General features: G+C 38.5%; 1 protein-coding gene across 1 annotated transcript; it reads right to left on the bottom strand.

Moving 5' to 3' along the window:
• Positions 1–8948: 8948 nt before the first annotated feature.
• RBPJ (recombination signal binding protein for immunoglobulin kappa J region) lies at positions 8949–117281 on the bottom strand. Its single transcript, XM_021679451.2, has 11 exons — positions 117098–117281; positions 53488–53526; positions 36189–36284; positions 28740–28905; positions 24291–24465; positions 20226–20363; positions 19960–20072; positions 15715–15855; positions 14503–14658; positions 13388–13491; positions 8949–13270 (listed from the first exon to the last, which is right to left on the bottom strand). The coding sequence occupies exons 1-11, from the start codon at positions 117115–117117 to the stop codon at positions 12955–12957; spliced, it is 1464 nt and encodes a 487-aa protein (XP_021535126.1). The 5' UTR covers positions 117118–117281; the 3' UTR covers positions 8949–12954.
• Positions 117282–144179: the final 26898 nt, after the last annotated feature.

The raw sequence follows: 144179 nt of genomic DNA on the forward strand, positions 1-144179 counted from the left end.
TGAATAACAAAGTTAAAAACTTTATTGCAAAATACAAAATATTTGAGTACATTTAAAATGTCAGCAGGGGCGGGGGGGGGGGGGCACCCGGGTGGCTCAGTCAGTTGAGCGTCTGCCTTTGGTTCAGGTCATGATCCCAGGGTCCTGGGATTGAGCCCCGCATCCGGCTCCTTGCTCAGCGGGGAGTCTGCTTCTCCTTCCCCCTCTGCTGTTTCCCCTACTTGTCTGTCAAATAAATAAATAAAATCTAAAAACTGTGTGTGGATTCACAGCAATGCGCAAACAACGGATTTTATTTTGTAGGTTCTATCTAAGCACTTGTCTTTGAAGTCTTTCATTCCTAGTATTACATTTTTTTGCTTGTTGATTCGTCTCCTTGTTCAGTATTGTACTTTTTTTTCCCGCTAAAATTCCTTCCTTCATTAAGAGAAATATCAGTTGTTAAATACTAGGATGCATATGTGTAACTGAGCTTTGTATTGCATTGTGAAAGCTCTTTACACTGTTTTGTTCTTGGAATATTGTCGTATGTCCTAAAGTTCTATGGGAAATGTGGGTTCAAAACTCTGTGCCACTGTACAGACCATTATAAGGGCTAAGATTTATATAAAATGGGAGTGTTGCATCAATGGGGAAATGAAACTAAACTGTCAACCAGGTGATGAAACCAAACTATCAAACCAAATTGTCTACCAGTTATTCTTTTTTATTAACTTATGGCCAAATTGTCTTATAGCCAATTAGTTATGCAGTGAAGATGTCTATGGCAAAGATGCTTACGGCAAAAATAGTGGATGCTCTTCCAGACCTTCCAGAACCACCAATGCAAAGGCCTTGAGGTGAGAGCATGTTTTCTGAAATCTAGGAAAGACAAAAGAAGTCAGCGTGTCTGGCATACAGTGGGCCTGGGGAGAGGGTGAAAGATGAGGACCAAGAGTAGCAAGGCAGGTGAGGGTCATGAGGAGGGGTCTTTGGATTTGGACTCTGAGCAAGATGAGAAGTCAATGAACAGCTTCAAGCAGCAGAGGGACACATTTTCAAAGAATCCCTCTAAGAGGGCCTGAGAGGAAGCAGGAGTGGTCAGAAAGTGACCCTAATAACCCACGTGACAACCAATGGCAGCTTGGCTTACAATGGTGGTGGTAGAGGTGATGAGACGTGGTCAGAGTTTGAATATATTTTGAAGGAGTTGTTGACTAGCTTTACTGATGGACTGGATGTGGGATGTGAGAGAAAGAAATGAATCAAGACTGACTTCGTTTTCTCCCTAAGCCACTGGAAGCATGGAGGCCCTGTTTACCGAAAGGGGAAGACCGGCTGGGGAAGGGGGAGAGATGGGGATTGGAGAACGGGGGGAAGGGGTGAAGCGAGGAAATCGTGGGTTAGCCTTCAGATGTCCAGTAAGCAGTTTTATCTACAATCCTGGAGGGCAGGCAAGAAGTTTGGGCGGAAAAGAGGATGTGGGTGGTCATCTCCACATAGACGGGAGACGGGGACAGATCACCATGGGAGGAGTGTAGTTGGGGAAGAGGAGGGGACAGGACTTTGCACTGGTGCTGTCCCACGTTTGCAGGCTGGGGAGGTGAGAAGGAGCTAGTGGCGCAGACCCACAAAGAGTTGCCAGAAAGCTTGGTGTCCCGGAAGCCAAGTGAAAGAGGGTTTCAGCAAGGAGAGAATCATCACCTGTGGCAAGGAAGTGAGTAAAAGGATGCCCAAAGCCTTAAAGCAATACTGTAATAAACCGCCTTCCATCTGGCTCATACAAGGTGGGTTTGCAAATATTTTTCCTCAACAGCTCAGAAAACAAAGTGCTTCATATGCCTTAATGTGCGACTTTCGATCTTTTTAAGTATCTCCACTTTTGCTTCACAGGTTAGAAAGGGAAACATACAAAAGCAGTTTCAGTTTGCCCTGGGCCCCAGTGCCTGTGCTCAAGTCTTTTCCGCCTGCCCACGGTGAGCCAGACTCCAGGGTATGGGCCCAAATCTCTTGCTCTTGACACCCAGCCAGGGTTCCAATCACATGACAGAAAATGTTAAACATCACATTCCAAAGAGACTCCTGGTGTTGTTAACACATATTCAGAGGATGGTAGTGGCATATGATGGGTATGTGTGTGTGTCTCCCCTTGGGCTAGTAATGTTTCTGGACTCTCCTACTTCGCCTCTCTCTGCTCACCTTGCATCTAGAATCCTCTTCCCTAGAGGGAACTTGTATATTGTTGATGTCGTTTAGATCTAAGATCACAGTGAGGGAAAGAAGACGTGGCCTTCCAAGAGCCACGCCACAGAAAAGTGGCCAAGAGCAGCTTGGCCGGTTTGAGTGAAGATGCCACTCCTGGAGGTTTTTGTCATAATTCAGTCTTTCTGAACTTGCAGAATTGCTTTCATGAGTAAGGGAGCTTAAAAATGAGGGGTTTTGGTGTTTTTTTCAAACCAAGGATTTTTTTTAAATGCAGGAATTGTTCAACATTCCTCTAACTTCTGGGTACACCAACTTCTTGGACGCTACAGGGCTCTGGGGTTTCTGACACACTGTCAGGTCATGAAGCCTCCTGTGCATCCTCCCTATAATTGCATGTGAACATTTCAATTTTTAGACAGGCCACACGATCGGCCCTGTAACAAGCATCTGCCTAGCCCATTTGCGGTCTGGTATAGAAGGCCTTCTCGAGCGTAAAGAGAAATTTTAACTCTGTGCTTAAAAACCAGTAAGGCTTGGAGCACCTGGCTGGCTCGGTAGGTAGAGCATGTGACTCTTGATCTTGGGGTTGAGTTCAATTAAAAAAAAAAAAAGAAACAGAGCTTCTTCTAAAACCATTATTAGTGAGTTCATAGTGACTCGGAAAACACTGATGTTAAACATAATCACTTCTATGGAGTAAAGAGGCACTTTACTCTGTCAATCACTCCCAATCCTCTCTGGGGATACAAGAGGCCCTCGCTACCCAAAGCAGGGTCTCCAGACAGCAGCACCAGAGTTGCCTGGGAGTTTGTTAGAAATGCAGGATCTCAAGACCCACGCCCACCGACCTACTATAAAGTTGGAGAAGCGCTGCCCTGGGTTCGGTACTGGAACCCCTTTCTTACCTATGCCCCTCCCTCAGTGATCCCATCAGGCTATGGCGTTAAACACCATCCACCTGGGAGGGGCTCCCAGATGCGTATCTCTAGCACAGACTGCCCCCCTGAACTCCAGACCTGAACACCTAACCGCTCACTTGACATTTTAACGGGAAGTCTAATAGTCATCTCAAATGAACATACCTAAAATTTACTCTGGGTCTCCTCCTCCCCCCCTACCCCGCCTTCCCTATCTTGCAAATGGCATCTCCATTCTCCTGGCTGCACTCTGTGTAGGGGAGAGGTCACTCCCGAATCAAACCAGCAGGGATGGCAGGTCGGCTGCTGTTTGGGCTTCCTGGGTCCACGTGCCAAGCCGCACCAGGGTCCCCGCGGTCCTCACGCAGTCCTCAGCCTCGGCCTCCATCCCTGACTCCAGCTGGGGCAGGAGGGGCTCAGGACGGGCTCTCTCTCTGGAAAGAGGGCCGATGGGAATCCTGGAGTCACAGCCGACTTCCTGATGGAAGACCTTCATACTGAACATAACATACTCAGTACCTCTAGGATACAACAGTAATCTTCACCCATATATACCCCAGGACGCTGCTGGGCTGTTGTGATGGTCAGATTCCATGATCTCGGACCTCTAGATGAGTGACGTTTTCAGTCTGAGCCCTTATTAGGTAAATACATGTGTGCATGTAAATAAGTTTTGTATCTACACCTAGCCTCTCTCTGCTAGCAGGAAAGCTCCATGTAAGCAGAGCTTTTATTGCTGCATCTGCAGGGACTGGTTGTAATAGAGCAAAATTAACCAATTCCGCAAAGTTACTAATACTGAGTAAGGGGCAGAGGCCAAGAATACGAACACATCCTAATGAAGGGTCACTCCATTCCACGAGGAAAGACATGAGGCTCAGAGAATGGTTTTTCCCCTAACAGACATAGCTGGAGATTCTACCCATCTGACTCTGGTAACCTGTCGTATTTATACAATACCATGTAACAACCAATTCCCACGCCCCACTAGTACCCCCATGGTCCCGTGACACTGAAGAACTCGCCCTTGACCATGCACACCCAGACGCTCCCAGCTCCTTGGCTTCCATTAGTCCGAACCCCAGCACTTACCTGCTGAAATCCTGAACGCCTCTCTCTCTGAGGCACTGTTCAAACGCTACCTTCTCTCTGCTCTTTGGAGGCATCTTAGTAGTGCCTCCAAGCCCTTATCTACCCCAACTAATTACCCAGGTCCAGTGCGCCTGGGTTTGAGTCTCAGCTTTGCCACTTGAAGCTGTGGAACGCTGCAAATGACCCTTGCCTTTCTTTTTCTTAATTTCTTCATTGGTAAAATTAAGGTAACAACAGTAAGACTTACCTATCAGGACACCAGTAACAAGTAATAAAAACCTATTTAAGTTAACTCAAGCGCTGAAGGGCAATGATAAGGATAATGGGTTTTACCTCTGGGAACTCAAGAGCAGGAATCTAGTTAAGTCTAGTAAGGGGGTGGAATTGGGAGTGCTACCAATTTTCTTTGGGTGTCTGCTTCATGCTCCCTATAAACCAGTTCCCTTCCCATGTCAGTTCCTATGTCAAAACAAGGCCCATGTGATCTCCCATCTGCTCCCTGCACAATCACCTGCAGAACCCGACAGGAAGTTCCTTCAGTGGTCCTGAGTCAATCAGCTACCATGGGGTTTAAAAAAAAAAAAAAGCACACAGTTCCCAAGAGCCCATCCTGTGCAAGGAGCTTTTTTAAAAGGTTAAAAGGCCAGAGGAGATGGGAGGGCTTTTCCTAATGTGGCTCATGATCTGAGCATCCTTCTCAAAACTGCCTACTAAATTGGCTCATAGGAATTTGAGGAATAAGAGAGGCTTTCACGTAAAGGCTTTAGCACAGAGAATACACTTAATACACTTTATTACAGAATATACTGTTTGTAGCCCTCTAGAGTGATTGCCTAGTGTCTGTTCCCCCATCCTGGCAACTTCAATTTCCTTTGTGGGTGATTATCTCTTTCCCTACTGATTGTCAGTCAGGACTCAACACAGGAACCACAAGAGCCCCTAGAGGTTCCTTTTAACTGACCTTTCCTCTAAATGCACAACAAGTGCCAGTGACCTAGGCTCACATGACCAGTTGCTGTTATCTGCAAAACCGCATCTGGAGATGACTTAGGAATGAGACAGGGAATGCAGAGGGGCAGTGGCTCCCAGAACAGACCACTCTTACGAAGCAGGCTCCTGGGTTAACCCACAGGGGTTCTATTTCTAAGCATGATTCAGGCGTCCCTTCAATTCTGTGGGCTTCTGCTTTTCTTACAAAATCCCCTTTTCCTAGTAACCGGTCTTGGTTTCTGACTTTAAAACGATTTTAACTCCAATGGCCATCACAGTGAAGGTGTACATTTTTAAAACTCTGAGGTATTAAATGCAAAACAGTCCTATCACAGTTTTCTTGAATGAATAAGCAACAACCGGGCTTGAGGACCAAACTCACACTGATCCTAAAGACCCAAGCCAAATGGACTCCTGAACCCGACCAAGGACAACCGAAGCAGGTGTTCTGCACTTTGAGGCTCAACAGAGCTAGGACCACAGCTAAGGGCTTTCCATTTGTGCCCCTTCTAATAACTATGTGTCATTTCCCCCCACTTACAAATGGGACAAAGGAATAGTGGAGAGCTGCAGAATCGACCACCTAGACAAGTCAGTGGCGGAACGATGTTTATGATTTGAGCACCAATCACTCAGGTCACTATTCATACCCTGGTCTCTGAGCTCTGGTCTTCCTAACACCAACATAGTGGGTCCAGGAACATGTGAAGTTAGAATTGGCTACTAAACTTGTTAGAGATGAGACCCATTATCTTCACCTGGAAGATGGAAAATGTTTTCAAGTGTACAGGCTCATTCTCTCTAGGGTTATGAAATTTGCACATTATTTACAAGTAAGGCTTGGATAGGGGGACTAGCCAAGACGTCAGCCAGGAGATATTAGCATAATAATAATAGTAACAATAATAAACACCTAGCAACTGAATAGCTCTTTCGAGTTTATAAAGCATTTTCAACCTACAACTACATTTGGATTTTTCAATTTCTCTAGGGCTGTTTTTCTCAACTGCAAAATCTGAGGATTGAAATAGAACAGCTGTTCACTATAAAGTTCCTTAAGACAGAACTTGTCACAGAACCACTCCCTAGTAACCCGGGTCCCTTGATCCTTAGGTAACTGGGGCTTGGGAAGTCCAGTGTGGCACTTAGGAGCAGGATCCTGGGCCTGTCTCTTCATCTCTAAAACAGGCATGAGCTCACAGGGTTGTGGTGAGGATTACATAGTGGCCACCAAACAATTTACAAGCGGCCAAAGTGACTTCTCCCAGTCCATTCATCATCTTAGCTAACTACTGAGAAAACCCAACCAGGACTTACGACGCTGTAAACCCAAATACTGTCATCTAGATGGACATCCAGTATGTGGTTTAAACTGCAAACCAGAAGGTTTTTAGGATGAGCCTGCTCTGGACTGAATTGTGCCCCCACTCCATCCATTCATGTTGAAGCCCTAACTCCCAATGACTCCATCTGGAGATAGGGCCCTTGGGAGGTAATTAAGGTTAAATGAGGTCCTCAGGGTGGGGTCCTAATCAGATAGGACTGTGGCCTTCAGAAAAAACCGATGTCTCTCTCTGCCCTGTGAAGCCACTGCAACGGTGGCTGGCTGCAAGCCATTAAGAGTTGTCACCTGAACCTGACCACGCTGGCACCCTGATCTGGCCTCCAGCACTGGGAGAAAATAAATTTCTGTTGTTTAAACTACCCAGTCCTTGGTATTTTCTTACGGCAGCCCGAGCAGACCAAGCCAAGCCCTTAGTGGAAATTTTCAGAAATGGCAACACCCTGATAGAGCTCAGAGCCTAGACTGTTACTGGCCATTTAAAAATTCCCACTTGTGTCTTAACAAAGCCGAACTTCTGGCACTATCCAGAACTAGGGATGGACATTCATGTTTCTAAGCAAACAGCCGCATATCCCATTATTCTTCAGCTGAAGTTCTTCCCCCAAATCACACCATTTGCACCTCTGGAATCTACCAGCAAATTCTCAAGCTCATGAACTCTCTAGGACATTTGTTGATTAAGGTAACATTGTCCTTGAAGTCACAATTATTTTCCCCCAAAACTTTTCATTATATCATCTAAATATCTGAATGCCATATTAAGAACTTAGTTATCATTACTTTGTGTTGTGTGGTGAGGAAGAACAGAGAGGAAGCTTGCAAGGAGAAAAGTTAGTTCTAGGTGAAAGGAACAGCTATCAAGGACTGCCCCAGAGGCCACTGTGGAAACCACCTACTTACACTCTTTGCTCCTTTATATGGTGAAGGCAGGGGGTGCTTCTAGATGGAAAGTTCGGGATTTAAATAAATACTAGTGACCCTACTCTGTCCAGCACCAGGAGAAATTATCAACCAGATAAAGGTGCCAGAAATGACTGACCTACACGTTTGTACGAGTAAGTAAGGTGGTAGAATTTAAGAGATGAAAAAAAAAAAAAAAAAAAGATGAAAAGCAAGGACTACAATCATTATGCCGGAAAGAACTTGATACACACCTCAACTTCACAGATACCTTTAAACAATTTTTTTTCAGAGAATACCAGTTTAAAGTGCCAAAAAGCAAAACATTCTGTAAATCCAACAGTTATATCTATGTTTGGTATGAACGGTCCTTGTTGTCAAAACCTTCCCCCTTATCTGTATTAGAGGATATTTACCTGCCTTTTCAGTGAACCAAGATAAGTCATGATTTCCACATATATGAGCCTAACACCTTTAACTCAACTACTTACTATCTCTGTGACAGGCACATAAACGACTTTATCCTGAACACAAAGAACTATGTGGACGACTGACTGTCCATTTCTTCCAGGCGCTATCGCTTGGCCTTCTGGTTTAGGCTGTAACCCTTAAGTCAAGATGAATCATCTCTTTACATACATCGGCTTCATCCATCTCCCTCATGATTTCCCAGCATTAAACTTTTCCTAGGGTTTCTTTTTAGTCTATCCTTCTAGATTTTTTTTTTAAAGGAGAAGACTCCCTTCTGTGATCACTTACCACTAGAATCTGACGTAGCTTGCCCTCTGCATCTCTATAAATGGCAATCATCTAGGGGTTTGGTGACAAGAAGAAGAAAATAGACTTAACGGATCTTTGGTAAGATTGCTTAGAAAGGGCTCACGTACTATTTAGAGCAAGGAATATATGATTATGCTCTTCTAAACTTTATATCAAGTAATCACTATCAATCTCCACCTTTAAAAGCTTCCAACTAAATTGTTTCTTATTTAACAATCACTATTTTTAGAGTAAGAGGTCTTTAGTAAAATTCTGGTAACGTATTTTTTTCTTTTGGGAGAAGTCAGATAAAAAACTTGCTATGATTTAAAAAATATGTAATGCCCCCCCCTTTACTTTGTTTCCCTATTAAACAAAGAAGGCTCTCTCCAATTAGGAGCCCCCACTAAAGAGCATAAACCATCATTATATGTTCTTCCGTACGGCAAACCAAATGACAACTTTATACTGGAAAGCAAGCTGCTGCTAAATTAAATACTCTTTAATCTTGTTGAGAGTAGCTTGAAATGTTCCTGAATTGGAGGATACGCCCCTTGAGTGACAAAGCCCATTATTACGGGCGGGGGGGGGGGGGGAACCACAAAATTCTCTCTCTCTCTCTCTCTCTCTCTCTCGGAAGTATGACATAGTTAAAAAACACTGAAAAAGAAATTCACATAGCTATCACTTTGATGTGATGCAGATAGCAAGCTAAGATTTTTAATACGCAAACTGTGATATGTAATTTAATTGTATCTTTATGAAGTATTCTGAAATCAAAAGAAGGTCATACATGCATCAGGCACATTCGACAGAAGACTTTTACAATGGTTTACATTTCCTTTTTATTTATTCCTTGAAACTGCCGTATTGCAGGTTTCTCATGGATGAAATATGGAACTGAGCAGATTCTTTTTTCTACAAAATTATGGTATAAACTTGCTCAATTTTCTATCTTATTGCTAATAAACCTTACAGGCGCACAGTTTGTAAAATAAACCCCTTAAGGACTGAATGCGTAGAGCATGCTGCAAGGTACAAGAAATAAGCTAAAAATGAGCATATAAACCTACATCTGGACCAACACAGTACTGAATGCTGGCAAACATTTATCACAACACAGGGAAAAATTAATAAAAGGAGATACAGTTCAGTCCTGAAAGGGTTAAATAGAAACCCTAATATATTATTGTTTCTAATCATTCATCCCACATTACAGTGCTTGAAAACAAAGTCAAAAGTCTGGCACAGAAATTACACACATTTGTTCAGTACTCATCAGAAAACACAGCTGCTTTTGAAATTAAAAGTAAGTAACTTGGTTAATAATTGAATAGCATTTTGTTTAAAAAAGGAACCCCTCCCCCCTGTGGATTATCTGGTTAAACATGAGGAGTTTAGTTCTCAAAAACTGCATTGGGAATATTCTGTGAGGGCACAGATGGTACCAATTTCATTAAAAAAAAAAAAAAACCACACACAAACACAAAAACTAACCAGTTATGATCGCAAATAAGTCTGTGCAGAGAATGATAAATACTTCACTAACACATAAATGAGGATGCCTTTAGTTGCCACAGTTGAAGAAAAGTCAGCAGCAGGTTAAATATTATCCTAGTGTTCAATTCGGGAAATCATTCAAAATCAAAAGGGCATTCTACATTTAAAGTCTTTTACTTGCCTTCCCAATCTATGTGATCAATTCAATGGAACTAATAAAAACATACCGGATCACAGACTCAGTTTCTAGCATATTTTTAGAAATTGCATAGCTCATGAGAGCAGAAGATACACTTCTAAAACAGAATGGAAAAACAAAAACAAAACCCCAAACTCGAATGTTCTCTAACTGAAGCAGCCACCATTCTAGGAGAGTCGTTATGAGGAAAAAGGACCAGCATCTCTAATAATGCCATCGGAGGAGGGGCTGTGTTCTTCTATAACCAGAGGACAAGGCTCCTATAAATTATACACTGAAAATGATTCACCAATCCATGAAGATTTTTTTTAAAAGCAGCTGACAAAAGAACTATTGATTAAAATAAGAAGGTACAACAGACAAATCATTTCAGTCTTTAGTTTGTGGTATGCAGAATGGCATAAAATAGCAAGGGAAATGCCTGTATAAGTACATTCTTGGACTTTTCAAACAAAAAAACAAACGGGAAAAGGCTTTACAGTCTAATATTTCAAAATCATCTTATTAAAAGAAACAAAGAGCCAAAATAAGGCATAATTAAATAGTAAAAAAGCAAAGTTCATTTTAATAAAGCCATCAACTTGAAAAATTAATTTGAGCTGCAAAGACAGGTAAGGAATCATTTGTTCTTCAAAAGTATCTCATCTGTTATCGGTTAATTTAACACAGTTTCCTAACTAGACACCAAACCTGGGGAGTGGCCCATTCAAAGGACAGCGGCACTGAAAATATTTCCACACTCCGAACAAAAAGCACTGTATAAAGACTACTTTGGTGACTCAACAGAGAAGAAGAAATACTACTCGGAAATGAGCAAGTTTGCAAGAAGCAGCTAGTAAACAGTTAAAAACAAAGACAGATAAGGCCACAATTCTGCCCTCGATCACTGGAACAGATTTAAAGTGTGAGGCTGGGTTGGCTTACAGGAGAAGCTAGTGACTGGAGCAGATCTGAAGAGAAGGCTTATATAGAGAGAAGAATGCAGCCTGTGAGTAATTAAAAAGGCTTGCAGTAAGATAAAACCACAATAACTTTGATTTAACCACTGACGTGTTTTACAGATGACTTCCCCCTTGAAAACTGAGAAAAAGGTGATTGAGAGAGGTTAGCAATCGTATTCACAATGACATAGTATGAGCAAAAGGATGGGTGATGAAGACAGCAAAGCTCGGGGGACAAAAAAAAAAAAAAAAAGGCTACTAATAAGATGTCTAAAAAGTCTTCCAATGACAATGTCTTCAAAATCGCCCAGGACACCAGAAAGACAATGTTCTGTCTGGAAACATTGCAGGAAGTTAGTTTTGCATTCATAAGGTACTTGTGGCTCCTGTTTTATGGGACAGTAAAAGCTTACCACATTCTAGAGGTAGTTTTTAACTCTAAGAAGGATGATTGTATTACTAGACTGTGTCCTATAAGTTACACACAGGGTTCCTGTATTAAATGTAGCCCAGTGAGTCGGCCGCAATTTCTGAGAAACCGAACGAAGGCATAACCAAAGTGCGGGAAGGGAAGCAACATGAAATCGGTGAGCCGAGCGTCCGAGGCCAACACACAACCCTGAATGCAACTAAATCTTAACTGAATGGAAAAGAAATGTTTTCTGAGTAAGAGACATTTGTGGAGACACTCAGTACTGGGGTAGAGAAGACAAAGAAAGGCAGGAGAGATATGAAAAGATAAATTACATTTGCAGTTTTATAATCTCACAACTATCTGTTCTAAAAGTACTGTCTTCCAAGCTATTTTAGTTGGTCATCTAATAAAAGCATCTTGTTTTAAGGTTACAATGTTTTGACCTAGGCTACAAAAAAAAAAAAAAAAGTAAACACATGCTTTTGCTGAGATTTTCCTCAATAAGGGCACCATCTACCAACTGGTAGCAAATACTTCTCATGATATATATATATATTTTTTTTGTCATATGCCGACAAGGCAGAAAACACCCTGCTGAATGAAATCACTGGGAACGTTCCAAGTTCAAAATAATATGTTTAACTTACACATAATACAAGTTATGTACAAGATCAGGGAGTTGTGGGGGGGCGGGGTAGGGGTGGGGGAAGGGACCTGAACAAATCCTGAAACATGGAGATACATTTACGCATGGGAAAAGGGGAGATAACACTCCAAATACCATGTTCTGCGCCATTAATTCATTAAGGACTAAATGGCCACATTTAATTCCACCTCTTGGAATACCACTATAAATACTTTTTTTAAAAAAAAAAAGGAAAACAAGGAAGTAACTATGGACAGTGTCTGAGAACAGAGACGAAGTTAACGTACATTGCATGTATTGCAGGCAAGGCAGAGGCATTTTTTTTTTTAAAGCTTTTGCACAGACTTCATATAATCTTAAAAAAAAAATATGCGGGCCTTTACAAGATTTGACTTGCTGAAATCAAAACAATTTCGACTCATGAAAAGTCATTAAGACATCTGCTTAAAAAAAAAAAATAATAGTTCCAGCCTTAAATAAAAACAAAAACAAAAAACCCTGGAAGAATATGGTAATTAGATTAAACAAGCATGGTCAGGCTTGGAACTTGAATGTACTGAAGAACAGAAGCTCAAAGAGGGGCGGGGAGGAAAACAACCTATTTGGTAACAAAGGTGTACTAGATACTGTGATATAAAAAAAAGGTATGGTGAAAATGTACCTTTTGCTAAAGCTTATGCAAGTTCCTTGGTCCGTAAAAACTATGTTAGATTTGTGTCTTCTAGGTTGATTAACTTTTATTCCAGCCACATCTCTATTTCTTGCCCATTTAAACAAAACCAAACAAAAGCCAACCAAACAAAAAGAACAGCTGGAAAAAAACACCGAATTCCAATAGTTTGTACATTTCCATGTTTTGCTTGTCTGTTTTACTGTGGCTTCTGCACATCCAATCAGCACTTGTAGGTAATGGGGTTTTGGAACAGTATCACCTGGTATGAAAAGTTTTCCCAAGAAACCACAAAAGATGGTTCATTTTTTTTCCTTTTTCTTTCTCTCTCTCTCTCTTTTTTGTCACCATTTTGCCGCACTCAAGTCAGTTTAAGTCCTAGCAAAAAGACGGTAGTTAGGACACCACTGTTGCTGCAGAGGATGTGACACTGGTTGAATTTGTGCTGACGTTTGTGTAACCTCCCTCGCTGTTTGTGTTTGATTCATTAGGGGGCACTTGGCCTGAACTGGCTCGAAGGATGGCTCCCGCAGCACTGCAGTGTGGCCGTGGCCCTGGTTCTGGCGTGTAGGTAAAGGTAAGGCTGGTGGAATAAATGATCCCATCGTTACGGACCAAAGTTACTGGGACCTGGACTGGCTGTCGGACCCATCTCCAGCCTTCTCGGAATGCAGAAATGTCTGGGACAACACACAGCATGCTCTCTCCACATCTGGGGGGGGGGGGACAGAAATCACTTAGAAGCCACGTACGTTTTACAACTGGAATGAACCTCATGTACCCACCCCCATCAAAAACTCCAGATGATGTAAGAAGTTTCATTAAGTACCTGTACATAGTTTCAGCTTCTACATCCCCAAACCACACTCGTAAATTTGGAGTGAAATTCTGTCCTGTAAGTTCAAGCATTGCTACATCACCACCGCCATTCAACTGAAAGTCACAGAAAATGAGAACAATGTTGAGAAAAATTTTCATTTTTCGTTGAAGTACACAGATCAGTTTTTCATTTGACTATGATTTGTGAAAAAAATGAATAAAACTCTTATTTATTTATTTAAAGATTTTATTTATTTATTTGACAGAGAGAGAGAGCGAGAGAGGGAATACAAGCAGGGGGAGTGGGAGAGGGAGAAGCAGGCTCCCTGTGGAGCAGGGAGCCCGATGCGGGGCTCGATCCCAGGACCCTGGGATCATGACCTGAGCCGAAGGCAGATGCTTAGACTGAGCCACCCAGGTGCCCAAAACTCTTCTTTTTAAATAACATGATTATAGGGGCGCCTGGGTGGCTCAGTCGGTTTAGCATCTGCCTTGGGCTCAGGTCATGATCCCAGGGTCCTGGGATCAAGCCCCGCATCGGGCTCCCTGCTCCATGGGGAGCCTGCTTCTCCCTCTCCCTCTGTCCCCCTTCCCCCCACTTGTACTCCCCGCTCTCTAATAAATAAAATCCTTAAAAATAAGTAAATAACGACAAAGTGAGCTAAACACATCTCAAGATAACATACAAGTAGATTTAAACTTAAATTCTCTTATATAAAAGTATGCTCCTATTTTTTTTTTTAAATCAACAAACAATGTATTAACAACATCCCCAAATCACTAGATTTGGAGAAAAATCAAATTTATTGTGAAATAAAAATCAACCAAGTCAGAGCTGGGAGCAGGTATAAAGCATTAAAGTCAACTTGTGAGGAGCACCTGGGTGGCTAAGTCATTAAGCGTCTGCCTTCAGCTCCGGTCATGATCCCAGGGTCCTGGGATCGAGCCCCACAATCAGGCTCCCTGCTCTGCGGGAAGCCTGCTTCTCCCTCTCCCACTCACCCTACTTGTGTTCCCTCTCTCGCTGTCTCTGTCAAATAAATAAATAAAATCTTAAAACAACAACAACAACAACAACAAAAAACCCCCCAAAATAAAAGTCAACTTGTGAGTAAGTGGTCTTACCTGAAGACTTTCTACAACAGGCACAGGGGTGACTGGGGCAAGGACAGGGCCCATTCCCTCATAAAATGTATACTCCGCCTTATCCGTACTAATGATTGTCCAGGAAGCTCCATCATTTATCATCTCTTTATTTGGTTCTTTTGGGCATGGAGTGGCCTTATGAAGAAAGAATGTTTAGAAATCGAGTTTTATATACATTGCAGTATAAGACAATTTTAACAAGGTAGCACTCGTACACTGGAGTTAACAGGGAGAGAATTCAGTGCAAATTTATGAACTTCCAAACACGATGCTTTGCCAGTCCCTAAATAAACATAAACAGAATATTTAATTTGGCAACCTCACATTCAGCAGTTTTTATTATAATATGAAATATTCTGGTGACATATTAAAAATAATACCTTTCATAATGACCATTTGAGAGTACGCCAGTACCTGTGTAATTTCTTTAATAAAAGATGAGAATTCGTGATGTAAATAGCTAATTAAAACTCTTTATGGATCCCTAAGAAAGAAGCTAGGAACCCCTCAAGCTTAAAGAGCAGTTAGAAACTCATGCACTTTCAGCAGGAGGGAGCCGAGATGTGAACTGGCATTCCCCTACCCCTACCTTGAAACACCCAGACCGGTCCATCCGCTCCGGGCTGAGGAGAATGGCTGCACGTGGCCACCTCTCTGAAACAGGTCTCCAGATGTTGACAAATGAGTTTCACATGAAAGTATAATTATCCTATTAAATCATCTGTCCATGTCACAGATGTATTCATGAAAGACTTCTGAATGAATGTAGTCAAAAATCAGCTTACAAAACATCTCGTCATGACCATCTAGGAAGACCCCAATGTAAATCTGATAATTATGAACCCTCCCCCAAAATATATGTGTATCTATATACAGTGTCTTCACACAGCTTCAGCGGATTCACCAAACACTCAAAATCTACTTTTGGAAGATCCGAGGAACTTTTCGATTTCCCAGAACTAGATGTTAACTGTTTCTCCAAGAACATTTTTATCGTTTTGAGTTCTTCCTTGAGGTACGGTGACGGCCATGTCTCAGGATCATGTAGGTTAAAGAACCTTTGGACTTGAGATAAATATCTGAAAACAGCTTCATGTATTTGGGTACAATTAACATTAAATGAGAGTTTTAGGTTTCTGTATGCTGCTAACTGAAAGATAGTACATTTTTACCAATAATTTTAAAACGTACCTGAAACTGGATTATTCTTTCTTGAGAAAGGCACAAGTACATTCTTTCAGTATCCTTAAGGTAAAATGCACATTTATGGAGTTGTGACACAGGATCATCTGCATCCAGTAATGCGGTCTGCTTATCAACCTTCCTAATTATCTGTATTTCAATAATTAGAAAAAAAAAGATTATCACATATGGAGAAACATTTACAAACAATAAGGCGAGGTGTAAAAAATACTTTCAGATGACAAGCACTGTAGAATGTGGAAGCTGTTACCTTCTTCCAAGAACACCTGAAAAACAGGGCGGGCAGATACTTGCTTTCCAGATCACTGCTTTTCAAACTTTGATGTGTATACAAATCATCTAGGGTTCTTCTTCTAATCCCAAAGATCTCATGGGGGCCTAACAGTCTGCATTTCTAACAAACTGACAGCTGATGTTAATTCTGTTGGCCAATGGACCATATTTTGTGCAGCAAATTCAGCTGGCTTTTCCAATAAAATACAATGACATCAAAGAAAAAACTGTCTCTAAAGATACTGTGAGTATGCTAGTCAGTGCAGTTCATCAGCTAACATATCTGTTTTAAAAACCTAAAATATCATTTTGCAGATTAGGAAATGGGCTCAGAGAAACCAGGTAACTTATTCATAATCACCTGGTTAGAAGATGAAGGACCAGAGTGTGATTCCAGGGCTGGCTGGCTGCCTGCCCAGCCTGAACTCTATTTAGTAATTTTATAATTCAAGTATTTCACAAAACACATACAGATGTCTGAAAGAGAATCCTGTCAAGTCTGAGATGCCACTTAGGCCATAGAACATAATCACTAGGTGTTTAATGATTATGAAGAAGATCACTCGCAAAAGCATATAAACATGTTATAGAACTATTTCTCATCTAAAATCAAAAGTAAAGAAAATCCCTCCTTGACTACGTGTCCCTCTTCCACCCTCTCCACTCCATTTCTTAGCTCCCCTTTATGGCAAACTCTTCTTCCACACTGTCCAATCTCCTGAAGTAACTCCAGCTTTTTGTCTCAAAGTCCCCACTACAACTGCCCTGGTCGGGGGCCACCAAGGACTTCCGGAGAGATGAATCCGTGGGTATCAGGAGGCATCTGTCCTCACCTTACTAGCTTTCTCAGAAGCACTGACACAGAACATCCTCCTTTTTGGGGAGAGCCCTGCTCTAACTGGCCTTCTCACTGGCCTTCAGACTGTCCCAGAGCCGAGTCCTCGGACCCCCTTCTCTTCTCTCCATCCTCTTTCCTTTCTGTACAATTTAGAGGTTGGCAACTCCTAAAGTTGCATCTCTAGCCCTAACCTCTCTCCTCCGGCACGCAACTTGCATATTTAACTACCAACTCAACAGTTCCACTTAAGATGTTTAATAGGCTACCGCAATCTTCACCAAAACCCAGATTTTTGGGATGCCCGGGTGGCTCAGTAGGTTAAGCGTCTGCCTTCGGTTCAGGTCATGATTATAGGGCCCTGGGATCGAGTCCCGCATTGGGATCCTTACTCAGCAGGGAGTCTGCTTCTCCCTCTGTCTACAGCTCCCCTTGCTTGTGCTCTCTCTCTTCTATCTGACAAATAGATAAAATCTTAAAAAAAAAAAAAATTAAAAAACGCCGGATTTTTAATTTCCTCCTACAAGTGATCCTTCTCCAACTCACAGCTCAATAAATAGCACCACCATTCACTCAATCCAAAAACTGTGGAGTCACCCTAGACTCCTTGTTTTCTCTTATACCCCATCATCCAATCTGTCAACAAATTCTATTACGTCTCCTTTCAAATAAATCTGTCACCTCTCACCTTACCACTACAATCCTGGTCTAAGATGCCACCACCAACTCTTGCTTGAATGATGACAGAAGCCCAAGCGCGGTCTCTCTGCTCCCACTGCTACACCCCATCCACGTTCTCCTCTTCACAGAGCAGCCGCCATTACCCTTCTAAACATAAACCAGCCACCATGCCCTGTTTAAAACCCTCCAGTGGCCTCCTATTATATGTAGATAATATCTCAATTCCTGCCTCCAGCCCTCCCCTGGCTTGGGCTACCATGGCGTCCTTACTATTTGTCTCACATTTCCATCTTAAGTTCTTTTTGCACTCATGCTGTCTGAAATGCTCTTCACAGTTTGTGGTCTCTGTTCAAATATCTCCACTACAAAGATTTCTCTGACCCCTGGAAGCACTCCCACAAGTCTCACTTTATCCTTTTTTAGCTTATTTTCTTTTCATTTGTTTTAACCTTTAATACATTAATATGGGTATTTCTTTAGCTGATTTTTTGTCCATCTCCCTAACAAAATGTAAGCTCCATGAGGACAGAAAGCCTGTCTTGCTCACCAATGTATCTCCAGTGTCTAGACAGTGGCTGGCACATGGAAAGTTCAGGAGTATTTGCAGGATGCATGTATGTATGTAGGACAGTAATACTTTGCTCCACAATGAACATCCTTAATAGTAACTACTCAGTTTTATGAGGATTAAATCAATATATGTGAAAGTACTTAGAACTGTACTATTAATATCATGCAATACTGTTGGCTTTACTACTTTACATCTCAATATTCAAAGATTTTTAACTAAGCTAAGCCACAGTTGTATAAAAGTCCCAATCTTTAAAGTTAACTTTTTTCACGTTTACATTTTTTAGCTCTACAGTTATTAGTCAGAATATTTGCCATTCTACTAACACCATGCCAATTTCTGAGTTTAAAGGGAAACAGTACACTTTTAGCAATTATAACTTCTAACATAGTCTGGGAGACTGACTAAACTCAAGCAATATGTTTCAATTCAATGCTAAAGTCTTCGAGCTACATTTAAATTTGATGAGGTTTGGACTTTAGAGAAATAACTGATTTTTGAATGATGTAAGTCTAGAGCTTCTAGGTCTACAGCACTGACTCCTGCTTCCCCGTCACATGAGAGTCATGGTTTGTCTAGAGTACCGTTATTCGTGTACTCCACTGTTTCTCCACTAGCTAATGAGCACATTGAGAACATGAGCCACGTTTGGTTCAATTTTATTCCCCACAAGAGTTCTTTGGACACAGACACTGCTGAATGACCTCTCACCAATAAGGAAACCAAAGATGTTCACTAGTATTTGGCATCAAAAACTTGCTTTGCTCATTTCTAAGTATTTTTTTTTTTTAAAGAGTTTTTTTTTTTTTAAATTTTATTTATTTATTTGACAGAGAGAGAGAGAGCTAGAGAGGGAACACAAGCAGGGGGAGTGAGAGAGGGAGAAGTAGGCTCCCTGCCGAGCAGGGAGCCCGACACGGGGCTGGATCCCAGGATCCCAGGATCCCAACCTGAGCCGAAGGCAGCCGCTTAATGACTGAGCCACCCAGCCGCCCCTGGTCATTTCTAATTGTTGAGAAGAGGAAAGAAATCTGATAACAGGTAGTGCAAACACTTTAACTTAAGGTATGTGTCTGGTGAATTCGACATTCATAAAACATCAGGGATTACTCCAACTGGTGTTCTCTCCTCCATGCTGGCTTTGTAGCTTGTTGGTACAATATTTACCATATTTCTGAGATAAACTGGATATACAGCCCAACACCGTGTCCGCCAACTTGACCTTGAATCAGGGCTACTCATAAATCCCCTCCATCTTAACTGAACTGTACTCTGTTTCAGAAAAGGAAGGGGAACATAAAGGAGGGAGTATAAGGGGCTTTTGCTTTCATTTTGCTAAGAAATGCAGTTTTTACAGTTTCAAAATCATCCTAGTGAACAAAAAGCCCTAAACACCATGCCTCTCTGAGTATGAAATGACAATTTAATTTTCAATAAATCTATCTTCTTGTAGGAGGGTAAACTAATAAAAACTAAGCTTATATTTTTAAAGAAGTAAGAACTTCTATGCTTCTGAGAACTTGGTCCTGTGGTGGGACAGAGCAGGTACCACAGAAAATGACGACAGAGTATCTGTATTAGTTAAGAAAGGAAATCATAACATAATTATTTAGTGCCCTCTATCGAACATGTTCAGATATACAACCAAAAAGGAAAACTCCACCAAAATTAGAGATACTAGTGTAACAGAAAGTCAGTAAGAATGCATTCATAAAAACACAATAAAGTGGGATATAACTGTGAATAATGAATAGCAGTGATTACTGATACATCTTCTTAAATTAAAAAGCATGAAATTGAAGTGTATTTTTACATTTGCATGCTGTGTCTTTTATTTTTCCTACATACAACTAAAGCCGAAGCAGAGCCGTACCAGCCTGGGGAGCGCCATGCCCGTAACAGAGCACACAAGTTTGACGGTCTGTCCGTAGTGGATGTAGCCGTCGCGGACTGTGAATTCTTCTCCTTCTGATTCATCATCATCCACTGCGTTGCAGGGAAAAAAAAGGCTGAATTATTACCTTGTAGAGTTCATTAATCTACTTAGGAAAACAACAAAACTTAATAGAGCTGTATATCTTACTATCAAAGAATAACAGTTTCACACTAAAAACATCAAATACACATTTTCGTACTCACAGAGATGAATGTAAAATGCTCCCCACTGCTGAGAACTGGCATGGAAATTACCTCCTTCTACATGCAAGTATCTGGTACTAACTGTCTGGGATCGAAGTCGATTAAACAGAGCCACCTTTGTTCCTGAGGCAATGCATACTGCAAAGAAAAAATAGCTTCTATTTACGTGATTGAGCGGAAGGGACCTGTACTTGGCAAGTTATGATTATTCTTTATTATAACTTAATAATTAACAGATTGTGCTAACAAATTGATGTCCTAAAAAAAAAAAAGTCAAGGTAACTCTCATTAATAATGTCACACTAAAGATATCAAGTATGTCCATAAAAATAATTTTTAAATGAGAGCTACACAGTATGTTTCATGAAGTGCTGTTCATTAAAGGGAAATTATTTTTTAAATAATAAATATCCAGCTGTAGGAACTTGATTAAATAAATTATATCATTTACCTATTTAAATAATGTGTATCTAAATGCACTTGATAAAGAAAATATCTCCCTAGAAGACCACTGAACGGAAAAGCAGACGATAAAAGCCTCCGTATACTGTGGTTCCCTTAGGTGTACACACATGTACATGTACACACACACATTTATGTGATTACACGTGTCTCTCCATGTGCTCACATCCAATCCTATGGAATGTATTCACAGAGAGGCGTCTAGGAGGAGGTTTACCAAGTTGATGTCAACTGCCTTTGTGATTTTAGAGATTTTGATTATTTCTAAATACCCTGAAGTATAGTGGTATGTGAAATTTCTTGGAAACAAAACAAAACAAAACACGTCTATGTAAGCAGGAAAATATTCTGGAAGTGAAATATGTTCTTTGCCAATAAGAAACTTATGATCAATAGAAAAAGTTAGAGGTTAAATAAAATCCAGTAATTTGAATTAGAAATAGTCTGAATACATGACATTAGCAAGAATACTCTATCACTACAAAGTAAGCTTTGTCCTCTAGCAACAACAAAAAACCCCAAAGAACAACAAATTTAAATCTGACCAAGCTTTTAAGTTAAACCTGACCAAACTTTACAGACAGGTTCCTCTGAGCCCCGTTTTCAAGTAGGCCTCTTCCTTGGGCCCTGTAATTGGCCTGCCTAGCCAGTTACTCCAAGAACCCAAGTTCCCCATCTCCCACCCTGTACATCTGATCACCTAGGCCAGGCTTTAGCAAAAAGCCTCTTAAGCTGGCTCCTCTAGAACCCCCCTACGCTTAATGTTTCCTCTTAGTAATTTTCTACCCACTGACCCTCCCCTCACTCTGCTCCTTGATTATAAATCCTGACTTGTCCTTGATGTATTTGGAATTGAGTTCTACACTGAAGCCTCTTTTCCCTACTGTGATAATACTGAACAAAATCCATCTTTACCACTTTTAACTAGTGTCCAGTTCTAGTGTGTTTCTCTCTGACACTACCGATGTACAAAATACATTAAACTACACCAAGGAAATGAAGTTAACAAAATCCAGTATGTGGAAAGCTCTCAGAGCCAAATTACTCAGTTTCCTGAATAAACACATTACAAAGAGAGAGAGAGAGAGATGAAGAGGGAATCCACAGATAAAAATACTCAAGGACGTGTCAACACAATATGTATTATATATTATATATATATAAATTATATAAAAATTATATAAATTATATCTGGAGGAGATTAAATTTGAATTATTCAAGCAAAATACTTAAAAAATGACATTTTAGACAATTTTATATTTGATCAACTGACTAGACATTTGAAGAGATGAAGAAATTATTTTTTTTATTTTAAAGATTTTATTTATTTGACAGAAAGAGAGAGAGCACAAGCAGGTGGAGCGGCAGGCAGAGGGAGAGGGAGGGGAGAAGCAGGATTCCTGCTGAGCAGAGAGCCCGACGTGGGGCTTGATCCCAGGACCCTGGGATCATGACCTGAGCCCAAGGCAGACGCTTAACTGACTGAGCCACCCAGGTGCCCCAAGATGAAGAAATTATTTCTTTTTATAGTTGTTTCATAACATATTTGTTTGTACGTGATCATGGTATTCTAACTATATTAAAAAAAAAACAAGAGCCCCTATCTTTAGAAATACATATTTGCAGATGATATGTCTTGGATTTGCATCAAACTAAAATGAGGCAGAGGAAAGCAGTGGGAGATGGGTATAGACTGGCCTGCAGGTAAGATCATTATTGAAGTTAGATGATGAACACAAGAGGTTTCATGTAATTATGCAACTGTCTCTATGTTTGAAAATTTCTATAATATAAAGTAAATGATTACAGTAATAATGACTGAGAGAACTAAAACCAACCAGTACATAAAAACCCAGTAAGTTCATAATAAAACAAAATGAAACAAAACAAAAGCAATCAAACTAAACAAAACTCCTAAAACCTCACTGGGCACTTTCAAAGAATACTATTGTTATTCTGCAAATTAGTAAACAAGCATTTATCCTGCCTTTCCTCTGCAGACTATATTTGAAACAAACTGCTAACAAAGTAAGTTAAAAGCATTAGAAAAAGCCCTTCATAAAATACTGGATTTAAGCAGCCATCATCAATGGTTAAGGTTGCTGAGGAACTCTGTAACGGATGGATTAGGCTAACAGCTCAACTTACTATAAACAATCTTAATAGGACAAGAAATGGGATGATCAGATATCATAGGACTTCGATTTGAAGGAAATGAACATACAGAAGACCAGCTAATTCTAAAGTAAGTCTTTAAGTTTAACCACCAGTTTATGGAAAATATGAGAAACAGAGGCACATGTAAATCAGCCAGATTCAGAATATGGAAATTCCAAAGGAAAAATGACCCAGTTTCTTCAACAAATGACATGGAAGAAATAAAAGGTTGGAGGGGGAGAGAATACACTATTACAGATTAAAATGTATGGACCTAATTTGGATCCAAGTTTGAACAGGCCAACCCCTAAGGAAAAAATCCACAAAAACACAACTGTAATAAATCTGCACATGGACTGGCTTTTAGATGACATTAAAGAACTACTGTCAACTTTTTTAGGTATACTGATGTTTAAAAAGAAAGCTATCTGTTAAGAATCACTACTGTAGAAACGGTGGTTGAAAGAACAGGATATCTGAGATTTCCATTAAAATATTCCAGCCGTCAAAAGAAGGAAGAGGCCATGGAAATAATGAAACCGAATTGGCAAAACCTGTTGAGGCCAGGTGCATGGTCACCATGGTAAAAGGGAGAAAGTAGTTTAAGTTTGAAAGTTTTCATCATAAAGAGTTAAAAATAAAGAAAGAAAATGGGGTGTAGGGGTTGAAATGCATACTTTAATCAGACAGCACTTATCTTTGGTAGTCTAAAAATCTGCTCATAAGACAGGAGTCTTTACCAGAGCAACCATGTTAAAAATTTTGTTTCGGTTTGCAGGATGGCCTTCCAAAGCCTGTTTGAGAATATTGTCTCTCAAAGAGGAGCTTTTGACATTCTTTGTGGATCAATTCTCCGTGGAATGTGAACGAGAACATCTAGCATCACTGGCCCAACACACCCAATGCCACCTTCATTCACTCCCTGCAGTCAGTGACAGCAAAAGGAAAAAAAACTCCCATTTTTCCATATGTGCCTGGAGAGCAGTGAAGAACCCAGTCTGATTGGGAACCATTTCCTTAGACCAGGTCTTGTTCATTTCAATTAAAAAAAAAAAAAAGGAAGCCCATAAAGTGGCAATAATAAGCGAGTGTCACCGTTTCAGATCAAGTGAGGGCCACAAAAACATTAGTAAAAAATGAACTTGCTGGGGCACCTGGGTGGCTCAGTTGTTAAAGAGTCTGCCTTCGGCTCAGGTCATGATCCCAGGGTCCTGGGATCGAGCCCCCCATCAGCTCGGCGGGAAGCCTGCTTCTCCCTCTCCCACTCCCCCGCTGCTTGTGTTCCCTCTTTTGCCGTGTCTCTGTCAAATAAATAAATAAAATCTTAAAAAAAAAAAAAAGTGAACTTGCTATCAAAAAGTGATTCTTAATTTAAAAAATAGCTGTATCTGTCTTATTAATTTACGATGGAAATTGGTGGCAAAAAGAAAACTCAAGCATACATACAGTCAGCATTTTTCAATGACTGCTTCTTTTTGGAAGGTTTGGAAATGACTTTTATCCGCTTGCTGAGGAACACACCGATGTCATCGCTGTTGCCGTAGAACATCTTTACAGATAACATGAAGTGCTTTCTCTTGTCTGAATCAGATATGTACAATGTTTTGGCTGTGCAATAGTTCTGTGAAAGAAAAGGAAAGCTTCAAGAGCACCAAAACCTTGTTGGTTAGGTACTTACAGCTCAGTATGGCCACGGCTAAGTTTTCAATGAATGAATTCAATGAATAACTGATAAAACCAACTGTAACAATTACTGAAAGACAAAGTACAGGCGTCTTTATCAAGGCTATAAAATACTAATGTTGTGATCCATTTTACCCTAAGATTGCTTTAAAACACAGTTTTTTTCTTGTTTAATACAGCCTATGCCTACATCACAGAATTACCAATGCTACAGCAAATATTTAGAATAGAATTTTACAGTTAAAATAGTCCATGACTGTATTTCTGCAAAGAAAACATATAAATAAGGCTATCAGAATTCAACAAAATTAAAATATTTTAGCAGTGGTCCTTTTGAAAACAGTGCATATAGTGTTTTTCTTTATACAGCTGAACACTAGAGCAACCACCTATAAGTCTGATGAAAACTATGCTAGACCAACTGGATAATTATAAAATAGTTTATGCCAGAAAGGGATATTAAAAAAACGGCTGACTTTGCCCAATGGGATAATTCATATTATATCATCAAAAGAACTGGACTGAGGGATGCATGGCTGGCTCAGTCAGAGGAGCATGCAACTCTTGATCTCAGGGTCGTGAGTTCAAGCCCCTCATTGGGGGCAGTGTTTACTCAAAAAAAGAACTGGATTGAAAGGTAACAGAAAATAAATGCAGCAAGTTATTATGCCAGTTTACCAGAAAATACATTCTGGTAACTGAAAAGATAGAATTACAGAGGTATAGCACTGGCAAAACAGGAAAGACACTCTCAATGCTCCTATCTCAAATATATGTGACAATTCTAAACTCTTTCCTATTCCCCTAATCCCTATGAATTAGGCAAGGAACTAAATTATTGATCTCTTTTTCCAGATTGGGTAAATGATGCTCAAAACATAGCTTAGGTATTTAAAATCAATGAGTTAATATTTTTTAAAAGATCAATGCTCTACCTTAAAATTAGGCTAAACAAGTTTCTTTGACAACCTCTGTTGTGCGTTTCTTTTAAAAATCAGGAAAAACGCCACTCATTTACGAAATAGCTAATGTAGTCCAGGTTTTAAATTTTTTAAATTGTAATCATGGGCAATTTTAGTAGAACAAAAATAATGCCGCAGCTTATTTCATTTCTCAATAGCAAAGTTATGTAAGAAACTGTAGTTGCCATGTGAATATTTTACACTCAATTAAGTTTTCCTAAATTCAGAAGTGTGGTAAAGCTTTGAGAAGCTTTGTTCTGCAGAAGACAAAATTAAGATAAAGTTAACAGTAGTAAAAAGAAAAATAAAAACAACAGTACTTCACACTCACGCAGCTCCTTCTACTCAGGGATCTCCAAGCATTCAGAGATGCTGTGGCGGGACTTATCGGTGTGCCATACAATAAGAAGCACTGAAGGTCAGATTAAGCCTAAACTATGGAATTGTTCTGTACCATAAAAGACGAAGTCTAGGAAAATGGGTATCAACATACTAAAGCAGACAGTTACAGGGAACAAAAATGAAATGTGTATTTAAATGAAGACAATTAAATTCTCATGGGAAAAAGACTTTCACACAAAGGGTTTTATTTTGTTTAGAAAAACCACACGCACATATATCCCTTTGAAAAAAAGGAAAACGTATCCCTATTTTTTACAGAAGTGAGTCTTAATCCCCCCCAAAATAATCATACCTGGGACAACTGTACTAGAACCATTATTTTTTTTTAAAAAAACTGTAAGACCACCGACCACAAGCTACTCAAATTCCATTAAAAAAAAAAAGGTAAAAAGTCACTACTCAGAAAAAGTATTACGGCATTAAGAAAATAAATTAATAAAGTTTAAAGTTACATTCATCATACTAAAAGGCTAGATTACCTAAACAAAATTCTAGAATAGAAAACAGCATAAAATAAACCTTTCTATAAATAATAAACAATTTAACTTAAGAACAACTCTTTCAAGACGAGATCTTCAGGCCACAGTAATAACATGTGCCCTGAAATGAGAAATACCAGATATAATACTGCAAAAGTACTGTAGAAATATGTGAATTATATAAATAGTGCTAGCAAGAGAGGTGTAGGGGATGTAATTTTTGAAAATAAGAAAAACACAAGCGGGCTAAGTAGGGATTAATTCATGTTGTATAGCTTACCTAGTTCCAACTATGTAAGATATAAAATTGAGGAAATGAGTATTTAACAAATTTAAAACATCATTAGGTAAAATCTCAGATCCAAAATATTATCAACATAGAGTCAAATGTCATAACCATAAGAAGGGCTACATATACTAGAACTTTACTGTAATGAGTATTAAGTACAAATACCCAAGAGTGCAAAACAAATATCCCTTCTTTTTGAATAATGACTAAACTGAACCATTCAATGAGCAGACTATTGAAAGAAAAGAGTATTACCTTAAATGCACTGAGGTGAAGTGAGACAGGCAAGAGGAAAGGGCCCCTCTCTGAAGCTCAGCATCGCGCTGCTCAGGCCATCTTTGCCTACGTAGGCCCACACCTACCATGTTCTTACACCTTTAGGCTCCAAGCACATATGATGTTACTTCCACCTGGAATGCCTTCTGTTGACTCTCAACAAGTCTTACTTTATATAAAGTAAGACTTCTCTAATAGCATTTTTCATTAAAACTAATAATATTAACAAGTAAATCTGGCTTATAGACATTATACTACCCCATTAGTAGATGCTTTAAATACTAGTTAATGCTCAAGCTTTCAGGTATTCTTTTTGTCTTGTGTGAATTTTTAGGGCTTGGGGAAAGTACATAATGGTGTAAGTTGAAGAAAGATATACTAAGCCATGATGCTGGGAAAAGCAAGTGGGGATGCTGTTTGCTTGGTATTAATTCCCTTAAAATGCTAGAAGCTGGAATTGGTTAAAGCAGGCAACGAAATTCAGTTAACAGTTAAATACGCTGGTAGCTACAATCCCTGGCTTCTCACTACCTACCTAAGTAGTCAATTCATAGTACCAAGTGTCTAAATGTACAGCTTGGAGACGTAACTCTGAGACTTTCTACAGGACAGGAAAACAGGTGAGACAGAGCTAAGGCCTATCAGATCAGCCTACCACTTAAAAATATCCTTTACTTTGGCTCAAGGGTCATAATTTAGAAATATTTCTTACTGCTCTATTTTCTTTTAAAATGAAACCACCTTTATTGTGATAAGTTTTACTGAAAATCTAATTAAAAAATACATAGTTGACAAGCCTTACTGATAAAAATTATAAAGATACAAATGTCATAAAAATATTTGAAGAAGGCTGTTATTAAGGCTTCTTGGTGCAGATTCTGTGTATTATCTGTAAATGACTAAGATTGAACTGCAGTATACAAACCTCCTAGCTCATCACCTTCAATGTTACCTGCCAGCCCCCATCCCTACTGCCAACTGCAACATAGCAAACACTAAGATACTCAGTAAGGATTTACTGAATGAGGAAATATCTTTTTATGTACTATTTTAAGACATTCACGTGATCGTTGAGAACTAAACATTTTTCAAATTTTAATATCAAGGGAAAACAAAATAATAGTTAAATGCTAAGTCAATAAGAACTATTTTTGAATACTAAAGGTACAGACTGAAATGATTACGTTCTAATTTCATAGAATACAATTAGTAAAACTAATATATAAATTCCATTCCCTAACAAATTAATCAAAGAAAATTCCTAAAAGTCTTGAGTAAAGCTGATTGTGGCTGTTCTTGTCTTTTGTAGTTTTGCTTCACACAGAAGCTAAGTAAAACATTTACGATCTTTATAACCCAGGTAAATACTTCTAAGAATTTATCTCTATCACTTTGCTTCTAGTATAAGAGTAAGATTAAGAGAGAGTAAAATATTACTGAACTATGTATTTTCACTGTTTATTGAATATCATGTCCCCCCTGTCAGTCACATGACAGATTAGCCTCCTAAATTTATTATTGGCTTCTAATGGAAACCTAATTCATAGCCTGCTAAAACTGCTCCCAATCTGAGGAAGCTTACTATGTGCCACCTTTAGATGTCCACAGCTCATGACTAGACCACAGCTATTTGACAAGTTTATCTCTGGTGGGTAGGGTTGGGTGTGTCTGTGTGGGGGGGGGGGGGGGGGGGGTGTTCAGAAAATTGCTACCAAAAGAGATAAAAGAAAAAAAAAGCATCAGCACAAAAACAAATAAGCTGGTACCATGGTGCCCTTTAAGAGAACCAACAGTTTTAATTTACCTTTCCTTCCAAGTTCAGCTGCTGCATTTCTTGGTCACTATTTCCTATTCCAATAAATGCACATGGTTGAGACTCTTGTTCAGAACAACCATCTCGTTCCATTTGTTCTTTTTTTTTCTTCCATCCACTGCCCATAAGATACACACAAGGAGGAGGGCAAAAAAACCTGAAACAATATACACACCACAAAAATACAAAAACAATGCAATTAGATTCAAGAAAGCATTTCTTTTCTTCGAACATATGAATACAAAATTATACTGAAATGCATTAAGTAATCTCATAAAGAAACATTTTGGTGAAGCCTTCTGTAATGCAAATAGTCATGTACAGAGCATGGAAATCAAGGCTTTCACAAAGACTACACTTGTTCAGGGCAGGTTCGTCTATCCTAGAATTATGCATTCAATTACATCAGATATTTTTTAGAGCAGGGAGTATTAAAATTTCACGGAGCCCAGAATTCTGAACTATTGGAATTCAGCAAATCCAACAATGTCTAAAAGGTTATAGAAGATGATACACCAAAGCAGAATCTACAATTATTAATTAAGACCTACTTAAAATGACGTATTATTCATTGATGACGGTGTTTGTTTTTTTTTTGAAGATTTTATTTATTTATTTGACAGAGAGAGACACAGCGAGAGAGGGAACACAAGCAGGGGGAGTGCGAGAGGGAGAAGCAGGCTTCCCACTGAGCAGGGAGCCCGATGCGGGGCTCGATCCCAGGACCCTGGGATCATGACCTGAGCCAAAGGCAGACACTTAATGACTGAGCCACCCAGGCGCCCCAATTGATGACATTGTTATGGCTATTATACTTTATTTGGTAATTAACCTGGAAAAAAGATTTAGAACAATATCCAAAGTAGAAACTTTCAAAATATTAATAAAAGTAGAAGAATTACAAGCAAAATGGACAACTGGATTCCTATGTGTTATATATTACACCCTGAACACCTGTTGTAAGTGGATGACTGAAAGAACAATGCATTGTACCCTTTCACCTCACAGATTACCAACGGATTTGTTTTGCTAGCTGCCGAAAACCTGCCTTCAAAAATTCTTCCCACCTAGAATAACTTCCTTATACGGTTGACCCTTGAACATTATGGGGGTTAGGGGTGCCAACTCCGTATGGAGTCAAAAAATCCATGTCTAATTTTTGACTCCCCCCAAATTAATAGCCTACTGTTGACCAGGAAGCCTTACCATTAACGTAAACAGTCAACACATATTTGTATGTTGTATGTACTATATACTGTATTCTTACAATAAAGCTAGACAAAATACTACTAAGAAAATAAAAAAAAATACATTTGTAATACTATACTGTATTAACTAAAAAAAATCTGCACGTAAGAAGAGCCTGCAGATGGAACCAATGTCATGCAAGAGTCAACTGCTATCTCCTCTCTAGCAATTACGGAGTATCTATTTCGGGGCGCTTAGTCGGTTGGGCGTCTGCCTTCGGCTCAGGTCATGATCCCAACATCCTGGCGATGATCGAGCCCTGCGTTGGGCTCCCTGTTCAGCGGGGAGCCTGCTTCTCCCTCTCCCTGTCTGCTGCTCTGCCTACTTGTGCTTTCCCTCTCTCTGTTAAATAAATAAATAAAATCTTAAAAAAAAAAAAAAGAAATATCTACTATTTCAAAACCTAGCTCAAGCCCCTTATTTTATGGTTCAGACCATCAATCTAGTCCTTATGGAGGGCATAATTTGCTTTTGCTTAATTATACACAGTGGTTTAGGCATACTTTAAAACATTTACACCATGTCTCATCAAGGGGCCTGAAAACCCAAATACCCTCTCAAATAGTAGCTAAGTAAACTCAAATAGTAGCCAGGTAAGTAATTTAGTGGGTGAGGCAGGTGTACAATAAATAAGTTGGAATATCCTTTAATTACTCCAAGAAATAGGTTCCCTCCTTTCTTTCTTGAAACACACAGCCCTCATGGTAATTCCCACTTTTTGTACAGTTATGAGTAAAGGAAAATTTTTCTTAATTCTTTTAAGCCTACTGTAAGAAAAAGAAGAACTTAAATGCAATGACAATCAGCCACTGATGTGTCACTCTAATGATAACAAGGCACAACAGAGAATAGCAAGCCTGTGAGTACACATCCTCTCAATCACTTTGCTGAACTACCTGCATGTGGGCCTAGTGTTGGGCACATCCTCCAATTGTTGAACAAAGGCTTGAAATCAAATTTTAGATGAAATTCCTAATTTTAAAATTTAGCGACTAATTCATGCTTTTTAACACTTTGTAGGCCAACAGCACACAGGCTTAAGAAAACGACAACAACAAAAAAATGTGTACACGTGCCTACTTGTGCGTATAACACACAAACAACACCAGGCTGGATTTGGCCTCAGCCCTTCCTAAAGGTAGTTAGTATCTACTTCTTGTTTGCTCCCCGCCTTAGCACCTACTACAATATTGACTGAATTGAATCAAAATTATATAACATCTACTTTTTGCTCAACTCTAAAAGACCACTTTAGGAGCAATTTATATTCATTTATAAGAAGTGAGCTGGATTTATGTAATATTAATTAATTCATCAAATTATTATACCCCTAGCCTGTACCCCTAGTGTACCAGGCACTGTGAATATAGTAGGAAAAAAAAGACAAAAATTCCTGTCTTGATGGAATTCACACTCTTAATAGGAGAACTAAAAAAAACCCAAAAACATAAATGAGTAAAATGGCTTCTATATTCTGTTAGCTAATGATAAATACTAAGGGAAAAAATAAAGCAGATAAAGGGTACTTAAAATGTAGACGACCTGGGCGGCCAGGCAAAGCTTCCTTAAAAAGGTGACCCTGAGTCACAACCTGAAGCCATGGGTAGCTGGGGTAGGAGCATTTCAGCTGAGGGAAGAGCAAGTGGAAAGCCTCTAAAGTAGGAAGGACTAAAGTGGACTCTGTCTAAACAAACACAGACCAGTGTGGCTGGAGTTGAGAATAGAAGATGAAGCCTAGATAATGGGGAAGTAGACCGAGTAGGCCCTGGGGAGTCAAGGTGAGTAAGGAGGGAAGCCTCTGGAGTCTTCCCATATTTATCTAAACCAATAAAAAGGAAGCAGAGCAGCTTTCATGCCTGCATACTCTCACTGTGGCCATGGACACAGAGGTCACAGCTGACTGAGTGGGCTCAGCTCCAGGTCACTCCAAGTTTGGAGGGATGCCTGGATCAGCCAGCCTAGTTCTGGAGTTGGATCAATTCAGGTCTACACCAGGGATCTTTCTGGCCTCTAACCCTGGGAGCCACCTAATGCTTACCATGGCACAGCCTCAAATACCTAGCTGGCACACCACTGGGAGGTTGAGAAGGCATCAATTTAGGAAACTTGTCTCCTATTAGTGTTTTCTACTGAACACTGATATTAAGATTCCTTAGTAAACTGGTATACCAGCTATAAAATTCAAAGAGCGGTGCTTTAGTAGAATGTACCAGAAGTGGGAGTCAAATCTCAGCAAGTTATCACAAAAGATGCTTTTATTTCACAACTGAAAAATATAAAAAGGGCTAAAGCTGTACAAGATTGGGTACTGCTGGTTTTCAAAAGAGTACTGTGATAAAATGGCATAAGCAAGGTATAAAATTAGGCTGGCAAGCTATTCTTTATCACTTAAAACTCAGACCAAGATTCTATATTGAAAGTGCTTTCCAATCATGCAATAAATAAGAAAAACGAAGAAGACTCTTTGCAAATGCCTCTGAACTAGCCTTGTTTTTTAATCAACTCTACAATTCAAAAGTCATGATATAAGAAAACAGCGAATCTAATACAGTCTAAACAGACTATTTCTATATAATGCATTGATGGAATCATATTTTAACACCCCAATATTGCCACATCCCCTTGGAAATAGCTAATGAGTCAGGCTTGCATTTCTACAGACTTCAGTAGTAACCTCATCAAACAGAAGATAAACATACAACAAAAGAACACAGACAAAAGAAATTAAAGGGAGTGAGGATAAAAAAAAAAGGCCACCTATTTAACAGAAGAAAAATTATAATACGCCTTATAATGCCGTGTGCAATCCATGATTTTTTGAATGTGGGCAACTGGTGAATACGTACCAAACAGTGAAAAGTTTGACCAACAAGTGGTCAGCTCGCAGAGTTTAGCAGCTGCTCTGAAAGAATATGCTACAAAACAATGTGCCTTGATTTTCTAATATTTCCTACAGCTCTTATCTAGCAACTATGACAAACAATGTTTTTTTCCTGCCACTTGGTGGCAATATGCACACATTTACAATGTTATTCATTTCCTAGTTTAAAAAGTCCGTCTTAAATTATTTTCAGAGAATGATTCAACAACTTTTTCCTCAAACCCTAAGATGAGTTCTGGAAAATACCTTACAGATTCAAAGAAGCCTTTTTATTCAGCCTAATACACAAAATAGGTTAGGTTAGACAAAATCCAAACATCATTTACGTTATCTGACCTTTGCAGAATCATTATCCTTTGATGATTATTCAATCCAAAAGCACCAAAATAGAAACTTTTTTGCACCCCCCAGTTACCTCAATTAACACACATTCTCAGTATGACTTCAGGAGCATCACCTCGTTGTCTACACGGCTTTACTGTCGCCTCAACAGTATCTCTACCACCTTCACTACTGCTTAATGACTTCCGTTGACACAAAGTTGAAGCAATACTAATACGTCAACTGTAGTTTCCCTGTCTTTATTGAAAATTTTCCTCTAGACAAAATAATCTTTTTAAAAGTCTATTTTTTTAACCTAGAATAACCTTCTTTAATGAAAAAGTAAAACTAATCACTAACATGAGTGGGATAACAGATGTTCAAAAAGATAAATATTTGTTATTAGGCACCAAAGTTAATACCAAGGACAAATAAAATTTTAGGACAAATTTTCCTGACCTAGCATTTCTAGCATCATTCTCTGGACTTATTTTATATGCCAAGAAGACTGCAGTCATGTCCCCAGGTTACCTTGTGCCTAATGCCTTAGCGGCTTTTCAGAAAGGCCTGAATCTTTCTTTCCACCACGTGCGCCACCCGTGAGTAACTGGCCAGGCTTCGTCCAGAACGCTGGACCTCCCGAGCAGTCCCTTACTACTGATCCTTTTTAAAAATCAAGTAATTTTAACAGGTTTCCACCTTCGTATGTAAAACAAATACACGTCTACTCTGAAAATTTAATAATACAAATATATAAAAAATACAGGAAAGTAGTTACTCTGGCCTTTCCATCATTATTTCTTCAGTCTTTGGAAGCTGGAAGCTTAGATTCTTCAAGCTCTCCTTTATCTGCTGTTTTAGATAGGCCAGGCCAGACCCAAAGAGAGAGAAGTGAAAACGAAGGCAATCACAACAAAGGATAACCTTTAAATCACCTACTCGAGAAGCCACTACAGCTTTGTACTCATTTTCAACAGTAACTAACAAGAGGAACCTTATTTAGACTTAGGCATAACTCTTTAAGTAGCTGTTCCTTTCTGCTTTCCCTGCAGGGCCTCAGTTACTCAGTATTAAATGACACAATGACTTCCAAAATTCCCAGTCAAGATTCTTTTGTATAGTACCTGGCACCTAATTTCCTAACCAAAATAAAGAAAAAATGAATTAATGAATGAATCCAGCTATACCAAAATGCACCTTCAAAAATCCAGAGAAAGAACAGCCTCGCTGCAATAAATGCACATCTATTCCTATTTCCATCAGATGCAGCCCAGGCTCATGGAGCTGATGGTAAAGGAACGATCTGAGGCAAACTTTGTGTTCTTTAGGCATCTTTACCTCCTTCATCTTCAAGCCTTACTGTACGTGACCAGCACTCAGACACAAAATGGAAAGCTATGAAAATTAGGGCAATAAAAAGAATATGAAATTTGGAGTTATAGTCCCAGGGGTTCTAATCCTGGCTCCATCGATTCCTAAACTAAGATGAACGTGGGCATATTTAAAGTTTCTGATCTTTAGTTTCCTCACTAAGAAAATGAGGATTGTAACATACTGATTTTACAAGATTATTCTGAGGATTAAAATTTTAAAATATCTGTAAGGCATTCCCAGTCTGGTCCAGAAACACTGGTCAAGTGTTTCTTCTTCAGGTTTATTATGAGGTGCATGGCTGGCCTACTAACTCATCAAATATTAAGGGTGTTTACTTGCTCTGTTTCTACAACAATCTGCTCTGCACACACATTCAATTTTATTTTATATATATATATATATATAAATGAATATCCAGTATTGACTTCATAAAAAAAAAGGAGCCACTATCTTGACTTGACTCTATGCCCCAAACTGTAGATACTAACTTCTTCCCATATTTAATTCTAAATCAGATGGCTAAGTTTTATTAGTAAATTAAGATAAAATAATCAGAAGTTTAGTAAGCTTCAATAACGGTAAGAAAGAACACTTTGGCAGTATGAGTCCTAAATATTGCTTGAATTTGCTCATCCTATTTGAGGATAAAGTTATTAATTACACAGCTTCACCATCACCTCAGCTTGGATTGAGAGGGCTTTAAGAAAGAGACCTCTTAACTTTCTTCCAGCATAGACATTAGTCACATAGTTACATCTCGCTCCTCTTATGTATTATGCTAAGTTTTCCTTTATCTCACAAACTCTAAAATACCAGTCATCCCTTTCAACCCAATATCCAAACCTGAATTTTCATTCCTTCTCTCACTTCAGTTTGGGCTTTTCTGGCCAATCCAAAAAATCTTTCATCTTCCCCCACAAGCAGCCTTTGTCCACGAAATGCTTAACACAGTCTCAAAGAAGTCCCAAAGACAAGAAAATCCAGCAACCAAATGAAAAAAACAAACAGCAAAAGTCCCAAATGCTGAAATTCATAAGATACTGCAGCAAACACTAAATATGAAGATCACTTTGTTATAGTTTAATTCTGCGAATATGACTTCTAGGTTATTTCTGTAGTGTCTACATTCTGAGTACAAACTGAGTACCAACTCAGTGTTGCTATTTTTCTTAACCTGAATAGGCATAGGGTCAAGGTGGAGAGCTTTATAATCACTCAATTCAGGTGTTTATTTAGCCTTCTCCTTTTCAAAAGTACTTTGGGGGGGAGGGTCATGTTTATAAAACTACATTTTCCACCAAAAGGAGAGCTATTTTTTGAATGAGCTAATGCACCACAGAAATACTTAGGGAATATCATGTAGGCCGCCCCCCAACCCGGCAAATTATGGATTATTTCATTTCATAACTTCAGAGACCTAGCCAGATGATCTTTACTAAATATGCCACAGTTCACTTTGTTTCTCCCCTTCAATAGAGACAAATCCCCTATTTTTCATTTGGTACTTGCAAAGCAACCCAATAAAAGAAACCACCCTCTAACTGGTATATTAATAAATCACTTGCAAATTCATGATAGCTACAATTAACTATCCATCAGAAAAACAATAACCTTACCTTTTTTCATTTCCGTATGACTTCTGTGCAACTTTTGCATGAAGAATAAGTACTGTTTGATCCCCTCGCTCTTTTAAGTAATTTCGCATAGCTTCCCTAAAATAAAATATAAGTATTACTATTAGAGGGGTGAGATTTAGAATATTACTATATGCTCTGTGATGAAAAGAATGATTAAATATATTTTTAAATAAGCAAATATAAAAATGAAAACAAAAAAGCAAAACAAATCCAATAACTAAATTTAAAGAATATTATACGATGGGGGAGTAAATATTGTTCATCTTCAACTCTGTATTTTATTCTTTAAAAGAAGAAACTGCCAAAAAAAAAAAAAAAAGGGAAGAAGAAACTGTCCCTCATTCCTGGAATTTATGATGTAACTGAATTAAATCACAATTACAACTTCTACAGAATAACTAGAATCATTATACACATTGTTTACTTTGCTTTCAACTGTCTGTAAAATTAATGACGTGCAACATTTTTATATTTAATAATCTAATTCCCCACCACCACCAGCGCCATTCCCCCAGCTACTACAATCAGTATTTTCCAATGAATACAAAGCCATAACAAATCACTAGTCACCCAAACTTATTACATGTATTATCATTACATGTTCTTAAAATAAGAGCCTTACATAAAGACTATGAAAAGGCTATCATTTATACACAAACACACAATTACCCTGAAGGATGTTACCGAAGACATAATAAAATTTAATAAAGGTTAATTCAAATTAGTGTAAAACTAAATTAAATTTTGGAAAAAAATAGTGTTAATTCAAGTACAAACTACTTCAACTGCCTATTATGCATAAACTGCATAAAAAGTCCACTGTCTGAAATATTTATTCTCTCGATTATTTTGCTAAGCAATACGAGAGTATATAAAGCCTACACAGATCAAACAATTCTGAATCTGCAGTCCCAATTCTTGAGATGTTTTATGCATTCTGAAATTAAAGCAAAAACAATCAAAAAGCACTTTTAATGTATTAAATGCTATTTTATTTATACTGTAAATAAAAGACAAATGTATAAGAGGACAGCTATGCAATAACAGTACATTATTAAATGTGGGGAGTTCTAGACTTGTAGCACTTAGAAAGTGGCTTGGGGCAAATCATTTCACCTCACCCAGTCAGATAATAATGCAGCCCTAACACAGAGCGGTTGTGGAGATTAATGAAATAATCTAGATGGCAGCCAGTGTGGCTATTGACTGAAAACCTGTTAGCTGGCAAGGCAGGGCAGGTAACACTGAGATCCAATAGCTTGAGAATGATTCCCTACTGCTGACAAGGAGCTTAAAAGTCCAGTGAAGACAAGAGTTTGGAAAACAAATTGTAATAAAATACACGACTCAGAGGTATGAACAAAAAGCACCACTAAGGGAATATTTGTGTCAAGGAGGGGAAGGGTGATAAAGAACTACAGGTAACTCTTGAATGATGTGGAGGTTGGGGGAGCCAGCACCCTGCAGAGTCAGAAATCTGCATACAACTTTTGACTCCTCCCAAACTTAACTACTAATAGCCTACTGTGGACTAGAAGCCTTACCGATACCACAGTAGATTAACACATACTTTGTATACGTATTATACACAGGATTCTTATAATACAGTAAGCTAGAGAAAAGAAAATGTTATTAAAATCATAAGGAAAATCCACTTACAGTACTGTACTGCATTTATGGAAAAAAATCCACATATAAGTGGACCCATGCAGTTCAAACCCATGTTGTTCAAGGGTTAACTGTACACACTAGGAAAAATTTCTTAGAAGAGTTAAATTAAAAAAGTAAGAGGAGTAGGCACAGGAAGTGGGACGAGGAAAGATGAAGGCATTCCAGCATCTGGGAGTAGTATGTATAAAGACACCAGAGACCGTGCACATTTGGGTACACGGAGATTCAGGCTGAGGAATAAGATCAACACAACAACAAAGCAGCAGCCGGTATTTCTTGAGTATTTACTATGTGCCAGGCCCTGAACTAAGCATTTGATGTGCACTGCTTCATTTAATACTCATAAACCAGAAAGGTAAGAAGATTCTTAAAACCACTTTGAATGTCTTGCCCAGTGTGTTGCAGTTCTTGTTAGGAGTCAAAAGTGAGCCGTGGCAGTGAGGAAAGGGGACACACTGGGTTGAGTCCAGGTGTGAAAGGCTTGTCAAACCGCTTGAAAATGTTGACATTTTGGGGCGCCTGGGTGGCTCAGTTGTTAAGCATCTGCCTTCGGCTCAGGTCATGATCCCAGGGTCCTGGGATCGAGCCCCGCAGCGGGCTCCCTGCTCCGCGGGAAGCCTGCTTCTCCCTCTCCCACTCCCCATTTGTGTTCCCTCTCTCGCTATGTCTCTCTCTGTCAAATAAATAAATAAAATCTTAAAAAAAAAAAATGTTGACATTTGTAAACTTACATACTAATTCTGAAAGTTTAAGTTAATTCAAATACCACTCTGATAGATGATGATAAAAGTGGTAGCAAGTAATAAAATTTTTAAGGGACCTGGGGAAAACATTTAAATGTAAATAAATAAATAAAATAAAATCCTTCTCTTTGAGAATTGGGAAAAGATCATCATTTAATTTTACCCAAACCCCATTACAGAAAAACACTGTGGATTTTCAATCTAGACAAAAAGGCAATGCGAGATCTTAAGGTTTTTTAAACATTCAATTAATTTCCCTTTTAGTGGTGGAATAGAGAAAGGATTAGAAAGCACTGAGACAAAACAAACTTGAAAAAAAGGCTGACACACTGAAAAAGAGGTAATGGAAGATAGTAGGAGGGAAGACGGAAAGACTTGCTAACTGTATTTTGGTCTGGGAGAAGTGCGTGTAGCTTAATAGATTCTGTTTGACAAATGTGAATTCTGAAGTGTCCCTGACCTCCAGGCTCTAAGTATTCAATAGGGTGTTGGAAATTCCCATCTGCAGTTCCAGAGATAGGTCTGGGGAACAAAAGTGGGGTCTGCTGGTATATAGTTCACACATGAAGCCACCACAGTGAATGAAATCTCCCAGAAAGAAAGCACAGAGTCAAGAAGAAAATGTATAAAAGGAAATGGTGAAGAACCAGAAAGGGGTAGAAATGAGACTGTTTATTAGATGCTATGGAAGGAGACAACCTTGAAAGAGGGTAAGAATCAAAAGGTGAGATGCTGCAGAGGTGAAGGTCACTTTATTTTTAGCAAGAAGTCTAATGGATGCCAGCTAACAGAATACCTTTTACAAATTATTTGTAAAATGAGAAGCCACTGTAACATCTAATGGTAAGAAAAGAGCCATAAATATCTGGCAACACCCTCAAAGGAATGGCAAAAAGCAGCCGACAATGGACAAGTAAAATGAAGATCACCATCAAAGGACCAGCTAGCTAATGGTAGAATCTATAAATGATGGTGCCAATTCCCTCTAGCACTCCAAAGCTGGGAATACAGAGAGCATATTCTCAAAACTGCTGGGTACTGGATAAGAGAGGTACAGCCTGGAAAGGATAATGATGATAAGGTATTTGAGGTGTTACTCAGGTGATTAATCATAGAGTTCAGGGTGGACAAGAAACCAACAGCAAAGTCAGAAGGCCAGTATCTTCACAAAACTGGTGGAGAAGTCCAGTTCTTAGCATAGAAACTTGAAAAGTTGCTATATACTTGAAAAGAAAAATTTTATTATGTTTTTAAAGAAAAATTTTAAGTAGCAACTTTAAGTATATTTCACCCCCTATAATCTATTTACATCTATAATTTCTATTATATCATTTAGCAATTACTTGGTATGTCTGTCAGATTTCATGTCTTTCTTGTCTTTCCAAACAAACCACGAACTCTTTAAGACACACTATTAGGCATATTTTAGAACGGGGGGAGAGGTTAAGTAACTTTCTCAAGAGGATAATAAACACCCAGAATTCAAACTTAGGTAGTCCAACTCTCAAGGACGAAATTATACTATCAGATACTTTGCAACAGTTAAAAGCACAGCTTTGCTGTGAAACACACACGCAGTTTTCTTACCTGTAAGATAGAAGTGTACCTATGTATTTTAAGTTAGCCCAACTAACTTATACCAAGTGTCAGTAAACTTTCCTACTATTACTATTATACTCTCAGAAGAGGGGGCAAGGCGTTGGCAGTACTTCCACTGAAGTTTGAGAGCAAACTTGAAAAGGGCCTGCAGGTAAATGATCAGGCATGTCACTTGACTTGCAAGGCACACTATCTGTGGCCATGACAGGTAAACCTTACATTTATTCATCTTCCCATTAAAGATTTATTGAGAGCCTGTTCTATCCTGGCACTGGCCATCATGCTAGTTGCTTGTATTGAAAGCAGCTGTGTACAATTATGATTGTGACAAAAGATTTCAGATCTCAAGTTATTTATGGTGAGTGCAAGATGACAGCTCGTTTTCATCCTCTCCCTTCATATTTATAATACGGATTCTTGAAAAAGCAACAAGAACCTTCAGATAACCATTAATAGCTGTCTTGTAACTAATTTGCCAAATAGCTTCTTTCAACAAGGAAAAAAAAACACCTTTGCTTCCTTAATAGAACATCAAACCCATTAAAATTATGTTCTCTGGTAATTAAAGCTTGATCATTTCTTCCAGCATTCTTAAGGAGCCATAACAAAGACGATACACTCTAAAGAAACACAATTAAGGGGCGCCTGGGTGGCTCAGTCCTTAAGCATCTGCCTTCAGCTCAGGTCATGATCCCAGGGTCCTGGGATCGAGCCCCGCATCAGGCTCCCTGCTCAGTGGGAAGCCTGCTTCTCCCTCTCCCACTCCCCCTCTTTGTGTTCCCTCTCTTGCTATGTATCTATCTGTCAAATAAATAAATAAAATCTTAAAAAAAAAAACAATTAAATAATAAAGCCCAAAGAATGAGAGCCCATGTGCCTTTCATCCAAATAGAGTAGGGTTTCACCAACAGAATGGGGTTTCAGTTTCAGCACTGCTGACACCCTGGGCAAAATAATCCTGTGCTATGAGGAGACTGTTCTGTGCACCGGAGTTCTAGCTTCTACCCGTCTGAAGCCAGCAGCACCCTTCCTCAAACTGTGACAACCAAAACTGTCTCCAGATACTGGCAAATGTGAGCGGGGTACAAGGGGGAGGTCACCTGGGTTGAAACCCACTGACTGGTTTAGAAAAAGTCAAAAGTATTTCAATAAAATGGCAAAATCATCCATTGTCTTTTTAAAAAAGAATGAGGGAAATTTTATCATTGGAAAACATAATGTAGGTATTGTAAGACTCTTACTAGTAAAATTATTACTCTGTATTATTGAATTGTTAAAAAGAATGACAAAGTTAAAACTCATAATTTCTTGGAAGAGTTACTATTCTAACAAGTTTGAAGTATATTCTTTGTTAATTTCATTTAATGATTCCTTAGAACATAAAATATTCATTCTGAATAAAAACCAATTAAAAATTATTTGAAGAACACTGTGTAGCAACTACTTTTGAAAGAGTCTGCTTACTCAAAACACGGAAGCTTTAGAAAAGTGGAAAATTTTATTTTTATCAATATTTTTATTAACATGAAATAATGGCAAGTGCCATGCTAGGTTAGTATGTTCAAACTGCCTGTCATTGTATTTGTCCCCTTTTTGGCTGTGTTTTCCTTTAAAATTTGAACCTTTTTATACTGCAAACAAAATTCATTTAAAAAAAAATGTTCTGGGGCGCCTGGGTGGCTCAGTTGGTTAAGCGACTGCCTTCGGCTCAGGTCATGATCCTGGAGTCCCGGGATCGAGTCCCGCATCGGGCTTCCTGCTCAGCAGGGAGTCTGCTTCTCCCTCTGACCCTCCTCCCTCTCATATGCTCTCTCTCTCTCTCTCATTCTCACTCTCTCAAATAAATAGATAAAATCTTAAAAAAAAAAAAAACTATTAAAAAAAAATGTTCTTATGGTGCTAATGCCCATTCTTCTGTAAAAGAGCCCCTTACTCCACACTCACTTACCTCCATGCTTGGGCCAAGGGACTAATAGGTGATTTACAGTGTGTGTGTGATTAATATGTGATTTACAGTGTGTGTGTGTGTGTGTGTGTGTGTTGGTGGTGTGGACATATGAGACATATGAGCTGGGAGCAATCACAGCCACAGCCCCAACTACTCTAGGAGAGAAGTGATCCACAGAGTGGGGAGGTCTAGTCATCCAGTCATCTACCAATAGGTTCAGTCCCCTTATTTCTCAAATTAGATTTCTGTCACTTCTAAAATCCAAATAATAGAAGTTCCCACAGGAACTGTCTTATAGAAAAGAAACCCATTTACACCACCACCACAAACATTTTAGAGAGCTGCAAGTACACTTTGGGAAATACTACTAGAGGCCAGGTTTTAGAAAACCATGTCAGCAACCTGTTTTCATACTTCCTAAGAACTAAAAATGTCTTTTATGAAAAAGAAAAGGAGACTGTGTAACATCATGTGGACCTCAAATCCTAAAATATGTACTACTTGGCTCTTTACAAAACAAAAGCATTTGCTGACCCCTGCATAGGCAATAAAAAACAGAAAGATAATTTTAAAAGAAAAGTTGCAAAACAGAATGAATAATGACATTCTTTTTTTTTTTTATGAATAATGACATTCTAATTTGTTTAATCAATTAAGTATACCACATGGCTGACATTTAATACAATTATTAAATAAAACTCTTCCTTGAAATTGGACTTGGGGACACCTGGATAGCTCAGAAGCCTCTGCTGGACTCTTCTCACTGCTCCTCTGGAATGTTGCCAAAAGGTGTCCAGATTCATGCCCCACCCCCCCAACAAACTCATGGAGATGCCCTATTTCTGTCAGATTCCCCAGGTAAGTTCTTCACATCATCACAGACAGTACTTCTCACAGTGAGCTCCACAACAGTTACAATCTGCATGTGAGAGTGCTCTGCTCAAAGAAGTTTTAGAGCAACTGGTTCATGTAAAGTAAAATCAGTTCTTTCACTGCAGGACTACTCAATCTTAAATAAATCTTCAACAGAGGTTATGTGTAATACAGTACTGGCCCAACTATCAGACCAGACCAGGATCTCTTGTCTTCCCCTCAAGTGCCAGTTTTGAAAATGATAATCTAGGGGTAGGGCTAACAAAGTCTATTCTCATAATACTAAGGAAACATTAAGGATGCTACACTAGGCTTCTGTATCTATTGGTGACCAAGGCCAAACAACAGTACAGGTCATGTTCCTAGGAGAATGCTGGCAAATTTCATTCCATTCCCTCTCGTAATAAAAATAAAATTAATGATCCATACATAATCCTATGAAATTCTATGAAAGTTGATATAGAGGTAAACTGCTTTAAATCCTGTCTCACAGCTATGAGACAAATCCTTTCATAAACTCTTGGTGGTTTTTATTCTCCCTCCCAAATAGACAAAGCCATTACATTGTAGGGACTGGGTCAACATCACTAATAGAACATTACTTCTGTGTTCTATTATTTTAAGTTTCTATTTATTTAAGTTTATTTTGGAAACGCTACTTCTCGTGTAGAGAAAAATCAGACTTGAGGATTTTGATAACATGTAGCAGGAGGGATTACTGACATTGAAAGGTAGGTCATCACCTTGGTTCTTAGGTATCTAGGCCTGGTTGATCCAAACTTGGCTCCTCGAATCCCAGGGACCACATGGACCCTTCCTATTCCAGCTCATTTTCTTCTTCCCCCAAGATGCCCTACAAAGATACGACTGGCCTAAGTGAAGTTGGATATTAGCTGCAGCCACTTTTACATGAATTATTTACCACTTATAAACTAATTACCTGACTAAAAATTATATAGAGCAATATATATTAATATATATATTACTATCAATGTATATTTAACTTTATGGTTTTATTTTACTAGAAATCTAAATTTGTTTCATTTCAACTTAGTTTACATGGTGTTTGCTACTCATGGTTGTCTTATGCTGAAGTAAAAGGAAAACCCATAATTAGGTTAAAACATGAATATTGTACTCTGTAATATAAAATGTAAAGTAACCTCTGATTTCTTGAAAAGAACCAAAGCAGACATTAATTTGACCTAAGTCAATAAAAAAGAATGGATGATTCTCATGTCACAAATTGAAAGGGACGGATCATAAATAGGCATAGCAAATAGTGACTTTAACTATAATCCAGGGCTGACAAGAAGAATACATTAAGAGTTTCTCATTAGGCACTGGTAAAATGCTTCTCAAAACTGCATGCTATGGACAAGAAAGAAAAGAGATTCAAAAAGAAAAAATATGGGCTCACTCAAAGACAACAGAACCCCAAAATTAATACACAAATATTTACAAAATGTATATAACCTGTGTTGAAGTAAACAACAAATACAGAGGTTAAATTTTAACCTCTCTTTTAACCATTCTCTTAGGATGTTATTCCTTATTCTGGGGCAACCTGAAAATAAGCCAAATGGCAACTGAGTTTTCCAAAGGTTTGACCAGGACGGTAATGGAGGTATATACCAGTACAGTGAGAACAGAGGTATGGTAATGAGACCAAAGGGGATAGGGTTTCAAAAAAAAAGAACCTTATGAAAGAAATCCCGATAGTAAATGAATTCAAGCAAACGCATGAGTTCGTGGATACCAGTCTGCAGTATCACAGAGGGGAAGAAAGTTAAGAGTACATGCCTTTGAAGGTTGCCTATAACTCAATCATATTCAAAATTTCAGTTCTAACCTTCTGATTATTGACAACATGGCAAAGTCTCTTAGTCCAATGGTGTTTTAAGTTGAATAACATCTATGTTTTCTAAAAGCACGTGTTACAGTGCTGCTGCAAGTCGTAACTGCAGAGCTCAAACACACTCTCACATAAGGAATAGGCACACTCGCTGATCTATTCAGCATACCTGGAGGGACTGACACCTAGTTGCATTGCAACTAATATTTTCACTGATGACCCCAGGCTCTAAATGACAAAATGAGAAGCCTCCACAATAAAAGAACTGTTTCTCTACGTCAATACAAGGTCTGGTTATTCTGTTTTGTGTTTGAATCCACAGCCAGTTATACCTGTGAGTCTCATGAAGGGGACTATTTCAAGAGAGTAGGATGCCCTTGTAAGTTAGCACTCAATTGCTTCTATATATGTGTTTCTGAAAGAATGTAATATTTAAAAGAAAAAAAAGTGAATCCATGGTAATGCTGAGTAGTACATGGTGTTAATTATCCTTAATCAAAAATTTACATTTTGTGTAGGCAGAACTGTGTTCTAAGCACTATTCAAAACACTGTCCTCTAATAAAAAGACAATTTTTCAATATTGCTTAATTTGGAAGATGAGGGTAAGGACAGAATAGGGTCATTTTAAAAGATTTATTTTTTAAGGGACCCTCTCTGAATTAATTCCCTACCTCCCCCCAATTAAAAGAGAGATAAAATTCCTTTAAAAACATTTTTTTAAATGTATTTATTTGAAAAAGGGCGGGAGAGAGAAAGCACGAGATGGGGGAGGGGTAGAGGGAGAGGGAGAAGCAGGCTCCCCACTGAGCAGGGAGCCCAACTCGGGGTTCATTGGATCATGACCTGAGCAGAAGACAGACACTTAACCAACTGAGCCACCCAGATGCCCCTAAAAACATTCTTAATAGAATAAAAGACACTAAAGTTTTCCAACAGAGAAAACTCTTCAAAGGAAAAATGGGAAAATACGATTAAAAGGAACCAGAGAAAATCTACATTTGCTATACTATCAAAAGGGAAACTTCTTAATTTTTACTTTGGGCTTAAAATTAAATTCTTATCAGAATTGGTCATTGATTTTACAATCCAATTTTCTGTTTTATACAAACTGTTTTTACTAAATTTTCTTTGTATTAGCTTTGATAATAAAGAATAAGGGGTGCCTGGGTGGCTCAGTCAGTTAAGCATCTGATTCTTGATTTCAGCTCAGGTCACGATCCCAGGGTTGTCAGACTGAGCCCTGTGTTGGGCTCCGGGCTGGGCATTCAGCCTGCTTAAGATTCTCCCTCTCCCTGTGCCCTCTGCCTCCCTCTCTCCCTTTCTAAAAAATAAAAATAATTTTTTAAAAAGGTAATAAAGAATAAAAACCTGTAAGCTCGTTCTCTTTAAAAAAGATTTAAAAAGAAATAAAAGCTTAACTGAATTCTCCCCCTAGAAGATATGCTAATTCCTTTTAAGGTATTTTTAAAGGACAAAAGCTAATAAAATCTTTTACAACTTTATTGAGATTTAATTGAAACACAATAAAATGTATTCATTTTCAAGTGTACGGCTGGGTAATTTTTGGCATACTGGATGCACCATCACCACAATCCAGACGAAGACAGTCATCATTCCCAGGTTTCTCTTCTGCCTCTTTGTAATCCCTCCTCCTACCTCTCCCTGTTCCCAGGAAACCACTGGTCTGCTTTGCCATTATAGATTAGTTTCCATTTCCCAGAACTTTATACAAATGGAATCATATAGTAAATATCCATTTTTTTTTTTACTTTTGAAACCTGACAGTAATTATCATAAGATTTATCTGTGTTGTTGCATGTATCACCAGTTCATTCCTTTTATTGCTGAATAGAAATCCATCGTAGAATATTCCACAATTTGTTGATCCATTCACCTGCTGGTGGATGTTTGAGTTATGCCTGTTTGACTATTATAACTAACACTACCACAAACATCTGTGTTTAAGTCTTTGTATTCACATTATGTTTTAATTTTTCTTACTAAATATGTAAAAATGGAATGGCTGGGCCATATGGTAGGAGTATACTTAACTTTTTAAGAAAGTGCCAGATTATTTTCCAAAGTTGTTATACTACTTTACATACCCACCACGAGGATATAAGAGTGGTGGCTATTCTAACATGTATCTCATTGTGGTCTTTTAAGGTTTTTGGTGTTTTTTTTTTTTAAGATTTTATTTATTTATTTGACAGAGAAAGAGAGAGTACAAGCAGGCGGAGCAACAGAGAGAGGGAGAAGCAGGATCCCGCTGAGCAGAAACCCCAACAGTGGAGCTCAATCCCCAGGACCTTGGGATCACAACCTGAGACGAAGGTAAACGCACAGTGAGAGGTGCCCTCTCACTGTGGTCTTACTTTGCATTTCTTTAATGGTTATTTGCCATATATACACACTGTCTGGAGTATCTGTTTAAATCATTTTCCCATTTAAAAAAACAGGTTATTTCCTTATTTTTTTGGAGTTCTTTTCATAATCTGGATACAAATGCTTTATTCCTAATTTGGATGAAGTAAAATTTATCCATTTCTTTCTTTCAGAGATAGTGCTTTTGGTGTTATATCTAAGAAATCTTTGCCTAACCCAAGGTCACAAAGATAATCTCCAATATTTTCTTCTAAAAGCTGTATAATTTGAAGTTTTACATTTAGGTATATTTTTAGCTAATTTTTATATATGGTTCTAGACATGGATCATAGTTATTTTGTGTTTATGTGTATGTAAATGGTAGGGACATACAGATATCCAATTGTTCCAGAATCCTTTGTTAAAAACCCCTTAACTAAATTGCCTTTGCACTTTGATTGAAGAACATAGATCACGAGAACTGTTTCTGGCTGCTATTCTGTTACAGTGATCTACCTTGGCTATCTTTACACCAATACCATCCTTGATTACTGTGTGCAGCTTTCTATAAAGTTTTGAAAACAAGAAGTCTACCTTCTTACTGCTTTTTCAAGGTTGTTTTGGCTAATCTAGGTTGTCTGCATTTCCATATAAATTTTAGAAACAGCTTGTCAACTGCTACAATAAGTCCACTGGGATTTGGCTGGTAGTATGTTGAATCCATAGATGAATTTGCGAAGAAGTGACATCTTAAATTGATTCTTCTTTCTCAAGAACATTTATTTTGGACTTCAAGCTCTCTCAACAACATTTTAAGGTTTTCAAGTGTATAGTTTTTGTATGCCTTGTGTCAGATTTTCCCCTAAACATTACATATTTTTGATGCTATTAAATATAGCATTTTTTATTAAATTTCAATTTCCCATTGTTCATATAAAAAACACAATTTATGTTTATATGTTGGTCATGTTTCCTACGACCTTGATAAAACTCACCTATTAGTTTTAGCAGCTTTTTAAAATAGATTCCATAGGATTTTCCATATAGCTGATCATGATGTCTGCAAATAAAGACAGTTTTACTTCTTTCTTGCCAATCTGGATACCTTTCTTTTCTTTCCTGGACTTACTGTACTAACTAGAACCTCAAGTACAATGTTAAATGGAAATGGTAAAAACAGACAATCCTGCATTGTTCCTGATCTTGAGGGAAAACATTCAGTCTTTCACAATTAAGTATCGTGTTAAATATAGTTTTTTCATAGATATACCTTTTCAGAATAAGGAAATACTTCTATTCCTAGTTTGATGAGAATTTTGATCAAGAATGAATGTCAAAAGCTTTTCCGAACCTCTTGAGATGACCACATGATTTTCCCTTTTGTTCTGTTAATATACTAAATTACACTGATTTCCATTTGTAAGATAAAGCCATATTGCTATTTTCATTGTGAAAATTTAAGACTTTTTGCATCTGTGTTCGTAAGGGATATTGGTTTATAGTTTTATTTTCTTAAAATGTCTCTGCCCTGCTTTTAACAAGGCAATGCTGTCCTCATGAAATGGAAAGAATATCCTGCTCTCCAACTTTCTGGAACAGTATATAAAGAACTGGCACGATTTATTTCTCAAATGTCTGGCAGAATTCAAAAGTGAAATCATCTGAGCCTGTAGGTTTCTTTGTGGGAAGGTTTATAATTACAAATTTGATTTCTTTAGATAATAGGGCTATTTAGGTTATCTGTTTCTTCTTGAGTAAGCTTCAGTAGTTTACTAGTTTCAAGGAATTTGTGCATTTCTTCAAAAGTTGTTGAATTTATTGGCAGAAACTTATTTGTAATATTTGTTATCTCCTTTCCAGTTTTTTATGTCTAAAAAGGTCTTTATTTTGTCTTGCCTGGGGATAAAATTCTAGGTTGCTGGTTGTTGCATTTTTTCCCCCTCTGAGTACTTTAAAGCTCTTCTCTTGCTTCACTGTCTTCTCCCTAGCAAGGGAGACATTCCTTTATGTATTTTTTTTTTCTCTGTTGCTTTTTTTTTTTTTTTAATAAAGATTTTTATTTATTTATTTGACAGAGAGAGAGATAGCGAGAGCAGGAACACAAGCAGCAGGAGTGGGAGAGGGAGAGCAGGCTTCCCGCTGAGCAGGGAGCCCGATGTGGGGCTCGATCCAGGACCCTGGGATCATGACCTGAGCCGAAGGCAGATGCTTAACGACTGAGCCACCCAGGTGCCCCTCTCTGTTGCTTTTAACATTTCTTTATCACTAACTTTAAGCAATTTGATTACTATATGCTCCAGTGCAGTTTTTGCACTTGGGTTTACTGAATTCTCAGAACTATGGTTTTAACAGTTTCCACCAAATTAAGGAAAGCTTCAGCTGTTACTTCTTCATCTCTTCTTTTAGTCAAACGATGACTCCAATTACTTGGATGTTAGCCACTTGAACATAAACCACAGCTCACTTATGATCATGTTTTTTTACCCCCAGACCTTTACTCTATGTTCATTTTGGCTAGTTTCTACTGCTATGTCTTCATTAGTCTTTCTTTCAGCAACATGTACCTGTAATTAATTCCATCAAATGTATTTCATCTTAAATATTGTAATTTTCATCTCTAGAAATTTGATTTAGATACCTTTTTAATCTTCCATGTCCTCTATTTAACTTGTTCAATCTTTCCTCTAGCTCAGGAATCACAATACAGTTTATAAACCAAATCTGATGCACCCCTCTTTGTGACAAAAATTGTACTCCAGTGTACAGACACGTCCATTGGTTTACATGTGGTCTATGGCTGCTTTTTTACAAGAGTTGAGTAGTTACAGCAGAGGCTACATGGAGCTCAAAACCTAAAATATTTAGCATCTGACCCTTTAACAAAAAAAAGGCGAACTCCTGATGTTAGCATACTGAACATACAGAAGACAAATATAATAATTGCTATAATGTCATTGATTCCATCATGTATGTCATTTCTGGGTTGGTTTAGAGGTGGTTTAGATCCTCACATGGATCATATTTTCCTGCTTCTTTGTATGACTGGTATATTTTGATTAGATGTTAAGACTCAGTAAATCTTACTTTTGAGTATTTGATATTTTTCTATTCCTGCAAATTTTCTTGAGCTTTGTTCTGGTATACATTTAAGTTACTTGGAAAGAATCTGATCCTTTCAATCTTATTTTTCAATTTTGTTAGGTAAAACCAGAGCAGCATTAGTGTTGGCCAAATTTTGCACCACTACTAACAGAAAACCCTTCTGTGTAGTAGTACTCTAGTAGATGCATCGTGAAGTATAATATTTTTCCACTTTAGCTACTGGGAACAGGCAGTTTGTAATATGAGCTTCAGGAAATTTTTTCTCTAATTCAACTTGGTTTTTAATCCCCAGCCTTGGGTAATTTCCCAACACATGTGTGCTGATCAATACTCAGCTGAAGACGAGAGAGGACCTTCTGCAGATCTCTGGATCTCTTTCCTCTCCAGCTCTCTGACCTGGGAACTCTAGCCACCTTGAACCCCTAGATACCTAGCTCCATCTCTTCAGCTCAAGGTGCTTACCAGGCTCCACCTGCTCACCTCACTTGTTTCCTGTCTCTCAAGGATCACTGTCCTTTCTTGCCTGTCATCCAGTATCTTGAAAACTGTTATTTTATATATTTTGTCCAGGTTTATAGCAGTTTCAGTTTGGAGAGTAATTCCAGTTCCTGTTACTCCATCTTGGCCAAAAGCAGAAGACTTAAAAGCTTACTAAAATTTTCCAAGCAGGGAAAATTGCTTAAAGGGTAAATGGAAAATCATGATAAAGTAAACAGGACCTAATTATATTACTGTATATATTTAAGGAAAGGAAAGGAAAGGACAATTTTCTTATGATATTTATTATCATCACACTGCTATTTTTATAGAGGTATCCATTAAAAGCAAGTGATTTATTCATCAAAATATATTTTATGGTTAGGAGTCATTCCATAACCAATATATTACTACTGGTAATAAAACAAAAATATCTATTAAATTGTAACTTTCAGAATGTCTACACATGTGCTTAGAATTTCTTCAAGATATTTACAAACATGTAATTATATTTAATGTCTTTAGAAATTTTTTTAAATTTAAGTAATTTCAGACTTACAGGAAAGCGGCAAAAGTAGTACAAAGAATTCCTAGTCCCCTTTCCTCCAGACTCCCTAAATATCAGTATTTTACCATATTTATGTTTTTAAACGAATGCATTAAGAGCTCATTGTAGACATTAAAGCCCTTATACCCAAAATACTTCAGTGTTAATTTCCTAAAAACAAAGACATGCTCTTAAACAAGCATAATGCAATTATCACTGATACAAATACTTGTATATACAGATTTTATTCAAATGTGCCAACAGTCCCACAAACATCCTTTATGTCCTTTATTTGGGGGGTGGAAGGCAGTGTTGAGAAACTAATGTTCCTGGACCAAATCAGGATAGCCACCAGTTTTTGTAAATTAAGTTGAGCTGGAATACAGACTTATGTATTGATATCTATGGCTGATTTGGGGATATAAAAACTGAGACGAGAAGTCACAATAGCCTCAGTATGGACCAAAAAGTCTAACATGTTTATTATCTGGCCAATTATAGAAAACATTTGCTAACTCCAGCTTTAAAACAAAAGAAAAATTCTTCTTCCTGACCCAGGATTTAGTTGAATTTAGGGGTCATGTCTTTTTGGTCTTCATTAATCTGCTATTCCTCAGTCTTTCTTTTTCATGATCCTGATAAGTTTGAAGATCAAATGCTGTTTATTTTATAGAATGTCTCTCATTTGTGTCTGTTTGGTGTGTTTTCTTATGCCTAGATTTAGCTTATGCATTTTTGGCTGGATCATCACAAAAATGACATTGTGTCATCCTCCTCGGGATGCACATGATGTTTATTTGTCCATTACTAGTGATGTTAATTTAGATCACTTCATTAAGGTATTGTCTGCCAAGTTTTTTCACTGTCATGTTACTATTGTTCACTTTATAATTAATACATACTTTGTGAGGATATGCTTAGAGACAAAGTAAATATCTGTTTCTCATCAGACTTTAAAAATCAATAGTTTAAGCATTCACTGATGATTTTTGCCTGAAACAATTATCATCGTAGTGGTTGCCAAAGTGTAATTTCCTAGTTCCATCATTCCTTCTACGTTTATTAGGTGGAATTCTGCTATAAGAAAAAGAATTCCTCTCCCTCTACTACAGGATCATTTCTTTAACTCAGTGTAGACTTTTAAACTGTATTTTATTCTACTGGTTCTTATCTATTACTATCATTATTTATTTTGAGGATTAAAGTGTCCATGATTTGGCTAAAAGGGAACCTCTTCAAACTGGTTCGCTTTCTGTGTCCTTCTGGCATGTCCCCATCATTCTTTGTGTGCAACACCTTTTTAATAATAACAATAACGTGGAAATAATCCCAATGGTCATCAATGTGAAATATTAAAGGAGTAGTGTGAAGGCAATGAAAAACTATGGAGACATGAAAGAGAACAAAGTAGAAGACGTACAGTACGTGGAGTTAAAAGGCCCAGAACAATGGTAGAGTATGATGCCAGACGATAAAAAAAAAAAAAAAAAAAGACAAGCATACGCTTATATACGCACGTAATTTTCTTGAAAGATACTAAGAATACAGGATTAACATTAACTCTAGGATGTAACTGTGCAACTAGGTGTCCTACCTTTTATTTTACAACTGCTGATTGCTGAAAAATTTAAAAATCATTTTCAAGACTAATACTTTCAATTAACATTTGTAATTAAAATGTGTATTGTAAATTAGAACACAATGTAATATTTATAGTTTCCTTAAAAGTGAGTAAAATCTTGTATTTTCTTTAAAATTCTTTTCTAAAGCATTTATTAAATATCCTCAGGTGCTACCCTAAATGCAGCTAGATTGGCTAGATACAGGAAGCCATCTTTACATTGTCACCCTATTTATATTAACTATATAATACTCAAGATTCTTGAAGGGTTTTACCCCTTCCCCATTGAACTATATCGTATTATCCTCTTTTTGGTGAGGTGGGGGAGGGAGGATGTGGGGGAAGGATGCGAATAAGCTTATGATCTAGATACCAGTATCTGAATGACTTCTTTTCAAGAGCACCTAATACAGTTTTTAAGATGACAGGATCTGATATTTCCATGAAAGGTTTGTGTGAAAGACTAAAATGCTTACCTAGTGAGTCGTTTAGGTGGAGGCCGCTCACCAAATTTTCTGGAAAAAATAAGAAAAAAAATAAATATATAGGCTGTACGACACATTCCGTAGTAAGCTTTTTAGGCACCATGAAATCTCCTTTATGACTTATATTTCAACTCTACTAAAGAACAGCATAAAGGAAAATCCTCTAATAACCATCCATGCCCAGAAATAACAAAATACGTACTTTAAAAATGGTTCCTAAACAAAAAACGCACCCTAAATAGGCCTTACACACCCACTCTGAGCAGGTAGCACAATGATTAGACGAGGGTGACAGGTACCTCCTAGAGACACCTTGCAAAAAGCAAACAAACAAAACCCAACAAGGACAACAACTAATCAAAGACCCCCAGTCTCACACAACCTGCAACACTCAGAAAAATCCTCAAAGCCCAAGAGGTGGCAAAGAGCTTAGTTTGTCATGTGCCAGGAACTTTGCTGTACATTCTTTATACCTTACCATCTTTAATCATTACAAAACAATTCTGTGAAGTACATAAGGGCTCATTTTAAAAAGGTAGAAAGCAACTTGCCCACAAAGTAAATTAAGTGGTAGGCAGAGTTAAAATTTAAACCTAGATGTTGACAAATATTATCAAAGTTTGTATAGAACCACTGAAGACCCAGAATAGCTAAAGTAACCTTGAAAAAGAACAAAGCTGGAAGTATCACAATTCCAGGTTTCAAGGTATATTACAAAGCTGTAGTAATCAAAAACAGTTAGGCAGGGGCACCTGGGTGGCTCAGTTGGTTAAGCGACTGCCTTCGGCTCAGGTCATGATCCTGGAGTCCCGGGATTGAGTCCCGCATCAGGCTCCCTGCTCAGCGGGGAGTCTGCTTCTCCCTCTGACCCTCCTCCCTCTCGTGCTGTCTCTCATTCTCTCTCTCGCAAATAAAAAAAAAAAACAAAAAAACAGGCACTAGCACAAAAACATGATCACAGATCAATGGAACAGAACAGAAAACCCAGAAATAAACCCATGCTTATATGGTCAATTAATTTATGACAAAGGAAGCAAGAATATACTATGGAGAAAAGAGGCTCTTCAATAAATAGTGTCGGGAACACTGGACTACTACATGCAAAAGAATGAAACTGGACTATTTTTAATATTATAGACAAAAATAAACTCAAGATGGATTAAAGACCTAAATGGGAGACCTGAAACCATAAAAATCCTAGAAGAGAACACGGGTAGTAACATCTCTTCATCGGCAAAAACAACATTTTTCTAGGTAGGCCTCCCAAGAAAGGGGAAGCAAAAGCAAAAATGAACTATTGTGACCACATCAAAACAAAATGCTAGTGCAAAGCAAAGGAAACCATCAACAAAACAAAAAAGGCAACATCATGAATTAAAAATTAAAAATAGAGGGGTGCCCGGGTGGCTCAGATGGTTGAGCATCTGCCTTCGGCTCAGGTCATGATCCCAGGGTCCTGGGATCGAGCCCCGCATCAGGCTCCCTGCTCGGTGGGGAGCCTGCTTCTCCCTCTCCTACTGCCATTCCCTCCACTTGTGCTCTCTGGCTCTGTCTCTCTGTCAAATAAATAAATAAAATCTTAAAAAAAAATTAAAAATAGAAATTCCTCATGACCCAATAATTCCACTACTGGGTACCTACCCAAAGAAAATGAAAACACTAATTCAAAATGATATAAGCACCCTTATGTCTACTGCGGCATTACTTGCAATAGCCAAGACATCAAGCAACCTAAGTGCTGACAGACAGATAAAGAAAATACGGTGTGTACACACACACACACACACACACACACACACACACACACACACACACAGGAATATTACACAGACATAAAAAAGGGAGACCTTGCCATTTGAGAAAACATGGATGAACCTAGAGGGTATTATGCTAACTGAAATAAATCAGACTGAGAAAGACAACACCCCTATGATGTCACTCGTATATGAAACCTAAAAACAAAACAAATAAACAGAATCAGACCTATAGAGAATAAACTGATGCTTGACAAAGGGAAGGGGTATGGGGGGGGAGGAATAGGTAAAATGGGTAAAGGGGAGAGGGAGATACAGGCTTCCAGTTACAGAATGAATATGTCATGGGAATAAAAGGCACAGCACAGGGAATATAGTCAATGATACTGTAATAGTGTCGTATACTATCAGAGTGTAGCTACATTTGTGAGTTCAGCATAACACAGAGAGAAGTTGAATCACTATACTGTACACCTGAAACTAGTGTAACCTTGTGTCAACTATATGAAAAATCCTAAATGTTGTCTACTTAACTAGCTCATACTATATGGCCCTTCAGAAAGAAATATGCTAAGTGGACAAAAAAGCATTTCAACTGGTTGCAAGAGGGCAAAGAGAAAAGCCTGAGCAAGGACAAGAAAGCACAATTCAGGCTTGAGTTAGAATACAGCATGAAGGTTAAGAAAAATGCTCTAGAGTGAGATCGGCTGAGTTCAAATCCATGATTCAGATCATGCCATGTGACTGATATAACTTGACTCCCTAGACCTCAGTTTCCTCATGTGTAAAATGAGCACAGTGACTGTGTTTACCTCAAAGAGGTGTTGAAGGGATTAAATGTGTCAATATATACAGAAAACACATAAAACAGTGCCTGGTACACAGTAAGAGCTCAACAAATGTTAGTAGTTATTACTGTATTTTAGTTATAAATCAGTAAGCCAAAACTATGAAATAAAGGAATTAATTGGGATGCTAACAAGGATAAGTAAGTACAGAGGAAGAAGAAACTAATTCCTACGTGATGCCCTATTTCCTCTGAAATAGGAAATGAGGTCTTCGGAGAGATGGTGGAAGCACAACCCTTGAAAAAGACCAACAGAATTTTGTTTTCTTTTTTAAGCAGATTGCAGTTATAAACAGGTTAAATGACTTGTAGTTAGAGGTTGTGAAGCCTAATCTGACTTAAGATTTCTCCACTGTATTTGATGTCCCACAAAATTATCAACTTTGATGATAAAAGTCTTAGAATCCAATGCAGTTCATTTTGTTGTGTAACTTAATGCCATATGACGTTGTTTATGAACTCACAATTTATAAACAGTGGGTATCTGTGACTATGAATATTTTTGTTAACCCTGAAATACTGAAAACTGACTTATTTGAAATAGCATAAGAATATGAGTAAATAATCCAAGCTTTTGTTGGAAGAATTATTTATTAATTCTTTGATTTTACCCTATAGGATATTAAATTTTAAAAACCAAGAAACAGAAAACACAATGTTTTGGTAGGAACATCAGCAAGGCCACTGAACACCATCGGTTTTAAAACACTGAACTACTGGCAAATCTGTGGAATTCGGTTATGGAATTAAAGGCAAAAATCTATTCCTCCATCTTTTTCCACAGGAAAGAATTTTTTGAACCTTTGAAGCTGATTAAATGTACCATCACAGCATGTGACTAAAATGTAACTGCCTCACTAGGTTAGATGTAATTTACAAAAAAACCAAGAAGTTTAAGACAGCCTTTAAAATACTTCTTTGTATATATATGTAAGAGCACAGCTATACTTTTTTTTAAATTTTATTTTATTATGTTATGTTAATCATCATACATTACGTCATTAGTTTTTGATGTGGTGTTCTATGATTCATTGTTTGCGTATAACACCCAGTGCTCTACTCAATACATGCCCTCTTTAATACCCATCACCAGGCTAACCCAACTCCTCACCCCCCTCCCCTCTTTATAAAAAGAAGGAAAGTGAGATGTGGCCAGAACCTACTCAAGGGGTTAAAATGGTGAAAATTTCAGAGAGACATAGTTAACAAATGAAATAAAGCTTTTCAATGACGATCATGACACGGTACTCTTTGTACTAACTACTAATTTTCCAATCATCAAGCACCCTTTGAGATCTAACATAAGTTTGTTACAGGACTAGTAAGAGATCCACTGCACTCAATTGAAATGTTTTGTTCCTTGGTGCTCTGAAATGCTTTCAAAATTAGATCAACAACTAAATATTGATTAAAGTATCTGTCTCTCTTTTTAGAAATACCTGTTAATGAAGTGAACAATTACAGAGCATGCTCGTGCAGTACAACTCCTGCTCGCATAGAAAACATGTGCAAGAGAACTCAACAGTGTGCATGCCGAGCTTGAACAGCACTTCAAAATTTAGCATCATTCTATCTAGGTGCCATCCTAAGGCTAGGTATCTTATAAATGTTAATAAGATTAAATTGCTTCTTCAGTATATAATAAAGCATCTCCAATAACTGTTGTGTGCCATCCCAGTCCTTCTTAATGAATATGTGATCACATTCCTATTTATCTCATTAAAACTAATGGTTACTGTATCTACTACAATGGGGGAAGAGTAAGAAAAGGGGTTTTCTGAGAAAAGTCATGAAATGCATTTAGTAGGTTCATAATGCAAAATTCTGAAGGCTGCAATTAAACTAAATTCTAATTATTTAATAAAATTCACAGGTCTACATACTTGAAAATGTCAAGTTATAACAAGGTACTGTATGGATCCTGCACTTAACAAGATCCATTTTCACTACTAATCTGATATACAACTAATACATAAAACTTCAAGAATTGTCTACTGCAAAAAGGTCCATCTTTAAACATGAATGACTCAAAATTCATGATGTAATATTTATATCATGTATTCAAAATACTCACTTTTCAGTAGAAATGACTGTAGTCCATTATCAATTTCTCAGAGATTGATTATAATTTAAACATTAAGCTCTCTCTCCCTCTTCCAACAGGGAATGGTGAGATAGGCAGGTACAAGAAAAACAAGGTGTCTACTGACATGATCTGTGTTAACAACTGAACCAGAAATAAGCTGGACCAACCAATTTTAGACCACTCTTACCTAAGATGCTTTTCATATAAGGTTTATGGTGTATTTAACAATAAAAAATAATCTAAATCGTTAAGTACCCAAAGGATGGTTTTAATTTTACAAAATACTGAGTTAATTCTTCATCGTAACAAAGAATATAAGGTTGTAGATTCATTTGATAGTATAGGCTGTCATCTGCATCAAGTTCCTCATATTTTATGCATGCTGTATTATGTAAAATGTCATTTTGATTAAATGTAATAATCAATCCTGTTTATATTTAAGGAAAAAAGTTACATGACTCTGGCTTTTCTTTTTAAGTAACGAACAAAAGTTAGCTTATATACAGATGATTATACCCTAACACATGTCCTTTCCTTGTTCTGTTCTGTGTATTTTCCCCTCAGACCCATATTTGCGAATGAAACACAAAAATCCATGTCATTTACCTAACAATGCTCTTATAATACTATAGCTCAGGAAAATTTATGTGATCTAAAGTATATATGTCATAAGTATAATTTTAAAGTAGCAAATTCATTTTGCTTTAACTTCACTAGCTTTCCCTTTCTAAGATAACAATGATCTTTTATTCAAAATAGGAAGAGCTGGAGAAAATGTTAATTACTCTATTTTCATATACCTGAAGTAAAAGGATTTTTAAAAAGCTACCTCAATCATTAAACATAGTGTTTCCTACCTATAAATAGTACTGCAGTTCCCAGATATCCTCCAATGAATTAGAATTTCCAAATAAGTAAAAAACCTTTATACACATTACACTTATATTACACACTTCCTTTTTAAGCTCACAGTGGAGATGCAATATTGTTTTCTCCTATAACACAGATACATTTCCTTCTATATTTACCAGTCTGTTAAGAAAGTGCATGACCACAAACGTACTGAGGACAAACAAGATAAACATTTTATCATAACTTCACCATCTTAACACCTTTTCTACCTAACAGATGATTCACATGAGAAAATCAAGTCAAAAATCAAAAAGTGGGGGAGAGGATACAAGAAAAATCTTTTCTGAATATAGAACAATTTGATAACATGTTGCTAAAAAAGCCCCAAGAACCTGATGTTATCTAGTTTTACCTAGTTAACAATATTAGAAAATCAGTTTTAAAAACACAGAGCTCGCTGGAAAAGCAAGCACAAGTCATGTGGGAAACTCTTCTGCCCTAGGGTTGTGGAACAAAAAGCAATTTCTATTTTTCTGTATTTCATAAATTTCTGCCTAAACAGAGATGAGGATAATGAGATTAAAATAAATGAAGGCAAGGAACACTGGTGCAGCATTTGCAGGAAATAAGAAGGAAGGAAAGCATGAACAATTCAAACTCGTAATTAAACCAAACTTTACACCAAATTTGCTGTAAACAGTATATTATTTTTATACAGTTTGAAAGTATTGGGATTCCTACAATTTAAGATAGTGAAATAAAATAGTACTTGACTGAGGGAAAATTAGGAAACTTTATTCTATGACAACATATAATATGAAAAGCAAAGCAAAATGTACTACAAGTTGTTTAGTAATTTAGTCACAAAAAAATAGGAAAGGCTAATTAGAAAAGGCTGCATATAACATTCTGTCCTTGTCTCCAGAGTCATTGATTCACCTAGTAGGAACCAGGTATAGGTATTTGGTATACAACAGTGAACAAGAGACACAAATCTATGCCTTTAAGGAACGTATATGCCATTGGGACAAATGGACAGTGACATATATTCAAAGATGTTCTTCTATGTAATTAATAAATGCAAAATTTTAAAAAACCAACTTAAATATTGTACCTACACTGAATATGATTGAAGATTACTAGCTGACCAATTGAAAATATTTTTAAAATAAATATGTAATTTATCTCTACTGTAAAAAGCTTATTCATTCTCCATCCATGGCTGAGAAGAGCCTCTTAAGTCACACAACTTGTAGACATGTCCGCCTTTGTTGTACTTCAATTTCTAGTTTTGAACTTGCTCTTACCTTAAGAACCACATTTGATAACAATACTGCTCAAAACTTGTTGAGGTGTAACCAGCGGTCCTTGGCTACTAAAACAAAGACAACCGAGCACGATGTACTCTCCTGGACTATCACATTTATTAAACATGTTTCTATTAGAACAGATATCCTAAGGGGTAGACTTTAAAGACAAACCATGCTTGCAGCCCCATCAGGTGGAGAAACATGCTCCCCTTCTTAATTCCGTGGACTGGGTAGAACATTTGAAAAGCACTGTTTTCCTTAATTTTTATTCTACCTTTTCTTTACAATAAAAGAAAAATTTCAACTGAACTTTGTAACAATCTGGCAGCAGTTTCTGAAAAGCAGCAGGAAGAGCAGAAAGAAAGAAGGGTGACTGAGACCAACTCCAGCTGCGCTCAGCAACTGCCTTCTTAGGTATCTCCAAGACTATTGCCAGGTTGAGGGTGCCTTCCCAAAAATCCATCCTGAGAAAGGACTTTCCCAGGTTAAATCTACAAGAGCCATCAGTCTTCCTATCCAGATGGCATGACTGAGTTGCGAGAACACTGGCATCCATTAACATTGCATATGAAGATCTCATATGGAAAGTATGCATCTTAAAATCTATGGCCTCCACAAGAGGGGGTGATCGGACACTGGGTAAACTAATTTCATGTATCAAAAGACCGAATGGGGCAAACTGACCTCAACTGCTTCCTAACATGATGCATTAAAAAAAGTACAGTATCACTTCTGGGATGTTACTGCCAAAAAATGCAGAACCTGAGTCTTAACATGAGGAGACATAACAAACTTAAAGCGTGGAAGAGTCAACAAAATAACTGAACTATACTTTTAAAAGCATCAAGGTGATAAAAGGCAAAAAACTGAGGAACTGGCCCAGATTCAAAGAGGCTAAAGACGCATAATAACTGAGTGCAACATACTATCCAGCATTTACTTCTGCTATAAAGGACATTATTTAGACTGACAAAATCTGAATAAAACTAGCAGAGTGGAGAACAGGATTATATTGATTTTAAATTCCTGGTTTTGATAATTGTACCAGGGTTATGTAAGAGACTGTCCTGATTTTTAGAAAAAATCGCTGTAGTACTTAGGGAAAAAAGTAAGGGGGTATGTTGTCTACTTCTTACCTTCAAATGGTCTAGAGAAAATAAATGTGTGTGTGTGTATGTGTGTGTGTAAATATATAGAGGAATAAAGCAAATGTGGTAAAATGTTAACACTTGAAATATTTGGGTGAGCTTCCTTGTATTATTTTTGCAATTTTTCTGTAAACTAAAATTATATCAGAATAAAAAGGCCACACTCAGAGAAATACTAATCTCTTGATCAAGTTGCTGGCCTGACCCTGCTTGCCACAGAACCTGGTGGTGACAAATCTATCAAAAAACATTCATGGGAGGTGTCACATAAAAGACTATGGCCAGCTTCCTGGCACAGCTTTTATGTTCTCACGACAATTATGCAAGGTTCGCTTGCTGTAGATGTAAAGTTTGATAATACTCAGTGCTAGTGTACAAGTGGAGAAACAGGAAATCTCATGCACTGTTGGGAGTTTAAATTTGTGCAATCTTTTTGGAAGACATTTTAACAATGTCTATTATAATTCTAGATGTGAATTCCTTTGAATTCCTAGTCATTTTGATTCTGGAAATTTATTATATAGGTAGACAAATATGCATACCAAGATACTGAATAAAGCATCATTTGTATTAACAAAAAAATTTTAAATTCCAATGTGTATAATTAGGAATAGATTGCTGATTACATATAACCTCCCAGTCATGGCTATATACACACAACAAAAAACAATCCAGTTAGTAGCATTCATTTTCAATGAGGAAATAAGATCTTCATTTTTATCCTCTCCCCCCAAGTACACATATAAAACAATACATACAACTCTACACACAATTATTTGTGATAATGGTGGGCAGTGGCAAAAACTCCATTTTGCTCTACAATGCATTATACAATTAAACAGGTGTTTTATTCTTTACTAATTAAGTTTGATCTAGGTAAATAGCAAAATGAAATCGCATTCTCTAGGAATCAACTCACACCAAGTCTAGAATACAGCTAACTTAAAATAAAAACAGAAAAAGGCACACAAGTTAAAAATTTACTCAAAAAAATTGTCTCCGCAAATTTCACTGGGTGGGCTACTTTAGAAAAAATACGCCCAATTCAAATAAGGAAATTCACACCCTTATGGAAAACATATTGCCACAAAGGGAAATACTACGCAATTTAAAGAACTTTAAATAGGTTTCAATCTTAACTATCTGTTTAATTTTTGTTAAGAACTCCTTCAGATACTTTACCTGACCTTATAAACTGCTTTGTAAGGCAGTGTTCAAGAAGTGGAAAGTATCATCTGATGAGAACACAAAATGTATCATACACAGGAGAGGTAACCAAGTGCTGTGGTTAAGTACATGGAGTCAGGAGCTGGGTTGCTTAAACTCAAATCCTGGCTTTAAGGCAAACTAATGGAAGCTACTTAAACTCTTTCTCAGTTTCCTCAACTGAAAACACAGATAAAAGTACTTCCATACAGGATTCTTGCAAGAATTTAAAATGTTCATATGTGTATAGCATCTAAGAGTGCCTGGCACTGCATAAGCACTCAATAAAACACCACTACTCCTTCAAGGCTGGATTACTCAATCATATTTACTCTAAGAAATACGGTAAAACTGAAATGGATCCTTCGAAACAAATACATATGTATATTGGTTTAGAAATACATGTAAATAACCATGCATCTCATAGGGGGCTGATAACCAGAATATAAAAAGAACTCCTCTAAATCAACAACAAAAAACCTGATTTAAAAATAGAAAAAGGAAAAAAAAAATAGGAAAAGGACTTGAATAGACATTTGTCCAAGAAGATAAACAAAAGGCCAATAAGCATGTGAAAAGATGTTCAACATCACTAATCATTAGGAAAACGCAAATCAAAACCATAATGAGATACCATTTCACACCCATTAGGATGGCGATCATCAACAATAACAGAGAATACAGTGCTGGAGACAATGCACAGAAACTAGAATCTGTACATAGCTGATGGGAATGTAAAATGGTGTAGCCACTGTAGAAAACAGTACGGTGGTTCCTCCAAAAGCTAAACAATTACTACTTGATCCGTCAATTCCAATTCTGGGTATAAACCCAAAAGAAGTGAAAGCAGGGACTCAAACAGACACTGTACACCAATGCTTATGGCAGCGATATTCACCTCCGCCAGAAGGCGGAAACAACCCAAAAGCCTATACTGATGAATGAAGACAAGAGCAAATGTGGTATAGACATACAGTGAAATATTATTCTGCCTTAAAAAAGGAAATTCTGATACATGCTACCATGTGGATGACCTTGAAAACATTATGGTAAGTGAAATAAAGCCAGACAGAAAAGGGCAAATGTTCTAGGATTCCATTTATATAAGGTGCCTAGAGCAGTTAAATTCATAGACAAAGAAGTAGAACAGTGGCTGCCAGGAGCTGGGGCTGGGGCTGCAGGTGGAGGTGGGGGGGCGGGGCGGAGAGCTAGTGTTTAATGAGTACAGAGTTTCAGTCTGGGAAGACGAAAACGCTCTGGAGACACGGTGGTAATGGTTGTACAATAATGTATATGTACTTACTGCAACTGAACTGTACACTTAAAAATAGCTGAAATGGTAAATTTTAGGTTCTATACATTTTACCACACACAAAAAATACATTTAGTTGCCTTAAGCTATAGCTTACGGGGCGCCTGGGTGGCTCAGTTGGTTAAGCGTTTGCCTTCGGCTCAGGTCATGACCCCAGGGTCCTGGACTGAGCCCTGCATCAGGCTCCCTGCTTAGTGGGAGTCTGCTTCTCCCTCTCCTCCCCACTTGTTCTCTCTCTTGCTATCTCTGTCTCTCTCAAATAAATAAATAAAATCTTAAAAAAAAAAAAAAAAAGAACATGTAATCTCATTAAAAAGAAAACCAAAAAAACCCCATGGCTTACAGAGGGATAGTGGCTTTGCTTTAAGGGGTCCTATATTACTACCAGGTCAACAGACACCTGTCTGGTAACAAAAACAGACAAGTAGGTGCCAAAACAAACAAAAGAAATGAGGAGTATATGTATATATAAAAAGTACACGTGTACATATACACACAAATGGTTCCTACTACTATTAAAGCAAAGATACAAAAAGAAAGAGAGGAGTTTATCTGGGAATCTATACCTTTCAAGGAAGGGCAGCCCAGACAGCATGTAAGCAACCCATCAAAAACTGTTTAGGACTAAACATCTTTCATAGAAAATCCACAAGTGATCATGGACAACTGGCTTGTATATGAGATGAGGTCACAAAGTTTTCTCCCATGCACTTCCCCTCTTATTTCTCACCCCTACATCAAATTATAAGTAGTGAAGATTTTTTCCTCTTTACAAATTTTCTGTCAGACATGTTAAGTTGTCAGTTCTTTGAAGGCTAGGTGGTCAACTGAAATTTTTTTGCAAGAAGAAATAAATCTGATATTAATCAGAAGAGGAATTAACTTTTCTCTCATCTCCTAAATATTCTTTCCAATGCTAGTGAGACAAGGAAGGTAGGGAGGGAAGGAAGGAAGGAAAGAAGAAGAAGCCAGCAAAAGTAAAAGACATTTTCCCTTATGTCAAATGAAATTTAGAAGGCCGTAAGAATGGGGCACCTGGGTGGCTCAGTCAGTGCTAGGACTCTCGATTTTGGCTTCAGTTGTGATCTCAGGGTCGTGGGATTGAGCCCTGAGGAGGGATCCATGCTCAGCGCAGAGTCTGCTTGTCCCTCTCCCCCCACCCCCGCTCTTGTGTGAGCTTGCCTCTAAATAAATAAATAAAATCTTAAAAAAAAGAAAAAAGAAGAAGAAGAAGAAGAAGAAAAAGGCTGTAGGAGTATACAACCATCCATAACAGGATTTTTTTCACCTGTTCTTCACGGGTTTTACTCTTGGAAATACATGCAACATTTAGTGTATAAAACATCTGTCTGGAAAGGGCTCTAGTTATCTGTTAACCACTGCCTAGGACAAGTGAACAAGAGGCGTTTGGCACTGAGATAGGTCAGAACCCCAAGAAGTGACTATCAATGATTTCTGTTAGGGAAGCTTGACCTACAGCAAAAAGGGCCGAAGAGATTTTTAGTAGGAAAGGGTATGAGGAAGACAAGTTACATTTCAGGAGGTTTCTGAGGGTAAGTTCCTGCCTCCCAAGAATTAAAAAACTATGGAAAAATAGGTAATTTTCAGTTAAAAAAAAAAAGCGTAACTATTAAGCCAAAAGACCTTGCAATTTTAAAGTTAGATTCTATATAGAGTCCTAATACTCTAAAAATAAAATTTTCCATGTACCTGGTGAGGAATCAAAGGATAAACACGGTGGAGAGAGGCCTAGCATTACACATCACATGGAAGGAAACAGGAGAAGTAGGAAAAGAATGTTTCCCTGTAAAAGGTCCAATGGGTCTCTTCCTAAATTAATCCTGACTCTGCCTGTGGAGTAGAATAGCCTCAGAAGCAGTATCATGCAATTAGGCAGTACATAAAGGTCCATGCCTTTTCCTTAATAAAAGTACACCTGAGAATGTAGCAATACTGCTAAGATGACTGGCAACAGTTTCCAATATATGCTTGCTGACTGCGAGTATTATTGCTGATGACGTTCAGAACTAGTAAACACGTTATAACATTATGTGTATAAATGGGTACCAAAAGACATGTACAAGAATGTCCACAGCATCAGCAGACACCCCCAGAAATAACCAAAAGGCCATTTTCAAGGATCAGACAAATTATAAAATAATCATACACTAGAGTGCTACTAGCAAAGTGAACTATCACCACAGATGTGATCAGGTGATCACTAGCAAAAGCCACCAGACCCAAAAAGGTACAAAATTGTATAATTCTGCTTATAAGAAATTCAAAAACAAGCAAAAGTCATCTGCAGTGTTCACCAGGATACAGGTTACCTTCAAAAGAATGGTATAGAGACTAAGACTAGAAGAGGCTACAAAAGGGCTTCTAGGAAGCTGGTAATTTCTGCATCTGTGTGTGATGGTCACGCCATGTATATTCACTTTGTGAAAATTCACTTTATTGTACATTAACAATTTGTGTGCCTTGTTTTTGTAGGTTTATTACATTAATTTAGAAAAATATTTGTGTGTGTATAAATATATATATCTAATATTTTTGAATGAATGGCTGGTTTTGAGGAAAAAAAAGTTCTTTCCTGGACTTCATTCCTATTGTCTTCAAATTTTAACACCAAAATTTTATAATGCGGTGATTTCTAGTCCTTGGCTACACCATTCCAAGATGTATGTATTCCATATTGAGAAAAGTTAAATATTATGCCAGTGAGGACATAAGTCCTAACAAAACTCTTCTCCCCTCTCCATCCAAACTGCAGATCAGATATTCCAACAATCTCTCCTACTTAGTAGGCAAAAAATTAGGATTATCTGTGGTCTTCTGTTTGGCATATAACCTATCACAAGATTGTGCCTTTAAAAAAAAATCACTAATTATGCAGTGTCATGGAAAAATACTAAATATGTACTAGGATTGGAATGCTCCCATTATTAAAATTGGCTTCCTTTGCCTATCTCATCTAAAACTGAGAAGAGGAAGGAGGGAGGGAACGGTATAACTGTTTTCCTAGATTCTGGTTCCTTTTTAAATATTTTTTAAAGATTTTATTTATTTGTCAGAGAGAGAGAGCACAAGCAGGGGGAGCGACAGGCAGAGGGGGAAGCGGATTCCCTACTGACCAAGGAGCCCGATGCGGGGCTCGATCCCAGGACCCTGGAATCAGGACCTGAGCTGAAGGCAAATGCTTAACCCACTGAGCCACCCAGGTGTCCCATGGTTCCTTTTTATTTTAACCATTTAATACACATTTAAGTGCCTACTGTGTGTTAGGCACTGCACTAGACTTGCAACATACTGGTAACAAATAAGAAACAGGGCCCTATCCCTACAGATTACACTGTAATAGCAGCTAGTAGAGGGCTGGCATGAGGCCAGCAACTGTGCCCACCTATCTCAACTTCATACACACATCAGTCTTACAAGGTGGGTGCTGCTATCCTCATTACACAGATGAAGAAATTAGCTTAGAAATCACCTTGCCCAAATTTACATAATGGTAAATTTTGTTCAAAACATAACTTGCTCCGAACAAAACATAACATGGACTTTGTTCATGATTTTCCATACACTCTGCATTAAGATAGAATTTAATTACAGTTCAATTCTGGACGCTAACATGTGAAGAGGGTGCCTGGGGTATGAATTTTTTTAAAAAGATTTTTTATTTATTTGAAAGAGAGAGAGAGAGAACGGCAAGGGGGGAGGAGTGGAGTTGCCTCTGCCTCAGAGCTGAAGGCAGATGTTTAACCGACTGAGCCACCCAGGTGTCCCTGGGGTATGAATTTTTACGATAAGATCTTAGAGTACAGTAATTGATTCTAAAACTTTCTGTGATAACAAGATTTGGTTTGCTTCAATGAGGGTCAACAAAAAACCTGAAAGTTCAGAAACCTTCTTTCATTACCCTTCCAGTACTTCAGCTACTGACTAAAATTTACAAAGATAAAGGGTAAATTTTTCTTTGAATACTAGAAAGTGAAAAAATGCTGTCTAAAACTATACATACATAAAATTTAGTAAATCTAAAGACAACTACTGTGGAAGTCATACCTCAGCTACTACACACATACATACAGACATGTGTGCACATATGTGTATGTCATAAATTGGACAATTACTCTTACATTTTCCCTGCACAAGGGCAAATGTTACAATTGCACTGGGAACTATGAGAGTCTCATGACTCTACTATTTACACTATCAATCACAATTCTGCAAGGTACATTTTTTTCTGAGTTGCAAAGGACCAAGAATCTACACAGACATCTTCAGTTAACAAAGAGGTTTTAAATTCCTTTTTCTGTTGGTAGAAATTATACAGACACAGTACTAGCTCAACCCCCTTCAAGCCATGTTTGGCCAATTTCTTAAATAACCAAATCTCAAACACACAGTTTGGTATTCTGAAGTATTTGAATTCAGCAGTGCATCCGCCTTTTATTTTCCTTTTAAATAACCCAGACCAGAACATTTATGGATAGGATAGCCAAAATAAAGTCTAATGCATAAAGGTAAGGCTATGACTCGGGTTTATTTATTTATTTTTAAAGATTTTATTTATTTATTTGAGAAAGAGAGCACACACGCAAGTGCAGGGGAGGGGCAGAAGGAGAGATAATCTGAAACAGACTCCTTGGGAGCCCATGGGGGGTGGGGGGGTGCTGGAACCCAAAACCTTGGAGATCATGACCTGAGCCGAAAGTATGCTTAACTGACTGGGCCACCCAGGCGTCCCTATGACTCAGGTTTATAAAGGAGTTAAAGCACTTTCAAAGAATCCTGTCCCTAAGGGCAAAATAAAAGATGGCAATCATTTTAAAATATAAAATTTAAAATAGGACACTGAATTAAAATGGAGAATTTTAATAAACAAAAATAATAAAATCAAAAGTCATATGTTCAGAATGGGGAAGAGATTTCCAAAATGTTTTTTTTTTTTTTTTTAAGATTTATTCATTTGAGAGAGAGAGAAAGAGCATTTGCACATCCACACGCGCACGTGGGGGGGCAGAGGGACAGAGAAACCCAAGCCAACACCCTGCTGAGTGCAGAGGCCCACGCGGGGATCTATCCCACAACCCTGAGACCATGACCTGAGCTGAAACCAAGAGTTCGATGCTTAACCAACTGCGCCACCCAAGTGCCCCTCCAAAATGTTTTTTATAGCACCATTGCATGAATAAAGAAATACCTTTCTGCCTGAATGTTAATACCCAAAACGATATTTCTTCTAAATTTTAACATTGCCTTCTGTTATCACATGTCATATTATAATAAACCTGTATTTGTGGTAAGGCAAAACCACTCTGAAGAAGTGGTCTTTAACCACAACTCAAATCTTAAAGAATGGCTTTCTGCCAAAGTGTATCTGAGCCATTAACCTGTCACACTGCCTTCATGCGCCCCTAGGACCAAAAACACAGGCCAAGGAGCTAGTATCTGCTCCTCAAGCCTCACAGGAGGCCCGGGGGTGGAGGGGTGGGCTCTGAAAAGTAATACACAACACAGGGGTACAGGGGTTGATAGTACAATCTGACAGCAAACCGTTTTGCCCTGGGTGGTGCTCTAAGCAACCTGATACTCTAACAATCATCTGAGCAGCCTCTGCCCAACACAGATGAAAGAAACGTTCTGCATTGAATATGACTGTAAGTGATTAAAAATATCGATCATCAGTAACTTACGGTGGTGAAGCCCTAACCCAGGAGCAAAAGCTTTGGGATTTAAGGGGTAGCAATGAAGAAAACAAGGATAAGGCCTTTCACAGATGCAGGCTGAACTCTCATCATTTGGGTCATTCGTGCTATGTATTTACTCAGTATTTTGCTGTGCTATGAATTTAAATTAGGCAAACTGCAAAGCCGTTGTTAGAGTTAATTTACTAATTAACTGTCCAGTCAACTGCCTGACATCCAATTGTCTAATCAGAAAATAGGATAGGTTTTCTTTAAACTCCACTGCAGCAACTTAATTCTTAACATTCCTTTCACCAACTTCCATACCTGCGTGCTCCCGAAAGACACGCAGTTTCTCTTCTCTACAGTATGAGTTTTATTGACCTCTTCTCCTCATTCTTACCTTCTGTCACAAGCAATTCATTGATTAATGCTACCAACTGTATTTCAAATTATCTTCTATATTTCCATTCCCTGATTCCATTAGGTTAGATAAAGCTCCCGTTACTACTTACAACCATAACTTCCGAAACTGGCCTCATATATCAGAAGAAAAAAGTACATAACAACAAACAGAATGTATCTCCTTATATATGCTCTCATTTAATTCTCATTAACAACCCTAAGAGTAGGCATTATTTCAAACTTAGAAGGGAAAACTGAAGCTCAGAAAGTCACAAGGTAGGACCTTCCCCTACTTCTGATTACACACCGACCATACTAAGGTCAAGATAATGAGACCTACCCTATGGTCCTTAAACTGTTTATCTTCTTTGCCTTCCCCAAGTAAGGACTTTTTCCCCCCTAATTCACTGAAAAATAAATGCCTATTTGCTTTTTCCATTCAACAAACCACCTATCATATGAAAATTTATTTAATGTTTCAGAAAAATCACTTTTTAACCTGTAAACTATTTCTCAGTAAACCAAACTGTTGAATTCCAAGGATAAGAGAATATGAAACAATGGCATAAGGTTAAATAAACCAGGGAAATCTGATGTGTTAACAGCTCTAGGGATTAGTGGAATCCAGAGCCTTTAAAGAATTATAACTAAATACCCCAGTAATGGAAAAAAATGCCAACCTGTTTCCATAATTATGCACAGTGGATTTTTTTAGGCCATAACTTTCATGCTGAACAATCTTTTTTTTTTTTTTAAGATTTTATTTATTTATTTGACAGAGAGACACAGCGAGAGAGGGAACACAAGCAGGGGGAAGTGGAAGAGGGAGAAGCAGGGAGCCTGATGCAGGGCTCGATCCCAAGACCCTGTTTTCATGACCTGAGCCGAAGGCAGATGCTTAATGACTGAGCCACCCAGGCGACCCCCCCCTTTTTTTTTTAATAGCAGAAGTGCACATCAGAGAAATATGGCCAAAGCTATAAGCTTGTATTATTCACATGTTGACTCAAGGGTGTACAGTATTAACATCAAGTTTTCAAATATAAGCTTATAGACAACGTGTGTTCATTAAACCAATAAACCAGAATAGCAAGTCATATGTTAAAAAAGAAAAAAAAAAAGGCCATAGGAAAAAAAATTATGGAATAGTAGAGGTCTTAAACTCTAATATTATTTAGACTATTTTGAATTAAACAATAATTATGAACCAATCTAAAATTAATAAATTATTTTCTGCATTGGAGAAAAAAATTATAGTCTCCCAAATAAACGATATTAAATTTACAAGTTTTACAATGCAGACAAAAATGCAGACTTCATCCAAGTCCAAAAAGCTACAATGATGACAATTTCCTCACCTTCATTAAACTATTTTATCCACGGAGAGTGTCCTGCTATAGATTACTGTTATTATTTGCTCAAGAACAGCAATGTTCTAATGAAGCATGCTGACAACTTAAAAAAAAGTGATAATCCACGTTTCTGACAGATTCTATAAGTGACATAAAGACCTAAATGGAGGGGCACCTGGGTGGCTCAGTCGTTAAGTGTCTGCCTTCGGCTCAGGTCACGATCCCAGGGTCCTGGGATAGAGCCCCATGTCGAGCTCCCTGTTCAGCGGAGAGCCTGCTTCTCCCTCTCCCACTCACCCCCTGAATGTGTTCCCTCTCTTGCTGTCAAATAAAATCTTAAAAAAAAGATCTGAATGGAGCTACAAACAATACTCCTGAAAAGAGGTCCTTAGAAGTCCATGTTCCTTCGTGTAGTTTTGATGGGTCTAAAACTAACTGAAAGGAAAACTTACATGTATCAGGTATAGGTCTCCAGCAATTTCACCCAGGCAGTTTTTCATTGTAATATCAATAATCAAATACTAATATAAGACTCATTATATATAAGCCAATATAATGATGCAATTAACACATTAACTTCCTGGGCTTTTAAAATGATGATGGTTTCTAGGTATGAAGGAAAGTTTAAGACTGAAATTAGATCCTTAATTCTTTAAGTATAAATTTGAACTTTGGAATGAAAACCAAAATTAAAGGGAAGTCATTCAAATTGGTGATTTTTTATTTTTTTACTGGTTATCCCTCAGTGCCTTGGTTTGGTTCTAGTATTCCTCAAGAATTAATCCTACTAGTCTGGTCATTATACCCAACAAATCTTTTAATCTGAAAGAGGAATACTGCTTGTCCTGGGGTCAGCCCTCTTGACTTTTGGACAACTTGCTAGGACCTATATTTCATACTATTTTCATAACATCCTCATTTCTCACTTGATCTGCCCAGTTTTCGGATTCAAAAGCACTGTTCACATATTATTTTAATAAGAGGAATGTAGAACAAATGTTCTTGTTTGTTCAGGTTGCATGTAAATGAGGGAGGGAGGAGCTTATAGGGTAGGAAGGGAAGAGAGGAGAGGAACACGGGAATGCAAGATAGCAGTAAAAGGGAAGAGAAAAAGGATTGCTTGAGGAAGTGCCAGAGCCACCAAGTTGAAGAGAAATAAAAGCAATGGAGTGTCTAGCGGCCATAAAAGGGCAATTGTCCACCTCCTAACAAACTAAATCTGGTCAATCCCAAATATGGAAATGTTTTAGTTCAAATACAGAGCTTTTCTTCTGTGGGATACAAGCACAGATTACAATCATTCTCTCCCGATAAAAAATCTCACACTTGGAGATCTACCATTGTGAGGAAAATCTGTTGAATTACTGTATAAACTATTTCCAACTTTTGTTCCCCCAAAGTCCAGGTCTTTCCAACAACAACAACAACAACAACACTCTAGCCCTTTCACAGTTATTCTAGGGCTTCAGTCTCCACATATGTAAAATACAAATGTTAATTTTAACAACCTGGAGAGGTGGAGGTGGCATTTTGTTAAGTCCAATACTCATTAAATGTTAGCTATTACGCACTCAAGACTTTCTTGCTTTTTTTTTTTTTTAAAGTAAGCTCCACACCCAAGCGTAGAGCCCAACCCTGGGCTCAAACTCACGACCCTGAGATAGAGATCTGCGCTGAGATCAAAAGTCGGACATTTAACCGACTGAGCCACCCAGGGGCCCAAAGATTTTTCTTGGTCTTTAATATACATTCTAACTCACAAAAGAGTTCACTGATGACAAAACAGTAGAAGTCACAATCATTTCAAAATGTGATTACTTCCTTATACATCCATTCATTCTGTCCATTGGTAAATTGCCATGGCAGGACAGATGCATATCTTAATAACCTATATTATCAAAAGTTCATTCATTTGACAAATATTTACTAAGTACCTGCTTTGACTAGTCACTGTCTAGGGGCAGGGGATATGGCAGTCAACAAAACAGAGTGTATAATTGCGGGGGTAGAGAGGGTAGGACTGAAAATTGGTTCCCAGCAGCTGGAGTAACAGCTTTTACTTCAAAAGTGCCTTCAGTGGGTTTTACCTGTTCCAAGTCACCCCTGTTTGATAACGTAGTACCTGCATCTGCTCTGTCCCTGCCCCAGGTCACAACTTCTCACTCACAGATTACTTTTTCCACAGGAATTTCAACCAAAATGGAGTTTTAATAAAGCTAAATTTCATGCATACTTGATTAATCTAGCTGCTTAGCTGCTACCATCAGCACTGCTAGCACATTTTTAATCACCTTTGTTCATCCACTGCTGCAATGAAACACAAAAGCACTCAACCAAAATGCTTTGAAAATGCTCTTTGTCCTACCCAACTACCCTAAGAGTTTCTCCCAGGATTCCTTAAAATAAATAATCAAGGGAGGGGGGGGCCGGGGTGTAGGCAGTTGTCCTTTCTGATCACTATTTCCAAAGTAGTACATTTGCAGTCATTATTTTTTTTAAGATTTTATTTATTTGACAGAGAGAGAGCACAGGTAGGCAGAGCGGCAGGCAGACGGAGAGGGAGAAGCAGACTCCCCGCTGAGAAGGAGCCCGATGTGGGGCTCGATCCCAGGACCCTGGGATCATGACCTGAGCCGAAGGCAGACGCTTAATGACTGAGCCACCCAGGCGTCCCTGCAGTCATTATTTTTAAAGATTATATGCTGACATGATAGTTGTTAAAGCAATGCCTGAAGACTTGTGGGGGCAACAAGGGTTGCCACTATTCTACTTGTAGTTCACTTGCTCTGATGTGTAAGAACCTGGCTACATTGCGGATAAGGGCTCCATAAAGAAGACTGTACTCCTCATTTAAGCAACAGTTTTGGCATGTGTACACATTTTCTGGCACACCTACAGAATATTCTCCTCATAATCGCTTACCAGTTCAATATTACAAGATAGGAGCACCTGGGTGGCTCAGTCGGTTAAGCCTCTGACTCCTGATTTCGGCCCAGGTCATGGTCCCAGGGTGGCAAGATCGAACCCCACGTCAGGCTCTGTGCTCAGTGCAGAGTCTGCTTAAGATTCTCTCCCTCTCCCCCTCCCCTGGCTCCTGCGCACACTCACCTCCCCCAAACCTAAATTAAATAAATAAATCTTTAAAAATATATATATTACAAGATAAACTGACATTGTTGTTTCTGAAAAGGAAGACAGTCCCTGATTTTCATGACAATTACTGGTACAGCATATTCCACTTTTTAATTAGGTTCATGCTTGACACGGGATTCTTAAGTTTTCTTTTAATAAGATATCCCAGATCCCAGACACATGCAAAATAGCACTGTTTTTCAAAGTAATGAAATATAAATTAGCTTGAGAAAGTGCCCAATGCTAACAATGCTACCATTTATACAAAAGATTTTTAAAACTTTGTTATTTTCAGAATCAAAAACATCTTTTTAAAATCTCTCGAAGCAGCTCATCTTCATTCCTTGAGTGTTTTTAACTTGTTTTTAGTAACCAAAAGTATACGGGAACCATATCTAATAATTAACATAGTAATTTATGCTATGTTCTTTCTTCTACTCCTAGGTATGTGGTTGGAGTACCACCTGCGGCCACTGATCTCCATTTTAGGCCAACAGCTAAACTAGAACGTCGTTCTTTCTAAACTACACTTTAGGAAGAAAAATCTACCAAAGAAAAAGAATACAAGTTGCTCTCCTTCTCATGCAAGATGATAACTCAAGTAAAGGAACACAGTTTTGAAGAACAAATGCCACAAAGTGACAACATGAAACCTTGCACTCTCAACAGAACAAGCAGCATGAGGTAGCAAGTGATGAGGTCGTAGTAAGAGGACTAAAACAGTGATGAAAAGCCAAGCAATGCTGTTGATAAGGGGAGGAAGAATTGGAGAGTCTGGGAGAAGGCAAGGACAGGTGGGGGCTGGGAGGTTTTGGGGAAACAAAGTAATAGAATCCATAGGCTCTTGTTTTCTATCTTCACCACAAGCAACATATGCCTGTACCTACTAGTGCAAAGACAAGCAGCCATCATCGGGGAACTTAATCCAGTGGTTGGGGGGAGTGGTGGTTATTACTTTATCTTCTGTAATTTCAAAACATGATTTTTAAGTTTAGTGTATCGTACCCAATTCAGAGCAGGAACTATGTATGTTTGACTCAAATTCCAAGAACTTGCAGAGAAAGATGAATTGTGCTTATCATCTTTTGGCCTCCTATTCTGGCAAAGATTTCTTCCATTTTTCAACTCCCAAGTGTAGAAAACTAATATACAAATTCCATTGCTATGAAACAATTTACCAGAAGAAACTATTTTAGACACAATCTAAAACATACATATGCTGATATTGTCCTACCATGAAGCTTTATTTATTTTAAAATATTCACCAGAAACTGTGATCATCTTCATCAAATCTGTAAAACAAGTATCTGCCTGTTATGAGGACATCGTGGTAGGCACAGGCACTAATCCAAAAAAAATTAAAAGCTCTAACATTTAACCACCCAAAATATTGTCATGTATCTGATTTATGCTTAATCTTTTTGCAACATTAAATTTTTATCTACCTTCTGAATTAAAGAAGCACCTATTACATGAAAAAGTCTTAACATACAAGGAATAGGAAAATGAAATGGGTGGGTTTTAGTATATATTATCAGATTTGGGGTTTTTTTTAATTGAATGGGTCACTTTCATCAATGTAGCGTAAGAGTAAATTTCTCAACTAGGAAATATTTTAAATTTCTTACCGATGAGCCTTTATAAATATTTACCAGGGCAAGCAAGCTAGGGAGCCAACAACACAACAAAAAACAAAAACAACGTCTCACATCTAATTAATTATAACCTACCATCAGAGGTAAGACTATTGGGCTGACAATCCTGTTTTAGATATCTGAAGTCTTTTCTGACTGAGGTCAGTTTGGCAACCTCGATTTATAAGACTGAGTTTCATATTGTTTCTCAGATGATCGTTACCAGAACTTGGGTCTCTGCAATTCAGTATATATACATGCTCCCGAAACAAAAATTTTATAAAATTTGGGATATAATCATGACATCTGCTATTCTGTTCTTTTCTGTTTCATTTAATTAGGGGAGAAAGGCAACAACTTATTAAATTGACTCCAGAATGGGCTGCCACTGGCAGTTTGAAGACACGGATCTACAGATAATAAACACCAGGATGTATGCCAAGGGGCAGTATACTAGAACACTCTACTTGATAAAACAGCCTTGATTAATGCCACTCAAAAGCTGTTATTACGTTCTCCTATTCTCCTCTACTCCTTAGATACTCTCCGGTAATAACCTTCACTTCAAACGAAAGGGATGGTAGGGTGATCCTTGAAGGTGATATAGAGCATGGCGTACCATTACAAGCCACAAACGAACCTATCCTGGTCACTTCTTAGCAAGGCAAAAAAAGACAGAACTAACAGCACCTGTGAGGGATATCTGTGACTATGGTAGGCATATACTTAGTGGTACCAAAACAATCCAATCAACATACACATAAATGGGTATATATTTTGTTTATTTCTGCATTTTAAAAACTTGAAACAGGGCACCTGGGTGGCTCAGACAGTTAAGCGTCTGCTTTCGGCTCAAGTCATGATCCCGGAGTCCTGGGATTGAGTCCCGCATTGGGGAGCAGGGAGCCTGCTTCTCCCTCTGCCTCTCTCTCTCTCTCTACCCCTGTCTCTCATGAATAAATAAGTAAAATCTTAAAAAAAATAAAAATAAATAAAAATAAATAAAAACTTGAAACAAAAATATTTTTTAAAATACTCTTTTCTACATTCAGTGCACCTGGTATTTTATTTTCTATTCTAATATGTTGTCTTAATGCTGGTCATAACCCATTAAATCGATTTCTTGACCCACTAATGAGTGGGTTGAAACCTGCAATTTAAAAAAAAACATAGCTTTACAGACACACACATCAACCTAGCAGGATAAGAGGACCATAAATAAATTACAGGTCTCTAGTGGCCACCTTTAACTGATGAGAAAAAGCCCAAAGAACAGAAAACATCAATCAAATACTGATTGTTTGTTTAGCTCTAGGAAGATCATGAGAATGTGTAAGACTCAAGGTAAGAAAAAAATGTAACAGCACCCCCCTTCTACACCCCCCAGGTTCCTGATCGGATATTTAATAATCATCACCACTGTTAGTCTAACACTGGCTTCCTACCCAGCACTGTGTGTGTAATTTATTGATATAGGTAGATATTTATACAGAGACACGTATATGTATTTTTATATACACATGTATAAAATGCATTACATAAATTATATATGTATATACTTATTTACTACATTTTTAAGATACAAATTTAAACTTTTTTTCCAGATCATTTTTACAACCTGACAAAGTAATAAAATTAAGTGTTAGATCTGAAACACAGGTCAGCTGGCCCCCGAGTCTAAGCTCTTAACCACTAAGCTATAAATTCTATGAACACTTCCCCACACGAGTTCTCAGCCCTGGCTGTACATTAAGAATCCTCAGTGGAGTTAAAACAAAACAAAACAGATTCCCAAGCACTACCCCCCAAAAAAGATTTTTTAAGTTAAAGTAGCAAATATTATAGAGAATTACATTTTGTAAACAATGTATCGAATATCATCTCCAACCCATTATGTCAGAAAAGATCTTTTTTTGGAGAGTAGACACTATTGTGTGCCATCAGACATAAAATACCCGGTTGAAGTGAATGATTGCCTTGGTTAATAAGCAGCCTACTTTACCTAGAAACTTGATTAGATCGCTGTCATTATAGACTGGAATTTAATATAAAGCAATTTTGTCTTAGGTTTAATAACTAAATTTCATTTAGAATTTAACTGCTGATGTATCAAAAGGATCTTAACGTTAAGATAGCCGAAACGATAAAAATTACAGACTGCACTACTGTATTTCTATTAAATTTATCTATCCATGATTTAAACCATTACCTTCCCAACATATTTTTCTTTATTACCTAAAAGATAAAGAATTCTGAACCTAATGTAACATTAATAAACTCTGCATTCTTCCTGGGTTCATTCACTTCCACCATCCATAGGAAAATATTTAGTAGCAAGCACACAGTACAAAATTAGGTTGTTTCCAAATAATTAAAAAGTGGTTTTAACTACATCAGTCAAATAAAATGTACGAACATAAAAACCTTAACAATTTTTGACAGTTAAGTGGGTAATATGAAACCTAGAATTACCACTATTAGCAACCACAAATAACAGGAGGACTACATACCACAAACACATAAATGATTAATTACATACATACAATTAGTGAAGCAACAACAATCACTGTTAATAAGGAGCCATGCATTTTCCTCTCAGGAAAAATTCTTTGTAAAAGACAAAAACGAGCACAAACTATAAATGGTCCACATAAGAATTATTTTATTTGGTCAAATTAAGGCTCCAACTAAGGCATTTATCTATTTCCTATTCAGGCCATGAAATGACAGCACTGCAAAGAAACTAGTCTACGATGTAAACCACAAAGCTAATTACAGACCAATACATGACTAATACCTAAACTATCTGGTGAAAGAAATTACAGCCCATTACTATTAAAATCCAGGGAAAATATCTACCCCAGTGTCTTCTATAACTGTATCTCAAAGGGGATGGGGGGAGGGAGGGAGGGAGAAATCAGTCATCAACCTTATGATATATGGGGTTTTTTTTAACAAAGAAAAAGTACTATTACCATAAATCCATACCACATCTACAATCTAAATATTAAAATCTCTTAAAAATTTAATTGTGATAATTAAATACAGAATCACGAGCGTTCATTCTATCCATGACCCTGGGGTCACTGGGAGATTTCTAAAGCATACCTTTTAATCCACGCCATGGTACTTCAAGAACATGTTAAGGTAAGTCACAGCTTGGAACACTTCGATGCACCTCAAAACACCTCAGCCAGTGTATCTGTATCATTCTCCTTTCCTTTTGAGATCATAATGGTTCCGAAGAACTACAATGCTTCCATCTGAATGATAGTCTCATAATTTCAATGACTTAAAAACAAAAACAAAAAATAAGGACTTGAGTGTTGGTGTGTTACGTGCACTGTTAACTGCTGCCATGACTAAGAAAACCAGAGAGGCTGCTGCTACTACGTCACCCTGTCACTTTTAATGTGAACCCTCAGATGAATGAGGGGTACATGCTTAGTGATCAGAGTGACAGCTTTTGCTTTATGGAGATCCATCAAAACCCCACAAATCTCTTTGCCCCAACAGATTCTTCAGTTCTTCTGAAGAAATGAAAATAACTTAAAAGACAGGTCTAAACACTTGGTAGGTGCCTCTGACTGACCACCTATTGTATTCTGTGTTGCACGAGAGCTGGAAATCACCCACACCCCTGCACAAAAGGGAACTCATTAATAAACACAGCAGAGGGCCCTGCCCCATTTTAATTATGGAATCATTTTAAATTCCATGGAAGTCATTAAATTGAAATTCCATGGCGCTCCCGTTTTTGAAGCTTACTTCCATTAAGAGTATGCACGTATCAATGGACAATAATGGCTAACTATCAAGTTCTACTGGGGCTCTGTGACTGCCTTGGCAGGTTGTCTGTCCCCCTTTCCTCCCCACTCCAACTCACCTTTGTTATATAAGAACATTTAAAACATTTCATTATTAAAATGATAGGATAAGAAGTTTGTATGTCACATTTTAAATCTAAGAATTCACTCTACTTTTGCCTCGTTTGGCACTCTATAATAGTTACAGAAGGAATACTCAAGCCACACAAAGAAAGTAAAACTAAATTATCAATATCATATTGATATCAATAATCACATACATTTGTCATAAAGCAATTAAAATTACCTTAGGATAACTGATCAGAAAATTTTTAATAAAAGGGCTTCCAAAGAGGGAAAAAAAGTCACTGGGAGAGGTCTGTTATACTCTGGGCCTATGGAACAGCTTGTGTCAAGTTAACAGGCAAGAAATGGAAAATGACAAATTTCCCAGCTAGAGCTAAAAAGTATGTCCTAAGGAGAAAGTGGAACCACTTCCTGTTTGAAAAAGTAGAGTCAACTGATGAAAACCTTTTATAGTCCAGTGTCAGAAAATTACATATTTCTGAGATTTAGATTCATTGCAGGTTGTGGGGAATGCAGATTATAAAATGTAGGTCACTCTTCAGAAAGCTGATAATAGTGGCAGGATCGCATATAGGAAAGAACTCTACCAGGAGAGGTAGAAACTAATGAAGAACAGAATCAAGAGACCTGGTCCAGTGAAATCACTGCAGCCACAGCCATCTTTTTAAACTGATTGTTTTACCACTCAGTGCAACCCCCGGCCCTTCCCACTTCAGCTTGAAGCCTCTCACTGGGTCTGTTTGTGTTAAAACTACCTGGAAGGACAATGGCATTGCCTCCTATACTCTACTCCTCCAAATAAATGCGTCCTCCACCCAACTATTGGGTTAATGTTCTGAAGTACAGCTCCTCCCCCTTGCACATAAAAATTTATGTCAACTACTGGGAAATAAAGCAAGTTATAATAAATAGTCTAGATAATAAAGAAAAAAGCCTAGATCTGAAGCACTTGCTCATTACATCATTTAATTTTCAGAACCTCATTTTATAGAAGAGAAAACAAACACTCTGTGGTCAAGTGACTGATCCAAGAAAGCATGCAGTAGAAGAACTAGGACTTAAATCTACATCTTCTAGCCAGAACATCAGCACTTTTTTTTCTTTAAAGATTTTATTTATTTATTTGACAGAGAGAGAGACAAAGTGAGAGAAGGAACACAAGCAGGCGGAGTAGGAGAGGGAGAAGCAAGCCTCCTGCGGAGCAGGGAGCCCGATGCGGGGCTTGATCCCAGGACCCTGGGATCATGACCTGAGCCGAAGGCAGACGCTCAATGACTGAGCCACCCAGGCGCCCCATATCAGCACTTTTGTACTACAATTCTGTCACAGAATACAGTTGGGGAAAGGGGTGGTACTGAGGCTAACACTTACTGACGCTATGCCATGAACTGTGCTGAGCATTTCATGTTATTTCATCCTGATCTACCACTCCTAAGACTGACAGGGTGCCTGCCTCCTTTTACAGCGAGGACATCGAGGCTCAGAGAGATTTAAGTAATCTGCTATCCCAATCTATCTTCCAGAAGAAATCAAGTCCAACAATTATGTTTGTTTTTCCAACCTGGCTGATATAACAATAATTAAATTTTACAAATGAGTCTCACTCAAAATCCAGTCAATATACGTAAATGAATTTGTAAAACAAGACCGTATACACATTTAGTAAAGCCACTAAAAATTAGGATCACATATAATCACTAAAATCAGAAACTCCATTCAGAAACTCCATTTGATTCCTACAAATGACATCTAGTATTTTCATGAAGTGATACATTTGGAGATCTTTTAAAGAGGACTTGAAAGTCACAGCAGTTATCAATATAAATTTTAGGTGACCAAACAAAAATGAGCATGGAAGGTATTTTCCTTAAGAGGGTACACTGACGGGGCGGCCTGGTGGGCTGTCAGTAGAGCCTGTGACTCTTGATCTCAGGGTCATGAGCTCAAGCCCATGTTGGGTGTGGAGCCTACTCAAAAAAAAAAAAAGGTATACGGCCACATTTTTCCAACTGGGCCCCGTCCCATAAACTGCTACGGGTATTAGCCTCATGGGAAGAGACATTTATTTGCTGAGGGAGGTGAGGTCATTCAGTCAGGTTACCACTAATTAAAAATACAAACAAAATAAAACAGAACAACAACAACAACAAAAGCAGATGGACAGCTTACTTCAGTGCTTCAAAACATTATTAAACTAAAAGAGAAACAAAAAGCACTGAAAAAAAAATCCCCCAAATTAAGGGACAGGAAACTCCTAAGCAACTTCAAATTTGAATGGAAACCATGCATCCACACTGCATGCCACTGTTTGGTAACAAGTTAGATGACTCAAAGAAACCGTTTTTTAAAATGCAGAAACAAAGTCTTGCGGAATTATTACATTTAAGAGTCAAACTGTTACCATAAAAAACCTAAAAGGTCTTTTAAAAAATACCTTCATCAGTAATAGCATTAACCCTTCTGTGTAACTCATTTTATAAACATTAATATCTCAGATAGTGGATTATAACAGGAATGCCCATCAGAAATTCTGATGCCCAACCACATACCTTTTAATTTCAAAACTAGTGTGTATTAAAGACTATGCATCTGTCTACAAAACATTTCACTTCTTATAAAAGAGACAAATAGGTTTCCATGCAAGTTGCTACAGCCTCCTTCACTATGCTATGTCCAAGAGGGTAGCTGCTGTCTTTATCTTCCTAAACCTATTATCTAACTCCCAAAAACCTGGAACACACTAGGCACCAATGATCTAAGTACGTGAAAATGTTATACACCCCATTTTGGATACATGATTGACAACCAGAAGAAGAAAGTTCGTGATATGCTCTAAAACATAGTAGGCACATGAATATTTGAGTGAATGAAAGAAAATATTTAGAAATGGTTTATACATGCTACAATGACAACATTAAAAACAGATTTTGAAAGAAGACAGTTTAATATAGAACACCATTTCTGACTACTGACTTTTGTTTTGTTTGTAACTACTGAATATTTAACATATAATGCTTTTGAAGGTAGATCAGCACTACTGCTAAAGCATAAACTTTAGACAATCGGGGCGCCTGGGTGGCTCAGTTGTTAAGCATCTGCCTTCGGCTCAGGTCATGATCCCAGCGTCCTGGGATCGAGCCCCACATCGGGCTCCCTGCTCTGCGGGAAGCCTGCTTCTCCCTCTCCCACTGTCCCTGCTTGTGTTCCCTCTCTCACTGTTTCTCTCTGTCAAATAAATAAGTAAATAAATCTTAAAAAAAACTACTTTAGAAAATTAGAAACAGATACCAGTAACTTGAAATTTTTATGCTTTTATAAACAGCCTCACAGAGTAATCTGAAATGACAATAATGAATGCATTCAATATTACTTACTAAGAAAGGACTAGGAATTTCTTTCCGACAACACAAGAATAGTTAAATTATGGCATATCCATACAATGGAAATTATAGTCAATAATACTGAAATTTGAAACATGGTAATATGCTAGTTACATATGGTTACTTAACCATATATAGTGTTTTCCCACATTAGGTATGTCTGTATGTATTTATATATTTTAACAAACATAGAAGATTGTAAATATATTTATAAATATTTAAGTTCCACAAGATCAAGAACCATTTCAGACGTACCTCCAGCACTTATCACAGTGCCTTGAGAGAGGTGTTTTTACATAGGTAACTATTTAAAGCTTGGTAGTTAGAAAAAAGGGCTCTGAAGAAAAGACTGCCTGGTTTTGAACTGAATCCCAGATTCACAACTTAGCAGCTATGCAATTTCAGGCAAGTTAATAATCACTAGGCACCTTAGCTTCTCCTTTTGAAAAACTGGGATAAAAATAACATTCATGTAATGGAAGAAAACAATGAGTTAATACATGTAAAGGCTTTGGAACAGTATCTGGCACATAGTGGTGACCCAATGAATGGGAGATGGGATGGAGAAAGAGAAGCAGTGGGTTCTCAAATACCTGAGTAAATGAATGGATACTGTCTTTAAAATACAGACAGAAATGCTAAAAGCATATACAAATATTAAATAGAGTTTTTCAAACTTTGCTTACCATAATCAAAAGTAGATTTTTACATAACAACCTGATACACACTCTGGTAGATATAATTGTATCCTATTCTGTCATAAATTACTTAAATGCTAGTTGTAACCCACTAAACTGATTTCATGACAAGTAGCAAGTCACTTTCTAAACCATGGACTCTTAAGTTCTCCTTTATTTTTATCCTTCAACTTTATGTTCCTAAACATGGGGCAAGAATATTTACCCATTAAATCAAAAATCTAAGGTCAGAAGACACTCCATAAAAGTCTTTTGATTTTGTCACATATTTTTGTTTTATTCTTTCTAAATTCTACTCTTTACTCTTAAACCACCAGAAATTTCAACAGAAAAAATTTAAGCGATCGTTAAAGGTGATACAGAAATTTGCCAGCTTTTAACTATACCTAGGTAGACTTACTCTTGAAGAAATTAAATTTGGGCAAGAGAACACAACATTAAGAAAGGTATGAAAGAATACAGGTTGCTGGGCTGGTATTTAGCTGGAGAACTGCATTCCCACAGGGTCTTTTCCTGATCCAGCTTCTGGTCTCCTCCTACCCATACAAAGACAACATGTGTTCTAGCCACACTGGAACTTAACACAGTTCTCAGAACACCCCATGGTGTTTCAGGTCTCCGGACTTCTTCACATGCTATTTTGCCCCACCCTCCCACACCCCTAAACTGCAGGAGCAGTGTGTGAAATAAGACTTTAACATCACATGATAATAGAAGAATAAAGGAGAGGAAAAAATGAAACAGGTGAGACTAGAAGTGAAAAATTTTTTAAATATTTTCAGTGCCTACAATGTAAGACATGTGAGCCAAGTTGGTATTTTTACATAAATCCTCATAGATTTAGTATCTATAAAAAAATGTTTAAAAATACTGAATACTGAATTGATGAAATAAAGTCTTTTAAATTAGATAACATAATTTACACGATGTGTCCTACGGACACTTGAATTTTAAACAAGTTTTGTCAACCAAATACTTGAAAACAGTCTTGTTATATAATGACAGAAAATTAATCACCGCTATTATCAAAAGTATGAAAATCACATATTCCAAGAATTTCAACTCTAGGTTTTGGCAATGCTAAAAAGGATTATAAATCTAAAGCTAAACCTGTTTTTGAGTAATTTTCAAAGAATCTTCCTAAGAATAATAAACTATTCTGATTCCCATCCTGATAGTAAAACCGTAATTCCTTTTCCAATTAGGGACCAGGGGACATCAGAACCTGTAATGAAGAGACTAAAGTCAAGATCAACATGGCTCAATAACTAAGACACTTGTGATCTAGCAATTCTGAAAGATGGAATATTCAGTTAATTTTACTTTTGAGGAACTCCCAACTGGGAAAACTCTTTTCTTAAAATGTATATCTTAATCTTCAATAACATTGATAAAAACTTCTATCAAAGTGCCTGATACTGCTGCTACCCTTAAAGTAGCAAACACCCAGGGGTTCAACCACGATATGCCTCCATATTTTTGCTAGAATTCTAGATGGCACAGTATACACAGGTACAATTTACACATAAATACACACACGCATGCATACACAAACATACAACTACTCTTACAGATTGGTGTTAGCATGTTGTTACCTGTCCACGATACCAAAGGTAGGAGGGTGGGGAAAGTGGAGAGGGACATGAAAAACCAGTAGTTCAGAAGTGCTGAGTACTCAGCATCAAAAAAAAAAAAAAAAATGAAATCTTGCCATTTGCACCCAACGTGGATGGAACTAGAGGGTTATGCCAAGTGAAATAAGTCAATCAGAGAAAGACAATTATTATATGATCTCACTGATATGTGGAATTTAAGAAACAAAACAGGGGATCATAAGGGAAGAGAGGAAAAAAATAAAACAAGATGGGACGCCTGGGTGGCTCAGTAGGTTAAGCGTCTGCCTTCGGCTCAGGTCGTGATTCCAGGGTCCTGGGATTGAGTCAGTCCCACATCGGGCTCCCTGCTCCGCGGGGAGCCTGCTTCTCCCTCTGCCTCTGTCTCTCTCTCTGTCTCTCATGAATAAATAAATAAAATCTTTTAAAAAAAAAATTGAAAAAAATAATAAATAAAACAAGATGAAACCAGAGAGGGAGATAAACCATAAGAGACTCTTAATCATAGGAAACAAAGAGGGTTGCTGGAGGGATGGGGTAACTGGGTGATGGACACTGAGGAGGGCACCTGATGTAATGAACACTGGGTGTTATATAAGACTGATGAATCACTGACCTCTACCTCTGAAACCAGGAATACATTATACGTTAATTAACTGAACTTAAAATTTAAAAAAATGGAAAAAAAGTGCTGAGTAAAGGATGTTAGGGAAGGAAAAGCAGTAGTAGTAAAGTAAATCAGCTCATAAACCCTACTATACATTTATTCAAAACAAGCAAATCAACAGAAGTTTCTTTCCAGTCCAGAACTAAGAACTGCTAAAGAGACTGAATCAAGTTTACCTCTACTTTGTACTTTTTATGTATATACATATTTATAAAAGTGTTTATGGGTGAACTGAGTTTCTATTATTTCTCCTTCAGCTTAGTTGCTTAGGTCTCTTTTTGTTTAAAATAAAATGTAAATTTTGGTGACTTAAAAGAATATGTCATCATGAGTGATACAAGAATGTGCAGATCAAGTTCTGGACTTGGAGTCAGGAATCACAGGTTAGAAACTTACTGAACATGTAACTTCTCAACAATCACAATCTCTCTGTGGCTAATACCAGCATAAAACTGCAGTAATAGTGCATATTATATGTGAAAGCATCTAAAATACTGTCTGAGGATGCATAAACATTTACTGACTTTGGAAGCACAATATCTGCTAACGCCACAATTCTAGAATCAAAATAAAACACTTTCCTAGGAATGTTTTAATGTTCAAGAAGTACTTATGGTTTAAGTTTGTTTAAAAAAAAATTCACACTTAACGTTTATTTCAATTATGTGGGCAATGATCCAGTCTGTGGCTCTAATTCATGCCTTCAAGCATTCTCTCCTTTCTCGACAAGTTCCTTAGCTTAACAAATATTTGAACAACTACAATGTGGCAGCCCTTTTTTAAGCACTAAGGACACTTCAGTGCACAAATCAGACCAAAATCCTTGGCAGAGTTAACACAGTAATTAAGAATTTCATATGGTGGGACTGCCTTCGACTCAGGTCATGATTCCAGGGTCCTGGGATCGAGCCCCACATCGGGCTCCTGGCTCAGCAGGGAGCCTGCTTCTCCTTCTCCCTCTGCCTCTCTCCCTGCTCATGCTCTCTCTCTCTGTATCTCTGTGTCTCAAATGAATAAATAAAATCTTTAAAAAAAAAAAAAAGAATTTCATATGGTGGAGTAAACACTATGAAGAGAAACGGAGAAGGAAAGGACAAGGAAGACAGGAGATGGGGTGCAATTTTAAATAATACCTGAGCCAAGATCTGAAGGAGGTAATGAAAGGAGGATTCCACGCGAAGGAAATAAACAGCAGGTCCAAGGATCCTGAAGCAAAAGACCAGCGTGGCTAGAACAGAGAGACTGCAGGAAGATACTAAATGAGACGTTATGAGTGTGTGAGTGTGGGTAGGGGTGTGCATGCACATGTTCTTGGGGACACCACTAAGCATGAAGGCCTTCAGCTTTTTTTTTTTAATTTTCTTTTTTAAGATTTTATTTATTTATTTGAAGAGACAGACACAGTGAGAGAGGGAACACAAGCAGGGCGAGTGGGAGAGGGAGAAGCAGGCTTCCCGCTGAGCAGAGCCTGATGCGGGGCTCGATTCCAGAGTCCTGGGATCATGACCTGAGCGAAAGAAGGCAGACACTTAACGACTGAGCCACCCAGGCGTCCCAGGCCTTCAGCTTTTTATTCTAAATTTTGAGTTGAGGAAGATCAACATCTGAGCCAAGAAAGCTCAGCAGGAGTCTGGTTGGTGAGCAGAGAAAGATGGTAAGGCAGAAGGGAAGAAGCAGCAGAGACGAATTAGGTAGCCACTGTGACTATGGAGGTAGAGAGGACAGAGCCTTACACCAGAGTGAAAGCAGTGGACACGTCACATGTGATGAAAACATGCATATATTTTAAAAACAAAATGACAACATCCGCTCACACTGGATGGTGGAGTTGGAGGGAAAAATGTAAGAGGCAATGGTGACTTCAAGGTTCTTCTAGCCTCAGCAACCCAAAGGATGGAGTTACTTACGGAGATGGGGAAGACCTCAGATTTAAGGAGGAAGGTTTCAGTAGTTTGGTTTGGACATAATAAACTGGATATGCTCAGATATTCTAACAGAGTTTATTCCAGTTTATCAGAGCTTTCTGCCAAGGCTAGTGAGATGTGACCAGCCAAGTTAGTCTATTTAGTTCTTTCCTGCAGTTGAATATTAAAAACAAAAACAAAAACAAACTAAGGAGGTAAAAGTTTTATTTATCAAACGAGTGTTCCGATAATCTTAGTATTTTAATTACACATTAATTAAAATTAATGTGCCATCTGCACTTGTCAGTATTAAATAAAACATAATGTGGTAAGAATATTTAAGAAAATCTCTAATTACAGAGACTAATTTAAGAGAGATAGTCCATATTCAAACACTGTAGAGGTAAAACAAGGCAATTTCAGGTAAGAACAGCAAATTATTATCTGATGCTCTCCAGCCACTAAAATGCCTCTCAGTTTCAAACCCAGATTAGAAATAATAAATTTTAGTATATGTGCTGCCGAAGCAAGCACTAGAAATAATAAATTTAACAGACAACATTCATGGACTGCTTTCCACATGCTAAGCATCTCATTTAAATTACCAACTACCTTTTACTAGCTTATCTTTTACAATGAGGCTGAAAGAAATTAATAAAGCTGAAGAGCTATCCTGTAACTTCAGCCATCCTAGAAAGGACTAGTTCAAGTCTCCAGAGACTCCTTTTAATCTGTTTTATTTTTCCATTACCATCTTCATCTGTATTTTGTATTCTCTGCATGCTTTTCAATTTTCCAGTGCCAAATGTTATCAAAGTTTGATGTGCAGTAATATGTGTGGGTATATGTTTTGATAAGAAAGGAACATCACGGAAAAGCATATATTAGTGAGTTCCAAAACAACACATTTTCCTGAAATGGAACTGTGTTGAAATGTATTAAGAAAAGTCACAATTCAGAAGATGGGCCCACAATTACAACTCTGCTAGAGAGGACTGCAGAAAACAAGGAAAGTGAGTATGTGTTTTCAAGAGAGTAATGAATAAAGAGAGAAAGGAACCTCCCTCGTACACTCATTCTCACTTGTCTGTTCTCACTGTAACTTCAATTAGAAAATTATGACAAAGGAATTAAGATATTGGAGACAGGTAACACCTTCTTGAGGCAACTCATTCAACTCTATTTTATAAAACCTGTATCACTTAGGTTAGTTCATCAGGTGCAGGGCTGTCTTATTTCATCCACCTAATAATTCGAAATTCTTTCAAAAACTGATTCCTCAGTCAACCAGACTAGACCATCCATTACAACACCTTCTCTCTGTTTCGGGCACTTCAAAGTGTACAAAATTGTGTACATATTGCTGAAGCCTCACAATATTCCAATCATTCTATTAAAAACCCCAGGTCTTTTAAATCCTGTTTATGCTATACCTTTGACCATTATGGTATCTACCCACTGGGAGAATAAGCATTTTAGGTCATTTTTCCAATAGCCGTGATATATGTATGAGTTGTACAAAGTAAGATTTTTTGTACTCATCTTTGTGGCAACAAACACTATTTCCTAACAGTGGACCTATACAAGGATACCGTGGTTTGTACAGTTTTATCAAACTCAATTTTATTGCATTCACACTCTAATAACAAAACAAAACAAAGGCCTACCCCTTCCCCCATAAAAACCCCCAACAAAACAACCCAAGTGACCACTGGCAAATGGATGGATTTTTTTTTAAATGTATATACATACAATGGAATACTAAATGGAATACTATTCTGCAATAAAAAGAAATTCTGACACATGCAATATAAAATGGATAAAACTTGAAGACATTATGCTAGGTGACATAAGTCAGTCACAGAAGGACAAATACTCTATGACTACTTATTATGAGGTACCTAAGTCAAATTCATAGAGATAGAAAAGCAGAATTGTGGCTTCCAATTTACTTATTGAGGCACAGGGTATTGAGGAATGGAGACATTGTTTAACGGGTTTAGAGCTTCAATTTAGGAAAATGGAAGAAGTTCTGGAGATGGGATGGTGGGTGATAACTGTATAACAACGTGAATGTACTTAGTAACATTAAACCGTACAATTAAAAATGGCTGAAATTTGGGGCGCCTGGGTGGCTCAGTTGTTGGGCGTCTGCCTTCGGCTCAGGTCATGATCCCAGGGTCCTGGGATCGAGCCCCGCATCCGGCTCCCTGCTCCGCGGGAGGCCTGCTTTCCCACTCCTACTCCCCCTGCTTGTGTTCCCTCTCTCACTGTGTCTGTCAAATAGATAAAATCTTTAAAAAAAAAAAAAATGGCTGAAATTTTAAATTTTATGTGATGTATATTTTACCACAATAAAAAAAGTGAACACACCTTATAGAAATAGATAAGTGGATAGTAACTTATCTTTTTCCTTATATTTTAATAAAAATTTCCCTTATTTTTCCCAAACCTATTTCTCATTCTGTTTTTATTATCTTCATAAAAAGCACCACCTATGGACTCAGAGAGCCACAACATTCAACCTTTTACCTTCTTATCCTAAGCCACCAAGACTTACAAACTGATTTTAAATCTGTACCACTGCTTGAATCTGATTCCTTCCTCTCATTTCTAATGCCACAGCCTTCATTATAGCTGACGATCATTTTAACAGCCTCATAGCCAATCTCCCCATCCTCAAAAACCTAGCCTTCAGTTACTGCTCTTGAAATACAGCTCACCCGTAAAATCTTTTGAAGTGGGGGAGGTGCCTGGGCGGCTCAGTCAGTTAAGCGTTGACTCTTGGTTTCAGCTCAGGTCATGATCTCAGGGTTGAGGTCAAGCCCCAGGGCGGGCTCCGTGCTCAGTGGGGAGTCTGCTTGGGATCCTCTCCCTCTCCCTGCACTCGTGCTCACCTGTGTGCGTGCGCACGGACACGATCTTCTTCTAAAATAAATCTTTAAAAAGAAAAAAACCTTTTGAAAGGCTTCCACTGTCTATTCAAGTTTAAACTTCTGAACAACACATTAAAAAATACTTTTGTTATTTGATCCAGCCTACCTTCCTAGACTCACCTTCCACAAGCCCCTTACTTCCAGACTCTACATCAGATTCTTTACTCCCTCTTTCCTCACCAGATCTACTAGGCCCTCCTGCCTCCATGCTTTTACTCATGCTTCTTTATCTGTACAGAATCCCCTTGGTTTCCATTCCTATTGAAATCTATTCATCAACTCTCACATACTGCTATATATATGGGTGTAAGTAATATAAGCTTTTGGAGAACAACTTGGCAGCATCTATCAAAGCTATAAATGAATTATGCCTGCAATTCCACTTCTAAGTATGTCCTACAAAAATATTCATGCAAATGTGGCACACAAAGATATTTACTACAGTGTTGTTCCTAAAAGAGAAATATATCTAGTTGTACACCAAATGGGAACTGGCTAAATTGTTACACCTATATTATGAATATAGAATACTACACTGATTAAAAAAAAAGAGTGAACTAATCCTAAATATATGCCAAGAAAAGAACTCCAGAGTTACTTTTTTTTTAGATTTTATTTATTTATTTGACAGAGAGACATAGCAAGAGAGGGAACACACACAGGGCGAGTGGGAGAGGGAGAAGCAGGCTTCCCGCTGAGCAGGGAGCCCGATGCGGGGCTCGATCCCAGGACCCTGGGATCACGACCTGAGCCAAAGGCAGACACTTAACGATTGAGCCCCCCAGGTGCCCCTAGTTACCATTATATTTTAAAAATAAACATAACACATAAGATATGAACACAATATAAGCCCATCTGCCCTGAAGAAAACCCAAACTGTATGTATGTACTTTAAACACGTAAGTACACAGAAAATTGTCTGGAAGAATATATCCCACATTTTTAACAGTGGCTACCTCTGGGGAAGGGACTTCTAACTATCGTAATAATGACATAGGAATCTATCCTTGTATTAATTGGGTAACATGCCAGTAGGTCACAAACCAGCAGGAAGAGCCTACACAGACAGACGAGGCCTAGTCCCTGCTCTGTTTAGCCAGCGGTACAGAACTTAACTGCGGCAGTGGCCACACAGAGCAAAAGCACATGCAGCCTATGTTGGCACAGATTTACCTTGGCACTCACAGCTGGGAGTAACACATTAGAGTTCAGTTCTAGCAAAACAGCCACATTCTCACTAGGCCACTACTCAAGCTTACCTTTCAACTGACTTTCTGTTTTCTTCCATTGAAAGGAATGTTTACAAACACTGGCACTCGTGGCTTGTGAATAAACTCATCAGTCTCCAACAAGAACCACATCCTGACTGGCAGGGGTGGAGGACAGAGTCAGTACCTAGGTATTCCTGAACAAAATCTCCTGCCTCCAGATTTCCAGAACTCATCTTCCTCTGGCATAATTTAAAAGTTTAAAAAGAAGAAGAGGAAGAAAAAAATCCTTGCTGAAGTTTTGCTGAACCCTCAGAGTGAATGAATCATTTCTTCTCCCGTACCTCAAGGTTCCTTGTGAAATGTCTCTTATTTATAGGAGCCATTGTGTTCTCCTTACATTATAGTTATGAGCACTGACAGAATCCCCACTGAAGGCACAAACTACTGAGGACTAAACTTTCTTAACTCAGCTTTTATAAAACTTAAGGTGTTCAAAATTCTTCCCTGTACCAGGTTTTCAAGAAACGACTCTGAATACCATTTGTTGAAAATATTCCAATGTATGATACTAGACAGTTCACAGATGGGATATTTTTAACTTCAGAAATAAAAATGTCAATAGGCAACATCAATTCAAAAAAGATTCAATAATAAGTTCTAAATGGAGTTCCATTTCAATTTATTTGACAAAATGAAAGCTTTGAGTTGGAAGAGAATTCTCAAAAACCACAACATGTCATGGGCAAAATGTATGAAATATAAACTATCCATGGCATTTAAATAGAAAAAAGTTCATCCCTATTATAATCTAAGGGAAAAAAAAAACCTGTTTGTGTCCTCTTCACATCATAAGAGCCTAAATATAATCACAGCTTCTGCATATTCTGGTTACTTGATCAGTTTTCTATATAAATCTTTGCCAAAAGATGAAAACACAAATCTCATTTACCACATTTTACGTATGCTTTCCTTGTGACCTACATTTGGTGGTAAAAACACAATCCTGTCTTCTCATATTTTATATTAAATAAAACTGACAGATGTAAAAATTATTGAAAATGTTAAAACTTGCTGAAAATATACCTTGGCAGTGGTATATGTTATGTCATGCTCTGAAGAATATTGTGAACTTTAAGAGCTAACATTTATTAAACTTCATGCGTAAAAAAGATTGTCTAGTATTATCTCATTTACTTACTACCAACTCTGGGTAGGTATAACAATCCCATTTTATAAATACAGAAACTGAGGGTTAAAGAAGTCAAGTAACTTGTAGAAAAGAACATTTAAATAGCAGAGCCAGAATTCGAAGCCTGGTCTGATTCCAAAACTAACACTCACCTGCCAGTCATCTTATACAAATTTTATAAATCCAAACAAAACAAAAATAAACTCTGTTCTTCTACAATGTAGGTTCCTCTGCTGTGAATTACTTCTTAGGTGACTGGAAATAGCGGGATGAGGCTGGTGTGAAAGGAAGTCATGTTGGCATATAACACAATTTTTCCTAGCATGTTAATGTTCTGAGGCAACTGGAACAAGCTCTTTCACAATTAGAGATAAAACCTTAGCAACAGATGAATATTTTACGGAAAAAAAATCCTGAAAATTTACAAAAGTACTTTTTTTTCTTACAAGTAGTGGTTGATTTAGTGGCTTCAGGAATTGTTCCTCTTTTAGCTAAGTTCCACCTATTTGGCAAAGCTGCCTGTGCAGATGAGGAAGCTGGGGGAAAAAAAAAAATTCCCCCCAGTATTCAAACAATGTATTAATGAAGAAGGCTACACATCTTGGATTAGATTTTTAATTTTAATGAAAATAGGCTCTTACAAGCAGTGCCCTTCTAGAACCTACAACTAGGAGGAGGCTGGAGCTCAGGGTTTAAGACTCCAAAGACTGATGGTACTCCAAGGCACACAAAAGCTAGTCTTTTGTTTTTTATTAGAATTGCTACTGGTTTGGGTTAGTATTCAAGAGCAGAGTTCCATGGATTTTCAGTAGTCTGCCCCATCCCTTATGCCACAATATAAGCTTTATTACTTTCACAGCAGGATTTTGCAGAATTCAAGGTTTGTCAAGATACTATATGGCATTGTGGCAGAAACTCCTGTAAGCATGAGACAAAACAATTCCTATGAACCTTCTGCATTTATGGACTTAATAAAATGCCATGGAGAGTTTTTTTGTTTGGTTTTGGTTTTTAAAAGCTGTGAGGTAAATGCCAATCCTACAGACAAAACAATGAAATGTGTGTTAAAACTTCTACCATTAGGACAAAAATGCAGAAGTAGAGATCAATGCTACTTTGAATTTAAAACAATTTAAATGACTTTTTGTTGATCTTTAAAAAAAGATCAACAATATCATAAGCAATAACTTATTGTGATCTCAGACAAAGTAGACACACAAGGAACACACACACACACCAAAGTGGCTCTCAGCATACTTCCCTTCTTAACTAGAGACGCTGATATTACAAAGTGACCCTACTAAGTAATCTATTGCGTAAACTAAGGCAGTAGGTTCTATCCAGCACACATATAATTCCAATTATAAAAACATACTATCAAAACAGAAAGCTCACAGCAAAGATAAAACATAGTTTGTATAGAAAACAGGCCATCTAAAGATATTTAATAAACACAGTTGCCTTGATTAATTGCTCAAAACATAAAACATTTTCAAAAAAAAATTGTTTCAAGTAATACCTGGGGACCTAAGTATGTGGTTAAATGGGTTCTGGTACCAATTCCAACATGGGGAGGGGGTTTCTCACACCAACAAGCAATTCTCTGGACACCAGCAGGATGTCCTATAGTTCAGCTCAATTCTGAGCTGAACACCACCCAGAGACAGATCCCCTAGGTAAACAGTTCTGTCCCACAAGACTGCCCCCCACCCCCATTTCAGATGCTAGTCGCAAGTCAAGGTTATTACCTGTGCTTCTGACAGACCAGCTATAGACTGGAGGCTCCAACAACCTTCTTCTTGGGTTTGACTGATTTGCAAATGCAGCTCACAGAACTGAGGGAAACATTTTACTTAATAGATTTCCAGTTTATTACAAAAGGATATAACTAAGGAACCGCCCAGTGGAAGAGATGTACAGGGCAAGGTATGGGGAAGGGGCAAAGAGCTTCCATGCCCTCTTCAGGCACAACACTCTCCCAAGTGAAACCTCCCACATAAAACACCTCACCCCCAAGTGTTCAACCTGGAAGCTCTCTGAACTCTGTCCTTTTGGGTTTTAGTGAAGGTTTCATTACAGAGTCATGATTTATATAAACCATCGGCCTTTGGCAATTGATTCAACCTACAGAGGTGGTGAGGAGGGGAGGAGGACTGAAAGTTCCAACCCTCTAATCACGCGGTCGGCTCCCCTGGCAACCAGCCCCATCCTAAGGTGCTTTCCAAAAGTCATCTCATTAGTACAAGAAAGAAACCCTTATCACTCTCACAGCTTAGGAAATCCCAAGGGTAGCAGCTGTGAGCCATGCACAGTGAGTGAAGACCAAAATATATATATGAAAAAGACAGTGCAGTCATCAGACTGACCAAATACATATTTCTTACAAATCACAGTATCACAGTGGTCAAATATTTATGTCCTTTTCTCACTGATCTAAATATTAGGACTTCATACTTCTCTACTTCCTGATCTGACTATCTTAGTATTTGTTTCTTATATGTCAGAGATTACATATTAATCTGTATAATAGTACTCTATTTATTGTTTAATTCAACAGCATTGGGAGAAAAGTAATGCACCTTAATAAAGCAAAAATTTTTCAAGTAATTATTTAGGTAATCCAAAATTAACGTGTAAAACATGTTAACTCCTGGAAAGTGCCTTTCCTTTACAGTTACATTTGGCTCAGGCAAATAAATTTGTTCATCTTCCTTAACTATCAATTTAGAGTAAAACAGTTATTCAAAATCATGTTTCTTACCAAGAGTTGGTCCGCCTGCATTTTTTAATCTGTCCCCATGCAAATCCAGAAGCCACACAAATTATTACTTTGCATACATCTCATCTCATACTCTCACACCCAATATCTGTTCTCCACATCAAATGAGAGCAACCCTGCATTTACCTTTGGTCAGGCCAAAACCCACGGGGCCATCTCTGACATCCCTCTTTACTTCACATACCGTATGTAATCTAGGCACACTCTGTCTCAGGATCTTTACAAGTGCTGTTCCTACTTGCCGGAATGTTCCTCCCCCACATACATGCATGCCTCAATTCTCATTTTATCCTTGAGGTTCTTGGCTCAGATGTCACCATCTCAGTGAGACCTTCCTTAAGCACTTTATCTTGTTGCAACCTCTTCCTGACATGATACTCCCTATCCCCAACTTTTTCTTCTAAAGCCTTATCTCAATATTTTACTTATTTGTTTTTTGTCTCTCTCTCACTAAAATGTATTTTTAGTATGACTTTTTTTAAGTAAACTCAAACTCAGGAGCCCAAGCTCTACCGACTGAGCCAGCCAGGCACCCTTTCTCACTAAAATGTAAACTCTATACACTGGCAGAGATTGTTTGGTTTTGTCCACTGGAATATCCTAGTACCTAGAACATAGATGATGCTCAAAAATCTTTGAATTTAACACTGGAGCTCATTTTATGTCAGATGATCCCAACCTGAGGAAAGAGATGTCCCAAAATGTGAAGGGTCGGTAATGGTGCTCTCACTGACTGATTTGTTTAGGCATATCACTAATTACCTACTTCCATGAACTGAACTCTCAGAAAAGAGAGAAAGACCTTAGGATGATTTCCTCAACAAAACAGACATTGGCAAGAATACTAATAATCAAGCACTCTAAACAAATGGCAAAAGGGTACCTCTTTGCTCCTAGTATTCGCTCTTCATCAAGTAAAAATAACAATTAGCTAACCACATGAGAATATAACAAGACAGTCACAGGCCACCTGGCTGGCTCAGTCCATAGAGCATGTAACTCTTGACCTTGGGGTTGTGAGTCTGAACCCCACTTGGACATAGAGAATACTTTAAAAAAAAAAAAAAGAGGAAGATAAGACAAAGATAAGACAGAAATAACCAAGATAACTTTTAAAAATATAGGTTTACATCTATTATCAATAATAACCTCACACTACATACAAATTTCACCCCGGAAATATTAGCAAATAACAGTATAAAGCAATCACAACTAGCAAGATACTTAAAAAATTAAGTACCTAAACACATACCATATTGCTACAGGTTGTCATTTTTTTTCTCTCCAGCAAGGTTAAAGAGTCATGACTTTCAACTCAGAACTTTGGAAAATTTCCCTGAATTTAACTATATAAGTTTACATGCCTCTTTTACTTGTGGTTTCCTATAAAACAGTGTAAGATAAGAAGCCACCTACCACAGGGAAAGACTTGTTCTTCCTGCTACAGTAGAAAGGGCTGAAATATGACTTGGGGAATAACATGAACATAAGCCAAAATGTATTTTCTGTCAGTAAATTACTCTATAAATATACACACAAAACTGCTGAAAATCATGAAGACTATTATTAGGAAAAAAAAATTACATACTGTGGGAAATTTGCCATATAGTTGGTAGTATAGATGGTTTTTCTAATATGCCTCAGTTTATAGTCTTTACTGACTTCTGCATGAAATGCAAAAATTTCTAAGAAAATATCTATGTGAAAATATTCTCAACTGCAAATTCATTTTACAGTTAAATATTTCCTGAGTGCCTTTTACATAACAGACACTCTTCCAGGTGCAACTGACAGAGCACTGAACAAAAAGACAAAGTGTCTTCAGAAGGGAGCTTCTTTGGCTTCTTTAATAAAAGCATTTTATGGAAAATCAGTGAGAGCATTATCTGCTGAGAGTGGCTGCTTTAACCAAAATAAAAGAAGATTCCTGTAAAAAGCTTACTGAAATCCCATCACACAAGAACTCATTCATTTCATCTTTCATTAGCAAGCAACAAACATGATGACAGAATGGTACAAAGTACTACCAGATGTTATAGATGTGGCCAGTTTTATAAAACAATGTATCTTCATGAGATAAGGAGTAACCATGAAAATCTCCTGTACCACAGGGAGGTCTGCTCTTTATCTGGTGGCAAAGCACTTAAAGGGGTTGTGAAACTTGACAGTTACTCTTCCTTCTTATACAAAAATGTCCCAAAATTGATTACTTTTCCTGTGAAGACAAGCAGCTTCCTGTAGTATGCTATCTAGAAGTTACTTTTGTAAAATTAAAAACACTTAAGGTAAACAATGGCTTGTCAGCTAAGAAAAATCACCTGATTTGTACAGAAATAAAATGAACTTGAATCCAGCCCTTTGAATGACTATCACAAAAAATTAACTAATATTTTAAAAAGTAATGAAGTATATTATGTACACTTTCCCAATTTCAAATATAGCAAAGTGGTCTTTAAATACAGTGGTGCCACTAAAAAATACCTTGTGAAGATAAAAAGGGATACTGTCATTCTATTAAAGTATCTTTAAAACCTTACTTCATTTTTATCCTGTACACATTTTGATGTGCCCATTATTAAAGTACAACAGTTCACTGTAATTACACAATTATATAAATACACATTCACAAATACCAGGGTACATGTTAACTTTCTATGGACACAGGCGAGCAATCAGAAGTCTAGAGACTGTGATACAGCACAAAACAGAACAAACTGCTGCATGTGTCACACAGCTCTCGAAGTGCATGGATAAAGACCCCAAAGATACGCAACCTTCTCTGGCTTCACAGAAATTGACTAAATCCACCACTTCAGTGAATCACAGAGACACCAAACAAAAAAATATGGAAGAATCAAGCATGAACACCATCTCTTCAGGAGAAAAACAATAAAGAATCTCAATCTTAAAATGAGATAGTCAATGTGAAAAGACTGAGACATTAACAGAGTCAAATTCATGAATGTCCTCATAGTCACAGCATTACTGAATGTGCGCCCGCCTCCCCAACAAAACCCCTTTTAAAAAGCACCCAAAGAGTTTCAATCTAAGTATCATCCCCTCCCTGTGTTCCTTCTGATCAGCATCTAAACAAGTCAAGCCTATTCTACCTTTAAAAGCACCATCACAACACCTATGGCTCCACTCAACAAGTTCACAGCCATGGCTCCTGAAAGAGTTGTCTCCACGTCCTCACCCATGACAAACCATATTACAGCTCCCACCACTCCACTGAAATTGTTCTTACCAAGGTCTTTCAAGTCCTAAATCTGGTGAACACTTGGATTTATAGCACTTGCCCTCTTTGCAGCATCTGACGCAACTGACTAGTTTTCCCACCTTCTAAAAGCACTCTCTTCATTTTTGTGACACTACACTGTCTAGGTTTTGTCCCACCTCTTTATTAGTTTTTTTCCACTGGTTTCCACACCTCTACCCATTCCTTAAATGTTGGTGCTCACCAGCAGTTTGTCCCTGCTTAACTCCAACTCTCCCAGGGAGGTTTTGCCCACTCCCAAGATTTTAATTACCATCTCACAGTCTTCAGGTATGTCTCTCCAAGCTTGACCTCTCTCCTGAGTTCCAGGAACCACAGACCATACATCACTGGCCACCATATATCTTCATCTATCTCTTACAAGGGCCTCAAACTCAACACACTCAAACCCAGAAACTTCTCCCCACCAACACTAACTCCTTTACTATGCCATTTAGCTCAGTGCCATCTCATCTCAACAAATGGCAACACCACCCTGCCCCGACAACCTGTGTAAAAGCACCAGAAATTCTTTCCTTCTTGACAAATTTTTGATAGCTCCAAAGTTGAGCTCAATCTACCGTAACTCTTACAACTTGCCCTGACCAGTTATATTAAAAGTAAAGCCCTGGGCGCCTGGGTGGCTCAGTTGGTTAAGCGACTGCCTTCGGCTCAGGTCATGATCCTGGAGTCCCGGGATCGAGTCCCGCATCGGGCTCCCTGCTCAGCAGGGAGTCTGCTTCTCCCTCTCCTGCTCCCCCCTATTGTGCTCTTTCTCTCTCTCAAATAAATAAATAAATAAAATCTTAAAAAAAAAAAAAAAAAAAAAGTAAAGCCCTGCCCTATCTTTCCAAAAGGCACTCTGTCTTCTCTTACTTCCAAAATATCACTGGCTTTCTTCCAGATGTCATTAAGAAATGACTTAAAAAAACAAACATTTCTTGCTATAGCCTAAAAATATAAAGTTCTTAGAATCATATTGACTGTGGTTTTGAAATTTCAGGAGCATAAGTATACATGTGAATCTCTAATACATGTGTGCACGTGTTTTGAAACTTCCAACAGAAAGAAAACAGAAGGGGAAAGATAATCCTCGTAGTAACAAGTAAAATCTCCACAAAAGCTTCACATTAGAGCTGAAAAAAGATGCGATTTTATAATTTAAGCCCCTGCATCACTGTATTCTCTGAAAATCTTCCTCATACACAATAGAAACCTATCCTTAAGCCTAACAAAAACTCCCAGTGCCTCAAAGCACTGGATGGGCTGGTCATCTGACCAGACAGAAATGAAAATAGCACACTGATGTCAGAGCTAATGAAAGTCAAAAAGTGGAAGAGGTAGCTAAGGAATCCCTGAAAGGACAGCTGAAGCATTAGGAGCCACACTGATTTCTCTAACACAAACAGATTACCTTCCCCAGGAGCGTGGGAACTATACACACTTCTAACTTTTATAAGTTCTCAAATTCACTAAGTCATTTTATCATCTGCATCATATTCTGCTACCAGGTGTGATCTTTCAAAAGGTGTGATTAGGAAATCATCCAACATAAACACGAATCTCAGCAGGCAGTGTTAAGGACCAGGGCTAGGAAAGCCATCTGTTTGATGGAAATACTATTTCTACTTCCCTGGTGATTACAGCTATCTGAAACAACTGTGAAATCCCAAGAGAAGAAATTTTAACTGCCTCAAAACTAATTTTTCATATAAACTGGCCAAGAAATTAAATGTTACACAAAGGGCTCTCTAAGCCCTAATATTTTTTGGCTAATTATTCCATTGGTAGTCTACATCTGCTCTACTAAAGTGTGGTTATGAATCAGAGGTAACTCACAAAGAATGCTTTTGTATCTAAAAGTGACTACAGAAAATAACTACAATTCACAAAAATTGTTATTTTTAATGTGCATAAAATCCTCCCGAAAACATGTCCCACACAATAAAGGAACAGATGTTACTGTTGAAGTTTAAACATTATTACTAGGAGTAATGAGACTAAATTTAACAAAAAAAAGTTAATTTTAACAACATATTTTTGAATATCTTCAATAGTCAACAATTTATGATCAGGAAGCATGTTAAGTACTGCCTTTAAAAGTAAAGTGAATCTATTATGATGATTTAAATATATAAATAGTTCAGAGATTTGCAAATATATATATCCTAAGACATTCAGAAATACTGGCCATAATCCCACATATTACTGCGGTGGGGTTTTTTTTGGTGACAGATCCTCATTTGTTCCAAATGTCACTTCTCCACCCTTCCTTTTTTTAAAAAAATAAACATTTTCTAGAATTCTTCTGAGAAATTTATCTTCTAGATATTTTGATAGAAAATACCACAACTCCTTTATTTCTTGTAGCTCAACTCTAGATGTGGTATTTAATATCTTGGAGTAAAAAAATAACTTAAGAGTTAACTATTTGAACTTGTTCAGTAACTTATTAAAGCCATAAGCTTTTGAAATAAAAATGAGTATATGTACTGTGCCTAAAACTATTGATATGTATGAGCTAATCATACCAAACAGAAAATACTTAAGTTCCAAACAACCCAACACTTAAGGGTTTTAGACAGTAGACACAGGTAAAGATCATTCACAAGAGCTATTATACACAGTAGTTGTTGAGTAAAAATATTTGATGACAGAAACCATGTCAATAAAATATCTTAAAATTACAATTTACCTTTAAATATATCCAAATAATATGATTAAAGAAACAATCATCAAAGTAGTCAAGCAAAATATTCCAAATTCCTTCAGTCATAAGAAAGAGCACTAGCAGAAATGATTGCTCCGAAGATTACCAGAACAGAAACACTCTCAGTTTGTACTATCCTAACTCACCCCCCCCCCCCCCCCCCCCCCCCCGCAAAACACATTTACCCTTAGGGATTCACAAATAACAAACACACAATTCATTTCAACCGTGGCTACAATTTGTAAGCAGCCTTTCATTGCTCCATAAAGACTCGTCATTGTAGATGCTCATCAGTTTTTAAGCCACATCCACAGCTGCTGTCTTGGAAAAACAACATTTGCAGCAAAAACTTTAAAATTACATTTATAGAACAGTTTGACATAAAACAAAATTAAAAGTACTCCAGTATAATACAAAGAATGAATGTATCTAGAGTACCAAAAGCATGAGACTCAAGTCATTCTTAATAGTAATACTTTTGGTTACAGTACAAGAATTATTTTCTAAGTTCTGTGACACATATAGTATCATGTTTAAATTAAAGCCTAGATCAGAGAGGCATTATTCACGCCAAAAAAAAGTGAAGCAGAGATATCACCAAAATTTCTTACTGAAGAGAACCTATTTCACGACCTCCAGCCTGTGTTTTTTCTACAACCTTTTTTCCAAAATCATAAACTGAAATGCAGAGACAAAAATCCCACATAAAACTGTTATAAAAAAACAAAGTCTACTTTAAAAAAATCCCACATAAACCAATTCCCTGCTCAACTTCATCCTCCTGTCTCAGATGTTTACTGGGGCTAGACTGAGGGAAGGGGATCTTATGGTTAGAGAGCACAACCAATCGCGCAGATGACTGAAGGTTAATCTTGAATTTGGGGTGGGGGTGTGGAGAGGAGGAATGCCCAGTAGCATTATCACATACTAGATTACACAATCATTAGAAGATGCTCATCACAATGAAATTGGAATCCAGAGACGCGAGTCTGAATTCCAACTCTCCCACAGGTAAATGTGGTTAAATTTCTATTAAACAGAATACTACTACCTTCCACACCAGACAATGGCAAAGACTAAATGTAACAACAGATCTCAAGGCTACTGAACCACATTCAGGTAACAGATTATATTTAAAACACATTAGATGAATCTGTACTAATACTGGGGGCCCATAAAACTTTATAACATACAGGAATATAAGCAGGATTTCAGATCAGTGAGAAAAAGAGCATTCAAAAAGTGATGTTGCTACAACACTTCCCTGGTTCATTCATTCATTCAACAAATACTGAGTATCATCTATGTACCGAGCACTCTTTTAGTAGGGCAGAGAAAGACAAAATCAAAAGGCAAAGAATACATATCGTGAGAAGCTGATTCATACAAGTGAGAAAAATAAAACAGGAAGGAGTACAGAATGTGGGATAAAGAGCAGGAAAATGTGGGAGAATGAGAAAGTACTAGAAAGGAGACCCAAGAAAAAGGTGCCAGCAAGGTGGCTACCCAAGAGTGTGGTATCCTACAAGCCAAATGAAAAAAATGTTTGAATAAGAAGGCAGTGATCCAAGATATCAAATGCTGATAACAAGTCAGATAACACCTGAAAAAAACTCATCACTACATTCACCCATAGAGGGAACCGGTAAGTTGAGAGGAGCAGGATTGTTGTTGTTGGTTTTTTTTTAAGATTTTATTTATTTATTTGACAGAGAAAGAGCGAGCACAAGTAGGGGGAGCAGCATGCAGAGGGAGAGGGAGAAGCTCCCTGCAGAGCAGGGAGCACGATAAGGGGCTCGAACCCAGGACCCTGGGATTTTGACCTGAGCCGAAGGTAGAGGAACGACTGAGCCATCCAGGAGCCCTGAGAGGAGCAGTTTTGTTGAATGGTGGAGATAAAAAGCCTGGCTGAAGTAGGTTTAGAGGGAATGGAGAGTGGAGACAGAAAGAACTCTCCATAGGAAGTTTGTTGCAAAGGGCAAAGAAGAAACAAAACCAAAGGGGAGTGTGGAATCCAGAGAAACAACAGCATGTTTATATACTGTCAAGGATGCTTCAAGAGAAAGGTAAAAACTGAGACCAGAGACAGGGAAGGCTAGCTGGCTACTCCAATGTCTAGAGTAGCCGAGAAGGGATGGGATCCACGGCACTCTAGAGTAGCTGAGAAGGGATGGGATCCAGGGCACAAGTAGAGGGCCTGCCCTTCCTTAAAGAGGAGTTCTCACAGTGATTTACAAACTTCAGGCATCAGAATCACCTGGAGGGCTTGCTGAACTAGACTGCTGGACTCTATTCCTCCAGGGCTTCAGAGACAGGAGCTCTGGGATGGAGTGAAAGAATGTGCATTTCTAACAAGTTAACCTATTGCTGCCCTCCAAGGATCTCATTTTAAGAACCACAACTCTATACAACAGAAGACAGAAAAAACTGAATATATGAAAACAATACATTTGGTTCTAAATGTATACATTTAGAAAAAATAAGGTCAGAACCTACATCACATAACACACAGCAAAAAAACCAACCAACCAACCAACCAACCAAAAACCTCCGAGAAGGGTTAAAGGGATAAATAATTTTTTAAATTATAAAAGAACATTTGGAAGAAGAAAAAAAGAATGGGGGCGCCTGGGTGGCTCAGTCGTTGGGCGTCTGCCTTCGGCTCCAGTCATGATCCCAGAGTCCTGGGATTGAACCCCCCATCCGGCTCTCTGCTCAGCGGGGAGCCTGCTTCTCCCTCTCCCACTCCCCCTGCTTGTGTTCCCTCTCTCGCTGTCTCTCTGTCAAATAAATAAATAAAATCTTTAAAAAAAAGAAAAACAAAAACAAAAGAATGCTTTCATAATCTCAGGGGTAAGGAAGACAAGCAAAACACAAAGCTAAAGGAAAAACTACAAATTTGACTACATAAAAATTTTAAACTCACTTAAGACAATAATAAAATTGAATGACAAATGAAACACTAGGAGAAAATACTTCATATAAATTGACAAAAAGTATCATCTGGAAAATAAAGTTATTACACAAAATAAGAAAAAGACATTTCATCAGAAAAATATGGTTACAAATACATAGTCAAATCTAACTTTGAATGCATTTCTAGAATATACATTTATTTTTAAAATAATCAAACAGTAAACCTAATACTTCATCTAAAGTAATAATCTAATATAATCCCCTTTTCCTTAAAGTCTTTATTAGAATTCTCTCTGGTACTGCTTGCCACCTAGGAGAGAGTTTGGAAGCTTTCAGGTGTTTATCATTTAGGTAGAGAAAAACAAAACCTCTATCAGTACAGGGAGGGCAATGAATGGCAGAGGCAGAAGTAAAGCTTCCTGAACTTGAGTCAAATTAATTAAATACCTGACCCTCAGACTTCTTATCTATAAAATGGAGATACTATTTCCCTCAATGTAGTTGAAGACTCAGTAGAAACTTAACAAAATGTCAATTCCCTAAAACCCCTTAATATGTTTGCTAAACTATTGACAATAAATAGAATGTCAGCATTTCCACTAAAAAAAAAAGTTGAAGACTATACTCCCAGTTGTTCACAGTAGTTAATTTCCTGGTGGAAGACTACAGTGGCTGCCTTTCCATGGTATATTTAAATTACTTTTGGATTTCTTATATACATTTTTCCAACAGAAAAAAAATCATCTGAAGTATCTATAGATGACATTAATTAACCCTTGAGAAAAACTTCGACATCAACAGTCACTTGCCTGAATTAGAAAAACAAGCTAAAAATAAGAAGAAAAAATAAATCAACTGTACATCTAAGCTACCGTGTTAATTTAAATTCTCATGTCATTTAAGATATTTAATATACCAACTGACAACTTTCAGGAGTTACATCCTTGGAAATGAGGCTTAAGTAAATGATATGCTCCTAAATCCTATACATAAAAGAATCTCCCCTATATTGCGGGGGGAGGCCAGGATGAAAAATGGCATGTTTAGCAGTAACTGGGAAATAATCTTTGAAAGCTACAGCTACTAAGTTTGTTTTTTGAACATTACAGTAGTGACGTGGCAACTCCCACTAATTCAGTACTATCCATTTAATCAAACGACGACACTCATTATTATAAGATTAAGTAAATTACTAAAACTATCAGTACTGTCTTTGGACTGCTGAAATGGATTTAATTCACTTCCCTGACATTTGGTTAAGCACAGATGACAGATACAACACATCTAATGAGTTCCACAGTTAGGGAATACTGTCCTGACATACACGCTAGAAAAACCCCTGGTATAAAAATCACCAGGTTCATAAATGAGTACATCTTCCAGTGTAAAATTTCAAGTTTGGCCTCTTTCCCTATATGACAGTCTTCCTTTTTCTAAATCTCTTCTTCTGTCCTTCCATTTTCTCTAACAGAGCCTCTGGAAACAACCAGCTGCAATTTAGTGCGAGTGGCAGAACTAAGATGCTAGGGAGGCAAGAGGCAAGGACTGGGGTGAGCCAGGTGAGCCAGAACCCAGGCGATTCTGGAGTAGGGACAACTAAAGCAGAGTAGGTGATAAGTGTGCACTGAGAACAAATGTGTTCTAAAAGAAGCCACCCTGGTCAGTCAAAAATATAAGATAGAGAACACAAGCAGCATCAAGAACAGGAAAACAGTCAAGGAGGAAAGAAGAGGCAGGCTCAGAGCTGACCATTTATTAAGCAACACTGGCAGCAGCCCCAAACCAAGCTTGGGGTTGAGAGATTTGTATTCTTGCTGTAAGTCCACACCCACAGGAAAAAAAAAAAGACAAAACAAAGTTCTTGTAACATTAAAAAGCAGCAGAGTGGTATAAACAGAAAAAAGACCAGCACAAGTCTCTCCCCAAAAAGCAAACCAGAACTAGTCCCAGCTCAATCACTGAGTGGGTCTCAGCCATTAGCCAACTGGAAATTACTCAGTCCATCTGTGCCCTCACTTAAATAAGTAGTTACTTAGGGGTGCCTGGGTGGCTCAGTCCGTTAAGCGTTTGCCTTCAGCTCAGGTCATGATCCCAGAGTCCTGGGATCGAGCTTCTCCCTCTCCCTCTGCCTCTCCCACCTGCTTGTGCACGCGCGTGCGCTCTCTCTCTGTCAAATAAATAAATAAATAAAATCTTTAAAAAAAAAGTAATTACTTTAGAACACATGATTAGCAAGGTCTTTTCCAGCTCTGAAGTTTCCTTAATCTACCGGAGTTAATAATCTATAACATTTGTCACACTGGATATAATTACATACTGTGGTATGTTACAGGGAGAATACAACACACCAACATGTAAATAACCTAGAATCACAGTCTAGTATCCCTACAAACCATACCTCATCATCATCTTTCATTATAAGAAACAAACTCCTACAGTCTCCTCCTCTAACCATAAAAACCATCGCCTAAAATCTAACCCACCAGGCTTCACTGTCTATACATTTAGAGATGGGGAATTTGGTCACTTGTGCAATTTCACTGAGCTTCCCTTCAGTTTCTTTCTACAGAACATGTTGTAATGGCATTATGCTTTTTCCATTTTTCAATACTATGAGTTTTCTATTTGCTGCAAGTTTCATATTCCACTTCAAAAACTGTGGTCCAGAAATGGCAGAAAGCAGACCATAATCCAGGTCAGTTTCACCATGGTTCTCAGAAAAACTAATCTATGCTGAATATCAGATTTATCACTTAGACTAAGTGCCACCTAGTGGCAAGTTTATATATTAAATCCATTCAAGTCCTATCCATCTAGCAAATAACATTCTGGCTGATAACAACTGCGCCATAATTATGCAAGGTAAGTAAAATACTGATCCTGTCCTTACAGAGGTGGCTGACAAATCAGACTTAGAAAGGGAGGCACACTCAATACAGATATATTTATATAACTGCAGAAAGATGTTAAATGTTACAAAAGTATGCAAAAATGTTACAGAAATATGCAAATTATTCAGCATTTGTTCAAAAGCTAAAAGAAACAAAGCACTGTTATGCAGGTTCTCTTGTACCTGCTCACCTCACTCAGACTTTCCCACTTCTAATTACTTCACCCAGCTTCATCGTTTGGTTTTTTCTCCCCACCTTCCCTTCCACCCTTCCCTGCTCCCCCATCTTATCCTTTAAATTCTACTCCAGATAAGGGGAAGAGTAGGACCTATTGAGCAGCTACTACTCCCAGAACTGAGCTAGGCATTTTTCTCGTATCTCATATAACCTTCACACCAATACCACGAAGTATTATTTTCTCCAATTTTTCAGACAAGGGCAAGACAGATTAAGTGAAATGCTTATAGCCGCAGATCTATAGCGCACTGATTGCAAAGCTCCCAATACCATCCTGTCTCCAGAAAGAGCTGCTCTATTCTTTCCATTCCTAGGCCTGCTACCATGAAGATGAGACCTTGATTACATTTCTCCTATGGTCTCCATTCACCCCAATCTATTTTACACTGATTACACCCTGCCTCACTTCTTCAACAATGTTCAATGCCCTCCTACCCCAAACCCTGATTGATATCCAAACCCTTAACTTTGCACTCAAGGTCCTCCAAGAAGCCCCAACAACTTTTCCAGTTTTATTTCCTAACACCCCTATCAGCTCTCACCTTTTCTATGAACTCTCCTCCAATTAAGATAATTATTCACACCTGTGTTCCCACCACTATACATGTTACAGCACTTATAATCTCCCTTATTATAATTATCTGTGCACTTTTCACTAAATCATGAACTTCACCAGACAACTTCTTGGCCATCTTTATAAGACCGCTAACATAGCAGTCACACCTATTACGTGCTCAACAACTGTTTCTTTAAAACATATTTAAGCAGTTATAAAGGAGAACCACTAAGGCACGGTTATAGGCATTTCCCTTAACCCCTCCCCTCATGACTGGGAACCTCAATGTTTCTGCTTCCTCCACTTGGGTGTATGGATCAGGAGCTTTGTACAGAACTACATAATTTTTGGGGGCGCCTGGGTGGCTCAGTTGGTTGAGCGACTGCCTTCGGCTCAGGTCATGATCCTGGAGTCCCTGGATCGAGTCCCACATCGGGCTCCCTGCTCAGCAGGGAGTCTGCTTCTCCCTCTGACCCTCTTCCCTCTCATGCTCTCTCTCATTCTCTCTCTCAAATAAATAAATAAAAAAAATCTTTAAAAAAAAAAAAAAAGAACTACATAATTTTTTGAATCAAAAATTTTCTCATACTCAAACCAACAGTTAAATGATTGGAAAATATATGCTGGGAACTATAGAGAATACAAAGTTCAGTGGTTGCCAGGGACTAAGGGTGGGAAGGGGATGAGTAGGCAGAACACAGAGGATTTTTAGGGCAATGAAACTACTCTGTAAGAAACTACGCTGGTAGATAGATTTACATTTGTCCAAACCCAAAGAACAAAGTCTAATGTAAACTATGACTTAGAAAGATAATGTATCGATGTAAGTTTACCAATTACAACAAATCTACCACTCTGCTGGGGGATGTTGATAATGAAGGAGGCTATTTATGTACAGGGGCAGGGAGAACATGGGGAATCTCTGTACCTTCCCCTCGATATTCCTGTGAACCTAAAAGTGCTCTAAAAAATAAAGTCCATTAAAAACAAAAAACACAAAAAGCAAACAAAAAAACACAGGGCGCCTGGGTGGCTCAGTCAGTTAATAATCCGACTCTTGGTTTCAACTCAGGTCATGATCCTGAGGTCATGAGATCCAGCCCCGTGTGGGCTGCCGCTCAGCAGGAAATCTGCTGGAGATTCTCTCCCTCTCCAGGTCCCTCTGCCCCTCCCCCTGACGCGTGCACTCTTTCTCTCAAATAAATAATATTTTTTAAAAAATGGTATGTTAGGGCGCCTGGGTGGCTCATTTGGTTGAGCGACTGCCTTCAGCTCAGGTCATGATCCCGGGGTCCTGGGATGGAGCCCCACTGCTCTGCGGGGAGCCTGCTTCTCCCTCTGCCTCTGCCTGCCACTCCCCCTGCTTCTGCTCGCTCGCTGTCAAATAAATAAAATCTTTAAAAAATAAAAATTAAAAAAAAAGGTATGTTAGCAAAATAAGGCAAGATCTTAGTAGGTCTGCAGTTTTCCAATAAGGGAACAAAGACCCTTCTTCCAGTTACACAAACCAGCCGAAAGCTAGTATGGTCTGCAGCAAAATTAATTCCAAAATAAAGTCTTCATAATAATAAAGAAAAAAACCCTACAACATTGGTTCTATACTTTATAAGGCAACTAATATTGCAGTTATATAACACAATCTTTACCATGCTAATAAAAAATAACAGGGTTTCATAAAGTGATAAACATTTTTCCTGGTTATATAAACTTTTTATAAGAAATACATTCGTATTCATTTACAATTCTATCATCTAATTAACAATGTGCAGAAAAAACGTTAGCTCTAAGGCCAAGTTAAAACTATTGAATATAGAAAAGGAAGCGTGGGAGGGGAGTTAAAAAAAGTCAACTTGATTTTCTAGTATATTCCAGCTCACATCCAACAGGTGCAGCATTTTTATCTCAAGGCTTCTGCAATTTAGGATACCTAAGCAGCAGTGGTTTCTACATTGTTTCTGTAATCTTAAAATAGTGCAAATATTTCCAAGACTGCCATGAACATGACCAATTTGACTAAAAAGCTGTCATGCTTATCATTATACACTGTCTCAACCTAACAAACCTACATAAATATTTATGCAGATAGGTAATTACTACCAACTATACAACCCAAGTCAGAGTGCCTCTAATGCTTGCTTTTCCTCAGAAGTATGTTCAGGAAACACATTATCCTTTTCATACTACTAGGATATCATTTCATTCCCTGAAGCAGAAGCAGGTCTAATGAGGCATAAGTGACACCATGATGCTGTGCCAGGCCTCAGGGGCATCCAGAACTGTGGGCAGGATTATGAAAGATGGCTGCAGTCAGACATTCAACATTCCTACTTTATTACGGCTGTCCAAGCAGAGAAGACAGCAGTAACAAGTAGACCCCAAAAGTTGGGGGTGACTCAATGACAACATCCATGGTCAAGCAGTAATTTACCAAATATGTCTGCTCAAAATGCCAAGGCACATATTTCAAGAGCTGTGGTCCTTTGCACTAAATACATTGCTGCCTTCCTAAAACATGACCCACAAACCACAGGTTACAAAATAAAAAGTCCATCTTGAATACTGCCTGTGAAAGGTTAGCAGGAGAAACCGTTTGTTACAATGAAAATATTTGTATACAGTGCTTTAGTATTTACAAATCACTTAAATATTTTTATTTGGCCTTTATAATTTAACGTATTTTACCTTACTTGATAGTCACATGCCTGTCAGATAAATACAACAAAATTATCATTCCCTATTATATAGAGGTAGAACCTGAAGCTTGGAGAAATTGTAACCTGTCCACAATTCCAGAGGCTTCCTGAAGATTATCAAGGTCATCAGGTTATTATTTGGTTCCATGGCATGGCTCCCCCCCCGCAAAAGAAGCAGAGTCTTAAGTTTTAATGTATATCCCTATGGATCTAAGAAGGACTTAGAACATGTAAAAATAATGGAACCCTTTGAGAAACACTGGTCAACCATACAAAAAACAAAATGTGAAATTTAAACTTAACAGTTTTGTACAAACAATATAGTATAATCCAAAAGGAACTTTTGGCTAAGATTCTACTATAATGTTCTTAGACGCTATGAGAATGCCTGTAGCTGAAAATATCAATTCCTCTGGGTACCTCGGCAATTAAATTCCCTAGAGAATCAATACATTCCCATGTACATCAAATTCTGCCTACAGGAACCAGGTTGCGCCAAGGTTTCAAAGTACTCTTTTGAGTCACTTGTTCAAAAAACCCTTTTACCAAGTCCCTATCATGTGCTAGACACTCTTTTGAGTATAAGAATATATAAACGATTATGAAAAAAAATAGTATCTGCCACCAGGTAACTAATGAAAAGCCTTTGAATGTGACAATTACAACTTAGTATGACACTTCCAAGAGAATTATCCTGAGTCCTTTAAGAACACACCAAAGGGGCACTGGACCCAGCCTGGAAGATGCCGTTAGAATATCGTCAGACCTAAGTCTTGAATAATAACCCACTAATACCAGCACTTTTCACATATTGGAAGGCATTAAACTGCTAAACCCATCCAGGGAACTGCAGATTCTTAAATATAGCCAGAGCACTAAAGAGTAAAGGAAAGACAGGCATACAGTTCAGCTAGAGAAAAGGTAAATGAAATAGGTATAGAGGACCCTATATGTCAAGCTAGCTAACATTTTTTGAGCACCTGCTATGTGTTTAGGTATCTTACTAAATGTTTTCTTGCATTCAATCCTCACCACGACCCACTGAGCTAAGAATAATTGTCTTGCAATTGATGGAAAACGCGAGAACTCAGAGCACTTGTCAGTGTTATGAGGTTTTAAATGGCAGAGACAGAACTGGAACCCAGTCCGGATTAAATCCTAAATGTGAACTCATACTCTCTACTCCACTGCCTCTTTAATGAAGGCTGCTAGGGGGAGCCATTGAAAGGTTTTTAAACTAAGAAGTGAAGTGATCAGATTTGCTATTTAGACTGTGTGGAATCTAGATAAAGGAGGTGAACCTACAAACAGAAAAAGGAAGCTGCCAATGTTTATACTAACCCATGAGAGAAATGAGAACATGAATTGTGGCAGCAGGGATGAAGGACACAGATTCAAGAGATTTTCAGAAGGGGAAAATTTTCAGTTCTTAGTGTCTAAATGTGAAGGGTTAGTGTAAGAGAGGAATCCAGAAACCTAGCTTGGGGAACTTAGCTGGGATGTTGTATCATCTACCAAGAACAGAGAAACAACAGGTTTCGTTTGTTCAGTTAAGTGTCTATGGAGCATCTCCTAAATGTAAAACACTTTCCTAGATCAAGGGCCAAGGGCCTTTGATCAAGGGCCTGAAATCATGGCCCTTGGTTGTTGGAAATATTCTTTAGAGCAAATGACAAAGCATTAAAAACTACAAGGGATACTGAAAACAGTCATTACTATTAACAGATTTGGCCTAGAGTCTAATGAAAACATTTTGTGCCACCACTTTTAAAACATACTACCCACACGCATAAAATAAAAACTTTAAAAAAAATCAAGTGCAGAAAACAGATCAATAGAGGGAAAGCATCCCATAATTTTACAGTATTACTTGAGTTTGACAGATTTTCAATCTCTTATACAACAAATACACCACCCTGTAATTTGTTTTACTTATCCCTCTCCCTCTAAGCTTATAGGGAAAAAAATGTACTGGTTTTATTACCCAAACTATAATACATATTTTCATTTTTTTCATCCCACTATCACCACTGTGACTTGCCAAGAACTTCGTTCATAACCTCCTACTTGACTTCCTATAAAATATGACCTACTTCACATCAGCTTATTTCAGTAACAATTCCTAGAATTTAACCACACCTTTCATGCAAGGATGCTCTCTGCAAATCCTAAGGCACAGCAATCCTGTGCAGATGTGGCAAGTTATTACAATTCCCATTTTACTACATAGTTAGGAAATTGGCCCAGGGGAAGTAGAGTAACTTGGAAATAATCATAAAGCCAGATGCCAAGAATAACAACTTTTAGTCAATCCATGAGAAAATACTGCCCCTAGTTGAAATAACATGAAATTTAGTATTAGGAGGATGCAAAAAACGTTTTAAAGCCACATCCTAGGTTTTTAAACTTTATTTTTTAAAATGACCCAATCCTAGAATTAGGATTTGTAAGAACTTTCAAACACACCATTTTTTCCTAATCTTATCCATCCAGAGTGCCAAAGATTATTTAATGAAGTACAAATGGAGTACAGCTGGCAAGAGTGGCTTTTCTCCCAAACCATTTTTTATCTTCCCCTTTTAAAGACACTGATAGAAGACTGTTATCAGACAATAGGTAACTTTTAAATAAACCTAACTACTTAAATAATCTAATACAAAGAAGCATATATTAGAACAGATCTGAAAATACCACAAGTGAGCTTCTATTTTTTTCCTGAAAATACACTCTGCACACCCATCTGCAATATGCATGGACAACAAATTTAAAGCTTTAATAGTCGATAATCAGAATGAAAGTGTCCCAACCACAACTCATCCCGTATGTTTCTAAGTATGTTGCTATTTGATATAATTTAGTAAAAGCAATGTTTTATATGATCACAAAATAAAGGTCTTAATTCAATTTAGAAACAAAAAACACAACACGGTTTGTAAAAGTGACTTTTACGTTTGTGTGATCATTCCTACATGTACAAGTCAGAACAAAATACCTTCCATTATTACACCATATTTACACTTTTGTTTAGAGTCAGAAAAAGCGTACTCAAGATTTTACCTTCAAAAGAATGATTATGCACAAAGAACAAGTACGGGAGACAAATGATTACGGGTAAAATCCGTGGAACCCAGACTGCAAATTTTCACAAAACCCTCACATTATCAATTATGAAAATAGATTTTCCATTAATTAAAATCAAACTACTAATTCTAATCACAGCCTTCAAAAAAAAATGTTTAACAACATTCCTCACACTAAATCTTGTACATCCTCTACTAGTACCACTTTATGTGGAACTTTAGTTTATAAAGGAAATGACACTCCAAATGATTTTGTGGTTAACACAACTTCTAAACTTAGTGATCAACCAGTAAGGGGGAAAAAACCAACTTCTGAACAATATATTCAATCTAGTAATCCTGGTAAATTGAATACTTCTTTTCCTCAGCACCAGAATATTCAGGCTATTTAAATACACCACACCACCCTCCCTCCCCCCCCAACTCCCAGTTTTTACATTACCATAACAATAAGCACTCTGAACAATTTAAAGCTCCTTTAACATTAGAAGTGACTTTACCTTACTTAAGACTATTACTTAAATGTCTTTTAATTGCATTTGATTAATGCATTCCACAAAGATTCTAGAAGCAGTATTCATCAACCAGAAACTGCACTCTTAAGCGTGTTCCTCATTTCAACTCCAAAGATGGGACAGAAGGGTTGTCACAGATCTACAGAGCAAAAGCACATAATTATAAACTATCTAATGATTAAGAAAAAGTAAAACTCCCAAGTAGGATGCCTCCCTTTTTCCTTAGCAGCAGGAGTTACTGGTAAAATAACTAACTCTAGACCTATAGTCTAGAAAATGCTGGAATTTTCCCCACGAACGTTCAGAAATTTTTAACATCAAAATTTACGCTGCTACTATTCACGTACCAAATGAATAGCCAATGTGGGTATCTGAAACTAGTCTCACACATCCAACAGAAGAAAAAAAAAATACCTCGCACCTCTTCTAACCTTCCTACAATACCCTCAGGTAACCCAGAAGCAAAGCTACGACAGTTGACCTTGGCCTAGGCCATCAGAAACGGCCTAAGGGCAGAGGGGGCGGGGGTGGAAGAGCAATAACCTAGAGACCAGATCTTTTTCCAGGGCTACTGTTTCCAAGCAAAACAACCATGGGCCCAAAGAGGCCGCGAAGAAAACTGGAGACACTATAATCCCGAGAGAAAGGGGTGTGTGTGTGTGTGCGTGCGTGTGTGTGTGTGTGTGTGTGTGTACACATAATCCCAAGAGAAAAGGGTGCGGAACGCCGAGGAAGAAACTAAGTAATCCCGAAAGAAAGGGGTGTGTGTGTGTGTGTGTGTGTGTGTGTGTGTGTGTGTGTGTGTGTGTGTGTGTGTGTGTGTGTGTGTGTACACATAATCCCAAGAGAAAAGGGTGCGGAACGCCGAGGAAGAAACTAAGTATCCCCACGCCTCTTTCAAGACCCACAAAAACAACAACAAACCGTAGGGTCTGTCTGCGCGCAGAAGCACCAGATGGAGTCCCCGAGGCTGAGACAGTTCAGCCGACACACTCCGTGGGTAGTGGATAAATCAACCGATGATGGGAGGGGAAGGGGGTGCCAAGCGAATAAGCCACTGAATGGGCGAGACAAAGACTCTGGGAGTGATCAAGTAGCAAACATAAAGGTGAGAGGAAAACACGTGAGAAAAATAATGGAAGAAAAATTAAAAGACAGAAATCTGGTGCCTGGGCTGTGGCAGGTCACTGAGCTACCGAACAGCGAAGGGCACAACAAAGGGGCACGGGAGGAAGGACAGCTGAGGGGAGGAGATGGAAAAGGGATGCGGGGCGCGACGGGTCGGACAAAGCGCCCAAGGCGGTGAAACAAAGGGCCCGGGGTAGAGAGTCGCGGGGGGCAGCGGGGAAAGACAAAGCGCCCGGGGCCGGGGACACCGGCCCGGCGAGGCGACGACCGCCCGGAGGAACAAAGCTGAGCGGGGCCAGGAAGCCGGGCCCGCGGGCTGCGGCGCAAGAGGCGCGCGACCCGCACCGCGCCCGTGGGCCCCGCGCGCCCGGCCGCACTCACGCCCGCACCCGCCGGCGTCGCCGCCGCCGCCCGCCCTCACGCGCTGGAGACCGAGCCACGGCGGCGCAGAGCGAGCAGCGCACGGCCACACGCCGCCGCCGCCGCGCTCGACGCACGCGACGCCGCCCCCGCGGCCCCGGACGCCAAGCGTGCCGCGGCCCCCGAACACGCCGCCCGCCGCGGGCTGCGAGACGCCCGCAACTTTGACGATTCCCAGCGCTCCGATTCCCCCAGACTTACCCTGTCACAACAGGCGCCATCTTCCACAAACTCTCGCCAAAACTCCAACCCTCGCGAGATTCCCCCTGACGCCTTCCCTGGTCCCTCTCCCCCGCCCCTTCCCTTTTTCCTCACTCCTCGATTCCACCCAGCCCCCGCGCTTCTTTTCCCCTCGCAGCCGCCGCGAAGAGCCAGACGCCTCGCGCCGCCCGCGGAGTAGGGGATCCTGCTCGCTGCCTTCCCTGGACACCTACCCAAGCGATGGAGCATGCGCAGGCGGCTCCTCCGCGGGCGAGCCCTCAGTGTGGTCCATGGGGAGTGTTCCGGTTATCCGGGTTTTGGGACGCGCCCTGAGGGACGTACGTGGAGACTGAGGAAAACCGGAGGGGATTACAACGGGGACGGGGAATGGAGGGGTCAGGAGGCGGGGCCGAGGGGAAGGGAGGAGGGGTCCTGGGAAAATCTGCCGCGTTTCACAGGCCTAGATGAAACACCTCCTCAAATGGGTGTTTTCCAAGTGGCTTCCCGCTCACTCTGGTTCCCAGCCCTTTTCATTCATTCAGACGTTCATTGGACACCTCCCTTATGCAAATGTCTGCGTTAGATGCTGGAGCCACAGAGATGCCTGGAGTTCGGCAAGTGACAAACCTAGAACTGTCTTCGCTCTCTTCGACCCCCCCATGCTTGCGCACAGACAAGATGACGACGTGGGCTGTGACCCTTCAGAGCTCTGTAAATGGAAAACTTTAGCAGTTGAGCTCTGTGGACGTAGCTTTCTTCTCCTTGGGTGTAAAATGAGGTCAGGCCAAGGCCTCTGGCAAAGACACCCCTAATGTCCACCTTATATATGCATGCCAGAGTGCCGCGTAGTTTTCTCCAGAGGTGAAAACTGCGTTGGAATTGAGGCCCCACTCGTACTCAAACCAGAGATGCCCCTGGGGCAGAGAGCTGCCTGCTGTGTGAGCCTTAGCACCTCATCGCCGTCCCCAGCCGTGTGTGAACCCAGGTGGAATGGGGACAGACACTGCCAGGGTCCTTCCGTGGGCCTGGCAAAGTCGAGGACGCTGGTCGCTGCCCGGAACGCACTTCAGGCAACTTAAGCCTGGAAACCCCGGAGCAAACTTCGTCCGTCCGGGCATTTAATAGAAAGGAAAAGGGCACGAATCCTGACCCCTCCTTCCTACCTGCCATATCCCTTTCTCCGCCCTCGCCGCCCCCGCCAGCCTTGCCCTTTCAATTCCTAGAGATTCCCAGATCGAGCACTGCCTCCTGTAGGGAGCCCCAAAACCCGGAGAACTGGAATTCGCTGCCGGAGACCTGCTGAAGGCGCTGCAGGATTGGCGCGGCACTCGCGAGCGGCACTGCGCATGTGCCCAATGCGGGTAGCCCAGTCTCACGCTACACCTCCTTCCCACCGCCTTCCACTACTCAACTCAGACACAACACGGGCCGTGGGAAATTTCCTAAACCTCGCGAGAACGCGCCCACTGTTGCCTATGCTTTCGCCCCCAAATCTCGCGGAGCCCAGGCGGGACAGGTGTTTGTCTAGTGCAGCTCCCGGCGCTGTTCGTGCCGCGCGTGTCCGGACGGCGGGCGCGGGCGGGGTGGGAAGGGAGCGGCTCGCCGCGGAGGCGGGGCGGGTGGGCGCGTGGTGGGGAGCCGCTGGGAGGGGGCACGACGTCTTGCACACACACGCCGCGTGACACTTTGTGGAAGAAAAATGGGTGGCGGGGTGGGCGGGCTGTAAAGGAAGAAGGGGAAGCCAGGAGATTAGAAACTCCTCTTGGTGCAGATGGTAAGAGGTCAAACTGTAGGGCAGGAGGAGCCCCAGGCCGATCCCCTGGGGAGGTTTCCTGTCGCCTTCCTCGAGCCTGGTACTTTCCTAAAATGTGTTTGACGACGCGCCCCCGGCCTCCGGGAGCTGACGGCCCCCAGTGTCGGGTTTGAGTCATGCCTCTGAGTCACCTAGTCTGGACACCACTTTACTTGGTTTAAAACAACTTCGGATTTCCTTAGCTACTCTCATGTAGCAATTGGTTGTTTTCTTTCTGATCTACCAGCTGGCATCGCGAGTGGAATAGGGAAAAAATACTGCTCTCTGTGCTCTTGCAGTGTTGCCCAGTATAGATTCCGTCCCCCATTCAAGGATACAATTTGAAAATTCCTTTCCCCTAATCTCTTCCTAGCCTTTTGAAGTAATTCGTATATGTGAGTTTCTGTTCTTGTGTTTTGTTTTCCTTTCCTTTCGCTAACGAGAGTTAAAATAATGGCTTTTCTTTCCTTCACTTTCCATGTGTTTGCTGAAATATTCATTCCATCTTAGGTATTGTTTCATCAGATGTTTTAGCTACGACTGTTTTAAGTGTATCCTTCTCTTGGATTATTTATTTGTCCAGTGAATTCCTGGTTACATTCTTCAATCAGGCACATTTCAGATTGCCCTGGTGTGGTTTCCTTACCAGCCCAGCCTGGCATTTTCTAGGAGCTGCGGGCTTGATGATATCACAGACCCGCAAATGTGGAACTGAATTGTTTTGATTTTTGGAGGACAGTAAGTCCTCTAATAGAGGCTCATGTTCTGCTTGTTACGTAGTGGACAAGAAATCAAGTTTTTGAGTTGTTTTCAATGTTTTTAGTTATGTGTGATGATATGTGTGTGCATTTTCCTATCCCTTTGATTAAGTGTTTGACACAGAAAAAAAAAGATATAGGACATTTAATACAATAGCTCACTGCAAGTCTGCTTTGGAACAGGGTAGCTCAGGAGGAGGACAATGCCCATGGGCAGATTCCTTAAAGTCTTCATCCCAAGAAGGCATTTCAGTCATAGTCTATCCAGGCCATTAACTTAATTTGGAACCCTGGCCATCTGAGAACCCCAGCCACAGAAAGCCATGGTAGCCACAAGCCAGATCACAACTCATCTTCACCCTAAAACATGATCTTCCTGCATTCTTTCCCCAATCCAGTAAATGACAACTCTATCCTACTTCTTTAAGCCAAGAACCTTGGAGTTATTCTTGCTTCTTTTTCCTCTCACATCGAATGTCCAGTCTAACCAAATCATGCCAGCCATTCCTTCAAAACAGACCTGTAGTCCAAGTATTTCTACACCTCCATGGCTCCCAGCCCATCGTGACCCATCTCCTTTCTCACCTGGTTTACAGAAAGTCTCCGAACTGATTTTCCCTTCCATTCTTGCCCTCCCTCAGTCTGTTCTCAGTAGGGCATTCAGAACAACCCTCTAGAACTTTCCATGGTTTTCCTATTTCACTATAGGGACCTACACATCTGACCTGCTACTCAAATCCCCTGACCTCCCTGACCTCACCTCTTCCTCTTCCCCTTGCTCACTAAGCTCTAACCAGCAGTCTAACTTGCTGTCCCAGGACATACCAGACACACTACCAAATTCTTTTGCTCTTTCCTTCAGATACCTTGCTCATTTTTTCACTGCTTTCAGATATTTGCTTAAATGTCACCTCAGTGAGGCCTTCCCTAACCACCCTCCACGAAGATGACTCCTCATACTCCCTATTCCCTCCTCTGTTTTTCCCAAGGCATTTATAAATTAACATACCATGTATCATACCTGTGTATTGTGTTTACTCTCTGTCTCCTTCCATTATAATATAATCTTACTAACGACAGGGACTTTTGTCTATTTTATTCATTGTTTAAACCTAAGCCACTAGAACAATGCCTCATGCATGGTAGGTGCTCAGTAGGTATTTGTAGAATGAACAGGATGTCTTCCACTGTACAGCAGAAGAGAAATGATTCTGAAGACTGGCAAAGCCTTCTAGGGTTGAAAACAGTATTGGGGTTAGACCAACAATGAATGCTGCAGTGCCAACCTGCCTGGGGAAAGGAGATCCTATAGAGCAATCATCTACGTTGACTTAATGCAAAAAAAAAAAAAAAATTCTTGCTCCTGGGTTAGGAGCAGTAGATGAATCTACACTTACTTGAAGGGTTTCCTTTGTTCATTTTAGAACCTCAGGAAAGAAAATACTATTGGCAAGGGGTGCCTGGGTGGCTCAGTCGGTTAAGCATCTGCCTTCAGCTCAGGTCATGATCCCAGGGTTCTGGGATGGAGTCCCACATCGGGCTCCCTGCTCAGCAGGGGAGTCTGTTTCTCCCTCCTTCCCCACTCGTGCTCACTCTCTCTCTCTCTTAAATAAATAAATAAAATCTTTAAAAAAAAAGAAAAAAGAAAATACTATTGGCAAGATACCAAGAAACAGGTATTCACATATGTCCTAATGGGAGTGAAAATGGGCATAATCTTTATGAAACCATTTTTCCAAAACTTGTCACTACCTGTTAATCCTACCATTCCATTTCTAGAAATCTATCCTACAAGTAGACTCACACATGTATAAAATTACCTATATATTGCAGCATCATTGATGGTAGAGAATACTGGTAACAACCTACACGTCAATCAAGAGGTGTCTTATTTAAAAAAAAACAATTGTACCTGAAACGAATATAACACTGTATGTTAACTATACTGGAATTAAAATTAAAGACTTAATTTAAAAATCATGATATATTCTCAGAATTGAATAGTATGCATCTGTTAATAAGCTGAGGCTGCTTTTTATGTACTTATATGGAAAGATAACAAAGTTTAAAAAGCAAGAAAGCAAGGTACAAAATAGCGTTAGATAAATACCTACTTATTTGCCTCTATGTATCTAAAATGGCTCTGGAAGGGCACACTAGAAACTCTAAGGGACTCAGTGGTTGGAGGGTGTGGTGAGGAGATGACTTATCTCCCAGTCAGCTGTCTTGGATACTTGGAATTTTGTACCTAGTGCATGTATTGCCTATTCAAAATACAAAACATAAAAAAGGGAAAACGGAAGAAAAGGATTAAATGTGCAAGAAGAAAAAAATTGAAAGAATGAAATTATTTCCTTGGTTCTATTTGCTAGAAAATTATTTTCTAATAGAAATGATGGACTTGACCTACCATCTCAGTACAATTAACTGCAGAACTGTCAGTACTTTACTCCAGTCGTTGGGTAACACTGAACTCACAAGCAAGTCCAAACAGCAAGTTTAGAGTCCCTACCACTTCATGTTAGGCATGATATTTGGTGGTTTCAAAAGCTAGATAATGCAGAGATCCCAGGGGACTCCCTGGCTAGCAGTACACAGACCAGTTGCAGTGTAATTCTAGGATAGATCAATGAGTTTAAGGGCATTGGAGTACAATGGAAGAAGCACCTAACTCTGGACTGATGGACCCTAGGAAACCTTACAGAGGACTATTGAACTGACTCTTAGTAGAGGGGGAGTTTAGAGGACCATCAAAGGGGGAAGAAGCATGAGAAGCACAGGAAACAACATGTTCAGGCTCTGAGGTGTGAAAGAGTATCTTGTACTCAGGGAAACTCCCGGTGGGGGTTTGGTGTGTGTAGAAGCAGGGGTTAGGCATCCTAAGGAGGGTCACTAGAAGGATCTGGAGAAAGGTCCTCAAAACTTGGCATCAGGGTGCCTGGGTGGCTCAGTCGTTAAGCGTCTGCCTTCGGCTCAGGTCATGATCCCAGGGTCCTGGGATCGAGTCCCGCATCGGGTTCCCTGCTCGGCGGGAGGCCTGCTTCTCCCTCTCCCACTCCCCCTGCTTGTGTTCCTGTTCTCGCTGTCTCTCTCTGTCATATAAATAAATAAAATCTTTAAAAAAAAAAAAAAAAAACTTGGCATCAGAATCCCCTGCGTCCCACTCCCTAATACTCTAAATGAGTAAATCTGGGCTGAACCTGGGAACGGGCATTTCTAGCAGGCTGGTCAGGGACTCTGATGCAAATTGTCCATGAGCCAAACTTTGAGAATCTTTGTCGTAGGGGTTAGACGTAATCTTTCTTCAAGAGTTTAACATTAAAGGGAGTAACGGCATATGATTTCTTTTAAAAAAAAAAAAATAAAGATATTTAAATAGTAAAAGGAATGAGTTTCAGAGTCCCTTAGTGTATATCCAATGGGCATGTGAAGCAGTTAGTGGTGGTAAGATAAGCACATTCATGAAGGGGGCATGCTTTGCTGGGGTGGCTTAAGCCCAGTGGCACATTTCAACGTTGCTCTTATTCAAAGACTAAGTTACACCATCTTCTATTAATGAGACACAGTAAAACATTGAACATTTTGCTGGGCAGCCTCATGATGAAGAACCTGGGTTCTGGCACCACGTTGCGTGGGTTCTGGCTCTAAGACCTTAGACAAGTTACTGCCTATTTTTAATGCCTGAGTTTCCTCTCCACAAAATGGAGGTAACAGCACCTGATTCACAGGGTGGTCGTGAGGATTCAAGACGTTTATTACATCATGAGGATTCAAAGTGTTGAGGGTGTCTAAATCATTTACAATGATACCTGTCACATAACTGCTGTGGTAGTGTTAGTTTTTATCATTATTATTTTTATTCAATAAATCTGTAAGTTGTATTCATCTAATAAAGGTATTTCACATGCTTTGCAAGAATTTTCAACACTTCAAAAATCAGTGTTTAAGTTGCTGAATATAGTGGTGATTTTATCCAGATTGGTGTTAATTCATTTCTTTATACTATCCCACTCAGAAATGGCAGTATCACTGTTATTATTACTCAATTTTAAGAGGTGCACATGTCCAGAAAGTTTGGGAAACCTCCTGTAGATGGCCAATGAGAGCCTCTCAGGCTGGAAAGCAGGGTTTGATGTGATTGGATTGTGAGGTAGTTGTGTGCCCAAGAAAGACTTACTGACAACTCATATTAGAAATTAGGAACCTACGGGGCGCCTGGGTGGCTCAGTCAGTTAAGCGTCTGCCTTCGGCTCAGGTCATGATCCCAGGGACCTGGGATTGAGCCCCATTGGGCTCCCTGTTCAGCGGAGAGCCTGCTTCTCCCTCTCCCACTCCCCCTGCTTGTGTTCCCTCTTGCGCTCTCTCTCTGTGTCAAATAAATAAATAAATCTTAAAAAAAAAAAGGAACTTTTTCATAGAAAGAAAATACCATATGATTTCACTCATGTGGAATTTAAGAAACAAAACAGATGAACATAGGGGAAGGGAAGGAAAAATAAGATGAAAACAGAGAGGGGGACAAACCATGAGAGACTCTTAACTATAGGAAACAAACTGAGGGTTGCTGGAGGGGAGGTGGGTGGGGGGATGGGGTAATTGGGTGATGGGCATTAAGGAGGGCATGGGATATCATGAGCACTGGCTATTATATGCAACTGATGAATCACTAGCATCTACCCCAGAAACTAATAATACAGTATATGTTAACTAAATTGAATTTAAATAAAAAAATATGAAAAAAATTAACAATTTTTACTCCAGAGAAATTTTTTTCTTTTTTCTTTTTTTAAAATTTTATTTGTTTATTTGAGAGAGAGAGAGCATGAGCAGGGGGGAGGGGCAGAAGAAGAGGGAGAAGCAGACACCATGCTCAGCAGGGAGCCTGAATTGGAGCTCAATCCCAGGACTGGGGGATCACAACCTAATACAGAGGCAGACGCTTAACCAACTGAGCCACCCAAGCACCCTACTCCAGAAAAATGTATTAACTTACGGTTTTCATTCATCTTTATAAGCATGAATCCCCCCTTTCTTAATAACAGTATCCCCATTGTTTCTACTACATGTTAATCAAGGTTAATAAAATGTACAGGAGATTGAAAGAGTGGCAAGGATTCCATAAGACTATGTAATTCTAGAAGGAAAATAAGGATTTAAAGAAATAAAGAGAACACTGAAAATGAGTCATGGAGTGGGCTTTAGGAGAACTTGAGGAACAAAAATAAATATTCACTCTTCTCTTACCAATTGTGTTTGATTTTCATAGGATTCTTTGGCCCTGGGAATTTGATTTTTTTTCTTTTCTTTCTTTTTTTTTTTTTGCAGGCCCAAAGCTTTACATAACTTGCTAACATGTGCAGCAGTTCAAGAAGGTGAAGTAAGAAAAAGAACAGGCCATTTACTCTAGTGATGTGGAACGTGAATGGAATCAAATGCACATTTGGTGTGTACAAAACTAATAATTTGTCAAAAGTTTTCATAGCTAATGTAATTGGAAGAAAATGTTTCCATGTGTGATTGATATGCCTTGTTCTTTTTAGGATATAAACAAGATAAAGCCACTTTTACAAAAAATGACAAAATAACAACACTATTCAAAAAAGACAATACCACATGAATCATAAAATACCAGTTATTTGTTTACAAGGGAATATATATAAATTTTGATTTCCTAAACTTTCCCCTTTGTCATGTATCCTATATTGCAGTGGATTTTAGTTCTGTGTTGAGCCAGTGTTGGACACACATAGTTAAAAAAAACAGCTGGGGGGACGCCTGGGTGGCTCAGTCAGTTAAGCGTCTGCCTCCGGCTCAGGTTATGAGCCCAGGGTCCTGGGATCGAGTCCTGCATCAGGCTCCTTGCTCAGCAGGGAGCCTACCTCTCCTTCTGCCTGCTGTCCCCCCTGCTTGTACTCCCCTCTCCTCTCTCTCTGACAAATAAATAAATAAAATCTTTAAGAAAAATCAAATAAAAAATTAAAAAACAGCTGGGATATGAGGGAAAGAGCACTGGACTGGTCTACCATGGAGTCCTACCTCCACCACTAGTCAGAAGGCCAATTGTGGGCAAACTAATTTTTCCTCATCTGCTAGTGGGGAAGGTAAAACTTCTTGCTTAGGCACATTTTAAGAATCATTTCAGAGGGCGCCTGGGTGGCTCAGTCGGTTAAGCGACTGCCTTCGGCTCAGGTCATGATCCTGGAGTCCCGGGATCGAGTCCCGCATCGGGCTCCCTGCTCGGCGGGGAGTCTGCTTCTCCCTCTGACCCTCCTCCCTCTCGTGCTCTCTGTCTCTCTCTGTCTCAAATAAATAAATAAAATCTTTAAAAAAAAAAAAATCATTTCAGACATCACACAAAATAACTGTGTACACAGTAGGCACTCTGTAAATGTTACCTCTTTAGGAAATTCTCTCACCCATACTGTTGCTCAGTTTGGTTTTCTTTTGTTTTTTGTTTTTCTTTTTCTATTACATGGACTGGTACTACCTCCTTTAGAGATTTGTTGCACAGATCAAACTAGATACTTATGTAGATGATTAAATGGAAAGAATTGTTTCTCAATAAGTTCACTGTATTTATTTTTGGTTGGCACATTTATTTGTAAAAATTGGACTATGGTTATATAGGAAATCAAGAGAACAGAAAAAGATCGTAGGTTTTTCTCCTCTGGCCTGTGTTACTATTAACCTTGGGCATAGATGGCCTTTATCAGTTTTTCAAAGAAAGCTTACCAGAAAGGTTTTACTCTTTGCATCTGTGTTACTTTGTGTCATAGATAGTGTAATGATAAGCATCAACTGGTAGATATGACCTTTGTGGCTAGCACCCTTGTCCAAAATAGGCTAAGATCAACTTTGGAGCCAGTCTATTCAAGCACTGACAGATAGTAAGAGATATCAACTCCTGTCTTGTGAAATACCTAGCTGGGTCAGAGATAGTTGATTAACCACGAATCCCCTGGAACATCATAATCAAAGTTGTACCTTGTCCCTTTTAATAATTGCCATTATATCAGGATGTCCATATTTTTTATTTTAATGATTTTTTAACAATTTAAAAATTTTTAATTATGTCAACATGTAGGAATTTAAAAAAAGAGATCTTGTGAAATTACTGGAGGTAAAAGGTATCTAAGATAATTTCTAATTATTAGGCTATTAATAAATCTGGAGTATGGGCTTAATTTTATGCAAGAAGTATGTTTGAAAAGTTTCATCTCAATCTCATAATGATGTATTTTATTTGTAAAAGGCATTTAGAGAAACTCTGTATTTAAAGGTATCTTTAAAGACTTTGTGTTAGGGGCATCTGGCTGACAGTCAGTAGAGTGTGCGACTCTTGACCTCAGGGTAATGAGTTTGAGCCCCACATTGGGTATAGAGTTTACTTCAAAAATAAATAAATAAATAAATAAATAAATAAATAAATAAATAAATAAATAAACAAAATAAAATAAAAGCCAACTTGTTTTTAAAAAACTAAATAAAAATTTTAAAAAATAAAGATTCCGTGTTACATATTATAACTGGTATTGTCGTAGATGTAGTTTTTGCTACTTAAATGGTTATTTAACTAAATTCTATCATGATTAGCATCCTGTGGAAGCTAAAATAAGTTATATTAAGGTGTTATAAATATCCCACTAGTGGAAAAAACATTTCTCAAGATCTTAACTACAAATTGCCTCCCATCTAAGTCTTTGGAAAGATTTGGAAATTTATGCATGCTTCTTCTTCTTTTTTTTTTTTTTCTCCCAGCTTTCCAAACACTTGGCTTAAATTCTACCCTCAGAATTACCCTTGACTTCAGTGACAGTTATAAACTATCGTCTGGGAGAAGCATTTGGCTCCTACTTTTCAAGTCTAAGGTTCTCCAGAAATGTTCTTATGAAATGTGAATCTGATTTTCATCACACAGTTTTACCTACATAGCATCATATTTTCCTTCACCAGCAAACACTAAGTATTTTATTTTTAACTTAGCAAAGCTATATCTGTATTTGCATGGTACTTTCCAAGTTTCCAAAATAGGCAACAAATCAAAGAACCTAGGCAAAAAAAGGACTTAAGAACTGAAAGATAACTTCTGAAAAACAGATTACATACAGAAGTATTTAGTTTTATGCAATAGAGTGTTTTTGAAAAGTTGTATGCCAATCTAACATGCAGACAAGCAGCTTTCTATTTAAAGGGATACTATGATATGCAATTTGTGAATCAACAGAAAATAGAATTGAGTCTACACTGTCCAAAGCCTTCTCACATATATCATCTCAATCAGTCCTCAGGACAAAGTAGGAGGGAGGGGAATTTATTCCTGGTGTTTTTGTTTGTCTCTTTGTTTGTTTCTTTTAAGAGAGAGAGAAAGAGAGAGAGAGAAGGGGATTCCCAAACAGGCTCCACGCCCAGCACAGAGCCCAACGTGGGGCTTGATGTCACAACCCCAAGATCATGACCTGAGCCAAAATCATGAATCGGAAGCTTAAGTGACTGAGCCACCCAGGCTCCCCTTTATTACTGTTTTTACAAATAAGGCTCAGAGAGCATGACTTACACAAGTTATACCTCTAGAAATGGAGTTTCTGATTGTCAGTGAGTTTTTTTTTTTACAATAGAAATTCAAATGATTTTATTATTACAACCTGATAGAGAATATCTTATGTCAAATACTCAGTAGCTGATTATGATTTTAATAACTTATTTATGAAAATAAAAAAGATAAGGAATTCAAGAAGATTTATTTTTAAATAGCTATTTATATGAACTAGTGAATGGCTAAGGATGGGTAGCCAAGGAAGAGAGAAGACCTAATACCCTTGTAGATTTTTTGGTATGATTATTATTTTTAAAAATAATTCACCAAAGACACCACAAGAGAAAAACACTATAGACACAAAATCCTCAACAAAACCCAGATGGCCCTTACCTTACGATTGTTCAACTTAATAATTTTTTGACTTTATGATGGTGTAAAAGTGATATACATTCAGTACAACCCATACTTCAAATTTTGAATTTTGATCTTTACCCAGGCTAGCAATACGTGGTATGATACTCTCAAAATGCTGGGCAGTGTCAGCAAGATGCAACTAACAATCAGCCACACAATCACAAGGGTAAACAACTGATACACTTACAACCATTCTATGCCCATACAATCATTCTGTTTTTCACTTTTAGTATGGTATTCAATAAATTACATGAGATATTCAATAGTTCATTATAAAGTAGGCTTTTGTTAGATGATTTTGCCCAGCTATAGGCCAACGTAAATATTCTGAGCATGTTTAAGGTAGGCTAGGCTAACTAAGCTGTAATGTTTGGTAGGTTAGGTGTATTAAATGCATTTTTGGCTTATGATATTTTCAACTTATGTTGGATTTATCTGGACATAACCCCATCATAAATCAAGGAAGATCTATACTAGCAAATATCAAACAAACTAAGAATAGAAGGAAACTTGTTCAACCTGATAAAGGGCATCTATGAAAAATCCAGAGCAAATATCATGTTTAAAGGTAAAAGATTGATGTTTTTACACTAACATCAGGAAGAAGGGAAAGATGTCCATTTTTACCACTTCTATTCAACATTGTACTGGAGGTTCTAATAAGATAATTTGGCAAGATAATTAAATAAAAGGCATCCAGATTGGAAAAGAGCAAAAATGGGGTGCCCAGGTGGCTCAGTCAGTTAAGTGTCTGCCTTCAGGTCAGGTCATGATCTCAGGGTCCTGGGAACAAGCCCCACATCGGGCTCCCTGCTTAGCAGCGAGTCTGCTTGTCTCTCTCCCTCTCCCTCTACCCTCCCCTCGCTCATGCTCTCTCTGACTCTCTCTCAAATAAATAAATAAAATCTTTAAAAAAAAAGAAAGAAAAAAGCAAAACTACTTCTATTTGCACATGACATGATCTTATAGAACATTCTAAGGAGTATTAAAAAAGTAAAAGTAAAAAAGTATTAGAACTAAACACAAGTTTAGCAAGGTTGCAGGATATAATATCAATATACAGAAATCCATTATATTTCTATATATTTGCAATGGGCAAGCCAAAAATAAAATTAAGAAAACAATTCCATTTACAATAGCATCAAAAAGAATAAAATACTTAGGAATAAATTTAATTAAAAAAAAGTTCAGTTCTTATGCTTTGAAAACTACAAAACATTGTTGAAAGAAAGTTAAAAAGATCTAAATAACTGGAAAGCCATCTCATGTTCATAGATTGAAAGAAATGATTATCAAGATGGCAACACTCATAGATTGATCTGTAGAGTCAACATAGTAACAATCAAAATCTCAACTGTCCACGTTGCAGAAATTGACAAGCTGTTCCTAAAATTCATATGGAAATTCAAGGAAACCAGAATAACCAAAGCAGTCTTGAAAAAGAACAAAGTTGGAAGATTTACACTTCCCCTTTTCAAAACTTACTACAAAACTATAGTAATCAAGACTATGTGGTACTGGAATAAAGTAGACATACAAATTGATGGAATAGAATGAGAGCAGACATAAGCCCTCACATTTGTGGTCAATTAATTTTCCAACGTAAGTGTCAAAACAGTTTAATGGGAAAGAAACAGTCTTCAACAAATGGTGTTGGGACAGCTAGATATTCACAGGCAAAAGATTCACAACGTATGTAAAAATGACCTTAAAATGGATCAGAGACCTAAATGGTGGGGGAAGGGGAATGACTGCTAAAACTATAAAACTCAGAAGAAAGCATTAAGGTAAATATGCATGACCTTGTACTAGCAACGGTTTCTTAGACAATAAAAGTATAAGCAACAAAAGACCAAAAAACAGATAAATTGGATTTCATCAAAACTAAACTTTTATGCTTCAAAGGACACGCTCGAGAAAGTGAAAAAGACACCCCACGGAGTGGAATAAAATATTTGCAAATCATACATCTGACAAGGATCTAGTATCCAGAATATATAAACATATACAAATAGATAAACAGTTCTTAAACTGAATAATAAAAACTACAACCCAATTTAAAAATAGGTAAATGAGGGGCACCTAGGTGGCTCAGCGTTGGCCGTCTGCCTTCGACTCAGGTTGTGATCCCAGGGTCCTGGGATCAAGCCCTGCATCGGGCTCCCTGCTCAGTGGGGAACCTGCTTCTCCCTCTCCCACTCCCCCTGCTTGTGTTCCTGCTCTTGCTATCTCTCTCTCTGTCAAATAAATAAATAAAATCTTTTAAAAAAATAAAAATTAATAAAAATTAAAATAGGCAAATGATTTAAATAGACATTTCTCCAGAGAAGATATGTAAATGATCAATAAGCCCATGGAAAAATATTCAACATTATTAACCATCCAGGAAATGCACATCAAAACCACAATCTGATACCATTTCACACCCACTAGGATGGCAGTAACCAAAAAGACAGATAATGACAGATGTCGGCAAGGAGGTACAAAATCAGAACTCTTACACATTAATGTGATGGAAATATAAAATGATGAAGCCACTTTGAAAAACAGTCTGCCAGGTCCTTGAATGGCTAAAGGTAAACCCAGCAATCCCACTCCTACGTGGATGGCCAAGAGAACTGAGAACATATGTCCACATCAAAGCTTGTACATGAATATGCATGGCAGCATCATTCATAATAGCCAAAAAAGTAGAAACAACCCATGTGTCCATCAACTGCTGAATGGTTAAATAAAATGTGGTATATCTATAAAATAAAATAGTACTAGGCCACGAAGAGAAATGAAGTATTGATACATGCTACATGGATAAATCTTGAAAATATGCTATATGAAAGAAGTGAGTCACAGAAAGTTCCATATTGTATGATACTGTTTATATGAAATATTCAGAATGAACAGATCTATAGGGATAGAAAGGAAGTTATAAGGGGATGCCTGGGTTGCTCAGTTGGTTAAGCGTCTGCCTTCAGCTCAGGTCATGATCCCAGGGTCCTGGGATCGGGTCCTACATGGGGCTCCTTGCTCAGCGGGGAGCCTGCTTCTCCCTCTGTCTGCCACTCCCCCTGCTTGTGCTCTCTCTTTCTCAATCTCTGACAAATAAATAAATAAAATCTTCAAAAAAAAAAAAGAAAGAAAAAAGTTGCCTAGGGCTAGGGAGTATGGGGGGTGGGGGAGGGGAGTGACTGCTAATGGGTGAAGGACTTTTTCTGGAGTGATGAAAATGTCTAAAAGTATGGTGATGATTGCACAGCTCTAAATATACTAAAAACCCTTGAATGTACACCTTAAATGGGTGAATTAGATGGTATGTGACGTGTGTCTCAATAAAGCTGTTAACCAAAAAAAAGGCAGAAAATTTAACTGTATTCAATTACATGATAATTTTTGTCTTAGTCATACGCTGATATAAATGTTCGAGTACAGACAAATAAATAATAAACTCCATAGAAAATTAGGGAATAGTCATCACTATGTCAGTTGATTTACCCTCTAGTTTCATTTCAGAAGTGGACTGATCTTATTTTAAGATAAAAATCATAGTTGAAATGACTGAGTACCAACTTAATCCAAGAACTTTCTGTACATGATGATCCCATTTGATCCTCCCACGACCCTGAAGTGGACTCCTAACACCCCTTTTAAGAGCTAAGGAAGCTGTGGCTCAGAGAAAATAAGTAACTTTCCTTAGCGCATACTCAGTTACAGAGAGAGCTAGAATGGGAATGCTTTGGGCGCTTCTGACCTTTCCTATAACCTGTCCTATACTAGGCCTGCTGGGTCACTTTCTCTTTCATTATCATTGGTGAGTTAAGATCCCAAGGCTGAGACTTGTAGGGTAATTACATAATAGGTATGTTAATGTTACCTTGAGAACCCAAGAATTGGGACACCCTCTCTAGGCTACCGATGAGAGCTGGTGATGGGGGTGGGGAGTTGTGGGGGGTTGGAGTTGGAAATGGAACTTCCTTATTTTCAAATGTGCAGGAAAGGATGAAGAAACTGAAAAGAAAATCCCCAAAGATCCTACCAGCTCTAAAGTTCAGTCAGTTTAAGGCTCCACCTGAATGGCCCTGAAAGTACGGGGAATACAGGTAACAATTTCTTTCCTCTCCTGACTTAGTCTTGTCCCAGGATCCATGATTGCAGTGTCTCCTTCAGGGCCCCAGTGACTACAACTTCATCAGAAAGTGTGTTTTCAGACTTTTTTTTTTCCCTTAGCTGTACTCTGCTGGCAAAATGCATGCCAGAATTATCTTTGCAAATTTAGTTCTTTTTTACTTATTAGGAAAGTTATTCTTAGGTCACATGTTTAATTTCAGTCTATGCTATGTCTACTTCTTACCCTTGGCTAAAATTGCCTTTTGATATGTGACAAATTGTAAAAACCACTTTAAAAATTTTTTGATTATTTTTTTAGAATGAATAATATGTACACATGGAACAAAATTTAAAATTCATAGTAGTGAATGCACATAGAGTTGCATATCTAGCAAATAAAAATACAGGATACAAGTTAAAGTACAGTTAAATTTCAGATAAACAACAAATAAATTTTTAGTATAACTTGGCCCCATCCAGTATTTGGGACATATTTGTACTAAAAATCATTTGTTATTTATCTGAAACTCAAATGTAATTGGGTATCCTGCCTTTTAGCTGGTAACAGTCAATGGCAGAGAAAAGCAAATATCCCTCTGGCTGTAGTCTCCATTCAGTTAACCTTTCAAAAGGAAACCCTATAACCAATTTCTTGAGTATCCTTCCAGGAATATTCTATAATTAACTGTCTTTTTTGCAGCAAAGTTATCAAGCCTCAGTACAAAATAGAACTTGGAAAAAAGGATCTAAACCAAATATAACAGTGTCTGTGTTTTTAATTTGGACTCATGACTGTTACTAAAGGAACTTCACAGAGGCCATATGATGCACAGGGGAGGGATTTTAGCTCATACCAACTTGGTAACCTTGAGTATGTTCCTTAACGTCTGGGACTGTCTGCAAAAGGAGGTTAATATTAATACTCACCTCATACATTTGTAGTGAATAGTAAGTAACACATGTAATCTGCATGCAAAATGCCTGGCCCAAGGTAGCCGTAGGATCAGCAAAGCCCCTCTCTGGATGTTTTAGGGTATTCATTCATCTGTAACTTTTTTAAGACATTCACTATAAAGGCCACTATAAACTAAGTCTGTCTCAGTAGAACCTTCTAAATTTGCCATTGGGTAACTCATTAACTCAGTTTTCTGCCTATTGCCTCTACTCCACCAAATACATTATTCAGGGCCCTGATGGCTCAATTTATTCTATGCATTTTCACCTCATTGAATCTATTCCTCCATCATCCAGGGATTCAAAAAAAGTATTTACTGAACACTTACTCTGCAAGGCACTGTTCTAAGTACTGGGGATCCAGGTTCAAGCAAGTAAGACAAGATCACTGCTCTTATATTCAGGGATGGAGACATAGATAATAAAAGGGTAAACAAGTAAGTAAGACTATTTTAAATAATGATAGAAATGATGCAAAAAATTAAACAGGAGTGGAAAATGGTAGGGGGAGAGGTAAGCTGACTTTATTCGGACGACTGCCCTAGTAATAGTAAATTTCTTCCATTGTACTTAAGCTGCTCAAAGTACTTTAACTGTGTCATTCCTTTAAGAAGGTTTTGAACAATACAAGTAGAGAGCAACAACCTTTACAATTTTAAGTTCTTTAGACTCAGCAGTATGTAGAGACCAAGGTCTTTCGAAAGTATAGACTTGAGGATTTCTACCCTTCTTTGGTAAATTCTCTATGGGAAAAGGAAAAGTGATGAGCATTCAAATTCTGAATGCAAATTATGAATGAGAAAATCCTCAGGCCAGTCATTCATATTTATAATTCACCCCATCTCACACACACACACACACACACACACACACACACACACACACAGTGCTGAAATTTGGCTGTTTTCACACCCAGATCAGAAGAGGACAAACCAGATTTGAAGCCATATTTCTGCCTTTTTACTTATGCCAATTAAGCTATAATTTTATGCCATTTCCACCCCTCCCCAAACCTTGCTTCTTTATTAAGAAGTTTTCATTTGAAAAAATTACTGTAAAGGAAGTTGGGATATGTTGAGGAGGTTTGGCATAAATAATTCAGCATCATTAAGAAATCACAATATAATAACTTCCAGCTTCATTTTGTCTGTTAGGGTCACATATTATCAGAGCTAATATTCAGAGATAATTATCCCAGGGAGGGATTCCTACATTATTTTTAAAGCAGCCTATCTCTTCTGAGAAACTGCTTGTTGTTTGCCAGGATAATGCAATTCCTGTTTGTGCATTATCAAATTTGTACAATTTAGATGAAGAAAATCTTTTTCCTTGGTTCTTCTCAGTGAAATGATGCATTTTCATGATGATTAAAAGCAAAACAGCCGAAAATGCTATATTAGTTCACAAAAATTTCTCGGAATAGTGTATTAAAACTGAAACTGACACATTACAGAGGTGGTAAAATCTACTCACATTCAATTATTTATGGGCAGAAAAAGATTAGATACCATCAGGGTTTTCAGATCTACCCAACATGTTAACTATGATATTGGAAATAAGCCTAAAATTGAGTGTGAATCCTCCAGATAAGGATGTTCTTCTAAGTGGGTTTAGAAGACTTGATTAATTATTAGGCTCATAAAATTAACTAAGTTATAAAATGAGAAATACCTACGATATTATTATATTAAACTTTGCTAAGATAAGAATCATTTTGAAATGTGACTGCTTTCTAGCTTCTTAGTTGACTCTCCCCCCTGCCCCTAAATATTTTATCTTTTGAGCTTTAAAGTATATTTATTTCATTGCCCCATTCTTTTTTTAGAGTTCTTTTCTTTCATTTCTTTTTTGGAGGGGAGGGAAATGGGGTGTTTCTACAGGACAGGGTATATATCTTATGGTACTAACAACTTTCTCTGTTCTACCTTGGTTCTTGGAAGTCTAGATTTTAAATACTTCTAAAATGGTTAGTCTCAATTCTACTCACACTCTTTTTATATATTTACTTCTTTTGGGGGGGGTTGTTTTTTTAAGTTGTTTCTTCTTCTTCTTCTTCTTTTTTTTTTTTTTGTAATCTCTACACCCAACGTGGGACTTGAACTCACAACCTGAGACCAAGAGTCACACGCTCTACTGACTGAGCCAGCCAGGTTCCCCAGATTTACTTCTTAAAAGTGCTTTTTTAGAATATTACTTTGTATGTCAATAACTCCACCGGCCTCCCTGCCTCTAAAATGTGGATTTTCTTGACCTGGTGATATTGATTTTGGTTTTGCGCAAACAAGTTAAGTTAAGGCCTTGTCCTCTCCAAAACCTGTGTTCACCCCAAATCAGCCTCCACTGTTAAGAATACTTTAACTAATGTGTTAAGAAACAGGCTCATCAAGAATACTGCTTTGAACTTAAGTTTTATAGGAATTTATAAACCAGAATGTTTCCTCAAATTATGATTACATTGGGCAAATATTAGTTATTAAGAAGATCCTTTTAATACCTCTTCTTCCTCTTCATTCACTGGAAAGTGTTTGGTCTCTTTTGGGAGCACACAACCAGTATGGAAAGTAGTTTTGCCCATCTTGTGCAAATCCCCTGTAGGGTTTGTAAAACTGCAACCCATAATCCCCTCTCGAAAAAACACACTGATTATTTGTGCTTATGCTAGTTCCAAATATTACAATAGTTTCTGGATTTTTGCCACATTCCTCTCTAGATGGTCATTTGGGAGACTTTGTTTATAATGTGTGTTTTGAATGAAATTTTAAAATTCCAAGACCACAGGATGTAAGACTCAACTGTGGGTTAAACTTAATTTTGCATTTTTTCAAAGAGGCCCTTCTTAGATGACAACAATAGCAAACATTGAATAGAAAATGAGAGAAGGTTTGTTTTTTTCCAAGGATTAGTGTATGAAAGAATATAAGGGAAAGCATGCTATTTCCAAGGATTAGGGAAAGTTTTCAAAATGGCCTATAGTGTTTAGTTGGTGGCTTAGGTAAATTAAAACATTAAACTGTTTTATGGATATCAGGAGAAACATTTTCTTTAGTAATTGTGCTAATTGTGTTTTTAAAACCAGAAACAAAACCCTGAATTTAAAATAGCACTCCCCCCACCCGGTCCCAAGAAATTAGTTCATTTCTTGGGGATAAACAGTATAATAACATTTTTTAATATTTAAGGCAATGTTAAAAATATAAAAGCTCCTTGGGGACTTTTTCCTTCTAATAAATTCTATTTTTTCCCCCTTATACTCTTTGTTTATTTTAGAAGCTGATGCTTGTTAAAGAACCCTCAGAGATTTGGGGACAAAATAAATTGGCTTTTCAAAAAAAATGTAAATGGAAGCTTCTTGCATCTGATTACAACCTTCGGGAAGTTTTTTTTTAGCTTTACAAATGATAGACTTAATAAATCGGTGCATCTGACTTTCATTGTTTTGTGCTCTGTCTGTTACCATTTGGATGTATTCTTTGGCTCTCCACTCCTTACCAAACAGAAAACAGTGACCATAGTAGACAACGAGTTAGGGCCAGCATCCTCTATCAACTGTAAACTGATGGATTTCTCCTCAAGATGTTTCAGTTTACATTCTCTCTATAAATCTCTCTCTCTCTCTCTCTCTCTCACACACACACATACACACACCAGTGATTTCTATGACATAACCTTTCTGGAATTCTATAAACACAGGCTATGCAACATGGGTTAACCACTTGTCTAGGAAAGAAACTAAGCAGACAGTTGCCCACAGAACACATCTTACATTTAACCTTCTATGTATGCCAAGAAAGTGATCCGAAAAAGTGATCATTTTGAGTCCCTGCCTGAATAATAACAGGACCTTGAAAACACTATTGCTATTTTAAATGGATGTTGCTTGTTAACAGAATGCAGAATGAATTCTGGCCTCTGTATGAAGCTCTTTTATTGTTGACCTCGATCTTCATAGAGGGTGTGGTAGGTAGCCATCTACAAATGTAAAGCTTACATCAGGTACATAGAAAAATATTCTACTTAGAAAGAAAATAGAATATAAACATTAATGTCACTGGTTAAAGAAAATCAATGGTTATTCATCAAGGTAAAGAATAAGATATTAATAGTGCATATATGGCAGCTTCCTTGAAACTTATGAAACAGAGTGGAGAATAAAGAAAGGGCAAGTAAATACCTTCTTTCACTAAGCCACCTGACTGATACTGAGCCTGATTAATATTGCCCTAACACAGGGACATCACCCACAACTTGATGCTTAGTAGCCACATTCAGCAATGGACTTTAGGCCCACCTCTATTCTCAGCGACCTGAGGCTGAAGAAAAAAGAGCATCGTTAGAGGTAGGGTAGGGTGTGTGGGGTGGGTGTGACCAGCAGCCTTGTGTTCTGTAATTATAGTGGGAGATCAGCATGCGAAATATTAGCAATTTTTCTATTCTATAGAAGTGATGACATCACTGCTGCTGATTACAGAAACTGCCTGTCAAGGAGTCAAATTAGTCCCTCTAACCCCCACTTAAGACAGATCCCAAGGAAGGATCTTCAGTGGAGGCTTAGGGAATTATTTATATCTCCATTGCACCCTCATGAACTCACCTGGGCTCAATAATTCAGGTGCTTTCTTAGCAGATCGAAATAGAAAGAATCTGTTTCTCAAAGACGGATATCATATAAGCACTGCAGGAGTGAAGTGGTTTCCTGTGGTTATACGATTGTACCAATCTGAACGTGAACGCAGCAGAAGGGCCCAGATTGTGGAGGCAGTGAATCCCTTAGGAGGCTCTTTTCTGCCCTTCAAACGTCCTTGAATCATATGATTATTAGATGAGCAGGACCAAGCTGCTGAACATCCACGGCCATCACCTCTCCTCCAATTCCCAAATCAGCCCAGTGATTGATTCTTGGATGTAGCATGGCCAAAAGAGATGGAAGGGGCTGCCAGCGGACTGGCTTTTGTCGTAGAACCAAGCTCAAGAATTGTGCAGTAGGGGCGAATGTGCCTTGGGAATTCCTACACGTTCTTCTACGTCTTGTGCTGCTATCAGCCTTTCCTCCCATTCCCATCACATCAATGCTTTCTGGTCCGGCATCCATAACAGTACAGCCACTCTGCTTTCCAAAAAAAGACAACTACTCACCAGATGAAGCAGCCACACTGTGAAAGAGAGAGAGAAGCCCTCCTCCTCCCCACACGCGTGCACACACACACTCACACCCTCTCTTCCTGGATGGCAGCCATCCTTGTCACTTCACCCGACAGAGTCATTCTCATGGAGGAAATGTGGGTGTAATGGAAGAGGAGAAAAGCGATCTTGTCATTTCCCTACTTAGATGTTGTCAATTACGTTCAGCGTTTCATCCCAAAGCCCAAAGCTAATCGGTCCAGAGGAAATGTCTGGAAGGGATCATTCCTAGGAAGGGCCGAAGCCTGGTGAATAGGGCACCACTCACCCAGGGGCTCAGTGGTTCTTCCTTGATTCTTGTTTCTTCATCACCAACCCTATCCAATCCATTGGCAAGTCCCATTAGTTCTATGCTCAGACTACGCCCCACATCTAATACTTTTTACCCTCTCCCCACTACATCGTAGTCCAGGGCACTATCAGCTCTCTCTGGGTTACCTGTATCACCTTCCCACCTTCTTCCTACTTCTACTCTACCCCCCTCCCCCACTCCCAGTCCATTCTCTATGGGATATCCTGGTGTGGTCTCTTAAAACGTAAATCGAATCATGTGACTCCAATTTAAAACTTTCCATCTACATGTCTATTATTTTTGTTATTCCTCAAGCATTTTGCTACCATAATTAGCATTGAAATTAGCGTTGGTTTTTTTTAACCAAAAAGCTGTGTGCTGTTTTACAGGAAACAAAGTGCAAGCTGAGGGCACCACCTTCCAGATGCAAGAGAAAGGGTGGGTGGTGATAGCTATCAAAGGGAGGAAAGGCAGGAGAGCCCTGGGGGTCTGGAGCCCAGGAAGGAAAAAAGATACCGAGCTGCCTTGCCCCTGAGCAGGGGCCTGGGCTGAGCAGTGGAAGGACCCCTCTGGGGTGTGACTCCTGCCAATGCCCCCCTCCTTTTCTCCCACTCCCACTCACTGCCCTCCCCTGGTCCCGTGCTCCGGCTAGATTCAAATACCTTTCACTCCCCAAAGCAGGCACACCTTCTTGCCCCCTCCTGCCTTTTCTCTGCTTAGAAGAAGGACCTTCACCCAGCTTTTCTTCCTGGTGACTATTTATTCAGTTCATACAATGCTACAGACTAAATTCCCCCCACCAGGAGCTAATTTCTTAATTGTTCCCCCCTTGCTCGGAAGATCGTAAAATTGTCAAACCTGTTCTTTTTCTGTAAATGGCAACTTTGCAACAAGATCTTTAGGTTGTTTTCCAACGTCTGAAGTTTTCTATGTGCCATGAAAATGAACGTTTATAATTCTATTTGATATAAAAGGTTATACTGAACAATGTCCTATTAATAGGACAGGCAAATAATCTCCCCTGGTCCACACAACCCATGGACCGGAAGAGAATCTCAACACACTGGTGGTTCTGACAAGTGGCTGCCCCTCCTTGACTGCCTCCTCTTCTAGACTCTGGGTTACTGTACAAAGAGTAAGACTCTTTTCTCTCTACTCTTTCCATGCACACTGATTTTGTCTCTCTGCAGCACTTCTCAGTCAGGTAGTACAGAAATACAGGTAAACAGAAAGCAAAGCTTGTAAGTGAATACTTACTGGCTCAGGGGCACAGAAACTGTGTTCAAGAAGAATGCTTTTTATTTTTTTAAATGAAGGATTATTTACTTTATTATCTGTCTACTTCCTTGAAGGAAGACCAAGTGGTTTAAAACAGAAATAAGGGCTATTGATTTTTATGTGTTTAATTTACAATTCTATTCTGGAAGGCAGATTCCCATTAATAAATGAAATATTTATAAGTACTCTCATATCCAAATAAAAGCACACTAAGTCATCTACTTTGGGGGGAATATTTAGGGTCTATTTTTCAGCTAATGGGACAAATCCTGAAAGAACTGTAGCATTTAAAGAAAGCACATCATTACTGGAACTAAACTTGAGTGCTTTTATGGCAAGACTGGACAGCTGCTTGCACCTGCCCTAACTTTTTTTCAGGCTAAAGTTATCTATTCCGGGATCCTTTGTCATGCAGTATAAAGCTTTGGTTTCAATCAGTCACTAACCCAGGACCTTGGATATATTTGAAATTCCTTTTGGGGGAAAAAATTGGCCAAGGCTTTTGACAGCATTGCTTCTCACACCCAGGCCGGAGTGGGCTGGCTCTCCATGGCAACAAGAATGCATATTAGCATCCCACCCTTAAAGTCACAGAATCATTGCATTTTGGTCCAAAAGGGGATTTAGAGTTCATATGGCCCTTACTTGTTTTACGTTTTTCTATAACATAATATCAGCATCCCTTGTTCCCCCATAGCAAATATCCCAAACTCCTAATTTAACTGACAATATAGAACATTTATATTATAGGTGGCTGATAGAGGATGTCAAGACAAAGAAATAAGATTCAGCAGTTCATTTAAGGACTCTCACTTACAACGCCTGATATTTGAGGGAGATAGTCCAGCACACAGATTAATCATCCATTCATGTATATTCTCCAAGTTCCATCCCTTAATTTGGTAAAGAAGTTGGAGGACAGTTTGCCTAGGCTGCATTTTTCTTAGCTTCTTGCTCAAATGTATTCACAAAAATTAAGTGAGGTATGACCTCTGTTTATATACAGGGTTGGTATGAGAATATCTTTCACACGAGCAAGACTGAAGTTACTGACCACAATGTCAAGTTGCATTATCTGTACACAGATCCATGTGATAAATTCCTTCTTGAATTTAGCCTCAGGCAATGATAACATGTATGCTCCCTCTTGTCAGAAAGTGAAACCTCTGTTGCCTATTATGTTTCTCTTTTCACCTTTGCTGCCAGAAAAATATGAACCAAATTTATTGCCAAGTGTAATCTGATAAACTCTGGTGCCTAGAAGTATTTACTCCTCTTGCTTTCTTAACTATTTCATTTGTAAATTGCCTCAAGTCATTGTCATGAAGTCCATGAAGTCTGTAAGTTGACAATAAAAATTTAAATGAAAAAAATGAGTAAAAACAATCGGTGGGTAATAAGGAATGGTCAGACTTGCCAATGACACTTGTCTGAGCAAAGACCTTTCTGCCAATGTTCCCATTTTGAAGGTAGTAGAGAGATCTCATGTTTTCTATCAGAAAATCTGGGCTTAATTACCAGCTATACAACTTACTTGCTGAATAACCTTACAAAAGTCACCTAAGCCTCCATTTCCTCATTTCTAAATGGGGATATTAATGCTGTTGATCCACTGGGTTGTTGTGACAACCAAACGAGAATACAAGGGGAGATGCTTTCTCAATAGTGAGTCACTCTAGAAATGTTCGTTGTTACAACTTCCGTACTCTGTCTTGCAGTGCTGACCCACCCTCACCAGTACATGATGTTTAGAATAAGTTCACAAATTCACAAATAAATTTAGAAATCCTTTGATACTCCTCTTTTTAGGGGGTGGAGACTAATTTCTCTTCCCTGGAGTGCAGGCTGTATTTAATAACTTGTTTCTAGCAAATAGAATGTGGCAGCATTGACAATATGTGACTTGTGAGACTAGGTCTTTAAAAGCATGTGGCTTCCTCTTTGCTCTCACTCTTAAACCACTCATTACGGGGGAAGCCAACTGCAGTGTCATGAGGACGTTCAAGCAACCTTACAGGGAGCTCCATGTGGCAAGCAACTGAAATCTCTTGCCAAGATCCAAGCGAGCACACCATCTTGGAAGCAGACCCTTTGGCCCCAGTCAAGTTTTCAGACCGCATCCCCCCCAGCCAACTTCTAGCCTACAGCCTGAGAGACCCTAAACTAGAGCCACCTGGCTAACGCACCCCCTGAATTCCTGACCCTCAGAAACTCTATAAAAGAAGAAATGTGTATTCTTGCTTAACCCCCCTAAGTTTCGGCTAAAACTGGGGGGTAAAGTGAGGTAATTTATCACATAGCAATAGATAACTGATAAAATGTCCATAGTTACCTACACATCCTCTTGGAGAATACTACTGAGGACAAATAGCAGACCTTATTCTCCTCAGATGTTGTATTAAGGTAAGTCCAGTGCCTCAATATATTGTGATCATTGTATTGGGAATCACCTCAGTGCTGTGTGGTGCAATACCCTCATTTTGCAAATGGGAGAACTGGGAAGCAGTTCATGTCTTCAAAGACATTTCAGTGAATGGCAAATGTAGGGCTAGACCCTCTCCTGGTCATCTTCTGTTTGATATCATCTTTCTTTTCCTTCTTTAATGATCTAAAGAGCTCCTTTATTTTTGAACACAGATTGAAGAACAACGGAATGGTTCAAAATCGATACTCACTTTCTTTCTCCCATACCACACTACTTTTATTCCTTTGCTTTTTCACCCGAAAAATGCCAGTCAGTAGTTTTTAGTTTATGACATCATTTTACAAAAGGCAGGGTGCCCTTCAGATAAGGAAATTGCCCAAAATGAACAAATGTTGATGTGGACATCTGCTGTTTGTAAGACCCTGTACAGGATCAAAGAAGATGAACTAAACCCAAATTCAGGCCCTTAAGGTTCTCAGGATCTGGTGGGGATAGGAGGTTCTAAGCACAGTCAGAACAATGGGTTATGGGATGCTGAAGGACAGAAAGATCATATGTGAGATAGAAAATATGTTAAGCCAAGAACCCACAGTACATGTTCTGCAATCACCCCCAGAGGAAGGTCTAAAGCAAGTCTTCAAAATTAATATGCTAGCATGAAAAAAATGTTTTAAAGGCTTTTAGACTGAACTCTTTAATGCACTCTTAGGGGGCAATTTTACTCATGTAATCAATAAGCTGCCCTAAGACATCAGGTGCTGGGCTAGGCTCTGGGCATGCACATAATTTATATTCAGATAGGGATGGTTCAAGAATTTCTAGGTAAAACAGAATTAAGGAGGTAGCAATCTGGTTGGAAAATGCTGCTGGGGACTTGTCTGGAATCTGCCTTTGGTCACATGCCATCTTTACACAGGGCTTTGGGGTGGGATTTGAATTTGATGGCGATCATGACCTTGGAGCCATTACTATACGTTTACTATTGATGACATTCTTGTCTTTGGCCTCAAATCATACCCTTCTCCCTTCTCTCCCATTCTCTTTTCAGACTGTAGGAAGAACCACGCTGTAATCTTTATTTGCTAAAATTTCAAGGCCGAGAATCTTGCAGGAGATTCTCTGAAATAACAGTGGCGGTGTGACCAGTGCGGAGGCAGGCACAGCTGTTCCTACACTGGGGATGGCTGAAATGGAGTGGGGTCGGGATGATAAATGTTTATTGTTTGCTTTAAGTTGCTAAGTTCTGTTATACAGCAAAAGGTAACTGAAAGAAGGTGGCAGATGTTATTCCAGATCATCAGAACCTGGCTGCCATCATGGTAGTGATAGATGTGTGCGGGCTTAGAATAGTTTT

Source organism: Neomonachus schauinslandi, chromosome 2 (genome assembly GCF_002201575.2).
Source record: "Neomonachus schauinslandi chromosome 2, ASM220157v2, whole genome shotgun sequence".
NCBI lineage: Eukaryota > Metazoa > Chordata > Mammalia > Carnivora > Phocidae > Neomonachus > Neomonachus schauinslandi.

Coding starts and splice junctions, on each gene's coding strand:
- RBPJ (XM_021679451.2), bottom strand. CDS start 117,117: ATGGCGCCTGTTGTGACAGG. Junction 20,073..20,225: donor AGCATTTTACATTCATCTCT/GTGAGTACGAAA, acceptor CCTGCAACGCAG/TGGATGATGATGAATCAGAA. Junction 13,271..13,387: donor GAAGCTGAAACTATGTACAG/GTACTTAATGAA, acceptor CCCCCCCCCCAG/ATGTGGAGAGAGCATGCTGT.